The sequence below is a fragment of the Haliotis rufescens genome, unplaced genomic scaffold (genome assembly GCF_023055435.1).
Source record: "Haliotis rufescens isolate VD_foot unplaced genomic scaffold, xgHalRufe1.0.p SCAF_115, whole genome shotgun sequence".
NCBI classification, from domain to species: domain Eukaryota; kingdom Metazoa; phylum Mollusca; class Gastropoda; order Lepetellida; family Haliotidae; genus Haliotis; species Haliotis rufescens.
Window position 1 is genome coordinate 93,108 of NW_025963797.1, and position 121,896 is coordinate 215,003.

Genomic DNA, 121,896 nt, shown 5'->3' on the forward strand with positions numbered 1-121,896 from the left:
AGAGACACTGAAAATCAACTGGACATACATACAAGGACAGAGACACTGAAAATCAACTGGACATACATACAAGGACAGTGACACTGAAAATCAACTGGACATACATACAAGGACAGATACACTGAAAAGCAACTGGACAAACGTACAAGGACAGTGACACTGAAAATCAACTGGACATACATACAAGGACAGATACACTCGAAAATCAACTGGACATACATACAAGGACAGAGACACTGAAAATCAACTGGACAAACGTACAAGGACAGTGACACTGAAAATCAACTGGACATACATACAAGGAAAGAGACACTGAAAATCAACTGGACATACATACAAGGAGAGAGACACTGAAAATCACCTGGACATACATACAAGGACAGAGACACTGAAAATCAACTGGACATACATACAAGGACAGAGACACTGAAAATCAACTGGACATACATACAAGGACAGAGACACTTAAAATCAACTGGACATACATACAAGGACAGTGACACTGAAAATCAAATGGACTTACATACAAGGGCAGTGACACTGAAAATCAACTGGACAAACATACAAGGACAGAGACACTGAAAATCACCTGGATATACATACAAGGACAGTGACAATGAAATCAACTGGACATACATACAAGGACAGAGACACTGAAAATCAACTGGACATACATACAAGGACAGAGACACGGAACATCAACTGGACATACATACAAGGACAGTGACATTGAAAATCACCTTACCATACATACAAGGACAGTGACACTGAAAATCAACTGGACATACATACAAGGACAGTGACACTGAAAATCAACTGGATATACATACAAGGACAGAGACACTGAAAATCAACTGGACATACATACAAGGACAGAGACACTGAAAATCAACTGGACATACATACAAGGACAGAGACACTGAAAACCAACTGGACATACATACAAGGACAGTGACACTGAAAATCAACTGGACATACATACAAGGACAGAGACACTGAAAATCAACTGGACATACATACAAGGACAGTGACACTGAAAATCAACTGGACATACATACAAGGACAGTGACACTGAAAATCAAATGGACTTACATACAAGGGCAGTGACACTGAAAATCAACTGGACATACATACAAGGACAGAGACACTGAAAATCAACTGGACATACATACAAGGACAGTGACACTGAAAATCAACTGGACATACATACAAGGACAGAGACACTGAAAACCAACTGGACATACATACAAGGACAGTGACACTGAAAATCAACTGGACATACATACAAGGACAGAGACACTGAAAATCAACTGGACATACATACAAGGACAGTGACACTGAAAATGAACTGGACATACATACAAGGACAGTGACACTGAAAATCAAATGGACTTACATACAAGGGCAGTGACATTGAAAATCAACTGGACATACATACAAGGACAGTGACACTGACAATCAACTGGACATACATACAAGGACAGTGACACTGAAAATCAACTGGACAAACATACAAGGACAGTGACACTGAAAATCAACTGGACATACATACAAGGACAGAGACACTGAAAATCAACTGGACATACATACAAGGACAGAGACACTGAAAATCAACTGGACATACATACAAGGACAGAGACACTTAAAATCAACTGGACATACATACAAGGACAGAGACACTGAAAATCAACTGGACAAACGTACAAGGACAGTGACACTGAAAATCAACTGGACAAACGTACTGGGACAGATACACTCGAAAATCAACTGGACATACATACAAGGACAGTGACACTGAAAATCAAATGGACTTACATACAAGGGCAGTGACACTGAAAATCAACTGGACATACATACAAGGACAGTGACACTGAAAATCAACTGGACATACATACAAGGACAGTGACACTGAAAATCAACTGGACAAACATACAAGGACAGTGACACTGAAAATCAACTGGACATACATACAAGGACAGAGACACTGAAAATCAACTGGACATACATACAAGGACAGAGACACTGAAAATCAACTGGACATACATACAAGGACAGAGACACTTAAAATCAACTGGACATACATACAAGGACAGAGACACTGAAAATCAACTGGACAAACGTACAAGGACAGTGACACTGAAAATCAACTGGACAAACGTACAAGGACAGATACACTCGAAAATCAACTGGACATACATACAAGGACAGTGACACTGAAAATCAACTGGACATACATACAAGGACAGAGACACTGAAAATCAACTGGACATACATACAAGGACAGAGACACTGAAAATCAACTGGACATACATACAAGGACAGAGACACTTAAAATCAACTGGACATACATACAAGGACAGAGACACTGAAAATCAACTGGACAAACGTACAAGGACAGTGACACTGAAAATCAACTATACAAACGTACAAGGACAGATACACTCGAAAATCAACTCGACATACATAAAAGGACAGATACACTCGAAAATCAACTGGACAAACATACAAGGAGAGAGACACTGAAAATCAACTGGACAAACGTACAAGGACAGTGACACTGAAAATCAACTGGACATACATACAAGGACAGAGACACTGAAAATCAACTGGACATACATACAAGGACAGAGACACTGAAAATCACCTGGACATACATACAAGGACAGAGACACTGAAAATCAACTGGACATACATACAAGGACAGATACACTCGAAAATCAACTGGACATACATAAAAGGACAGAGACACTGAAAATCAACTGGACATACATACAAGGACAGTGACACTGAAAATCAACTGGACATACATACAAGGACAGAGACACTGAAAATCAACTGGACATACATACAAGGACAGAGACACTGAAAATCAACTGGACATACATACAAGGACAGTGACACTGAAAATCAAATGGACATACATACAAGGGCAGTGACACTGAAAATCAACTGGACATACATACAAGGACAGAGACACTGAAAATCACCTGGATATACATACAAGGACAGTGACACGGAACATCAACTGGACATACATACAAGGACAGTGACACTGAAAATCAACTGGACACACATACAAGGACAGTGACATTGAAAATCACATTACCATACATACAAGGACAGTGACACTGAATATCAACTGGACATACATACAAGGACAGTGACACTGAAAATCAACTGGACATACATACAAGGACAGAGACACTGAAAATCAACTGGACATACATACAAGGACAGAGACACTGAAAATCAACTGGACATACATACAAGGACAGAGACACTGAAAATCAACTGGACATACATACAAGGACAGAGACACTGAAAATCAACTGGACATACATACAAGGACAGATACACGGAACATCAAATGGACATACATACAAGGACAGTGACACTGAAAATCAACTGGACATACATACAAGGACAGAGACACTGAAAATCAACTGGACATACATACAAGGACAGTGACACTGAAAATCAACTGGACAAACATACAAGGACAGTGACACTGAACATCAACTGGACATACATACAAGGACAGAGACACTGAAAATCAACTGGACATACATACAAGGACAGAGACACTGAAAATCAACTGGACATACATACAAGGACAGTGACACTGAAAATCAACTGGACATACATACAAGGACAGATACACTGAAAATCAACTGGACAAACGTACAAGGACAGTGACACTGAAAATCAACTGGACATACATACAAGGACAGATACACTCGAAAATCAACTGGACATACATACAAGGACAGAGACACTGAAAATCAACTGGACAAACGTACAAGGACAGTGACACTGAAAATCAACTGGACAAACGTACAAGGACAGTGACACTGAAAATCAACTGGACATACGTACAAGGACAGTGACACTGAAAATCAACTGGACATACATACAAGGAAAGAGACACTGAAAATCAACTGGACATACATACAAGGACAGAGACACTGAAAATCACCTGGACATACATACAAGGACAGAGACACTGAAAATCACCTGGACATACATACAAGGACAGAGACACTGAAAATCACCTGGATATACATACAAGGACAGAGACACTGAAAATCAACTGGACATACATACAAGGACAGAGACACGGAACATCAACTGGACATACATACAAGGACAGTGACACTGAAAATCAACTGGACACACATACAAGGACAGTGACATTGAAAATCACCTTACCATACATACAAGGACAGTGACACTGAAAATCAACTGGACATACATACAAGGACAGTGACACTGAAAATCAACTGGACATACATACAAGGACAGATACACTGAAAATCAACTGGACATACATACAAGGACAGAGACACTGAAAATCAACTGGACATACATACAAGGACAGAGACACTGAAAATCAACTGGACATACATACAAGGACAGTGACACTGAAAATCAACTGGACATACATACAAGGACAGATACACGGAACATCAAATGGACATACATACAAGGGCAGTGACACTGAAAATCAACTGGACATACATACAAGGACAGAGACACTGAAAATCAACTGGACATACATACAAGGACAGTGACACTGAAAATCAACTGGACAAACATACAAGGACAGTGACACTGAACATCAACTGGACATACATACAAGGACAGAGACACTGAAAATCAACTGGACATACATACAAGGACAGAGACACTGAAAATCAACTGGACATACATACAAGGACAGAGACACTGAAAATCAACTGGACATACATACAAGGACAGTGACACTGAAAATCAACTGGACATACATACAAGGACAGATACACTGAAAAGCAACTGGACAAACGTACAAGGACAGTGACACTGAAAATCAACTGGACATACATACAAGGACAGATACACTCGAAAATCAACTGGACATACATACAAGGACAGAGACACTGAAAATCAACTGGACAAACGTACAAGGACAGTGACACTGAAAATCAACTGGACATACATACAAGGAAAGAGACACTGAAAATCAACTGGACATACATACAAGGAGAGAGACACTGAAAATCACCTGGACATACATACAAGGACAGAGACACTGAAAATCAACTGGACATACATACAAGGACAGATACACTCGAAAATCAACTGGACATACATACAAGGACAGAGACACTGAAAATCAACTGGACATACATACAAGGACAGTGACACTGAAAATCAACTGGACATACATACAAGGACAGAGACACTGAAAATCAACTGGACATACATACAAGGACAGTGACACTGAAAATCAACTGGACATACATACAAGGACAGTGACACTGAAAATCAAATGGACTTACATACAAGGGCAGTGACACTGAAAATCAACTGGACAAACATACAAGGACAGAGACACTGAAAATCACCTGGATATACATACAAGGACAGTGACAATGAAATCAACTGGACATACATACAAGGACAGAGACACTGAAAATCAACTGGACATACATACAAGGACAGAGACACGGAACATCAACTGGACATACATACAAGGACAGTGACATTGAAAATCACCTTACCATACATACAAGGACAGTGACACTGAAAATCAACTGGACATACATACAAGGACAGTGACACTGAAAATCAACTGGATATACATACAAGGACAGAGACACTGAAAATCAACTGGACATACATACAAGGACAGAGACACTGAAAATCAACTGGACATACATACAAGGACAGAGACACTGAAAACCAACTGGACATACATACAAGGACAGTGACACTGAAAATCAACTGGACATACATACAAGGACAGAGACACTGAAAATCAACTGGACATACATACAAGGACAGTGACACTGAAAATCAACTGGACATACATACAAGGACAGTGACACTGAAAATCAAATGGACTTACATACAAGTGCAGTGACACTGAAAATCAACTGGACATACATACAAGGACAGAGACAATGAAAATCACCTGGATATACATACAAGGACAGTGACAATGAAAATCAACTGGACATACATACAAGGACAGTGACACTGAAAATCAACTGGACATACATACAAGGACAGAGACACGGAATATCAACTGGACATACATACAAGGACAGTGACACTGAAAATCAACTGGACATACATACAAGGACAGTGACATTGAAAATCACCTTACCATACATACAAGGACAGTGACACTGAAAATCAACTGGACATACATACAAGGACAGTGACACTGAAAATCAACTGGACATACATACAAGGACAGAGACACTGAAAATCAACTGGACATACATACAAGGACAGAGACACTGAAAATCAACTGGACATACATACAAGGACAGATACACGGACCATCAAATGGACATACATACAAGGGCAGTGACACTGAAAATCAACTGGACATACATACAAGGACAGAGACACTGAAAATCAACTGGACATACATACAAGGCCAGTGACACTGAAAATCAACTGGACAAACATACAAGGACAGTGACACTGAACATCAACTGGACATACATACAAGGACAGAGACACTGAAAATCAACTGGACATACATACAAGGACAGAGACACTGAAAATCAACTGGACATACATACAAGGACAGAGACACTGAAAATCAACTGGACATACATACAAGGACAGTGACACTGAAAATCAACTGGACATACATACAAGGACAGATACACTGAAAATCAACTGGACAAACGTACAAGGACAGTGACACTGAAAATCAACTGGACATACATACAAGGAAAGAGACACTGAAAATCAACTGGACATACATACAAGGACAGTGACACTGAAAATCACCTGGACATACATACAAGGACAGAGAAACTGAAAATCAACTGGACATACATACAAGGACAGTGACACTCGAAAATCAACTGGACATACATACAAGGACAGAGACACTGAAAATCAACTGGACATACATACAAGGACAGTGACACTGAAAATCAACTGGACATACATACAAGGACAGAGACACTGAAAATCAACTGGACATACATACAAGGACAGTGACACTGAAAATCAACTGGACATACATACAAGGACAGTGACACTGAAAATCAAATGGACTTACATACAAGGACAGTGACACTGAAAATCAACTGGACATACATACAAGGACAGAGACACTGAAAATCACCTGGATATACATACAAGGACAGTGACAATGAAAATCAACTGGACATACATACAAGGACAGAGACACTGAAAATCAACTGGACATACATACAAGGACAGAGACACGAACATCAACTGGACATACATACAAGGACAGTGACATTGAAAATCACCTTACCATACATGCAAGGACAGTGACACTGAAAATCAACTGGACATACATACAAGGACAGTGACACTGAAAATCAACTGGATATACATACAAGGACAGAGACACTGAAAATCAACTGGACATACATACAAGGACAGAGACACTGAAAGTCAACTGGACATACATACAAGGACAGAGACACTGAAAATCAACTGGACATACATACAAGGACAGTGACACTGAAAATCAACTGGACATACATACAAGGACAGAGACACTGAAAATCAACTGGACATACATACAAGGACAGTGACACTGAAAATCAACTGGACATACATACAAGGACAGTGACACTGAAAATCAACTGGACAAACGTACAAGGACAGTGACACTGAAAATCAACTGGACATACATACAAGGACAGTGACACTGAAAATCAACTGGACACACATACAAGGACAGAGACACTGAAAATCAACTGGACATACATACAAGGACAGAGACACTGAATATCAACTGGACATACATACAAGGACAGAGACACTGAAAATCAACTGGACATACATACAAGGACAGTGACACTGAAAATCAACTGGACATACAAGGACAGTTAAACTGAAAAGCACCTGGACATACATACAAGGACAGTGACACTGAACAGCATCTGGACATACAAGGACAGTTACACTGAAAATCTCCTGGACATACGTACAAGGACAGTGACACTGAAAATCATCTGGACACCCATTCAAGGACATTGACACTGAAAGTCAACTGGACATACATACAAGGACAGAGACACTGAAAATCAACTGGACACCCATTCAAGGACAGTGACACTGAAAGTCAACTGGACACACATACAAGGACAGTGACACTGAAAATCATCTGGACACCCATTCTAGGACAGTGACACTGAAAATCAACTGGACACACATACAAGGACAGTGACACAGAAACTCACCTGGACATACATGCAAGGACAGTGACACTGAAAATCAACTTGACATCGCAATTAAACCCTGTATTGTGTTATAAGACTCACTTCCATTTAAATTGAAAATGACATTTTAAAGTACACAAAATCTGATAATGTATTTCTGTCATATTGGAAACTGGTTGAGGCCCCAGTGTTGCCTGGAAATATGCTGTTGTTCAGGAAGCAGTACGTCAGAGTGGGTAGACGATTCGGCAGCTTAAATAACTGTGTAAACAGTCGCCTAGTGCTATCACTTTTTATGTCATTTCTCGGAAACAGGTTGACATATCTAGAAGGATGTCGACCAGTCGACAGTTTCCAAATTCATCATTAAAAACATAACTAAACTGATAAACGTTGTCTTTGTTCATACTCATACTAAATTGAGATAGACTATTGATAACATTTTGTTCTGAAAAGAATTCTTACAACTTGTATTTCCGCCATCTAAAATGTGCAGAGAGGCCGTCCTATTGTTAACAGACATTTTGGAGAAATGCTAAGTTTAATACCATTGGCATTTTTCGCATCTCATTCACGCTCGCGTTAATTTCAAGATTTACAGTAAACAGATTATTCCCTGATTGACACATACTGTTTTCGCGACACGTACATGCAGTAGGCACGCCCACGTTGTATGCTCGGGATCGACAAGTGACACGGTTGTGTATCACAACTGAGAGATAATGTCTGCACATGCAGGAATAGCGGGGCAGTAATACAGGCTGGATGTGTCAGTAAAGATGGTGAGGCGGGACAAGATTATGTGAGTGAGTGAGTATGATATTCCAGCAACATCACGGCGGGGACACCAGAAATTGTCTTCACACACTGTACCCATGTCGGGAATCGAACCCGGGTCTTCGGCGTGACAAGCGAACGCTTTAACCACTAGGCTATCTGACAGCCCCCAATATTATGTGAGGTGGAGGTGAGGTGAAATGGTGGTTTGTGTTGCGTCCAGGCTTATTACATTTCAAAAGCGGAGTACATGTGTGTGTGTGCGTATGTGTGTTTGTGAGAGAGTAAGAGAGAGAGAGAGAGAGAGAGAACGAGAGACAGAGAGAGAGACTGAGAGAGACAGAGAGAGAGAGTGTGTGTGTGTGTGTGTGTGAGAGAGAGAGAGAGAGAGAGAGAGAGAGAGAGAGAGAGAGCGTGTGTGTTTGTCAGAATGTACAAGTGAGGCGTAGGGGAGGGAGGGAGAAGTAGTGATGGGACTGGCTTGATCAGGGAAGGGATAGAGGTAGAGTTGAATAGGCTCAGGGTAAAGTGGAAGTGGGACTTGTTCGATCAGGGTTTGGGTAGAGTTGAAGAGATTCCGGGTTGGTTTGCTCAAGGGAGGGATTGGGTAGTGCTGAATAGGTTTCGGGTAGAGCAGGGAGCAGGGCTTGTTTGTTCAGGGGAGGGATAGGGGTAGTGGTGAATACGTTCCAGGCAGAGCAGGGAGTGGGCAGGTTTGATCATGGGAGCAATGCTGGTAAACACGCGGGATGTATTAAATATATCGCTGCTGTTGTCCGAAAGGGAACAAGGCCGCCTCCAAGTGTTGGACATGTACTGTAGCCGAACAGATAATACCACCAACGAGCTTGTGTTATCAACTCATACATTTGCACTTGACTAAATGTAAAGCAGAAATTCTCTGCACGACGTGTTTACCGGCCTGCGTTGTGTGAGGCATGCTGTATCATATATAGTGGTCACGACACGCAATACAATCGCCCATGTCCCTCAAAATAGACCTCTCAGATGACTCCAAGCGTGTGTGAGCCGGGACTTGATCTGTCCTTATGACAACACATGGCCGTCACGTGATGTGAACTACCTAGCTTTCAGTCGACAGTCATTAACGCCTTATCAGACGGAAACTCATTCACGAGCGTGACTTGGCGGAGGCTATATATATATACGAATATGTATATAATTATATATATTCGCCTCAATCCCTCCAAATGTTGGGTGTGGTTGATTGTGGGAGGTATAGGTATGACTTTGAGAGGTGCGGGGTTGACTGTTAGAGTGTGAAAGGTGTGACGTTAAGAGCGGGATGCGTGAGGTAGACCAGGTGAAGTCATTGTAGATCAGAGAAAGGACAGGTAGAGCAGGTGAAGTCAGTGTAGAGCAGGTGAAGTCAGTGTAGAGCAGGTGAAGTCAGTGTAGAGCAGATGAAGACGAGGTAGAGGAGGTGAAGTCAGTATAGAGCAGGGGAAGACGTTGTAGAGCAGGTGGTGTCAGTGTAGAGCAGGTGAAGTCAGTGTAGAGCAGGTGAAGGTGAGGTAGACCAGGCGAAGTCAGTGTAGAGCAGGTGAAGTCAGTGTAGAGCAGGTGGAGTCAGTGTAGAGCAGGTGAAGGTGAGGTAGACCAGGCGAAGTCAGTGTAGAGCAGGTGGAGTCAGTGTAGAGCAGGTGAAGTCAGTGCAGAGCAGGTGAAGTCAGTGTAGAGCAGGTGGAGTCAGCGTAGAGCAGGTGAAGTCAGTGTAGAGCAGGTAAAGTCAGTGTAGAGCAGGCGAAGTCAGTGTAGAGCAGGTGAAGTCAGTGTAGAGCAGGCGAAGTCAGTGTAGAGCAGGTGAAGTCAGTGTAGAGCAGGTGAAGTCAGTGTAGAGCAGGTGAAGTCAGTGTACAGCAGGTGAAGTCAGTGTAGAGCAGGTGAAGTCAGTGTAGAGCAGGTGAAGTCAGTGTAGAGCAGGTGAAGTCAGTGTAGAGCAGGTGAAGTCAGTGTAGAGCTGGGGAAGACGTGGTAGAGCAGGTAAAGCCAGTGCAGAGCAGGTGAAGTCAGTGTAGAGCAGGTGGAGTCAGTGTAGAGCTGGGGAAGACGTGGTAGAGCAGGTAAAGACAGTGCAGAGCAGGTGAAGTCAGTGTAGAGCAGGTGGAGTCAGTGTAGAGCTGGGGAAGACGTGGTAGAGCAGGTAAAGACAGTGCAGAGCAGGTGAAGTCAGTGTAGAGCAGGTGAAGTCAGTGTAGAGCAGGTGGAGTCAGTGTAGAGCAGGTGAAGCCAGTGCAGAGCAGGTGAAGTCAGTGTAGAGCAGGTGAAGTCAGTGTAGAGCAGGTGAAGCCAGTGCAGAGCAGGTGAAGTCAGTGTAGAGCAGGTGGAGTCAGTGTAGAGCAGGTGGAGTCAGTGTAGAGCAGGTGAAGCCAGTGCAGAGCAGGTGAAGTCAGTGTAGAGCAGGTGGAGTCAGTGTAGAGCTGGGGAAGACGTGGTAGAGCAGGTAAAGACAGTGCAGAGCAGGTGAAGTCAGTGTAGAGCAGGTGGAGTCAGTGTAGAGCTGGGGAAGACGTGGTAGAGCAGGTAAAGACAGTGCAGAGCAGGTGAAGTCAGTGTAGAGCAGGTGAAGTCAGTGTAGAGCAGGTGGAGTCAGTGCAGAGCAGGTGGAGTCAGTGTAGAGCAGGTGAAGTCAGTGTAGAGCAGGTGAAGTCAGTGTAGAGCAGGTGGAGTCAGTGTAGAGCTGGGGAAGGGGAGGTAGAGGAGGTGGAGTCAGTGTAGAGCAGGGGAAGGGTAGGTAGAGCAGGTGAAGTCAGTGTAGAGCAGGTGGAGTCAGTGCAGAGCAGGTGGAGTCAGTGTAGAGCAGGTGAAGTCAGTGTAGAGCAGGTAAAGTCAGTGTAGAGCAGGCGAAGTCAGTGTAGAGCAGGTGAAGCCAGTGCAGAGCAGGTGAAGTCAGCGTAGAGAAGGTGGAGTCAGTGTACACCAGGCGAAGTCAATGTAGACCAGGCGAAGTCAGTGTAGAGCAGGTGAAGTCATTGTAGAGCAGTGGAAGACGTTGTAGAGCAGGCGAAGTCCGTGTAGAGCAGAGGAAGACGTTGTAGAGCAGGCGAAGTCCGTGTAGAGCAGTGGAAGACGCGGTAAAGGAGGGGGTGAGGTAGAGCAGTGGAATGTGAGGTAGAGCAGGTGAAGTCAGTATAGAGCAGGTGAAGGTGAGGTAGACCAGGCGAAGTCAGTGTAGAGCAGGCGAAGTCAGTGTAGAGCAGGTGAAGTCAGTGTAGAGCAGGTGAAGTCAGTGTAGAGCAGGTGAAGTCAGTGTAGAGCAGGGGAAGGGGAGGTAGACCAGGTGAAGTCAGTGTAGAGCAGGGGAAGGTGAGGTAGAGCAGTTAAAGTCAGTGTAGATTAGGGGAAGGTGAGGCAGACTAGGTGAAGTCAGTGTAGAGCAGGGGACGGTGAGGTAGACTAGGTGAAGTCAGTGGAGGGCAGGGGACGGTGAGGTAGACCAGGTGAAGTCAGTGTAGAGCAGGGGACGGTGAGGTAGAGCAGGTGTAGTATGTGTAGAGCAGTGGAAGACGTGGAAGAGTATGGGGGCGAGGTAGAGCAATGGAAGGTGAGGTCGACCAGGTGAAGGTTAGATAGAGCAAGTGAGGTAGACCAGGTGAAGTCAGTGTAGAGCAGGGGAAGACGTTGTAGAGCAGATGAAGTCAGTGTAGAGCAGGTGAAGTCAGTGTAGACCAGGTGAAGTCAGTGTAGAGCAGGCGAAGTCAGTGTAGAGCAGGTGAAGTCAGTGTAGAGCAGGGGAAGTCAGTGTAGAGCAGGGGAAGACGTTGTAGAGCAGGTGAAGTCAGTGTAGAACAGGTGAAGTCAGTGTAGAGCAGATGAAGTCCGTGTAGACCCGAGGAAGACGTTGTAGAGGAGGGGGGCGAGGTAGAGCAGGGGAATATGAGGTAGAGCAGGTGAAGTCAGTGTAGAGCAGGTGAAGGTGAGGTAGACCAGGCGAAGTCAGTGTAGATCAGGCGAAGTCAGTTTAGAGCAGGGGAAGGTGAGGTAGACCAGGTGAAGTCAGTGTAGAGCAGAGGAAGGTGAGGTAGAGCAGGTGAAGTTAGTGTAAATTAGGGGAAGGTGAGGTAGACCAGGTGAAGTCAGTGTAAATTAGGGGAAGGTGAGGTAGACCAGGTGAAGTCAGTGTAGAGCAGGGGACGGTGATGTAGACCAGGTGAAGTCAGTGTAGAGCAGGGGACGGTGAGGTAGAGCAGGTGTAGTATGTGTAGAGCAGGGGAAGACGTGATAGAGGAGGGGAAGGCGAGGTGGAGCAGGGGAAGGGCGTGTAGGGCAGGTGAAGATTGGGTAAGAGAAAGCGGGAGGTCTTTTTAGAGGAGGGGAAGGTGGGTAAGTATTGGAGACATTCTGTGTAGAGCAGGAGAAGGACTAACTGAGGCAGGAGGAACCTACGTCCTCCAGGAATAGCTTGCCAACATATGGTTTCTGATGCACACAATATGTACGTGTTAGGTTATGTCAAGGCAACCATGACTGGCACGTTGCCCTCCCTTATCGCATCGGATTACCCAGTCGCGGTCGTTGTGTCCTTGTTGTAGGGGCATATTGACACATTGATTTTAAATGGGTATGTATCACAACGATATATAATCCATGGTGTATATTTGTCAGCTACGGAAGCCATAAATACAGTTGACAACCGATGGTCGTAGAGCATATGTTATACCAAGTCAAGACAATTCATATATCCGTAAGAATTTGGAGTATGTTAGCTCACCTTAGCTGAAGAAACTGGGGCAAATATGAGACTTCTACAAACGGTTTGGACATCTTCCCGATTTTGAAAATTTGCATGAACGAACCTGGCAAAACTTTATTCCAAAAATCTCTAAAACTGGATAACAGTTTAAAAATAGGATTATTTGTTTAAGTTATACATATTCCATTCAGGCCAATGTTTTCTCTATTGAGTGCCGTTGTCTTTCGGTGTTTTTTCCTGTCCTCAGATTATAAAATATATTTTATGCATATGAATTATACATCATACGACTCAAAAGTGCGTGCAGGGTTACAACATTGATTGCCTCATTATAGCTTTCGACAAGTTTATGTGGAGGACATTTCTAAATCTGATGCCGCATCAGTGACAAAAATTATATCCGATGAATTCCCTATTTCGTATTGTTTGATATGTTCCCGAATTTTTATTAAGGGGAACATTTGACATGCCTGATTTGCCTAAAGTTGATCATGTCATCAACCACTGATTTACATTGAGTTAGTCATGCCATCAACCACTTTTTGAATCTCTTCTCTTAATTATGTTCATGTCAGTTCCTAAGGTATATTTTATTCTTTTGAAACTACAAAGTAAATTACGAACATGTGTCATACCAACTTTCCGGACATGTGTAAACTGCACTTGACCGTTTTGTCTCTTTGTATGCCTGTATAGAACCATTATTCATGTTTCGACTAAATTCCAACATTTGTTTTTTTCCTATTTACTGTCAAACACTTATTAAAACAAAAACAATTATGACTCTGATGCTTAGTTTACACTCTCACGTATATCATGTGAAGCACATTAAATCTTTTTTACACATTTTTTCATCAGGCCTTCTTTCAATGTTTGATTGTTTGTTTTTACTATTCCCCCACTCTATATTTTATTTCAGCTGTTTCTATATCCCTTAAAACAACTCTTGTCTCCCGATGGATACCACCTGTAAAAGGACAAAATTACACAGTGAGAAATTGTACCTGTGTATCCTTCTAGGTTATATCTCAAATCAAATAATACATATGTTACGCCATCGCATTGTACAAATACTGTTGTGTGGCGTCAGGAAACAGACAGACATTCCCTTTTTCTTGTTTGTGAATGGTGGGTGCCACCTGTTGGGCAACACACGCTTGCCCTTTCCGCGATTACCTGTTATCTTCACTGACTGCGTGATCGGGTGTTGACTTAGTTCATTCATGTCACCGAATCCCAATTGCGTAGATCGATGCTGATGGCGTCCATCACTGGAGTGTTTGGTCCATATTCGATTATTTACAACCACAGTCATATAGCGGGAATATAGCTGCGTAATCGGATTATCAGCATCGTTGTGGTGAGTTCAATCTGTTATTGGTGCACTTTATCAGACACACGTTATTTCATCATTTGTTCACTTTCCGAAACAGAGATTGGGACAAGTACGAATATTAACATCTTGGAACTGATGAAAAACTGCCGTGAAACGGTTAATCAAACAATATATTTTAATATTGTTTACGAATTCCGACAGTCACAGCAGGTCATATATATTAATTGTCTGTACTGCATTAATAATCCACCTCTAGTATGTATATGTGAACATTTCCTATTTAAAAATATCGACTTTATTATTTTAGCAGTATTTCTTCACAAGGATCAGATGCATTTTAAACTTGAACAGCATTAATTGTTTTCATGCTATTAACCACCGAGTTACTGGAGTAGAGTCGATCACTCACAGGCCGCTCTGACTCAACATTCACTTGTGATCTGCTGATTGACATTGATACCAGCTGAAAATATGTGTCTTTTGGGTTACATTTGGGTATAGTAAACCATGTTGATCACAAGTACACGGTCATAGTACACGAGCACAGCCAAAAGAAAGTGTGACTATGTCATGGCTGTTTGACTATGCTCTTCTCTGTTAGCATAATACTTATTCAGTGCACGTCGCTGCATGTGTAGATATTCGCGATTCGAATAACAGTCTCAAGCAAGTGATTTCAGGGATTTCAATAAAGGTCAGGCCACTCCTGAATGTGTTCAAGCTATCAATCACTGATTCATCTGGAGTTGTTCATTCGACTATCCGCGGGTTTGCATGAAGTTGGAAGCCAGCAGCCACAGATTGACCTGAACGTGCTTATACTATCAGCCACTGAAGTATGTGTTTGTGTTCATGCTATCAACCACTGAACAACCTGGATATGCTCATGTCATCAATCACGGACGTATGTGTTCATGCTATCAACCACTGAACTACCTGGACATGTGCATGTCATCAACCACGGACGTATGTGTTCATGCTATCAACCACTGAACAACCTGGACATGCTCATGTCATCACTCACGGACGTATGTGTTCATACTATCAGCCACTGAACAACCTGGACATGCTCATGTCATCAATCACGGACGTATGTGTTCATACTATCAACCACTTAACAACCTGGACATGCTCATGTCATCAATCACGGACATATGTGTTCATGCTATCAACCACTGAACAACCTGGATATGCTCATGTCATCAATCACGGACGTATGTGTTCATGCTATCAACCACTGAACAACCTGGACATGCTCATGTCATCAATCACGGACGTATGTGTTCATGCTATCAACCACTGAACAACCTGGATATGCTCATGTCATCAATCACGGACGTATGTGTTCAAGCTATCAACCACTGAACAACCTGGATATGCTCATGTCATCAATCACGGACGTATGTGTTCATGCTATCAACCACTTAACAACCTGGATATGCTCATGTCATCAATCACGGACGTATGTGTTCATGCTATCAACCACTGAACAACCTGGACATGCTCATGTCATCAATCACGGACGTATGTGTTCATGCTATCAACCACTGAACAACCTGGATATGCTCATGTCATCAATCACGGACGTATGTGTTCATGCTATCAACCACTGAACAACCTGGATATGCTCATGTCATCAATCACGGACGTATGTGTTCATGCTATCAACCACTGAACAACCTGGATATGCTCATGTCATCAATCACGGACGTATGTGTTCATGCTATCAACCACTGAACAACCTGGACATGCTCATGTCATCAACCACGGACGTATCTGAAGTTGCTCATGCAAACAAACACTGACGTATGTGATTGCGTTCATGCTATCAACAACTGATATACCAGGAGTAGAATCGAGTACTTACAGGCCGTCGTGAACCAACATTCACTTGTTATCTGGTGATCAAATTGCTAACAACTGACACGAAATGGTGTGTCCTATGGCTTACATTTGGAAACGTCACCATGAGAAGCCATGTTGATCACAAGTACTTGCATAGTACACGAACACAGTAGTATGAATGTTGTAATGTGTCACTGAGCCCTTCTCTTCGACTTCATGAATGTCCTGTCAGCACATGTTGGACGTCGCCCGTCTATGTTAGCACAATACATATTCAGTGCACGTTGGTGCAGATGTTCGCGATTCCAAAAACATTCTCACTCAATTTATCTCAAGGATATCAATCTGCAACTGGCGGAGAGTCATGTCACGTGATTGACTATATAGGATTAAATACACTTCAAGTTGACACCCAACACATATATAGCGTGTCTTTGGTATGGGTATAATGGCCCAGAGGGGTGGAAAGTAGTCAGCTATTGACGAATGAAAAAAGGCACAGCTTGGAGCAGTGATACAGATTATGTCGGACAGTAAACTATATTTTACCCTGACTGAAGCTAGCCCTATCCCCTAACCCAGAGTAGGCTACACCCGTGCTGTTTTCCCGGGAAATAAGACCGTCACTGGAAGCCTTGGCTGTCTGTATTGATACACTATGCAGGGGTGCATTTGACTGTTCTGTCACAATGTACCTGGATATGTGGGGAACGTCAGCAGTGTCGACTGAGCTGGGTAGGTAAGTGTTGTGTGTTGTGTGCGTGGCCGAGCTGGGGAGGCACGGGGACGTTGGAAGTCTGAGTTGGGTGGGAGAGTATTGGATAAGTGTGTGCGTGTGTGTGTGTGGTGGTGTTGGTGGAGAGATGCGGGGTTGTGTTTGTGATGCGGGTTTCTGAGGTCAGTAGCAGGGTTGACTGAGGAAATCATATCCACAATGATACTAGATAAAAAGACGAATCGACTCATGAACAATATTTTTTACTCACGATTTGTTCCAGGTTGTAACATATTTTTAAAGAACGAAGTCGCCACAAGTTATTAAAGCACTCCTGGGTTATCACTAAATTATAATAAACGATCTTACGTTGAAATGAATTAAAAGAAATATTCATATGTACAAACATATGTGTATAGAGTGCATATATATGCGTTTGAAATATATTTTAAACTGAACAGCAGAGCGAGGTTTCACATGTTACATTGAGAGGGAATACATATACAGGTAACATAGCTGGACCATGTCAGTTTATGGAAGAACACTTGTGAGAACACAGGGAGAGATCTAGCTGGTATTGCTGTATTTTCTGACTATGTACTGCCACTATCCTTCTCCGAGCACCTCAAAGTGTTGAGTTCAACAAACAGCTTATCAGTGTATCTGATGAATAGTTTCTGTTTTTGACACCATTGCAGGTGTGTTAACCCGTTCAATAGAATAAGTGGTGAATACATACAGGATTTTTCTCTTCCAAGCAGGCTTCATATGAACAAGTAGAGAACCCTTTAAGCCATGCTGAGGCCGAGCACAGTTCTGTATTTCAGTGAGTACATTCTTTCTGCACAAAATTATGCTTCAGTACGACACATTGACTACATGAGCAGCAACTTAATCACCCGGTTACCGCGCGTTTCGAACAGTAAGGTTCAAGAAACCACATGACCATTTATTAATGAGATCCATTTGAATTATCGCCTAACTATGACAAAACATTCAACAGTAAATAATATTACTGTATCAGCCTGTACTATATATAATGACATGGCAATAAATATGGTCGATATTCTGTTATTAAACATTTGCAGTAAATGTTCTACATTCAATAAAATGAAAACACATCCTTGTATTATTTGTCACAGTCATTTTAATATATGAAGCCACGTTTAAATTTATATCAACATGCACAATACATGTGCATACATGATTTGTTTAAAGGATGCAATAAGAAAATACATTAATCAAATGCACGAAGTGGTTATCTGAATGTGAGCAAACAGCTCTATGATTGTTTTACACATCAACTATTTACACAATGTTTGCACGTTTACACAGTATCACTACGTGACGTGCGTTTCTTTAATACAACTTCTGGGTTTCTTCCTTACTTTCATTCATCTTTATTTTGTCACATTTCAGCATTTCTGATTCATGCAGTCGCAGCATGCGAGTGGGGCAAACATGGGAAGAATTGTGACAAACGCTGCTCCAAAAACTGCCAGGTTAACCTACAGAGGAACCTCACACACTGTAACAAGGAGACAGGAGAGTGCTCCGATGGCTGCATCACTGGATGGTATGCTGCTCAATGTGACCAACTTTGCAGCAAGAACTGCCTGGACAACGTCTGCAATCACGTGAATGGACACTGCGCAAATGGATGCAGTGGAAACCAAAAAGGGGATTTCTGTGAGATCACTAAAGGTGTGGTATGCTAACCAGTTTCACATTGTTACTTCAAAAACATGGCTTCATCAGGTGTATCTGCGATTCTTAAATATTTTGTTTGATTGGCACCACATATAGGTTGGTTGATGGCACTATAGAAATCCTGATTTTAATGCAATGGTTCCTCAGTGCAAACAACTGCACAAATAATATATATATTCAATAGCACCCATCGTATTACAAATATGTTTTTGGTTTCATGTAGCCTCTAAAGTCTGAATTATGTATTATCTCATTTGTTCGTTTTTGTATAACGTCTCACTCAGCCATATAAGGTCTTATCGCACATTTGATCCCAAATGGATGTGGGGTATTTCTCAATGAGTACTCATTTCAGTACATCAATACGAAATCAGCTTGTATTATGCAAAAAACCAAGAGTGTAACGGTGGTATTGTTACCCATTTGTCAAATGCTAGTACATATCATCTACCTATTTAAACGAACAAATGCATCAATTAGTATTTTCATAATTATACAATAATATTACATCACAAAACTGGAATTGGAACATTGGAATTTAGGATTGAGAACATACTACAAGCAGCACCTTCATTTATCACAGAAACTATATTAATAAGATGACTCAATTGTACGGATGTACATCGGCAACGTTTATTTCGACAGACGTCAAGGTCAAAACAGATGAAACAACAGGACTGTCAACGGCACACGTCGCAGTGATCATCACAGTCCCCCTTGTGGCAATCAGTGTTATCATCGTCGTAACCGTCGTCATAAAACGTCAATACAACAGGTAAGTAAAACAGCAGTTCATATAATCTTTTTGAAAACGTGACTTGCATTTCTAAGATTCGTTCTGTGTACTCTTACACAAAGCCGACATGGTTTAAAAGAAGATGACTCTTTGATAGTACTAAAACTAGGGTGTAAATATACAAATGCAAGTTATGTTTTTGTTGCAGTGAAAATACGAGTCATGATGAAATGTTATTGTTACTGTCGAGAATGGTGACGGTGGGGTTCTAATGAACGTACTCAGTTCTACTACATTTAGCAAAACAGTTTATCATTTTGAATTATCACGCACTCGATGCCTCAAGTGAAAAAGTGAACAACGCCAATAATATAAGCAATATATTAAACACAGCTTAAATTCCCTTTATTTTTTTCAAGTGAACCAGTAGTAACAATTGTTCCTTAGTAAAGTGGACATTAATGGCATCTTGGCAGCGCTGTCTAATTGCTGTTTTTGTTTTTTTTTCCTAAAGAGCTGTTCCCATAATAGTTTTAACTTTACATCTCTTACAATAAACGTCTGAATAACATCAATGTCACATGATGGTAAACAATTCGAGTTTGTGGCAAGGTGGATGAGACAGTCGTGATTCCTTACAATAAACTTACTGTTTGTGACCTTTACATCAGTGGACGTATAGCGGCCTTGTTATCCACTTGATGTCCATGGTTGTGTCTATCAAATTACTCTCAGAACTAATGATAGGTTCTTATTAATTGCAGAAGAAAGTCAAACAGGAGGCCAACAGGTAATGTAGCAAACGACATTAGATAGTTAGATATCTTCACACATGGTAACTGCCACTGGGTAATTGACCCTGTGAAACACCCCCATTTTGATTCCCAACACCGCATCCCGCCATCTGGGAATCTGATCACAAAACCTTTCGCAAACACCAGGCATCATCACTATTTGAAATTGACTCAGAAATATAATAGAAGTTGTACTCGTACAATGGCCTGCTTTTAGTGTGCCTAATTTAGAAGGATAATAGGCTTATGGGTTGTTGTGTGTCCTTGGTTGATTTTGTTCACGATGGCAACAGTAGGCCTAAACTTACATCTAGCACGTGTCATTGTCACACAATGATGGATGGAAGCTGATTTAATGCAACACAACAATAATCATAGTTAGCAAGATGCATTTCTCCTTGAGTGGCTGATGTACAGAGTAGGGCCAGGTTGTCGGTTGATGTTTGTTGTATCTCTTTAGTCCTCATTGTAACCTACTACAGTGTAAAGTTCCGGGATATAATTGGTCCGAATGGTGATCAGCATACCGTCATTCCACATTCGCAGAGATCGATGCTCATGTTGTCAGTCACAGGATTGTCTGCTCCATCTCAATTATGTACATACCAGCATCATCTTGTCCCGGGGAAAACCCTCGTCATCAGAGTCAGTCACTTCTTGAACAAAAAAAATGACAAAGACCATCACACATAAATCATAAATATATGTCAAAATCAATATATTAACACTTTTACTGCTGTAAAGATCTGGGTTATAATTGGTCTTCAGCAACCCATGCTTGTCGTAACGGTGATCAGCATAGTTCCCCATTTGCGGTGATCGATGTTCATGTTGTCAGTCACTAGATTGTCTGTCCCAGTCTGAACTATGCACAGATCAACATCATTTAGCCCCGGGCAAAACCCTCGTCCTCAGGGTCAGTCTATTCTGGAAAAAAAATTGACAAAGAACATTACACAGAAAACAAAAGATATATGTCAGAATCAATACGAGTGTACATTAACACTTTTATTCATTCAAAAAGACTATAATCCTCGTTGACTTGAGCCTATTGATATATTTCAACGTTTCATTATTTGGACATTTCCTAATTTGACACATCAGTAACAAATATTCAAAGGCGATGCATCTCCCTACTTTGACTGTACCAGTCATTACGTGACTTCAACTCACCCAAAACAGTAGTCAGGCTTCTGTCAATACTTGAGTCTTCTTTGATAGGGATTTAGAAGAGAAGTACCATGTACCGATAATAATATATGGATAACTTCATTATTACAATTAAGAGCGACGTTACGGTACGGTCAAGCAAGTGATATACAACACAATACTTACTTACTTACTTACTTTGGAGATTTAACGTGCGCTTTCAGACTGATGCGTATTTCGCACACGGGCCCGGCCAGGCCATTTAATTTGTTTCCGAAAGGGGCGAAAGTGGTCTGTGCAAGCCAAGAAGGGGCCTTAGGGGTTGCTTATATAGAATTTGGGAATTTTGAGATTTGGAATATATGCCGATAGGGTTGGGGAGGAGAACTGAGGGAGCTGGGTATGGTGGATGTTTGTTTGTTTATGTGATTTTGATTTGGTAGGTTATTGTGTTTTTAGATGCGTTTTAATAGTTCCGTTTTGATTAAGAATGCGCTTAAGGCCTTGAAGTTTTCTAGTTTATTTTGTGGGTTCAGTATTGCTTCTAGAGTGAGAGCCTTGTTTAGATTGAGGGTGGTTTGTAATGCGGTCCGATGTGTTAGGTAAGTGTGTGCAGTGGATGAGTGCATGTTGTGTGGTTTCTAGTTGTTTGCAGTGTGGGCAGTTACCTGTAGTGTGTTTTTTATATTTTTTTTATGTGGTTATTTAGGTTGATGGGTTCTGTTTGGAGTTTAGTGATTACTCTGTCGATTTTTTTGGATGGATGGAGAATTGTTGGTTTGGTTAGTGGTTTGCTGAGCACCTTTTTTGATTTGGCTATTTGAGTTTAGATATAGGTTATGCCATTTTTGTGTGATTTTTTGCTTGTTTACACTTTTAATTTCTGATTTTGAGGTGGGTAAGGTTAAGCTTATTTCTGGGATTTTGAGGGATAGTTTAGCTGCTTTATCGGCGTTTTCATTACCGTATATTCCTACGTGGGCGGGTATCCACAAGAAGGTTATTTGTTTGCCTGCCTTAGTTAGGTCGTTGGAGCTTTTAAGTATTTGATTTATTAATTTAGGTCGGTTTTTGGTAGTTTTGTTTTGGAGGGCTTGCAGTCCACTTAGGGAGTCGGTAAGTATTAGGATTTTTTTTGTGGTTTTTGGATTCTTGATTATGGAGGGCTGAGGCCATGCCCATTAGTTCTGCCGTGAATATTGATTGGTTGTTTGGAAGTCGGATGGATTGTGTGGTTTTAGTTGGTTGTGTGGTATGGACTCCGAAACCTGTGTCTCCGTCCGTGTAAATGTGACACCAATTTGGCCAATTTTCGTGTATGTATGCTAGTGTGGTAGTTTTAGCTATGTTTAGGTCGGTTTGTTTATTTATTTGGCTAGCTAGTGTTGTGTATTTTGGGTATTTTAAGTTTAGGGGTGAAGATATTTGATTGTTTGCAGTTTTGTTTAAGATTTTTATTTGGTGTTCATTTAGGTAGTTTGTTATTCTATGGGATATTGGGGTAAGTAAGGGGTGTTTACGAGCTAGAGTTTGGTTTTTGGGGCTGATGTTTTGGTTTATTAAGTTTTGGATGAGAGGGTTTGATTGGGACGCGGCACAGAAATTTAAGCTTAGCTGTTCCCTGCATAGACTTAGTGGCATTTCTCCTGTTAAGGCCTGAAGTGAGGTGTAGGATGTGCCATGTTGGGTGCATGTAATTAGTTTGAGAGCCTGATATTGTATTGAGTCAAGTTTTTTTAGATAGAGAGTTGTTTAGGGTGTTGTATATGGCACAGCCGTAGTCTAGTTTTGATTTAATTAGTGATATGTAGAGAGAGAGGAAGGTATCTTTGGAGGCTCCCCAGTTAGAGCCAGTTAGGCATCTTAGGGTGTTTAGGTCTTTACTGCATTTAGTTGTTAGGTTTTGGATGTGAGCTTCCCAGGTGAGATGTTCATCGAAAATAAGTCCTAAGAATTTGGTTTGTTTTTGAAATTTGATTGTTTGATTGTTTAGCGGGAGGATTGGGGAGGCGGGTTTCATGTTTTTATGTTTGAATACTATTCCTGTTGTTTTTTTCTGAGTTAAGGGAGAAGCCACATTTGTCAGCCCATTGTTGTATTTTATGAAGAGATTTTTGGAGTAAATTTTGGACCATTTTCATGCTTTTAGTGCGGATCCAGAGGGCGCCATCATCCGCGAATTATGATGTGTTTACTTTAGGGGATAGGCCCTCGAATAGATCGTTTATCATTATATTGAAGAGGGTGGGGCTGAGGATACTGCCCTGTGGAGTGCCATTTTCTAGGGGACATTGGTCCGATAGAGTTTGGTCTATGCCCACGGTTATTTTTTACGATTGTTTAGGAAGTCCTTGATGTAGTTTATTATCTGACCTTTGAATCCTTTTTTTTAAAGTTTTTTTGTATTAGCCCATCGTGCCATACCATGTCGAAAGCTTTAGAGAAGTCTAAGAAGATGCCTGTGGTATATTGTTTATTTAGCTGTCCTGTCTTAATATCTTGTTCTAGTCGGGCGAGGTTATCTAGGGTTGAGCGGCCAGGAGTGAAACCGCTTTGATCTGGGTTTATGATGTTATCTTATCTATTTTTAGCCATTGATTCCATTACTTTACATAAGTTTGAAGTTAGGGATATAGGTCTATATGAGTTAGCTTACAACACAGCATGGTTGACAATTATATATACAGGTAGGAGGCAATGTTTATACAGAAAAGTAGATATGAGATGTAGTTATACTGGAGTGGAGAAGCCTGTTATGTACACACAAGGGTAGTAGCGACAATAACCGGTGAAGTCAGTGACATAAACAAAGAATGAAGCCAGTAATATTAACAACCGGACTATGACTGGTTGGGGTCTTTGATGAGTTGATGGTACGCCGGGGGAATGTAATGGCTTTGGTCACGGTTGATTGACGGTTGGAGTCTTTGAAGTTGGTGGTGAGGTCTTTGACTTTATCTTTGACTTAGACTCATCTTTGGAGACTGAGCTTTGATGTTCTTTAATTCGGGTTTTGAGGGGCCTAGATATTTTTCCTTATGTAAGCTTGTCCAAAATTGCACGGAATGTGGTACACTGCTCCTAATGTTCTAGCTTGTGGCTGGATGGTGGTTTCCCTGTGTTTTTTTATTGTGTTCTGAATGGTATGACTTTTCTTGAAAACTACATCAATTTTGGCCTGTTCCGTTAAGAGTCTCTGGATTTTGTGGCTAACTGTTCCAATGTAGAGGAGGCTGATCACAAAGGGTACAGACTGTTGACGGGGATATTTCTGATATCGCTTGTCGATGTTCTGTATCGTCTGTTGTACTAGTTCTCAGGGTAGAGGTTATACTGTGTAAATACTTGTTTGAGGTGGCTTAGTTCAGGGGTTAGATGCTGTTTCGTAGAACAGATGTTGTGAGCTCGTCTTGCTTGGGTTGAAATAATTCCTTTCTTGATTTGAGGTCGCTCTTTATTGTAAGAAAGAAGTTGTTCATCCATACATTCTTATCCTTACTAAATATGTGAGTCATAACAGTTGTAATAGTTGCATTAAGCATGGTTTCAACTATCATGAACACAGACTCGCAAAAAGAAAGGTCCTAACAATAATAGACTGTTTATTTTCAACAAGATCAGTAATGGTACTGTGGTGTCACTAGATTTTCTGGTTCATCGATCACTTGATTGTCTGGTTTGTTTGCAGGCTGATGTCGCATGACAGGGGTACTGCTATGTTGCGTCAGGAAATACATACTTACGTTTGTAATCCATGTATATGAATGGCGGGTTCTACCGGTAGGTCAGGATATGCTTACCCTTTCTTGCGAACATCTGGTGTCATCACTGATTTTCAGTGGCCCATTCACACAATTTCAACATCTATTTGCCCTTTACGCCAAATTGAATCTGTTTTGACAAAAAATCTAGGGGCGTTTTTCTCTTCCATTGTCAATTTATGTTATATTAATGAGCATAACCACTGACTCAGCATCATCTGGAAACCTTTTTTTCTAATTCCACTGAATCACAAAATAGGTTACGTTATATCTTCACATTATTTTTAGATTATTTTCATAATAATATTACCACATGTTATCTGATTTTCTTTGTTTCTTTTTTTTCCAGCTGTTACTGACCCTGAGAATCCTGAAGATGAGCCTTTACTGAGAGGTAGGTAACCATAACAACAGAGTGATGTTGTAACAATGACGTTGTGTGTATTCTCACATATTCCGAACATTGTGAAAGGAAAACTAACATCAATAGAATTGTACTTGTCTTTCACCTTGTAATGCCTAATGCCTTCAGTACTGCAGTTGTATTGAGAGTGAGTGGGTGAGTGAGGTTTTGTGCCGCTTTTAACAATATTCCAGCAATATCGGCGAGGGACACCAGAAATAGGCTTCACACATTGTATCCATGTCGGGAATCGAGCCCGGGTCTTCGGCGTGATGCGCGAACGCCTTAACCACCAGGCTACCCCACCGCCCCGCAGGTGTAGAGACGTAGATGATGATGACGGTATATGTGTCATAAGTAGTGTAGCGTACGGGCGCGTATTCACACTCAATTGTTAATGCAAAGTTCTAACATTTCATACTTTATATACTCTTTTGATAATACAGTGGGAGTTGAGATAAATATCTCCATCAACACTGAGTGAGGACTTGTATTGCGAGTAGTATGGACATTCATGAAGTGTTCAGGGATAGAGGCCAAATTTGGGAGAGACAGTCACGTACTCTTTGTGAAAAGTACTCAAAAACAATTCGATATCACCAACCTGTCTCTCGACCTATTTATTTGACACACCACGCTTAAACGCTCAGAAATAAAGTAAGCCTTTCATCACTGGTTATATGTCCAAGGTTTTGATTCAATCAATTGATTGATAATAATGCTTTGGTAGCCTGTTCTGCTAAACATAATTGTACATTTCGACCAAGACAGTTTGGGAGTGAAAAAAGTGCTAAGATAGGTACAGTTATTCACAGTTTTTATCTGTTCCCTTTTAAAATATAATTTATCATAATGTCTCAGTGGTCTGCCCTTCTTGTTTTAAGATCGATATTCATTCCTGTAGATTTAGATATACCGAACAACAAAAGTTCCTATGACATTGAATAAGATTTGATGCAAGGTTATGTTTTTTACCAAATCTGAAACAATTTCGGTTTGCAACAGATAAAATACTCCTGTAAGTGTTCTATTGGTTTAATTTGCCATACTGACTTCAGAAATTGTGTGATGTCAAAAAAGAAAAACACGAACATGCCAAGGTGTCAATTTACAAATCAATAGCGTGTGTGTCCACCTCTGGTTGCGATGTAAGCAACACATCTTCGCCTCATGGAACGGACCAGGCGTCGCACAATGTCCTGTGGGATATCTGTCCATATCTGCTGGAACTCGTTTCGAAGTTCCTGGAGTGTCTGTGGAACACGTGGTTTACGTCAAAGGCGCCTATCCATCTCATCCCACATGCGCTCGATTGGTGAGAGATCAGGGGAGCGAGCTGGCGAGGGGATGACATTCACGTTGTTTTGTTGAAGATAATTCTGAACAAGCCGAACAATATAAGGCTGGGCGTTGTCATGTTGAATGGTAATGCCTGGGCAATGACGACGCAAAAACGGTAGATCAATAGGGCCGCTGATCTCGTCGCTGTAGCGCTGTCCATTGCGATTTCCCTATACCACTAGTCCTCTGTCCTGCTGTTATCCTACCTCATACCATAACGCTGCCGCCCCCGAACCGATCTTCTTCGTCAATGATTGACGTAACGTTCACCTCGAATCTGTCCATCGCTGTGGCTGAGGTGAAAACGAGACTCGTCAGTGCATAGAACTTGTCCCCAATGCATGGCCGTCGAGCGTAGACGCACCAGTGTCTGCACCACTGTAGGCGTGCTTGACTGTAGTTTCCTGTGAAAATGGGACGTCCGGCGGGACGTCTGGCGACAATCCCTGCACATCTGAGGCGACGACGTACAGTTTGTGAATATATTCGTCGAAGGCCAGGGATGCTTCTTGCAGTCACTGTTGCTGGCTGGAATCGATTTCATATGTGTCTTGTCTATTATTGGTTATGCGTGGCCTGCCACTCCGAGGATGGTCTCTGACTGCATTCGTATGTTGCCAACGTTGCCATAAACACTAAATGGTGTTTCTGTGGACGTTAAATTGTCCTGCAACATCACGTTGACTCGATCCTGCTTTAAGCATATCAATGGCTCGCAGACGCTCATTTTCGGACAGGCTTGGCCTTTCGTAATGTTGAATAATTGTGTAATTTTGTTGTTTTTCTGAGTGGTTGTTGTCAGCTCGATGCTAAGCGATGCATATGGAACCCTGTTAATGCACATGTTTTTCTACCCATTCTTGCGTATGAAATGCATGGGGCTTGCATAGAAGTCAACTTTTGCATGGAATGCATTCTTTTCTGTAGCAGTTGCATTTGTGTGACTAGATTCCATACAGGTACTACATTATTGAAAACCAAACTTTATTTGTTTGAAATATACACTAAATATTGGTGTCACAGGAACTTTTGTTGTTGAGTATATGTTCGTAGTTTTAAATAGAATGATGATATTATCTGAACCATTAAACGAGTAATAATTTTCAAAATGAACTGCATACATCTATGTTAGATACAGGCACATTGCTTACCGTCATACGGTTTTATTGAATTGAGATGCATGTATCCAACACAGAGGTCATTGTACCAAAAATTGCTCACGATTGCCTTGTTAAGGAAGCAATGAGAAGGTCTTGTTAAGGAAGCAGTGAGAAGGCCTTGTTAAGGAAGCAATGAGAAGGTCTTTAAAGGAAGCAGTGAGAAGGTCTTGTTAAGGAAGCAGTGAGAAGGTCTTGTAAAGGAAGCAGTGAAAAGGCCTTGTTAAGGAAGCAATGAGAAGGTATTTAATGGAAGCACTGTAAAGGCCTTGTTAAGGAAGCAGTGAAAAGGTCTTGTTAAGGAAGCAGTGAGAAGGTATTGTTAAGGAAGCAGTAAGAAGGTCTTGTTAAGGAAGCAGTGAGAAGGTCGTGTTAAGGAAGCAGTGAGAAGGTCTTGTTAAAAAAGCAGTAAGAAGGTATTGTTAAAGAAGCAGTAAGGTCTTGTTAAGGAAGCAGTAAGAAGGTCCTGTTAAGGAAGCAATAAGACGGTCTTGTTAAGGAAGCAGTAAGAAGGTCTTGCTAAGGAAGTAGTGACAAGGTCTAATTAAGCAAGAAGTAAGAAGGTCTTGTTAAGGAAGCAGTAAGAAGGTATTGTTAAGGAAGTAGTGAGAAGGTCATGTTAAGGAAGCAGTGAAAAAGGTCTTGTTAAGGAAGCAGTAAGAAGGTCTTGTTAAGAAAGCAGTCAGACGGTCTTGTTAAGGAAGCAGTAAGAAGGTCTTGTTTAGGAAGCACTAAGAAGGTCTTGTTAAGGAAGCAGTGAGAATGTTTTGTTAAGGAAGCAGTAAAAAAGGTCTTGTTAAGGAAACAGTAAGGTCTTGTTAAGGAAGCAGTAATAAGGTCTGGTTAAGGAAGCAGTGATAAGGTATTGTTAAGAAAACAGTAAGAAGGTATTGTTCAAGAAGCAGTAAGGTCTTGTTAAGGAAGCAGTAAGAAGGTCTTGTTACGGAAGTATTGAGAAGGTCATGTTAAAGAAGCAGTAAGAAGGTATTGTTAAGGAAGCAGTAAAAATGTCTTGTTAAGGAAGCAGTAAGAAGGTCTTGTTAAGAAAGCAGTAAGACGGTCTTGTTAAGGAAGCAGTAAGACGGTCTTGTTAAGGAAGCAGTAAGACGGTCTTGTTAAGGAAGTAGTGAGAAGGTCATGTTAAGGAAGCAGTAAAAATGTCTTGTTAAGGAAGCAGTAAGAAGGTCTTGTTAAGAAAGCAGTAAGACGGTCTTGTTAAGGAAGCAGTAAGACGGTCTTGTTAAGGAAGTAGTGAGAAGGTCATGTTAAGGAAGCAGTAAAAATGTCTTGTTAAGGAAGCAGTAAGAAGGTCTTGTTAAGAAAGCAGTAAGACGGTCTTGTTCAGGAAGCAGTAAGAAGGTATGGTTAAGGAAGCAGTAAGAAGGTATTATTAAGGAAGCAGTGAGAAGGTCATGATAAGGAAGCAGTGAGAAGGTCTTGTTAAGGAAGCAGTATGAAGGCCTTGCTAAGGAAGCAGTGAGAAGGTCTTGTTGAGGGAGCAGTGAGAAGGTATTGTTAAAGAAGCAGTAAGGTCTTGTTAAGGAAGCAGTAATAAGGTCTGGTTGAGGAAGCAGTGAGAAGGTCTTGTTAAGGGAGCAGTGCGAAGGTCTGGTTAAGGAATCAGTGATAATGTCTTGTTAAAGAAGCAGTGAGAAGGTTTTGTTAAGGAACTAGTGAGAAGGTCTTGCTAAGGAAGCAGTAAGTAGGTCTTGTTAAGGTAGTAGTGAGAAGGTCATGTTAAGGAAGCAGTAAAAAGGTCTTGTTAAGGAAGCATTAAGAAGGTCTTGTAAAAGCAGGAAGACGGTCTTGTTAAGGAAGCAGTAAGAAGGTATTGTTAAATAAGCAGAAAGAAGGTCTTGTTAAGGCAGTAGTGAGAAGGTCATGTTAAGGAAGCAGGAAGACGGTCTTGTTAAGGAAGCAGTAAGAAGGTCTTGTAAAAGCAGGAAGACGGTCTTGTTAAGGAAGCAGTAAGAATGTATTGTTAAGGAAGCAGTAAGAAGGTATTATTAAGGAAGCAGTGAGAAAGTCCTTAATGGAAGCACTGTAAAGGTCTTGTTAAGGAAGCAGTGAGATGGTCGTGATAAGGAAGCAGTGAGGTCTTCTTAAGGAAGCAGTGAGAAGGTCTTGTTAAGGAAGTAGTGAGAAGGTCATGTTAAGGATGTAGTGAGAAGGTCATGTTAAGGAAGCAGTAAAAAGGTCTTGTTAAGGAAGCAGTAAGAAGGTCTTGATAAGGAAGCAATGAGAAGGTCTTGTTAAGGAAGCAGTGATAAGGTCCTGTTAAGGCAGCAGCGAGAAGCTGTGCCTTAGGAAGCAGTGAGGTCTGGTTAAGGAAGCAGTGAGAAGGTCTGGTTAAGGAAGCAGTGAGGTCTTGTTAATGAAGGAGTGAGAAGGTCGTGTTAAGAAAGCTCTAAGAAGGTTTTGTTAAGGAAGCAGTCAGAGGGTCTTGTTAAGGAAGCAGTGAGAAGGTATAATTAAGGAAGCAGTATGAAGGCCTTGCTAAGGAAGCAGTGAGAAGGTCTTGTTGAGGGAGCAGTGAGAAGGTCTTGTTAAGCAAGCAGTGAGAAGGTATTGTTAAAGAAGCAGTAAGGTCTTGTTAAGGAACTAGTGAGAAGGTCTTGCTAAGGAAGCAGTAAGAAGGTCTGGTTAAGGAAGCAGTGAGAAGGTCATGTTAAGGAAGCAGTAAAAAGGTCTTGTTAAGGAAGCATTAAGAAGGTCTTGTAAAAGCAGGAAGACGGTCTTGTTAAGGAAGCAGTAAGAAGGTATTGTTAAATAAGCAGAAAGAAGGTCTTGTTAAGGCAGTAGTGAGAAGGTCATGTTAAGGAAGCAGGAAGACGGTCTTGTTAAGGAAGCAGTAAGAAGGTCTTGTAAAAGCAGGAAGACGGTCTTGTTAAGGAAGCAGTAAGAATGTATTGTTAAGGAAGCAGTAAGAAGGTATTATTAAGGAAGCAGTGAGAAAGTCTTTAATGGAAGCACTGTAAAGGTCTTGTTAAGGAACCAGTGAGAAGGTCGTGATAAGGAAGCAGTGAGGTCTTCTTAAGGAAGCAGTGAGAAGGTCTTGTTAAGAAAGTAGTGAGAAGGTCATGTTAAGGATGTAGTGAGAAGGTCATGTTAAGGAAGCAGTAAAAAGGTCTTGTTAAGGAAGCAGTAAGAAGGTCTTGTTAAGGAAGCAATGAGAAGGTCTTGTTAAGGAAACAGTGATAAGGTCCTGTTAAGTCAGCAGCGAGAAGCTGTGCCTTAGGAAGCAGTGAGGTCTGGTTAAGGAAGCAGTGAGAAGGTCTGGTTAAGGAAGCAGTGAGGTCTTGTTAATGAAGGAGTGAGAAGGTCGTGTTAAGAAAGCTCTAAGAAGGTTTTGTTAAGGAAGCAGTCAGAGGGTCTTGTTAAGGAAGCAGTGAGAAGGTATAATTAAGGAAGCAGTATGAAGGCCTTGCTAAGGAAGCAGTGAGAAGGTCTTGTTGAGGGAGCAGTGAGAAGGTCTTGTTAAGCAAGCAGTGAGAAGGTATTGTTAAAGAAGCAGTAAGGTCTTGTTAAGGAACTAGTGAGAAGGTCTTGCTAAGGAAGCAGTAAGAAGGTCTTGTTAAGGAAGTAGTGAGAAGGTCATGATAAGGAAGAAGTAAGAAGGTTTTGTTAAGGAATCAGTAAGACAGTCTTGTTAAGGAAGCAGTAAGAAGATCTTGTTAAAGAAGCAGTAACAATGTCTTGTGAAGGAAGCAGTAAGAAGGTCTTGTTAAGGAAGCAGTGAGAAGGGCTTGTTAAGGAAGCAATGAGAAGGTCTTTAAAGGAAGGAGTGAAAAGGTCTTGTAAAAGCAGGAAGACGGTCTTGTTAAGGAAGCAGTAAGAAGGTATTGTTAAGGAAGCAGTAAGAAGGTATTATTAAGGAAGGAGTGAGATGTTCTTTAAAGGAAGCACTGTAAAGGTCTTGTTAAGGAAGCAGTAAGAAGGTCTTCTTAAGGAAGCAGTGAGGTATTTTTAAGGAAGCAGTGAGAAGGTCTTGTTAATGAAGGAATAAGAAGGCATTGTTAAGGAAGCAGTGGATGATCTTGTTGAGGGAGCAGTGCAAAGGTCTGGCTAAGGAAGCAGTGATAATGTCTTTTTAAGGAAGCAGTGAGAAGGTCTTTAATGGAAGCACTGTAAAGGTCTTGTTAAGGAAGCAGTGAGAAGGTCTTGTTAAGGAAGCAGTGAGAAGGTCATGTTAAGGAAGCAGTAAAAAGGTCTTGTTAAGGAAGCAGTAAGAAGGTCTTGTTAAGGAAGCAGTAAGAAGGTATTGTTAAGGAAGCATTAAGAAGGTATAATTAAGGAAGCAGTGAGAAGGTCTTTAATGGAAGCACTGTAAAGGTCTTGTTAAGGAAGCAGTGAGATGGTCGTGATAAGGAAGCAGTGAGGTCTTGTTAAGGAAGCAGTGAGAAGGTCTTGTTAAGGAAGTAGTGAGAAGGTCTTGTTAAGGAAGCAGTGAGAAGGTCTTGTTAAGGAAACAGTGAGAAGGCCTTGTTAAGGAAGCAATGAGAAGGTCTTGTTAAGGAAGCAGTGAGAATGTCTTGTTAAGGAAGTATTGAAAAGGCCTTGTTAAGGAAGCAGTGAGAAGGTCTTTAATGGAAGCACTGTAAAGGTCTTAAGGAAGCAGTGAGATGGTCGTGATAAGGAAGCAGTGAAGTCTTGTTAAGGAAGCAGTGAGAAGGCCTTGTTAAGGAAGTAGTGAGAAGGTCATGTTAAGGAAGTAGAGAGAAGTTTATGTTAAGGAAGCAGTAAAAAGGTCTTGTTAAGGAAGCAGTAAGAAGGTCTTGTTAAGGAAACAATGAGAAGGTCTTGTTAAGGAAGCAGTGATAAGGTCCTTTTAAGGCAGCAGCGAGAAGCTCTGCCTTAGGAAGCAGTGAGATCTGGTTAAGGAAGCAGTGAGAATCTCTGGTTAAGGAAGCAGTGAGGTCTGGTTAAGGAAGCAGTGAGAATCTCTGGTTAAGGAAGCAGTGAGGTCTTGTTAATGAAGGAGTGAGAAGGTCGTGTAAAGAAAGTTGTAAGAAGGTCATGTTAAGGATGTAGTGAGAAGGTCATGTTAAGGAAGCAGTAAAAAGGTCTTGTTAAGGAAGCAGTAAGAAGGTCTTGTTAAGGAAGCAATGAGAAGGTCTTGTTAAGGAAGCAGTGATAAGGTCCTGTTAAGGCAGCAGCGAGAAGCTGTGCCTTAGGAAGCAGTGAGGTCTGGTTAAGGAAGCAGTGAGAAGGTCTGGTTAAGGAAGCAGTGAGGTCTTGTTAATGAAGGAGTGAGAAGGTCGTGTTAAGAAAGCTCTAAGAAGGTTTTGTTAAGGAAGCAGTCAGAGGGTCTTGTTAAGGAAGCAGTGAGAAGGTATAATTAAGGAAGCAGTATGAAGGCCTTGCTAAGGAAGCAGTGAGAAGGTCTTGTTGAGGGAGCAGTGAGAAGGTCTTGTTAAGCAAGCAGTGAGAAGGTATTGTTAAAGAAGCAGTAAGGTCTTGTTAAGGAACTAGTGAGAAGGTCTTGCTAAGGAAGCAGTAAGAAGGTCTTGTTAAGGAAGTAGTGAGAAGGTCATGATAAGGAAGAAGTAAGAAGGTTTTGTTAAGGAATCAGTAAGACAGTCTTGTTAAGGAAGCAGTAAGAAGATCTTGTTAAAGAAGCAGTAACAATGTCTTGTGAAGGAAGCAGTAAGAAGGTCTTGTTAAGGAAGCAGTGAGAAGGGCTTGTTAAGGAAGCAATGAGAAGGTCTTTAAAGGAAGGAGTGAAAAGGTCTTGTAAAAGCAGGAAGACGGTCTTGTTAAGGAAGCAGTAAGAAGGTATTGTTAAGGAAGCAGTAAGAAGGTATTATTAAGGAAGGAGTGAGATGTTCTTTAAAGGAAGCACTGTAAAGGTCTTGTTAAGGAAGCAGTAAGAAGGTCTTCTTAAGGAAGCAGTGAGGTATTTTTAAGGAAGCAGTGAGAAGGTCTTGTTAATGAAGCAATAAGAAGGCATTGTTGAGGAAGCAGTGGATGATCTTGTTGAGGGAGCAGTGCAAAGGTCTGGCTAAGGAAGCAGTGATAATGTCTTTTTAAGGAAGCAGTGAGAAGGTCTTTAATGGAAGCACTGTAAAGGTCTTGTTAAGGAAGCAGTGAGAAGGTCTTGTTAAGGAAGCAGTGAGAAGGTGTTGTTAAGGAAGTAGTGAGAAGGTCATGTTCAGGAAGCAGTAAAAAGGTCTTGTTAAGGAAGCAGTAAGAACGTCTTGTAAAAGCAGGAAGAGGGTATTGTTAAGGAAGCAGTGAGAAGGCCTTCTTAAGGAGGTAATGAGAAGGTCTTTAAAGGAAGCAGTGAAAAGGTCTTGTAAATGCAGGAAGACGGTCTTGTTAAGGAAGCAGTAAAAAGGTATTGTTAAGGAAGCAGTAATAAGGTATTATTAAGGAAGCAGTGAGATGGTCTTTAAAGGAAGCACTGTAAAGGTCTTGTTAAGGAAACAGTAAGAAGGTCTTCTTAAGGAAGCAGTGAGGTATTGTTAAGGAAGCAGTGAGAAGGTATAATTAAGGAAGCAGTGAGAAGGTCTTTAATGGAAGCACTGTAAAGGTCTTGTTAAGGAAGCAGTGAGATGGTCGTGATAAGGAAGCAGTGAGGTCTTGTTAAGGAAGCAGTGAGAAGGTCTTGTTAAGGAAGTAGTGAGAAGGTCTTGTTAAGGAAGCAGTGAGAAGGTCTTGTTAAGGAAGCAGTGAGAAGGCCTTGTTCAGGAAGCAGTGAAAAGGCCTTGTTAAGGAAGCAATGAGAAGGTCTTGTTAAGGAAACAGTGAGAAGGCCTTGTTAAGGAAGCAATGAGAAGGTCTTGTTAAGGAAGCAGTGAGAATGTCTTGTTAAGGAAGTATTGAAAAGGCCTTGTTAAGGAAGCAGTGAGAAGGTCTTTAATGGAAGCACTGTAAAGGTCTTGTTAAGGAAGCAGTGAGATGGTCGTGATAAGGAAGCAGTGAAGTCTTGTTAAGGAAGCAGTGAGAAGGTCTTGTTAAGGAAGTAGTGAGAAGGTCATGTTAAGGAAGTAGAGAGAAGTTTATGTTAAGGAAGCAGTAAAAAGGTCTTGTTAAGGAAGCAGTAAGTAGGTCTTGTTAAGGAAACAATGAGAAGGTCTTGTTAAGGAAGCAGTGATAAGGTCCTTTTAAGGCAGCAGCGAGAAGCTCTGCCTTAGGAAGCAGTGAGATCTGGTTAAGGAAGCAGTGAGAATCTCTGGTTAAGGAAGCAGTGAGGTCTGGTTAAGGAAGCAGTGAGAATCTCTGGTTAAGGAAGCAGTGAGGTCTTGTTAATGAAGGTGTGAGAAGGTCGTGTAAAGAAAGTTGTAAGAAGGTCATGTTAAGGATGTAGTGAGAAGGTCATGTTAAGGAAGCAGTAAAAAGGTCTTGTTAAGGAAGCAGTAAGAAGGTCTTGTTAAGGAAGCAATGAGAAGGTCTTGTTAAGGAAGCAGTGATAAGGTCCTGTTAAGGCAGCAGCGAGAAGCTGTGCCTTAGGAAGCAGTGAGGTCTGGTTAAGGAAGCAGTGAGAAGGTCTGGTTAAGGAAGCAGTGAGGTCTTGTTAATGAAGGAGTGAGAAGGTCGTGTTAAGAAAGCTCTAAGAAGGTTTTGTTAAGGAAGCAGTCAGAGGGTCTTGTTAAGGAAGCAGTGAGAAGGTATAATTAAGGAAGCAGTATGAAGGCCTTGCTAAGGAAGCAGTGAGAAGGTCTTGTTGAGGGAGCAGTGAGAAGGTCTTGTTAAGCAAGCAGTGAGAAGGTATTGTTAAAGAAGCAGTAAGGTCTTGTTAAGGAACTAGTGAGAAGGTCTTGCTAAGGAAGCAGTAAGAAGGTCTTGTTAAGGAAGTAGTGAGAAGGTCATGATAAGGAAGAAGTAAGAAGGTTTTGTTAAGGAATCAGTAAGACAGTCTTGTTAAGGAAGCAGTAAGAAGATCTTGTTAAAGAAGCAGTAACAATGTCTTGTGAAGGAAGCAGTAAGAAGGTCTTGTTAAGGAAGCAGTGAGAAGGGCTTGTTAAGGAAGCAATGAGAAGGTCTTTAAAGGAAGGAGTGAAAAGGTCTTGTAAAAGCAGGAAGACGGTCTTGTTAAGGAAGCAGTAAGAAGGTATTGTTAAGGAAGCAGTAAGAAGGTATTATTAAGGAAGGAGTGAGATGTTCTTTAAAGGAAGCACTGTAAAGGTCTTGTTAAGGAAGCAGTAAGAAGGTCTTCTTAAGGAAGCAGTGAGGTATTTTTAAGGAAGCAGTGAGAAGGTCTTGTTAATGAAGCAATAAGAAGGCATTGTTGAGGAAGCAGTGGATGATCTTGTTGAGGGAGCAGTGCAAAGGTCTGGCTAAGGAAGCAGTGATAATGTCTTTTTAAGGAAGCAGTGAGAAGGTCTTTAATGGAAGCACTGTAAAGGTCGTGTTAAGGAAGCAGTGAGAAGGTCTTGTTAAGGAAGCAGTGAGAAGGTGTTGTTAAGGAAGTAGTGAGAAGGTCATGTTCAGGAAGCAGTAAAAAGGTCTTGTTAAGGAAGCAGTAAGAACGTCTTGTAAAAGCAGGAAGAGGGTATTGTTAAGGAAGCAGTGAGAAGGCCTTCTTAAGGAGGTAATGAGAAGGTCTTTAAAGGAAGCAGTGAAAAGGTCTTGTAAATGCAGGAAGACGGTCTTGTTAAGGAAGCAGTAAAAAGGTATTGTTAAGGAAGCAGTAATAAGGTATTATTAAGGAAGCAGTGAGATGGTCTTTAAAGGAAGCACTGTAAAGGTCTTGTTAAGGAAACAGTAAGAAGGTCTTCTTAAGGAAGCAGTGAGGTATTGTTAAGGAAGCAGTGAGAAGGTGTTATTAAGGAAGCAGTGAGAAGGTCTTGTTTAGGAAGCAGTAAGAATGTGTTGTTAAGGAAGCAGTGAGAAGATCTTGTTGAGGGAGCAGTGCGAAGGTCTGGCTAAGGAAGCAGTGATAATGTCTTGTTAAGGAAGCAGTGAGAAGGTCTTGTTAAGGAAACAGTGAGAAGGTCTTGTTAAGGAAGCAGTCAGAAGGTCTGGTTAAGGAAGCAGTGAGAAGGTCTTGTTAAGGAAGTAGTGAGAAGGTCATGATAAGGAAGAAGTAAGAAGGTTTTGTTAAGGAATCAGTAAGACAGTCTTGTTAAGGAAGCAGTAAGAAGATCTTGTTAAAGAAACAGTAACAATGCCTTCTTAAGGAAGCAGTAAGAAGGTCTTGTTAAGGAAGCAGTGAGAAGGCCTTGTTAAGGAAGCAATGAGAAGGTCTTTAAAGGAAGGAGTGAAAAGGTCTTGTAAAAGCAGGAAGAAGGTCTTGTTAAGGAAGCAGTAAGAAGGTATTGTTAAGGAAGCAGTAAGAAGGTATTATTAAGGAAGGAGTGAGATGTTCTTTAAAGGAAGCACTGTAAAGGTCTTGTTAAGGAAGCAGTGAAAAGGCCTTGTTAAGGAAGCAGTGAAAAGGTGTTGTTAAGGAAGCAGTCAGAGGGTCTTGTTAAGGAAGCAGTGAGAAGGTATAATTAAGGAAGCAATATGAAGGCCTTGCTAAGGAAGCAGTGAGAAGGTCTTGTTGAGGGAGCAGTGAGAAGGTCTTGTTAAGGAACTAGTGAGAAGGTCTTGCTAAGGAAGCAGTAAGAAGGTCTTGTTAAGGAAGTAGTGAGAAGGTCATGTTAAGGAAGCAGTAAAAAGGTCTTGTTAAGGAAGCATTAAGAAGGTCTTGTAAAAGCAGGAAGACGGTTTTGTTAAGGAAGCAGTAAGAAGGTATTGTTAAGGAAGCAGTAAAAAGGTCTTGTTAAGGAAGCAGTAATAAGGTCTTGTTAAGGAAGTAGTGAGAAGGTCATGTTAAGGAAGCAGTAAAAAGGTCTTGTTAAGGAAGCAGTAAGAAGGTCTTGTAAAAGCAGGCAGACGGTCTTGTTAAGGAAGCAGTAAGAAGGTATTGTTAAGGAAGCATTAAGAAGGTATAATTAAGGAAGCAGTGAGAAGGTCTTTAATGGAAGCACTGTAAAGGTCTTGTTAAGGAAGCAGTGAGATGGTCGTGATAAGGAAGCAGTGAGGTCTTGTTAAGGAAGCAGTGAGAAGGTCTTGTTAAGGAAGTAGTGAGAAGGTCTTGTTAAGGAAGCAGTGAGAAGGTCTTGTTAAGGAAGCAGTGAGAAGGCCTTGTTCAGGAAGCAGTGAAAAGGCCTTGTTAAGGAAGCAATGAGAAGGTCTTGTTAAGGAAACAGTGAGAAGGCCTTGTTAAGGAAGCAATGAGAAGGTCTTGTTAAGGAAGCAGTGAGAATGTCTTGTTAAGGAAGTATTGAAAAGGCCTTGTTAAGGAAGCAGTGAGAAGGTCTTTAATGGAAGCACTGTAAAGGTCTTGTTAAGGAAGCAGTGAGATGGTCGTGATAAGGAAGCAGTGAAGTCTTGTTAAGGAAGCAGTGAGAAGGTCTTGTTAAGGAAGTAGTGAGAAGGTCATGTTAAGGAAGTAGAGAGAAGTTTATGTTAAGGAAGCAGTAAAAAGGTCTTGTTAAGGAAGCAGTAAGAAGGTCTTGTTAAGGAAACAATGAGAAGGTCTTGTTAAGGAAGCAGTGATAAGGTCCTTTTAAGGCAGCAGCGAGAAGCTCTGCCTTAGGAAGCAGTGAGATCTGGTTAAGGAAGCAGTGAGAATCTCTGGTTAAGGAAGCAGTGAGGTCTGGTTAAGGAAGCAGTGAGAAGGTGTTGTTAAGGAAGTAGTGAGAAGGTCATGTTCAGGAAGCAGTAAAAAGGTCTTGTTAAGGAAGTAGTAAGAAGGTCTTGTAAAAGCAGGAAGACGGTCTTGTTAAGGAAGCAGTAAGAAGGTATTGTTAAGGAAGCAGTAAGAAGGTATTATTAAGGAAGCACTGAGAAAGTCTTTAATGGAAGCACTGTAAAGGTCTTGTTAAGGAAGCAGTGAGATGGTCGTGATAAGGAAGCAGTGAGGTCTTGTTAAGGAAGCAGTGAGAAGGTCTTGTTAAGGAAGTAGTGAGAAGGTCATGGTAAGGAAGTAGTGAGAAGGTCATGTTAAGGAAGCAGTAAAAAGGTATTATTAAGGAAGCAGTGAGAAAGTCTTTAATGGAAGCACTGTAAAGGTCTTGTTAAGGAAGCAGTGAGATGGTCGTGATAAGGAAGCAGTGAGGTCTTGTTAAGGAAGCAGTGAGAAGGTCTTGTTAATGAAGCAATAAGAAGGCATTGTTAAGGAAGCAGTGGATGATCTTGTTAAGGGAGCAGTGCGAAGGTCTGGCTAAGGAAGCAGTGATAATGTCTTGTTAAGGAAGCAGTGAAAAGGTCTTTAATGGAAGCACTGTAAAGGTCTTCTTAAGGAAGCAGTGAGAAGGTCTTGTTAAGGAAGTAATGAGAAGGTCTTTAAAGGAAGCAGTGAAAAGGTCTTGTAAATGCAGGAAGACGGTCTTGTTAAGGAAGCAGTAAAAAGGTATTGTTAAGGAAGTAGTGAGAAGGTCATGATAAGGAAGCAGGAAGAGGGTATTGTTAAGGAAGCAGTAAGAAGGTCTTCTTAAGGAAGCAGTGAGAAGGTATAATTAGGGAAGCAGTATGAAGGCCTTGGTAAGGAAGCAGTGAGAAGGTCTTGTTTAGGGAGCAGTGAGAAGGTCTTGTTAAGGAAGCAGTGAGAAGGTATTGTTAAGGAAGCAGTGAGAAGGCCTTGTTAAGGAAGAAGTAAGAAGGTCTTGTTAAGGAAGCAATGAGAAGGTCTTGTTAAGGAAGCAGTGAGAAGGCCTTGTTAAGGAAGCAATGAGAAGGTCTTGTTAAGGAAGCATTGAGAAGGCCTTGTTCAGGAAGCAATGAGAAGGTCTTGTTAAGGAAGCATTGAGAAGGTCTTGTTAAGGAAGCAGTTAGAAGGTCTTGTTAAGGAAGCAGTCAGAAGGTCTGGTTAAGGAAGCAGTGAGAAGGTCTTGTTAAGGAAGTAGTGAGAAGGTCATGATAAGGAAGAATTAAGAAGGTTTTGTGAAAGAATCAGTAAGACAGTCTTGTTAAGGAAGCAGTAAGAAGATCTTGTTAAAGAAGCAGTAACAATGTCTTGTTAAGGAAGCAGTAAGAAGGTCTTGTTAAGGAAGCAGTGAGAAGGCCTTGTTAAGGAAGCAATGAGAAGGTCTTTAAAGGAAGGAGTGAAAAGGTCTTGTAAAAGCAGGAAGACGGTCTTGTTAAGGAAGCAGTAAGAAGGTATTGTTAAGGAAGCAGTAAGAAGGTATTATTAAGGAAGGAGTGAGATGTTCTTTAAAGGAAGCACTGTAAAGGTTTTGTTAAGGAAGCAGTAAGAAGGTCTTCTTATGGAAGCAGTGAGGTATTGTTAAGGAAGCAGTGAGAAGGTCTTGTTAATGAAGCAATAAGAAGGCATTGTTAAGGAAGCAGTGGATGATCTTGTTGAGGGAGCAGTGCGAAGGTCTGGCTAAGGAAGCAGTGATAATGTCTTGTTAAGGAAGCAGTGAGAAGGTCTTTAATGGAAGCACTGTAAAGGTCTTCTTAAGGAAGCAGTGAGAAGGTCTTGTTAAGGAAGCAGTGAGAAGGTGTTGTTAAGGAAGTAGTGAGAAGGTCATGTTCAGGAAGCAGTAAAAAGGTCTTGTTAAGGAAGTAGTAAGAAGGTCTTGTAAAAGCAGGAAGACGGTCTTGTTAAGGAAGCAGTAAGAAGGTATTGTTAAGGAAGCAGTCAGAAGGTATTATTAAGGAAGCACTGAGAAAGTCTTTAATGGAAGCACTGTAAAGGTCTTGTTAAGGAAGCAGTGAGATGGTCGTGATAAGGAAGCAGTGAGGTCTTGTTAAGGAAGCAGTGAGAAGGTCTTGTTAAGGAAGTAGTGAGAAGGTCATGGTAAGGAAGTAGTGAGAAGGTCATGTTAAGGAAGGAGTAAAAAGGTATTATTAAGGAAGCAGTGAGAAAGTCTTTAATGGAAGCACTGTAAAGGTCTTGTTAAGGAAGCAGTGAGATGGTTGTGATAAGGAAGCAGTGAGGTCTTGTTAAGGAAGCAGTGAGAAGGTCTTGTTAAGGAAGTAGTGAGAAGGTCATGTTAAGGAAGCAGTAAAAAGGTCTTGTTAAGGAAGCAGTAAGAAGGTCTTGTTAAGGAAGCAAAGAGAAGGTCTTGTTACAGGAGCAGTGAAAAGGTCTTCTTAAGGCAGCAGCGAGAAGGTCTGCCTTAGGAAGCAGTGAGGTCTGGTTAAGGAAGCAGTGAGAAGGTCTGGTTAAGGAAGCAGTGAGGTCTTGTTAAAGAAGGAGTGAGAAGGTCGTGTTAAGAAAGCTGTAAGAAGGTTTTGTTCAGGAAGCAGTAAGAAGGTTTTGTTAAGGAATCAGTAAGACAGTGTTGTTAAGGAAGCAGTAAGAATGTATTGTTAAGGAAGCAGTAAAAAGGTCTTGTTAAGGAAGCATTAAGAAGGTCTTGTAAAAGCAGGAAGACGGTCTTGTTAAGGAAGCAGTAAGAAGGTATTGTTAAGGAAGCAGTAAGAAGGTCTTGTTAAGGAAGTAGTGAGAAGGTCATGTTAAGGAAGCAGTAAAAAGGTCTTGTTAGGGGGGCAGTAATAAGGTCTTGTAAAAGCAGGAAGACGGTCTTGTTAAGGAAGCAGTAAGAAGGTATTGTTAAGGAAGCAGTGAGAAGGTATTGTTAAGGAAGTAGTGAGAAGGTCATGTTAAGGAAGTAGTGAGAAGGTCATGTTAAGGAAGCAGTAAAAAGGTCTTGTTAAGGAAGCAGTAAGAAGGTCTTGTTAAGGAAGCAATGAGAAGGTCTTGTTAAAGGAGCAGTGATAAGGTCCTGTTAAGGCAGCAGCGAGAAGCTCTGCCTTAGGAAGCAGTGATGTCTGGTTAAGGAAGCAGTGAGAAGGTCTGGTTAAGGAAGCAGTGAGGTCTTGTTAATGAAGGAGTGAGAAGGTCGTGTTAAGAAAGCTGTAAGAAGGTTTTGTTCAGGAAGCAGTAAGACAGTGTTGTTAAGGAAGCAGTAAGAATGTATTGTTAAGGAAGCAGTAAGAAGGTCTTGTTAAGGAAGCAGTCAGAGGGTCTTGTTAATGAAGCAGTAATAAGGTCTTGTTAAGGAAGCATTGAGAAGGTCTTGTTAAGGAAGCAGTAAGAAGGTATTGTTAAAGAAGGAGTAAGAAGGTTTTGTTAAGGAAGCAGTAAGAAGGTCTTGTTAAGGAAGCAGTGAGAATGTTTTGTTAAGGAATCAGTAAAAAAGGTCTTGTGATGGAAGCAGTAAGGTCTCGTTAAGGAAGCAGTAATAAGGTCTGGTTAAGGAAGCAGTGAGAAGGTCTTGTTAAGGAAGCAGTGAGGTCTTGTTAAAGAAGGAGTGAGAAGGTCGTGTTAAGAAAGCTGTAAGAAGGTTTTGTTCAGGAAGCAGTAAGAAGGTTTTGTTAAGGAATCAGTAAGACAGTGTTGTTAAGGAAGCAGTAAGAATGTATTGTTAAGGAAGCAGTAAAAAGGTCTTGTTAAGGAAGCATTAAGAAGGTCTTGTAAAAGCAGGAAGACGGTCTTGTTAAGGAAGCAGTAAGAAGGTATTGTTAAGGAAGCAGTAAGAAGGTCTTGTTAAGGAAGTAGTGAGAAGGTCATGTTAAGGAAGCAGTAAAAAGGTCTTGTTAGGGGGGCAGTAATAAGGTCTTGTAAAAGCAGGAAGACGGTCTTGTTAAGGAAGCAGTAAGAAGGTATTGTTAAGGAAGCAGTGAGAAGGTATTGTTAAGGAAGTAGTGAGAAGGTCATGTTAAGGAAGTAGTGAGAAGGTCATGTTAAGGAAGCAGTAAAAAGGTCTTGTTAAGGAAGCAGTAAGAAGGTCTTGTTAAGGAAGCAATGAGAAGGTCTTGTTAAAGGAGCAGTGATAAGGTCCTGTTAAGGCAGCAGCGAGAAGCTCTGCCTTAGGAAGCAGTGATGTCTGGTTAAGGAAGCAGTGAGAAGGTCTGGTTAAGGAAGCAGTGAGGTCTTGTTAATGAAGGAGTGAGAAGGTCGTGTTAAGAAAGCTGTAAGAAGGTTTTGTTCAGGAAGCAGTAAGACAGTGTTGTTAAGGAAGCAGTAAGAATGTATTGTTAAGGAAGCAGTAAGAAGGTCTTGTTAAGGAAGCAGTCAGAGGGTCTTGTTAATGAAGCAGTAAGAAGGTCTTGTTAAGGAAGCAGTCAGAGGGTCTTGTTAAGGAAGCAGTAATAAGGTCTTGTTAAGGAAGCATTGAGAAGGTCTTGTTAAGGAAGCAGTAAGAAGGTATTGTTAAAGAAGGAGTAAGAAGGTTTTGTTAAGGAAGCAGTAAGAAGGTCTTGTTAAGGAAGCAGTGAGAATGTTTTGTTAAGGAATCAGTAAAAAAGGTCTTGTGATGGAAGCAGTAAGGTCTCGTTAAGGAAGCAGTAATAAGGTCTGGTTAAGGAAGCAGTGAGAAGGTCTTGTTAAGAAAGCTGTAAGAAGGTATTGTTAAAGAAGCAGAAAGGTCTTGTTAAGGAAGCAGTAAAAAAAGGTCTTGTTAAGGAAGCAGTGAGGTCTTCTTAAGGAAGCAGTAATAAGGTATTGTTAAGGAAGAAGTGAGAAGGTCTTGTTTAGGAAGCAGTGAAAAGGCCTTGTTAAGGAAACATTGAGAAGGCCTTGGTAAAGAAGCAATGACAATGTCTTTAATGGAAGCACTGTAAAGGTCTTGTTAAGGAAGCAGTGAGAAGGTCTTCTTAAGGAAGCAGTAGGAAGGTCTTATTAAGGAATCAGTGAGAAGGTCTTGTTAAGGAAGCAGTGAGATGGTCGTGTTAAGGAAGCAGTGAGAAGGTATTGTTAAGGAAACAGTAAGAAGGTCTTGTTAAGGAAGCAGTAAGATGGTCTTCTTAAGGAAGCAGTAAGAAGGTTTTGTGAAGGAAGCAGTAAGAAGGTATTGTAAAAGCAGGAAGACGGTATTGTTAAGGAAGCAGTAAGAAGGTATTATTAAGGAAGCAGTGAGGTCTTTTTAAGAAAGCAGTAAGAAGGTATTGTTAAGGAAGCAGTTAGAAGGTTTTGTTAAGAAAGCAGTAAGAAGGTCTTGTTAAGGAAGCAGTGAGAAGGTATTGTTAAGGAAGCAGTAATAAGGTCTTGTGAAGAAAGCAGTAAGAAAGTCTTGTCAAGGAAGCAGTAAGAAGGTCTTGTTAAGGAAGCAATGAGAAGGTATTGTTAAGGAAGCAGTAAGAAGGTCTTGTTAAGAAAGCAGTAAGAAGGTCTTGTTAAGGAAGCAGTGAGAAGGTATTGTTAAGGAAGCAGTAATGAGGTCTTGTTAAGGAAGCAGTGAGAAGGTATTGTTAAGGAAGCAGTAAGAAGGTCTTGTTAAGGAAGCAGTAAGAAGGCATATGACAAAGTCATACTGCATTGGGTGTGCTCTTTAAAAACGGAGTGGTGATAACTTCGTCATTACGTCCGCTACAGCCTTATGATTTTCCGTTTAGAATTCGGGTGGCTTGAAACAGGGGTGTACCCATTGTACCCATGTGGGGAATCGAACCCAGGTCGGCATATTTGGTAGAGTGGAAACAATGTATCATGAGTAATGTTTCTCTTGGGGAAGTTGTGGGCATTTGATGAGGGTCTCAATGGTGACATCGGTTTGAATAAGTTTGATTTAAAATTAATTCTGTGTGTGTGTATGTGTGTGCGTGCGTGCGTGCGTGCGTGCGTGCGAGCGTGCGTGCGTGTGTGTGTGTGTGTGTGTGCGTGCGTGCGTGCGTGCGTGCGTGCGTGCGTGTGTTGCCACATTGATATACGAGGCTGAGCAGTCGGCCTAAGTATGGAGCGTATGCGTCATTTTTGTCATGTTACGTTTTATACCCCTTGAATGTAAAGGTTTTAGCATATATTTGACAAGAATAATATTTTTATTTACACAAACAATGTCGATACATTCAATCGTTTCAGGATCTAATGTACCTTTCACCAGCATCGATCCAATAATGGATGAATATCCAGGAGTCATGGAGAGAGGTAGGTTTAATTTACACTTAAAATGTTCAGCTAAATTATGTAAAAAATGACCATGCAAGCGGACTTTATTCTGTTGTACGCCATATACTACCTATCCATGGTTGTTCGTATTAACGACTATTACAAAACATTGGTCTCCAGATGACTGTAGCTGTTATGATTAACCGATTTATTTGAAATATATTTGAACGTGAAGGCGAAATCACTACAAACACATAGACATGCAACTATTACAATGCTTCTCCACAGAATGCACTTAAGGCCATCGCAAGAATGACAGGTAGATATCATAGAACACAAACTAATAGTGACGATACCAGGTGTTTCATATGCAACGGGGTGTCAAGTGTTCACCTAATAAAAATACACAGGAACACAGATAAGAAATTGCATCAGACATGGTCATCACTGATTTGGGAATGTTCCTTATGAGTAGACCTTAATTAATTGTTTTGGAAGCGTTGCTGAGCAGGTAACCCTGATCAATCAACTTTTATTTAGGACTTGTATGAAGGATTGGCTATTTGACTATATGTAAACAATATCATATAATCCTACTACCCAAACTACAATTTAACTACTTGACCACATTTCCGTGTGTTGAATTTGCCGATCCGAGCAGAAATTCGTACTCTTATGTATAAAGACAGATCAGCAAGGAGGGGATGCCTACAAACATTTGTTATGCTTATAGGAAGTCCAGCAATTCACACATCTTTTTAAAATTTTAAGATGGAATTCGTTGCTCTTTTTGACAAATTGTCCTGAAAAAGTAACAGAAGTGATAAATCTTAATGCCTCATTGATCATTAAATTAGGTGTGTCGTGTTTGTTGTGAACGATATTGATGTACAAAATTAAGTAATCAAAGCGACCACTTTGAATATTTTGTGTTGTTGATTGTTTAAATCGACATTATATTGACTCACCTTGTCTTACTTTCTGATTACATTTAGGACCATGGTTAATCTCTTGGAAAAGCATTTGGTTGTATTGTTGCTAGATCCAGCATAATGTATATCTGTAGACAGTACACGAAAGAAATGGACATGTGTTCAGGTTTTACATTCAAGCACTGTTGCAGCACTGATGCGTTGTTTTGGCCGAGTTCTTCCTGTTTACTTACTGGACTTACATATGAACATTATTTGACGTGTCGCAAACGATACATGTAATAGAAATGCTATTGGAGTCCTTGTCATTAGGGAAAACTGCATTACAATCATTTTGGGCAGACATGACTGTGAGGACAGCTGGCTGCTGCAGACTGGGTTATTAATTATTGTCTGAGAATGTTAAGATACCAACTTCCTTTTATCTAAATTGCACATCTAGAATCATATAGATGATGTAGTGGTGTATGCACCTGGTTTGTCTAAACAGTTCAAAGTAATATAAAGATCTGTACTCTTCAGTTCATACCGTGGGTTCAGACCCATCCATACACAATCATTGCAAACGACACAGTAGGTTTGAATTATCTTAACCACACAGAGTATATTCCTGTTCCTGCTTTGTGCCGTACCCTTACATTGCAGCGTTGAACTCTTTAATGCATGACACGGTACAGCAACATAGGATTATAAGCAGATTGTTTGGAATTCCTCTTACCAATCTGTAACAACCCAAGGCCCACATGGTTATAACTGAAAGGTCTCATTCAATCAGGACATGTTACAGGCTATGGCTAAACTGGTTTTCGTAATTATATTTACCGAACTGCAAAGAAACGTGGCTTCATAAAAATAATCATGAACATTTCCCATTAAAATATCAATGCATTTTATTGGTATATCGTTTTTTGACGTTAGTTTGTGTCCATATAACACAAACATGGATATAATGCGGCTCAAAATCGCAGCTCAACAAACGAACGTGTTACAAATCCCTAAACGGCACCCCAGTAGATGGCTCCAACATTGATACTCATATCCATTCATACTAGCGCTATGCCATGACTTACAAAGTATAAAAGAAACGAGGTTTTATGACGAAGGCATGCTGGCAGGGCTTTACGAATGGTTGCCAGTGCCGTTAGTGTCCTCGTGACCCCCATGTACTGATTACACTCACAAGGCCAGGTCACCAACAACATGCCGTCGCAAAGCATGGACCTATTGTCGCTCTTATATAGGTACATTCAGCCTTTTAGCATTTGTCAAAACAAAGACGAATAACTAGTATTTCATAATAAATTCATAGATTGCTACAAATATAATTACCAATCAACATGCAGTACCACCACTACATTGTTTTCACAAAACTCTTTTCATCACTGAGGACTAAACAAAATAGAATCTGGACGGATGTATAGCCGACTTAACACAGATGCTCCTCTTGCAAGATTTGTTCTGTAATCATGAAATACTCTACGTAAGCAAGCTAAGTGGTTGGTCTTGGAATGCAATATAGTGAATATAATGATATATACAACCCATTAAACGGTTAATCTCTGGCTTTGCTTCAGGTGATAGTCAGTCACATACTAAGGCTCTGTATATTTAACTGGCACAATTCTAGTTTATTAAGGATGCAACATAAACACGTCTCTTAAGGCAACACAGTTGAGGGGTAACGTTTCTCTGCTTTTAAGAAACATTGTTCTTTATCATTGTATGTACTCATTGTTGTAGTCACTAACATATATATCTATTGTTGTGTATGATATACAAACATGAATACTGAACCAAACTGAATTTAGAACACTAGTTGATAAGGTGTTCAAATGAATGTTTGGTGAGGGCTGATTATAGTGACTGATGGCTGTTTTAGCCTCATACCAATGTTCCTTCAAGGGAATACACTGCGTTGCTCTGTTAAATAATATGTGTCGTTGCTGCGTACGGATATATAAGATTACTTTGTCCACGTGTTCTGTTTACTATTTTATTCTATATTGTCTTAAAGGTATGCTGGAGGGGGAGATCCAAAAGACAGAAGCGTTGTTTGAAGAGACTGCTGTCTACCAAACAGTGAGGACACATTTAGAGAACGCTAGACACGTGACAATAACTGGTGCGTCAGGGGATGGAAAAACGTCAATAGCGCTGATGTTGGGGTCAGAATACAAGAAGAAAGGGCATGAACTATATTTTGTAAAGAACGTTTCAGAATTTAAATTGAGTTGTGTAAGGCAAGACAAAGATCAATGTTTCATATTTGATGACATATTTGGAACAGTTGGAATGTCAACAGATTCACCTCACCTCAGACAGATTTTAAATAATCTCAACTCTTACCTCGAGCGCATGGAATCTAATGTTTCTGAAACATTACAAACAAATCCAAATTATAGACATCGGTCAGATAATCCAAACAAAATTGTGGGAAACATTGTTATTATATTCACCACAAAGCTGTACAATCTTGAGCATGGGAAATTACACTTGGGAGAACATGATTATATGTTTTTCAAAGGAGATTCAGTCATTGACCTTACACAGACTGACTGTTGCTACACAAGGGACGAAAAGAAAAAGATGTTTCTAAAACATAAACACTATAACAATAACAGAACTAATTTTGATTTAGACACAATTTGTGACATTAAAGATCAACTGTTTGGCTTCCCGCTCACATGCAAACTGTTCTTCAGTTTTCCCCAATCACATGATCAATATGAAGATTTTTTTAAGACGCCTTTACCCTATCTCAGGAGAGAACTGAAATCTTTGCTCAAAGATAACAATAACAGGTCAGCTGCTCTGATCCTGATGATGCTTTGTGAAGGTAGCCTGAACCTGTGTGAGTTGCAGATGAAATCAAACAATCAAGTTCTGGAGAATCATCTTTCCACAGTTTCAAGTGTTGTACATGGTTTTAACCGGCTAGAAATTGCCACTTGTGTGAAATATTTATCGGGTACATATTTTACCAGAGGAGACATTACCAGTTTTTCACACCCATCCATCTATGATGCCTGTGCCTTTGTCTATTGCAAACGCAATTGTGCTCTTGTATTGCAGCACTGCAGCATACAATTCCTATATGAACGTGTTCAGGCCCAAACAGTACCTGCATGCGAGACTGATGAGGATAGGCATGTCATCTATGTATCAGATGCCTACAATGACATCATTGCTTCAAGACTGGCTGGGGCTGTGAGGGAGGGGAACTACCGGATGTCTATCATGCATCCTATTTTGGAAAGACATGATATAGTGGATAAGATCCTTGCTGAACTCAAACCCACCCGGACTGATACATCAGTGACAGATGAACATGGTAACAACATATTCTATTATGCCTGCTACTCAGGAAATGTGTACCTTGTATGTAAACTTATTCCTTTTTGTGACATCAACAGTAAAGGAAACGGTGGTTTGACGCCAACAATGATAGCTGTGATGCGAGGGCTGGAGGATGTGTTTCACATTCTTATGTCAAAGGGAGCTGACATCACACTGACCAATAAAGACAATAACAACTGTCTTCACCTAGCATGTCAGGGAGGAAAACAGCCGTTAGTAGAATATCTACTGCCAAAGACTGACATAAACATACGAGGAAATATGGGACGGACACCACTAATGAATGTCGCTTGGAGTGGAAAGAAAGATGTGTTTGACTTTCTTGTGTCAAAGGGAGCTGACATCACACTGACTGATGACGAAAATAACACCATTCTTCATCTGGCATGCGAAGGTGGAAATAGGCCATTAGTAGAATATCTACTGCCAAAGACTGACATAAACATAAGAGGAAGTATGGGATGGACACCAGTAATGTATGCAGCTTCGAGAGGAAAGAAAGATGTGTTTGACTTTCTTGTGTCAAAGGGAGCTGACATCACACTGACTGAAGACAACAATGACAACATTCTTCATCTGGCATGTCGTGGAGGAAATAAGCCGTTAGTAGAATATCTACTGGCAAAGACTGACATAAACATAAAGGGGAATATGGGATTGACACCACTAATGCATGCAGCTTCGAGAGGAAAGAAAGAAGTGTTTGACTTTCTTGTGTCAAAGGGAGCTGACATCACACTGACTGATAACAACAATAACAACAATATTCATCTGGCATGTTTGGGAGGAAATAAACCGTTAGTAGAATATCTACTGCCAAAGACTGACATAAACATAAGAGGAAGTATGGGATGGACACCAGTAATGTATGCAGCTGCGAGAGGAAAGAAAGATGTGTTTGACTTTCTTGTGTCACAGGGAGCTGACATCACACTGACTGATGACAACAATGACAACATTCTTCATCTTGCATGTTTTGTAGGAAATAAACCGTTAGTAGAATATCTACTGAGAAAGACTGACATAAACATAAGAGGAGAAATGGGATGGACACCAGTAATGAAAGCAGCTTGGAGTGGAAATAAAGATGTGTTTGACTTTCTTGTGTCACAGGGAGCTGACATCACACTGACTGATGACAACAATAACAACATTCTTCATATGGTATGCGAAGGTGGAAATAAACCGTTAGTAGAATATCTACTGCCAAAGATTGACATAAACATAAGAGGAAATAAGGGATGGACACCACTAATGAATGCAGCTTTGAGTGGAAAGAAAGAAATCTTTGACTTTCTTGTGTCAAAGGGAGCTGACATCACACTGACTGGTGACGACAATCACAACATTCTTCATCTGGCATGTTGGGGAGGAAATAAGCCCGTAGTAGAATATCTACTGCCAAAGACTGACATAAACATAAGGGGAGAAATGGGATGGACACCAGTAATGACAGCAGCTTTGAGAGGAAAGAAAGATGTGTTTGACTTTCTTGTGTCACAGGGAGCTGACATCACACTGACTGATGACAACAATAACAACATTCTTCATATGGCATGCGAAGGTGGAAATAAGCCGTTAGTAGAATATCTACTGCCAAAGACTGACATAAACATAAGAGGAAATAAGGGATGGACACCACTAATGAATGCAGCTTTGAGTGGAAAGAAAGAAATCTTTGACTTTCTTGTGTCAAAGGGAGCTGACATCACACTGACTGGTGACGACAATCACAACATTCTTCAACTTGCATGTCGTGGAGGAAATAAGCCGTTGATAGAATATCTACTGCAAAACACTGACATAAACATAAGGGGAGAAATGGGATGGACACCAGTAATGACAGCAGCTTTAAGAGGAAAGAAAGATGTGTTTGACTTTCTTGTGTCACAGGGAGCTGACATCACACTGACTGATGACAACAATAACAACATTCTTCATATGGCATGCGAAGGTGGAAATAAGCCGTTAGTAGAATATCTACTGCCAAAGACTGACATAAACATAAGAGGAAATAAGGGATGGACACCACTAATGAATGCAGCTTTGAGAGGAAAGAAAGAAATCTTTGACTTTCTTGTGTCAAAGGGAGCTGACATCACACTGACTGGTGACGACAATTACAACATTCTTCATCTGGCATGTCGTGGAGGAAATAAGCCGTTGGTAGAATATCTACTGCCAAAGACTGACATAAACATAAGAGGAGAAATGGGATGGACACCAGTAATGAATGCAGTTTTGATTGGAAAGAAAGAAGTGTTTGACTTTCTTGTGTCACAGGGAGCTGACATCACACTGACTGATGACAACAATAACAACATTCTTCATCTGGCATGCGAAGTTGGAAATAAGCCGTTAGTAGAATATCTACTGCCAATGACTGACATAAACATAAGAGGAGAAATGGGATGGACACCAGTAATGACTGCTGCTTTGATTGGAAAGAAAGAAGTGTTTGACTTTCTTGTGTCAGAGGGAGCTGACATCACACTCACTGATGACAACAATAACAACATTCTTCATATGGCATGCGAAGGTGGAAATAAGTCCTTAGTAGAATATCTACTGCCTATGTTTGACGTCAACTGTCTCGGGAAGAGAAGGTGGACACCAATAATGAAAGGAGCTTACAGTGGGAAAAAGGATACATTTGAACTGCTTCTCTGCAAGGGAGCTAACCCATCACTCACTGGTGATGACAATGATACTTTACTCCATGCAGCCAGTGAAGGTGGAAACATTGACATTGTTAGACATGTTATCGGCGACTTTGACATCAACACACGAGGTTGGAATGGTCACACGCCACTGATGCTAGCTGTGTGTGGAGGTCACACTGATGTAGTTGACTTCCTGGTGGACCATGGTGCTGACGTCAACATGGTGGACAATGGTCGAGATAGTCTCCTCCATTTGGCTTGTGAGGCAGGAAACTTGAAGATGGTGAAGCATGTCATGCCATATTCTGATATTAACCTGAGAGATAACTTTGGTTGGACACCGTTGGCAATGGCAGCTATGGAGGGAAACTATGCTGTTTTTAAATATCTTAAAGGCCTAGGAGCAGATCTGACACTGGCAGACAGCGCAGGAGATGATGTGTATACTCTGGCCCTCCAGGGAGGATGCAGGGGAATCATCAAGGCATTAGGACAAGAGGAACATTCGGGCAAGAGCATCACACCATGGAATCAACTGATGAAGTCACTTGTGAAATCACAAATGTTGTACTTAGAGACATATTCTCAACAAAGTCCTGAACTTGTTCAGACAGACCGATTTGGGGACAGTTTATTACATCTGGCCTGTCGAGGAGGCAACAGACAGTGTGTGGAGTATCTGCTCCCATCCTATGACATCAATGTCCGAGGTCGGTATAACTGGACACCGGTGATGATGGCAGCTGTGTGTGGACACCAGGATGTCTTCCAGCTCCTGGTGTCTCACAAGGCAGATCTGTCTCTGGTCTCAAACACAGGAGAGGGTAGATTTATATGTTATGAACGTTGTCCTGAGTGAATCAACAGTTTCACTGAGTTGTTTTTACCCTCAACAGTCATTCATAGACAATACCTAGCTGTATGTAAGAGTTCACCTACATGTATGTGTACTAACGGGGAAAAGTAACCGTGCTTCGTATAAAGTGGTGTAGATGCTATGCTTTTGAAAATAACAGCACACTATTAAGTCATCCGTATGATCAATGTTTTATCACGACAAATTCATAGACAAAATCCATACCTCGTAAAACGAGACAGAGCGACACGCCCTTAACAGGATCCAGACAGAGCGACACGCCCTTAACAGGATCCACATAAATATAATTTGCGTTCACTTTTTCTACATATATATTAGAGACAGTATCAGATTTGTTATGTCTCGAGTGAATCACTGAGTTATTTTTACCCTTAACAGTCATTCATGGACAATACCTAGCTGTAAGTAAGAGTTGTCACCTACATGTATGTGTACTAACGGGGAAAAGTAGCTGTGCTTCATATAAAGTGGTGTAGATGCTATGCTATTGAAAATAACAGCACACTATTAAGTCATCCGCCTGATCAATGTTTTATCATGACAAATTCATTGACAAAACCAATACCTGGTAACACGAGACAGAGCGACACGCCCTCAACAGAATCCACATAAATATAATTTGCGTTGATGCAGAGGAGGCAGCGGCGGCGCGTTAAAGACACCCGATGATTTAAAACAACCTGGGGAATGCTATCCTAAATGTCAACCAAAGATTGGCCCAACTAAGCTGGGCCCAATGTTGCAGAGGTCTGCAGAAACAGGCGGCCATGACATTGTCAATAGTATACCGTCTCCAAACGAATGGTACAATACGTGCAATATCTGGACCGGCACTATACTCCTGCAACGTGGCGTTACGTCCCTGTATTTGCACAAAGGGTAGAGCATAATGATGTCGTTCCGGTAGCGTACGCCGTTCCAATTGCCAGTAACACAGATGAGTTGCGTCCTCCCATGAGTTGTGGTGCGTCGACATCCCATTAAACTTGCACACCTAAACTAACGATATTGAGCAATGCAAGCGTCGCTGACACGTTCATCTGGACGCATGTAGACCCGTGTACGACCATTACAGAAACCTAGACTCACTTGTGAACAGTATATTCTCCTCACGGAAGTTCGGAAGCAACATTGGGCGCATCGCTGGGACGTCAGGAGCGGATGTTGTGCTCCCTCAACCGGTTGGGAATGGTTTGAGCTGTTAATCTGGCAGTTTGGTATCTATTACGTGGATGCACCAACCGAATACGGCTGCCTTGCTGACGTAAGGTCACGCGTGAACGACCTTCATTTACGGATAATAGCATTGTGTGCTGTTCACATTTGAAAACAGCAATAGTGAAGCCCATTTCTGATGTCCCCCGCCGTGATATTGCTTGTATATTGCTGTAAGTGGCGTAAAACCATACTCACTCACTCACTCAAAAACAAAAACACTAACTTGTGTATCAGTCCTCGGCCCAACAAACACGAACTCATTCAAAGTGTGTGCACGTGTAAACTGTGCATTATTTAATTTCAGAATAAATATATATTTATTTAACTTTATGTGAAGCACAGTCACTTCTTTTCCGTTGGTATATTTGTTTGGCCATAATAATTGCTTTGTTTACTTTGTCGCATATAGTTCAATACAATATCAACATAAAGTAGCTGCAATGGAATTGTATTCCTAAATGAATAACAAGTTCTGCTGTGTACATAACTGTTTGAGACAGTTAATAACATGGAAGGTCGTCCTACATTTAGTCGCCAAGACAAAAGACAAGTGATGCATTGCAGAAACAAGTGTCTCATGCTGTCGTCGGGTAAAAAGAATACAACGCATGTGCTAGTAAAATTACAGGCCAAACACTGAACACTGAATACCATCGTAGATTCTAACAAGGACTACTCTTGTAAAAATCGGATGCTTAATGCTTCTGGATGAACTAGTTGTGTTATTGTCATACCCTCTATATTTTGGAAGTAGTAGTAGAATTGAATTACGCTAGTGCCAGTGGATTGTACATATTGTACATAGTTTGAACACTTTCAAGTTGTCTGTGTTTGTGTCCGAGGTCGGTGTGACAGGACACCGGTGATGATGGCGGCTGTGTGTGGCCATGATGATGTCTTCCAGCTATGTGTGGAGTATCTGCTCCCATCTTTTGACATCATCGTCCGAGGTCGGTGTGACTGGACACCGGTGATGCTGGCGGCTGTGTGTGGCCATGATGATGTCTTCCAGCTGTGTGTGGAGTATCTGCTCCCATCCTTTGACATCAACGTCCGAGGTCGGTGTGACTGGACACCGGTGATGATGGCGGCTGTGTGTGGCCATGCTGATATCTTCCAGCTACTGGCGTCTCACAAGGAAGATCCGTCTCTAGTCCAACACAGGAGAATATTTCCTACTGGGGCTGTAGTGACGATATTGTCAAATACAAAGGCGATTAAGCATAGCGTGCGAAGATGTTTTGATAGTGTTGATTAAATATCTGAACAAGAACCTTATTTTCAAAAATCATTTGTTTTATATTAGGATGCAAAACAATATGGATTGTGCACGGCTTCCTATGTGAGAAGCATTACATATGTATAATATATTTAAAACAAAACATGGGAAGATAATTCCCGTGTGACTTGTGAGTGAGTGAGTGAGTTTGGTTTTACGCCGCTTTTAGCAATATTCCAGCAATATCACGGCGGGCCCAGAAATGGGCTTCACACATTGTACCCATGTCGGGATTCGAACCCGGGTTTTCGGCGTGACGAGCGAACGATTTAACCACTAGGCTACCCGACCGCCCCGTGTGACTTGTGACTGGACACCAGCGATGAATGCAGCAGCGATAAGGCTGTTTTTTTATAAAATGTGTACTTATGTAAAAACTATAGATTTTGACAAATTATGTCTATAACCTTTATGTATTGCCGGAAAAAAAAGTTCAACGTTGTCTAATTGGGTGTATATACTATGACGCTTAATATGAATTATAATGACACATATAAGCATTACACGTGACACTTGTATAACGGAAGCAGCTGTATTGCATTGACACATAATATAACAAAAGCATTACACGTGGCACCTGTATAACAGAAGCAGCTGTATCACAAAGTGTGAAATACAGCTTCCGTGGAAGAACCCATGTTCAAGGTACCAGGGCCACCACCAGACAGTTTACTCATTCTTGATGGTGAATACCCAGCATTATGTACACCCACGAAACAAACAGTCGTACCTGATACATTATAGGGCCTTCCTAACATGATTTATACTATACTTTATATTTACTTTACATGATTTTGTCATTTGCTGTATACACAATGTTACTGAATTGTTACCACTGGTCAATTGTATTTATCCTTTCACTATATGTTCTACCAATACTTTCATAAACACAGCACATGATACTTGTAATGGGATACTTGCAATGTAAATCATCTTTATTTGGCGTCTGTATGACATGGAGTTAATTGCCCAGCACGCCACACAACCATATGATGTATACCAGAAGCAAGTGTATCAGATTATATTATTCTGAAAAAAAGCTTCTGCGCTAGAATCAAATAGTAATACCAAGCCGTGTATAGAAACGCACTGTGCCTAACATAATGTGTAATCGTGTATTGACTATGTACATAAGATTTGAATTGTATATCAAAATGTGTCTCCTGGAGGTTAGATTGCCTAACATGGTAACTGACCCTGTTTCTGTGCATAACAAGGACGGATTTCTTGCGATTTATTGACAGTTTAAGAATTGTAGGTTGTATTACGTTCTATTTTATTTATATTTTGCTTTATCATCACTTTCCCTCCTTGGTGGTGGTGCTCGTATTTAAAACTGAATGAAGATTCAAAATATTTGCTACTTTCCACATTTAGATTTGGTCATAGACAAATAACTACTCAACCTCGTCCCATTTGTTCATTGTTTTAAGTTTGTGGGACGCATCACAAGAAGTTGTATTACTTATTAACTCCAATGTCATTATCAAAATCAACAAATAAATATAGTAGAAAGCTACTTTGCTCCATATATAAGCATTCAAAATCGAGCAAGGAGCCGGATGTTACAAACACATTATCTGTACCATATTGTGTTACGGTATTCTAGGTATTTGTAAGTAAATCATGTTCTTCTCTAAGGATGTTTTTATTTCATGTGAATTTGCCACATACTGTATATATTGTAATGTTATTGAACTGCTACCAGATGCTATCTGAAAATTGTATTCATTATTTCATTATATCTTTTATTGTATTGCGACCCCAAACACTCTTAATGATATGGTTAATTGAATGATAAGCTATGCTGTGTAAATAACCTAATGTGGTTCCTTTTTTTGACAAATTTGATGTATCCAAGAAACAAATATATCAAAGCACTTTCCTCTGTATATATTCTGTCCTTGAATCCAGTATTCATACTGTTACTGATTTTCACAGAAAACTCATCACGGGTCTTTTATCGGATCTAGTTTGTTGTTGTGAAAAGCATGTTTTAATGTCATAGTTCTACAGCTTTCAAGACTTCCTATCATGTGCATTTTATATCCCTGTTCGGAAAATGTGGAATACGTTATCTCATTTAAACTGTGAACTGTTTTTGTTTGTTGTATTGTTGGTGTAACTTGTGTTTAAAACAGAATGGAGAATCAACATGTTTACTGATTTTTCAATTTAGATTTGATGATGAAACATAGCTACTCAACCTCGTCCCTTTTGTATGTGACATATGACAAGAAATGTTATTAACTGAACCAGAACATGCAACTAGTCTTAAACCCGTTCTTCCCGATAAACAACAATAGTAATAAGTACAGCGTCCTTATTTTATTTTATGTGATTTTGCCACATACTGTATATACTGCAATGTCATTTAACTATCACCAGATGTTATTTGGAAATTGTGTTAACTATTTCATAATACTTTCTTCTATCTCTTCCCACAACATACTAAATTATACTTGTTATTGTATAGTAACCTTTTCGGAGTAAATAACCTTTATTTAGTTCCTTTGTGATACATGATGTTTTACAATTAATTGTCAATCATTCTACCAACTTGATGTATCCCAAATAAATGCCTTATGTTTCTAGTTTTGTCAGCACCCACTTGATGTATCCCAGATCAATGCCTTATGTTTCTAGGATTGTCAGCACCCACTTGATGTATCCCAGATAAATGCTTTATGTTTCTAGGTTTGTCAGCATCGACTTGATATATCCCAGATAAATACCTTATGTTTCTAGGTTTGTCAGCACCGTACACGTGCCCGTGGGTTTCACGTATAAGACCTGCACTACTTCGGGCTTTCCTCCCACATTAAGCTGACACGCCGTGATATAACGGGAATATTGTTAAACGTGGCGTTAAGCACAACTCACTCACTAACTCTACCTAATTTATACTATAGTGTATACTTACTTTGTCATATGCTGTATATTGAGCAATGCTTTTAATTGTTACCACTGTACATTTGTATTTACCCTTTCACTGTGTGTTCTACCCATGCTTACCAACTAATGACACTTTTAATTGAATAGTTAGCTGTGCAGTGTAAACTACTTTTATTGGATGACTTTGAGACATGAGTATAAAATCTTTCTATTTCTAACATCATGTATAATCGTGTATTCATTCTGAACCTTAGATTTGATTTCTTTATAGTTTGAATGAGTTTTTCCAGAAAATAAATGTTATAACAAGTCTTTTGATGTGAATTGCGTGTTTGAATTTCTAAGGCCTACTGTTTTTAAGACTCACAAGCATATATCTTTAGTTCCCTGTTCAAAATGTGTTGGATACTGTCATTTGAAAATATGAAACAGTTTGTATTTGTATTTAAGATGTAGCCTTAGGTAACAGAACCAACGCTAAACACTTTACTATATGTCATATATTTCACAGTAGATGGTGTTTGATACGAAGGGATTTGTAAAGTCCATATTACATTTTAGCTTTGTCATATGTTGTATGTTATGGAATCATTACAATATGCCTTTTTTTATGTCTTAGTTACAACAGTTTGTGTATGCTTTACAATCAGCAATAAATAATTGAACACTTGAATACATTTCCTCTTGCGTTTCATGTCATCATAGTTCAATCGTCACTCGGGGCGGTTGGGTAGCCGAGTGTTTAAAGCGTTTGCTCGTCACGCCGAAGACACGGGTTCGATTCTCGACATGGGTACAATGTGTGAAGACCATTTCAGGCCTCACACGCCGTGATATTGCTGGAATATTGTTAAAAGCGGCGTAAAACCAAACTCACTCACTCACTCGTCACGCAAGGTTTGAGTTCGAATCCATCAGGACACTGCTACCTCATTCACTTGAATTCGTTTATTCCCGGTCAAGATCACAGAGGTGTTACATGACCAGAGTCGCATTGCTCTTTGAACAAGTTTGATCTTCTTGTTAAATGTATCACATACTTAAGAGAATACCGTTTTGCTCCTTGTAAATCGTTCATATCAAAAGTAGCATAATACGTTTAGTGAGATGATGTGAAAATGGGTTTAACAGCGCGTCCACGATTTTTGCATTTATATAGCGACGTGCATGGAAGTTCGTGAGTGGCTGCGTACTAGTCCGGACTGTTGCCGATTTATAGTGCTAGCCCACTGAGATACCATGCCGCAGTTTAACATTAATACCCCACTCAGACACAGTATACTGACTAGTCCTTGCTTTAGCCCCTTAATGCCGAGCGCCAGAGATGGTAACAACAAGTATCATCTTTCTACGTCTTTTGGTATGACGCGGCCGAAAACCACGAGCACGAAGGGATTTGTAAAGTCCATATTTCAATTTAGTTTTGCCATATGCTGTATGTTATGGAATCGTTACAATATGCCAGAGCAAGGACCAGAATGTTATTATCTTTTTTTATGTCTTGGTGACAACAGTTTGTGTATACTTTACAACTAGCAATAAATAATTGGAAACTTGAATACATTTCCTCTTGCGTTTCATGCCATTATAGTTTGATCTACGTGTATGCAATTCACTCGTCACTTGGGTAGCCTAGTGCTTAAAGCGTTTGCATGTCACACCGAAGACACGGGCTCGATTCCCGACATGGGTACAGTGTGTGAAGCCCATTTCTGGTGTCCCGTGATATTGCTGGTATATTGCTAAAAGTGGCGTAAAATCAAACTCACTCACTCACTCGTCAAGCAAGGTTTCAGTGTGAACTGCATGTCTGGTTTCTCTCATCAGGACACTGCTTCCTCATTCACTTGAATTCGTTTATTCCCAGTCAAGATCAGAGAGGTGTCAGATGACCAGAGTCGCATTACCCTTTGAACAATTTTGATCTTCTTGTTAAACGTATTCGCATACTTAAGAGAATACCGTATTGTTCCTTGTAATTCGTATATTTTAAAAATAACGTATTACGTTTAGTTCCCTGGTTAAGCAAAAGGTAAGTAATTTGTTTTAATGTCATGTTTGACCATCTCTGCATTATGATATATCCATGGCGCACACGGCAACAATATTTAGAAACATTATGGACATTATTGTTTCATTTTTGCTAAGAACTTTTTCTGTAGTATATAAAATATCTAAATAGCAATGCTCATGGCTATTGTTACCAGTGGCTGTCTCTGTATCTGTCTGTATGTCTGTCTCTGTGTGTGTATGTCTGTCTGTCTCTGTCTGTCTCTCTCTCTCTCTCTCTTTAGTGATTTAGTGTGAGTAGCATGAAACCTGGGATGACCCTGTGTATCTAACATATCCTGGCCATGCGATCTGATGTTTGAACGTGTTTCTACCTGTGGACCTAGTCCAATGACCTGTGTTGACCTGATCCCTCATACAGCAGGACCAGGGTTCGACGTTGGTATCGCCCGTGCGTGCTTACTGTACATGTTTCTCCCACAACGGGAGTTCGTCCTCTGCCTCCTCGAGTCAATTGCTCTCCAAGACATCACTTAATGTAAAGGCAGGTTGACAAAAATATGTGTTACAGACGGTTGGCGAAAACGTTGGGTGAATGAATTATAATAAGGGATAATTAGTGGAAGCTCATAGCACTACACTATTATTACCCTGGTCAATAGTTCAGTGAGAATTCGATTTTCATTGTCAGCTCCCTGGGGAGTATACAACCCAAGCTGCCTGTGAAGCGCTAGAAGGTGAACAACCACATTACCGTCTCATCTTACCGGGTACCCACTCACTTGATAGACATGCGTGATTGTTTGCTAAACACGGCTAGGATATCAGTGGGGAGTGAGGAGAATGATAGAGAAAGGATTCTACAAAGAGGGATAATTAACTCAATGAGCAAGCTCTTTCAAACCAGCATAACTGTCTGAGGAAGGCACTGAAGCGTCATACAATCATTTACAGTGACGTGTTGAAAGCCATTAAACAGTATGGAAATGGTAGACAAGCTGCATGTAATAGACGGGTGTGTGTCCCTGCTGCACATTTATTCATACCGCCAGCTGTAATCTTCAGCCCACCTCCGTGGTGTAGTGGTCGAGCGTATAGTCAGAGGCTGCAATGTCGTTGGTTTTATAGTTATGTTTTGGAATTTAAGTGTGCATGGTTCCGGTGATTGTTTTCCGTATTGTAACGTATATGACAATATTTGTAAAGTTTTGGTCACATGAGTACAATGTATGGATCAAAAGGTGCGTGGTACGAATTTCAAAGTCACTCAAACATTATACGCAACAGACGAATAGTACAGCAATATAAATGGGGTAAATAGTCATGTGGAAACATCACATATTCAACAGCACAGTCGGTTTTGAGGAGACAGCAATACGTCTTTCGCTGCAGGGTGTAATAGATCCTATGTGAACACAACTCAATGGAATTCAACAAATCCTACTTTCCTAGGTAAAATGGTAGATGTGATTTCATCTATATCGTCACTGTCATCATACAGCCATGCACAGTCAACCTTAAGGACAGCATTGACTAGTGGGTCGTGGTGGAACTATATCCCGGTGAGCTCATGAACGTGAATTTCCACTGGGAATTTATGTTTGTATTAACTTATACTTTTAAGGTTCGTCTGGTGAACAAATTGCAATTGATCACGTCAATATGATTATGAGATGGAGGTCTGGTCGACCTAAAATACAGGCATGTGTTTTATGTTTCCTCATTTGACCGACACTAAAATTTAAATAGACTATGTCGTCTTACAGGGAGCAGGACATGGACTCCAGGAGATATCACAGACAAACACGCCATCCATACACTGAGACGTGGTGTACAATACACCATGAAACAGAGTAGCATATTGCCTTCTGAAGATATCACACAGAAACATGCCATCCATACACCGAGACGTAGTGTACCATACACCATGATACAGAGAGTAGGACATCCAGGAGATATCACAGACAAACACGCCATCCATACCCCGAGACGTAGTGTACAATATATCATGATACAGAGTAGGATACCGGCTTCTGTAGATATCACACACAAACACAGCATCCATACCCCGAGTAGAAGGTAACAATAAATGTATGAGTTGTACACAAGCCAGGGTCCCAGTCACAGATCATGTCATGACTCAGCTCACGGCTGACATCAAGGACATGGTAATCACCGTGTTCAGTCACCTCCATGCATCTTTTCTCTTCTTCATTATGTGTCGACACTGGTCAACTCCAAAACAACGGTTATCAAATAAACTGTAAAAATAGAAATTAGAAGTGGAAACACAATTGTTATTAGCAATGTAATGTTTTTGTTAAACAATGTTGCAACTCTATTACTCTGTTTTGACAATTGTTAGTTGTCAGGAATGTATTACGGTATAATGTAAGGAGTGGTGTGGAAGGTACTACTACACAAACGGAACATACACAACCTGTTCAGCATCACTGAATGGTGGAACCGACGATGAGGGATGAGGACACTCCTGTCTCCAACGTGTGGAGTTGTTTACACCACAAGGATATCTTATTCATTTTTCACATTCTTCTTGATGGGTAACTTCTGTGTGACCTTGACACAATCAAACCGAGCTGCGCGATAAACAGCAAAGCTGGTGAAATTCAATAAACAGAAATATGTTAATTGACCTGTTTAAGGTGGCTTTACTCAGCGGGACAATCTATCCCGGAAGTATTTGTATTCAGATGAGATTGGTGCTCTTGTCACATGACTAAAATGGTGAGAGGTAACTGATAACCGAATGCATCAACAGAATACGCTGGCAAACGCAATGATTTAAATACCGCGTATAAAAAAATTATTCCGTCGGATCATGTTTGATCCCATCTGTCAAAGACTTGATAACGCTATATATTTAATCCGACCACTACTCTGAATGCATTAATTATACATAGTGTTGTATTAAAGGCTACGAGCGGACGGGGCACCTGTCTCGTTGGGTTGTGCATGTTTATTTCTACTGGAAACTTATAACGATGTTCCATTAAACAGATTAATCAGCAGGAAGTCGGATCTGTAGTTTCACATTTATCGAGGGAACTGTGCAGGTGTGTTAGTTGGGTAGGTTGAACTGAAACCAAGGCAGGTGCTGTCTGATCCTTTCTTGCTCGACACTGGCATGTCGATAGTCGCATAACTACACGATGACAGAGTAGCACATGGGCTTCTGTAGGTATCACAGATATGAAGACATCCATACCCCGATAAATGTATCAGATCAAAGGACATTTATGAAACATGCTAAAACCATACAGTTTCGACACTGGCGTATCTGAATTCGACCGAAGCACGGGAAACGTATGAATGAATTAGGAAAGTTGTCCCTCAGGTCATCACCATCGAGTAGCAAATAAAGGCTTTGGAATTCTATATTACACATATGTTTGATACCACTTATCTGCAACGGGTTTTATCCAACTGGTGTGTAACAAAGACACACGCAAACATAAGTGATCACTGACGTCGCTATATAAGTGCAATATTCACGAATACGACGTTCGACGCCACCTCGACTCACCTCACCTCACCTCACCTCACCTCACCTCACCTCACCTCACCTCACCTCACCTCACCTCACCTCACCTCACCTCACCTCACCTCACCTCACCTCACCTCACCTGCATAAGCATAGTATGCATTAGCGTAGTTAAGTTGATAAATCGTTTGGGATGATTGGGTAGCCTAGTGGCTAAAGCGTTCGCGCGTCACGCCGAAGACCCGGGTTAGATTCTCAATATGGGTACAATTCCTGAATTATTGTTAAAAGCAATTCACGAGGCAAGAGAGTTAACTGGCTTTAAAAGTCCAGTTTCCACCCTTGCCGAACTAGGCTGGAATTAACGGGCTCTATCGTAGCGCCACCAGTGGCTATTACGAATTATGTCCCTTCTGAGCCTCTCCTTTAGACCAATCAGATTCCACCTCTCGTATCACATGCATTTGCTTGAAACAAAACAGTGGCGCCCAGTCAAGACGATCTGATCGATAATTAAAGTCTTTGTTGTGATAAAAAGGCTCTTACATCGCGCAATGCGTGAACACCTTGATTAAAAACATGAAATGATATGGAAAGTATCTGTTGACAACTAGTTGGCGGTGCACATGCTTTGCAAATCCTGCCATCGACCGAAATCTGCAGAACAGTTTACGAACCGGATTTCGATTTCGATGCACGATTTTGATTGGACTATGCATAGACTCGTTAGTCCAGCCAAAATGTAACTCCATTATACGAGCCTAGTTCGGCAAGGGTGAAAACTGGACTTTTTTAGTCAGTTAACTCCCTTGCCTTGGGGAGATGCGTAAAAAACAAATCACTCATTCACCATATGTCGTAGACATTGAGGAAAATAAAAACATAACAAGGCATTCCACACAAACCACCTTTGGCACATGGGCAAAGAGTATGGATCAAAAGGTGCCTGGTACGAGTTAATGAGCTACCCATCATTATGTACATCTTGCAATAAATAACTGAATAAATAATCTGTTTAAAGGATCTATCTAACTACCATTGTTGAAGCACACCTTGAAGAGCAGTAACAGTTACCGACCAAAATGATCTATCTAACTATCCATGTTGAACTACACCTTGTAGAACAGTAACTGTTACCGTCCATAAGGATATATCTAACTATCCATGTTGAAGCATACCTTGTAGAACTGTAACTGTTACCGACCATAAGGATCTATCTAACTATCCATGTTGAAGCACACCTTGTTGAACAGTAACTGTTACCGTCCATAAGGATATATCTAACTATCTATGTTGCAGCACACCTTGTAGAACATTAACTGTTACCGTCCATAAGGATCTATCTAACTATCCATGGTCAAGCACACCTTGTAGAACAGTAACTGTTACCGTCCATAAGGATCTATCTAACTATCCATGGTCAAGCACACCTTGTAGAACAGTAACTGTTACCGTCCATAAGGATCTATCTAACTATCCATGGTCAAGCACACCTTGTAGAACTGTAACTGTTACCGTCCATAAGGATCTATCTAACTATCCATGGTCAAGCACACCTTGTAGAACTGTAACTGTTACCGTCCATAAGGATCTATCTTACTATCCATGTTGAAGCACACCTTGTAGAACAGTAACTGTTACCGACCAAAAGCATCTATCTAACTATCCATGGTCAAGCACACCTTGTAGAACAGTAACTGTTACCGTCCATAAGGATCTATCTAACTTTCCATGGTCAAGCACACCTTGTAGAACTGTAACTGTTACCGTCCATAAGGATCTATCTAACTATCCATGTTGAAGCACACCTTGTAGAACAGTAACTGTTACCGTCCGTAACATGTATTTCACTGGTTGAGGTCAGACAACAACGTTAATATCACTGCATTCTGGTCATGTGACATGTGATGGTAGTTCTCGTATGATGTGATAGTGCCCAGCAGAGTGGACATAAATCAGGGGAATCCAGTTAATCCTGCCTTCGTTTGTAAAATGTCAAATGTGATTTCTTTTATATCGCCATTGTAATCCTAAACACATGACAAACCGTTGTAGTGTGTCAAGTGTGTTAACATAATTCAAGCAACACCAACCTCAGGAACAAGGAGAGATGTGACGTCATCAGAGTGACGTGTGATGTGGAACTAAACATTAATTTAATGTAGCGACGGTCCACTTCACATCGTCGCACATACTTGGATTGAAGGCAGTAAATATTACAATTTAAAGCGAAACGTTTTCAGATGAACCAGCAGCACATTTTGTTTAATGGCTTGTAGTGGTGTTTCCCTTGTTCGGAAAGACATCCCACTGCAAACATTGAATATAAAGCTCAAAATATTAGCTAACAATAACGAATTCGCGATTCATTTTTTCATGGTGGTTGCGCACTTGGTTTCATATTCAAAGTATTGCGACGAAATCTACAGGAAAACATCCTCTGTATAGGACACGCTTTACGGTTATCTCCTAAATAGGACAAATAATTAACATAAATTTGCCCTAGCTGACGTAATTTTGGTTAGCGGTAATTATGTTTTATTTAATTTTAGTCCTTAAATTATTATAAAGTTGTTACTTTCTAGTTTTATTCATTTGTTATCAAATTTCAGACGAACGGGTTATTCTAGGAAGTAATTGAATAGAAACAAAGAAGTATTTGCTTGTCAGGCATGATGTATGTATTTAACAAAAGGCATACACACTATGTACATGGCCTTAAATGGGATCTGGTACAACTTATTGTCTGTGGCGACCGAATTGTCCAACATTTTCCAGATTTTATCCTTTATATATGTTGCACACAAAGTCAGTGATCGAACCCACTCTGCCCCCGAGGCTTCCACAAAAAAGTAAGTTCGACAACTGGTAGTGCAGGTCACGTACTTTGTGTCCCACACTGACGAGCGTAAATGTCACGACTCCCATGACCAGTGGCTGAGAGAGTTAGGTGCTAACTTTGTGTGCTGGCGATTAGGCGCCTCACTCCCAAATGGGGCTTTACCCAGAAAAATACTAGAATCCCAAACATAACATTTGTTACAAATTGAATTTTCCAGACTTTGATATACCATTGAGGCAAACTTATACTAAGCATGTTTATCAAACAAGGTATTTCTTCTGGAACTTGTTGGAGGTCAAATAAACAGATTGACTTGACTATACAGTCAATGTCAATTATGAGGCAATGCACATATTGACTACAATTATCAGTTAAAATGCATATTGCCTGACAATTGACATTGACTGTAACATATATACGCTATACTCGCTATCAGTTGCAATCCAATGTGTGCTAGGTGCGTTTTCATTGTAGTTTAGATTATGAATTTAGCATATAACACACATTCTATATGTGCTGCCTGTATGACTACATCGCATTTGTATGAATGTACATCATAACTCAGCCATTTCGCCCTGTATCCACCCTCTATATTGTGTTTTCTACAATAACACAACTATGTTTAATCACTGACACAGTTGTACTTTGGAGCAGAATACTTCCTCTACAGTTGTCGTGTGAACTTTAAGTGTATCAACGTCCGCACAGTATTTCCCGATGTAAAAGCCACAGTAAATAACGTCCTATATACAACATTCAAGGCCCCAGTGAAGCTTTTAAACAATTGCATGGTAGACACGTGCAGGACTTTCCAAATTTGACAAGAATGATGTCGGATGCAATTGGGCCATATCCCATACTGTTACTTGGATCTCATGTTGAAAGTAATCCATATTGAAATATATAACTGATCTGAGTGAGTGAGTGAGTATGGTTTTACGCCGCTTTTAGCAATATTCTAGCAATATCACGGCGGGGGACACCATAAATGGGCTTCACACATTGTACCCATGTCGGGATTCGAACCCGGGTCTTTGGCGTGACGAGGGAACGCTTTAAGCACTAGGCTACCCGACCGCCCCCTTACTGATCTGAATGGATAAACTAAATATTTCACTGATTACCAGCTGTTTCCTTTCAATTAAGATCAAAGGGAGTAAAATGTAAGCAGACTAAAGACATTCTCCCAACAGTACCGAGGTGTACAGGACGACTTGTCTCATGGAACATGCGTGACTTCCGTGGAATCCCAGGGAAATGATGAAGCAGGTTTTCCGAACCTGAATCTAAATGCACACATAGAAATGGCAGATATATTGGAAGTTACAATCCTTTGACACGGCAGCTGAAACGTTGTTAGCAAAGTGACACACTTATCAGCGGAACAGAGAGAGAGGGAAATGAGTTTGTATGTCAAAAGTCGGCTGACAGCGACCAGTCATCTGAATTCAGTTGGAAAAGGTTGTACAGGGGAAGTACAGGAGATTCGTATAAGGTCATCAAGCGGTTTACGACATCAAAGTGACGATATGTGGTAAGTTCTGTTAATGCAGATGGCGGACAAAAACGTCATTAGTCACCCAGTAGAAACATTAACATAAACATTTTCAGTTTTATAACAAGTGAAAACGCTCTAACAGGACACATTTCAAGTGAATAACTTTGTTGGTTGATTTGTATTTGTAATGTGGTAATGACCTGATGTATTACCATATGACTATATTACTATATATGTCAACTGAATTCAACTCGAAAACACTTTTGAGATTTTGAGAAAGTCGTTGAGATTCTCATATGACGTCATCAAGCAGTTGACAACATCAGGATGACGATGTGTGGTCAGTTGCGTTTATTATAGAAAACGGTATTAGTCACCCAGTAGAAACATTAACAGGAACAATTTCAGCATTATAACAAGCGTCTATGAAAACGCTCTATCTATTGCCATGTTGATTTGCGCTTTTTATGTGATGATGACCTAATTACTCATTCATGTAACTAAGGATATTTTGTTTTTATTTCCTTTTACTGACATTCAAACACAGCGTGTATGTGATTTTGTTTGCCCTTCATTTTTTTTAAATTTTATTTTTTCCGTGTAATGTGGAAATACAACATTTTATAAGTTAGATCATCACAAAGAAACTTCGTTAGATTCATGCAGCCGGCTGATGAACTCATCGCTCACTTTGGCTGCGTTGATCGAACAAGTGAGTTGAAAATTACGTAGGTGAACTACTTCTTTAACTAGCATCGTAACATTAATGTGTGTAACAGGTGTCTCTTCTTATATTTCATGATATCTTCTTTATTACAGGTAAAAAATGTCTTTGCTGGTGATAGTGCACATCGCTTACCTGATCATACCTACAGGTAAACATTCTGATATAAGTTTAATGTTTCAAATCTTAACCTTCTAAGACTTGTTCAAGCCATGTTATTAATGTGTTATAATCATTTTCCAAAACAATGAACAAATCCAGGTCAGCTCTATATGTGTTGACCTTCTAGGGTTGACTTGGTAGAGATTCAGATCCTTGATACCTGTCTTAATTAACTGATGTATTCTTTGTATGATTTCCAGCTGCCATTTGCAGTGAAGACCAACACTGCCGAGACTGTGACAGCGACACTGGCAGTTGTCGGACCGAGTGTGACAGTGGTTATTTCGACCTGAAATGTAAGACTCCTTGTAGCAGCAACTGTAGAAATAGGAAATGTAAATCCTTGAGCGGTGGCACAGAAGTATGCACAGACGGTTGTGTCCCAGGTTATCAGGGCGAGAGGTGCAACATACCATGTGACAGTCCAGGAGGTAACTGTACAGCTTGTGTTGGCGGTTGTGATGGAACATTTTGCGAGGTGAGTTCAACCTGTGTGTCAGGATGCAGTGGTTCCTACTATGGCTCTGACTGTAAGCATTGTTCAAGTAGATGTAAGACGTGCAATGGCTATACAGGGATGTGTGAGGAGTGTTTTCCACAATATTTTGGGACGAACTGCGAGTATTTATGTGAACACTGTAGGGACACGTGTCAATTCGGATGTCTGCGTGGCTGTATACCTGGGTTTTATGGTGCTGCCTGTGAGAAGGAATGCAGTACAAACTGTGGATATAGTCCAGTGATGCTGGACAATATCACTGCAGATACACGACCTGTACTTAATGACACAGTGGAATGCAATCAGTACAGTGGTGATTGTCTTCATGGATGTGTAGATGGCTGGCTTGGGTCACAGTGCTCCTCACGGTGTAATATTAACTGTAGGAATGGGAGATGCAAAGATACAGGCGACTGTGTAGATGGGTGTGTGGATGGCTGGTTTGGTCCACACTGCTCCTCACAGTGTAACGGTAACTGTAGGAATGGGAGATGCAAAGATACAGGCGACTGTGTAGATGGGTGTGCATCTCATCATTTTGGAAGAAACTGTATACCATGCCCTGACAACTGTATCAACCACACATGTCATACAAGCTATGGAACTTGTGTTCATGGATGTACTACTGGATTCTATGGACAATCGTGTAATAACACGTGTGATTTCTGTCTTGGTGGAGAGTGTGACCAGATGACAGGAATGTGTTTCAAAGGCTGCAACACAACCGGACACAAATGCACACCTATCTGCAGGAACAACTGCACTGTGGACGATTGCCGGTCATGTCAGGGTGAGTTAATATCAAGGGAAAGCACATCGATGTGCATCATAATTGAAATATAAATGATGAATCATGAAGTATGTAGGCCAATGGCACTGCATCATGTTATGCCACTCAGACCAAGGTCGTTTATATTTCCATTTGTAAATGAACTGCCTCCATGGTCTAGTGGTAGAGTGTCCGCCCAGAGAGTGGTAGGTCCGGACTTCCATTCCTGGCCGCGTCGTACCAAGAGGCGTTAAAAAAGATGGAACCTCTTTAACATTAAGGGGGGCTACCTACTTCCATGAAACTGCCATTTGCTGCCTATACATTTAAAACAAAATATATTTGTGTATCTGTCATAGTCTCGATACTTACAATTGTAATACTATATTATGAAACACATTGCACAGACAAGATTTAAAACCATCATTGTCAAATATTGGCTTTCCAGATGAGAATGGGATGAACACGGCATTCGGACTGTGGACGGGGCTTACAGCTGTAGTCATTGTGATTGTGATGCTAGCATGCCTGTGTTCCATCAAACGTTGGAGAACTAAAAGGTACCTACATCACAAGTAGATAGTTCCATATCTCTTGCAATAGCTGGCTAATGATTCGCAATTATCTTTACAGTAATTCAGACACAACCTGACAATTATTGAAATGTACTCTTCACACTTGAATCAATATGCCAGTTCACTCAATTTTGTGAAGGCACTTCGCAGCTTCTGTTGCCATCTAATATTCCTCTTTATTATTCAGAGCTCAACAATCGGCAACTGTTCAACCCAACGACGAAGGCGTTCAGGGTGATATATATTCTGTAGAATACCAGGCCATCAACAGATATTGGCAGATCAGAGATGAAGATATAGGCACATCCTGTGTGCCACCAGCTATGAAGCAAGAGGAATGTGGGCAAAGACTCTCCATGCCAGTGTTGGCAGAATGTTTTTCTACAACAGGTGGTGGAACATACAGTGATGCTTCCGAGAGTTCTGCTGGAGACACACAGTCCTACACTCATATATCACAGGATGTTGCAGGCAGTGGTGCAACCCAGAGTTCTGCAGGTGACACACAGTCCTACACTCATATATCACAGGATGTTGCAGGCAGTGGTGTAATCCAGCGTTCTGCCGGAGATAACCAGCCCTCCACTCATATATCACAGGATGTTGCAGACAGTGGTGCAACCCAGCGTTCTGCCGGAGATAACCAGCCCTCCACTCATATATCACAGGATGTTGCAGACAGTGGTGCAACCCAGAGTTCTGCTGGAGACACACAGTCCTACACTTATATGTCACAGGATGTTGCAGACAGTGGTGCAACCCAGCGTTCTGCCGGAGATAACCAGCCCTCCACTCATATATCACAGGATGTTGCAGGCAGTGGTGCAACCCAGCGTTCTGCCGGAGATAACCAGCCCTCCACTCATATATCACAGGATGTTGCAGGCAGTGGTGCAACCCAGCGTTCTGCCGGAGATAACCAGTCCTCCACTCATATGCCACAGAATGTTTCAGACGGCGAATCATCCCAGAGTTCTGCCGGAGATGCCCGTTCCTACACGCATATGTCACGGGCCATGGCAGATTCTGATTCGTCCCACAGTTCTGCAAGTGATGCTCAGTCCTACACCCGACTCTTGCGTGATGTTTTTGTTGATGATCCCAAGACAGTTGTGAGCTATATATCACCCGTTCATAAATAAATACATATGTATTTTGTAACTTTAAGTCTGTTATGTACTTTGTCTGTAATTCAAATCTGATATTCAGCTCACCTCACCTCAAACATGATGTGCAATGCAATTCCCTATTTTGATCATACACCTCGTAACATCACTATTGTGATATAGTGATTCATAAACACTTGCTCATGACGAAGTCGTTTGATATCATCAACTGGATTTTCGGCAGATATTTATCAGGGCGATTGAAAGGGTTTATTCGTTTTTATTAAACTGTTTGGAGAGTCAAAAGTTTTTTTCCCGGAAGTGTACAATCTGATAACCACCCTTAAAGCTACAAAGTGACGTTTACTGGTGTATGTGCAACAAAGCAAGTGCATTTGGGCGTTTAGGTTTCAGCAAAAAGAAGTCTTGCATATGCTTTTCGATTTCTCGACTTTCTACATAGTACACAAAGTATCTCCCTATAATATGACTTCACCATTGCCTGGTTTAATATTATGGCCAATTACACCTTATACATAATCTAACCTTCACTGTATATGCTATGCTGTGTATTATGCTATGCTTTAAAACTGTATACAATTATCTATTTTGATGTATTACTACATGCGTTCTCCCATGTTTGCCCCAAATATGACTCTATATAATGCCTTATAAATTCCTTTATATATTACTCTGTGAATTACCCAACAAATGTACCGTATTTTAACACTCACCTTGTATATTTTGATATCAACTCACTCTACATTTTGTGTTATACATTACTCAGATATGTACTAACTAATTAATGTGTGTCTCGATTCCTTTTGGAGTTATGTCTTCTTGTAAATAAAATGTACATATGTGAAATTGTAATGGCTGATTCAAGATTGCTCGATTACCCGGTCAAGACTCCATTGTTCACATGTCGTACGGTAGGGGTACTGCTGTGCACCTTCAAGCAACAAACAGGGTCTTCAGTTTTATGCAAAGTTTTACCTTATGTTACAAATGGTACAACGCTATGTACTAACCCTATGCATTATTCTAACGACACTTACTCAGATAATGAAAACACTTGTGATACATGATCCGGAGCAGTCAACTACTGTGCCAATACGATTGGTCTGAACTCGCAACGGGAGACGTCTTAAAAATTAACAGTGATCTAAGCCTACCAAATAATACTTTTTTAACCTGCAGAAATTGGCGTGTCTGAAGTTGCTCATGCTAACAACCACTGAAGTATGTGTTCATGATATCAACCACTTATATACCAGGAGCAGAATCGAGTAATTACAGGCGTTGGAAGTCTGAGGTGGGTGGGAGAGTATGAGATTAGTGTGTGTGGGGGTGGGGTGGGGTGGGGTGGGGTGGGGTTGGGGGTAGGGGAGGTATTGAGTGTACAGGTAGGTGGACAGATGCGGGGTTGTATTTGGGAGCTGCGGATTTCTGCGGTGAGTAGCGGGGTTGACTGAGGAAAACGTATCCGTTTTTGAGCACGAAGGTGTTGAAATACTTGATATAAAGACGAATCGACTCTAAAATATTGTTTACTCACGATTTGTTCCAGGTTGTAACATATTTTCAAAAGTACGAAATCGCCACAAGTTATTAAAGCACTCCTTGACTATCAGATAAATTATAATAAACGATCTTAAGTTGAAATGAATAAAAATAAATCTTCATATGTACAAACATATGTACATAGAGTGCATATATATGCATTTGAAATATATTTTGAACTGAACAGCAGAGCGAGGTTTCAAATGTTACCTTTAGAGTGGATACATCTACAGATAACATTGCTTGACCGTGTCAGTTTATGGAAGAACACTTGTGAGAACACAGGGAGAGATCTAGACGAGCACCTCAAATTATTGTGTTCAACGAACAGCTTATCAGTGTATCTGATGAAAAGTGAATACGTGGTGAATACATACAGGATTTTTCTCTTCCAAGCAGGCTTCATATGAACAAGTAGACAACTCTTCAAGCCATGCTGAGGCGAAGCAGAGTTCTCTATTTCAGTGAGTACATCCTTTCAGCACAAAGGTATGCTTCGGTATGATGCATTGACTACATGAGCAGCAAATAAATGACTCGGTTACCGCGAAATTCGTACAGTAACGTGAAAGAGAAGGTGTAATTCAAGAAAACCAAATGACCAATTATGAATATGGTCCATAGAACCATCACCTAACTATGACAAAACATTCAACAGTAAATATTATAACTGTATCACCCTGTACTATAAATACTGACATGGCAATAAATATGGTCGATATTCTGTTATTTAAGATTTGCAGTAAATATTTTACATTCAATAAAATGAAAACACAACCTTGTGTTATTTATCACAGTCGTTTTAATATATGAAGCCACGTTTAATTTTTTAGCAACATACACAATACATGTGCATAAATGATTTGTTTTAAGGATGCGATAAGAAAATGCATTAATGAATTGCACTGTCAGTGATAGATAGTTAATGCATGAAGTGGTTATCTGAATGTAAGCAAACAGCTCTATGATTGTTTTACGCATCAAATATTTACACAACGTTTGCACGTTTACACAGTGTCACTACTTGATGTGCGTTTCTTCTGGGTTTCTTCCTTTCTTTCATTCATCTTTATTTTGTCACATTTTCAGCATTTCTCATTCATGCAGTCGCAGCATGCGAGTGGGGCAAATATGGGGATAATTGTGACAAACGCTGCTCCAAAAACTGCCAAGTTAACCTACAGAGGAACCTCACACACTGTAACAAGGAAACTGGAGAGTGCTCCGATGGCTGCATCACTGGGTGATATGCTGCTCAATGTGACCAACACTGCGGCAAGAACTGTCTGGACAACGTCTGCAATCATGGGAATGGACACTGCACAAGGGGATGCATTGGAAACCAAATAGGGGATTTCTGTGAGATCACTGAAAGTGTGGGATGCTACCCGATTTCACATTGTTACTTCAGTTTAGGGATGGCACAATAGAAATCCTGATTGTCATGCAATGATTCCTCAGTGCAAACAGTTGTTGGGCATTGCATTTTGCAAAAATAAGATATAAATTCAAAAACACCCGTCGTATTAGAAATATGTTTTTGGTTTAATTTTCTCTCTAAAGTCACAATTATTTATTATCTCATTTGTTTGTTTTTGTATAACGCCTCACTCAGCAATACTCCTACCGTATTAGGTCTTATCACACATTTGATCCCAAATGGATGTGGTATATTCCTGAATGAGTACTCATTTCAATGCATCAATACACAATCAGTTTGTATTATGTAACAAAAACAAAAGTTTAACAGTGGTTTTAATGTTACATATTTGTTAACCACTAGTACATATCATCTACCTATTTAAACGAACACATACATTAAGTAACATATTCATAATTTTTCATATATTTTTACCTCACAAAACTTTGTAACAACACTGGAATTTGGCATTAAGAACATACTACAAGTAACACCTCCACTTATCACAGAAACGATATTAATAAGATGACCCAATTGAACGGTTGTCCATAGGCAACGTTTATTTCGACAGACATCAAGGTCAAAACAGATGAAACAACAGGACAGTCAACGGCACACGTCGCAGTGATCATCACTATCTCCCTTGTGGCAATTAGAGTTATCATCGCCGTAACTGTCGTCATAACACGTCGACGCCAGGGAGACAACAGGTAAGTGAAACAACATTTCATATAATCTTCTTGAAAGCGTAACTTCCATTTCTAAGATTATTTCTGTGTACTCTTACACAAAGCCTACATGGTTTAAAAGAAGATGACTCTTTGATAGAACTGGGACAAGGGTGTAAAATACAAATGCAAGTTATGTTTTTGTTGCAGTGAAAATACTAGTCATGATGAAATTTTATTGTTACTGTCGAGAATGGTGACGGTGGGTTTTAATACATGTACTCAGCTCTAATACATTTTGCAAAACAGGTTATCATTTAGAATTACCCCGTACTCGATGCCAGAAGTGAAAATCTGAACAACGCCATACGTATGACAACAATTGTTCCTTAGTAAAGTGGACATGAATGACATCTTGCCAGCGATGTCTAATTGCTGTTCATGTTTTTTTTTCCTAAAGAGCTGTTCCCATAATAGGTTTAACTTTACATCTCTTACAATAAACGTCTGAATAACCTCAATGTCTCGAGATGGTAAAACAATTCGAGTTTGTGGAAAGGTGGATGGGACAGTCGTGATTCCTTACAATAAACTTACTGCTTGTGACCTTTACATCAGTGGACGTATAGTGTACTTGTTACCCACTTGGTGACCATGATTGTGTCTATCAAATTACTCTCAGAACTAATGATAGGTTCTTATTAATTGCAGAAGAAAGTCAACCCGGAGGCCAAAAGGTATTGTAGCAAATTACATTAGAGGGTTAGATATGTTCACACATTGTAACTGCCACTGGGTAATTGACCCTGGGAAACACCACCATGTTGATTCCAAGCTCCGCATCCCGCCCTTTGGGAAACTGATCCCAAAACCTTTCGCGAATACAAGGCATCAGCACTATTTGAAATTGACTCAGAAATATATTGGAAGTTGGACTCGTACAGTGGCCTGCTTTTAGTGAGCCTGTTTTAGTAGGATATTATGCTTGTGGGTTGTTGTGTGTCTTTGGTCGATTTTGTTCACGATGGCAACGGTAGGCCTAAACTTAAATCTATCACATACATGTATATTTACAACTCTATAACTGTACTCAGTATGTCATTGTCCCACAATGGTGGATGGAGGTTGATTGTATGCAACACAACAACAACCATAGTTAGCAAGATGCATTTCTGTTATCTCCTTGAGTGGCTGATGTACAGAGTAGGGTCGGGTTGGCGGTTGATGATAGTTGTATCTCTTCGGTCCTCGTTGTAACCTACTACTGTAAGGGTTCTGGTAAAATAAGTCCTCAGCAACACATGTTTGTCATAACGGTGATCAGCATCGCTGAATGAGAAGGTGCATACCGTCGTACCTCATTTGCAGAGATATATGCTCATGTTGTCAGTCACTAGATTGTCTGTTTCAGTCTCAATTATGTACATACCAACATCATATAGCCCCGTGGAAAACCATCGTCCTTAGAGTCAGTCACTTCTTAAAAAAAAACACTGACAAAGACCATCACACATAAATCATAAATATATGTCCGAATCAATATATTAACACGTTTACTTAATGCAAAAACACTATGATCCAGTTGAATTGAGCCTATTGACATATCTCTATGTTTCATAATTTGGACATCACCAAATTGACCTTTAGGTAAAAAATACCATAATGGTACTCTGTGTCACTGTTTACAGGCTGACGTCGAATGGCAGGGGTATTGCTATGTTGCGTCAGGAAATACAAACTTCGTTTGTTATGCAATTTATATGAATGATGGGTTCTACCGGTAAAGCAGGGCATCCACACCCTTTTCGCGAACATCTGGTGTCATCACTGATTTTCAGTGGTCCATTCACCCAATTTCATCTGTTATTTGCCCTTTACACCAAATTGAATCTGTTTTGGCAGAAAATCTAGGCGGATTATTCTCTACCATTGTCAATTTATGTTATATTGATAAGCTTACCCACTGAATCAGCACCATCTGGAAACCTTTTTTAAGTCCACTGAATCACAAAAAAAAGTTAAGTTAAATCTAAACAAATATTTTAAAATAACTTCCTAATAATATGGTCGCACGTTATGCCCTTATGTGATTTTTCTTTTTTTCTTTTTTTTTCCAGCTGGTACTGACCCTGAAAATGCTGAAGGCGTGCCTTTACTGCCAAGTAGGTAACCATAACAATGTAGTGATGTTGTAACAGTGACGTTGTATGTATTCTTACATATTCCGTAACATTGTGAAAAGAAAACTAACATCAATAGAATTTGACTTGACTTTCACCTTGTCAATGCCTAATGCCTTAAGCACTGCAGTTGTATTGAGAGTGAGTGAGTGAGTGAGTGTGGTTTTATGCCGTTTTAGCAATATTCAAGGAATATCACGGAGAGGGACACCAGAAATAGGCTTCACACATTGTATCGATGTCGGGAATCGAGCCCAGGTCTTCGGCGTGACGAACGAACGCCTTTACCACGAGGCTACCCCACCGCCTGCAGGTGTAGAGACGTAGATGATGATGACGGTATATGTGTCATACGTTCTGTAGCAGCAGCTAGGGTTACACAAAACATGTTACTTGTGAACTCGTGTGTACACTTATGACTTGGTGGTTGCTTATTCTCGCCTACATTCAAGGACACTTTAAGAATGGGCAGGATGATGCCAGTGTGTTAACTTATTAGTTTGGCTGGCATCAATCAGAAGTAAATGTGTATTGTTTTGAGGGATAAACTTGATCAATGTTGCTTGAGGTGGATACATCTGAGTATGTGAGACTGAAGGAGAATACTAACTGTTAAAGTTATTTGTGGTTTATCTGAATCTTTATTCAATGGTCATGCCTTTTTTCCAAAGAGAAGGCATAATGATAAACCAGGAGTGCTAATACCTCTGTTCTTGAGGTTGATATAGGAATTGAACTTTCGTAAATTACATTACATTGGGCAAACACTTTCAAAGCTTAATGGGATGTCATTAAGTCGTGAATGCTGAGAAATTTGGCATCGTGTTTGCGGCATGCACATATTTTCCTTTTTATAAAATGTACTGCAATGGACATGTACATATTCAAAGCAAAATAGTGTTACAAAACCTGGAATGTTTATACCTTGTGTTTAGGATGGCTTAGGGCATTTCATAACATTATGATATTGGTGAAGTCATCTTCCTCCGCACTTGGTAAAGTGAAACGGTTCATAAAACATGGTTCTGTTGGGAATGTTTTCGCAATTGAGGACAGTTCGATGGCAAAATGTGCTTGAATAAATCTGATCTTAAATTACACAAACAGACAGAGCACAATCAGTATCCAAGGCATCCGGCCAATAACGCAAAAGTATACACAATACAATTCATGCTTTCCTAGCCTCATTTTTATCTAAATCGTTTGAACATTAAATGATTTTCTAGCCACAGGTTTTGGGGAACTTTTGATGAAAACGGAGCGTTCATCAAACGTAAAAAAACATGCAAAAGCAAAAGCTTAGCATGGTCCTCACAGGGGTGGGGGATCGTGGGTCCAGTGTCAATTGTTGATGTAAAGTTGTAACATTTCATACTTTAAATACGTATTAGATAATACAGCGGGAGTTCAATTAAATATCTCCCTTTACACTTAGTGAGGACTTGTATTGCGAGTAGTATTGACATTTATGAAGTGTTCAGGGATAGGTGCCAAATTTGGGCGAGACAGTCATGAACTCTTTGTTCGAAATACTCAAAAACAATTTGATATCACCAATCTCTTGACCTATTTATGCAACACAGCATGTTTAAATGCCCACAAATAAAGTAAACCTTTCATCATTGGTTATATGTCCAAGGTTTTGATTCAATCAATTGATTCATAATAATGCTTTGGTAGCCTGTACTGCTAAACATAATTGAATATTTTGACCGTGAGAGTTTGGGAGTGAAACAAAGTGCTAAGATATGTCTAGTTATTCACAGTTTCTATCTGTTCCCCTTTAAAATATAATTTTTCATAATGTCTTAGTAGTCTGCCCCTTCTTGTTTGAAGATCGATATTCATTCCTGTAGCATAACATAATTCTTCAACACAAGTTATTTCTTTCTTAAGTTTTTGTTTAATAAAATGTTATATATACATGTATATAATTCGCTAAATTTCGAATAATTATATTACCATGTTGATATACTTATGTTGTGCAGTAGTGTGGTGTGGTGTGGCGTATACTGTATGTGTTGTTTTACGCTAATTCTTGTAGCCATTGAAATGTGAATTCCAACGGTACTATATAAAACATTGAAGCAAAAATGTGATAAAGCCAATGTACCGTTTGAGATGAGATTTGACATGAATCATGTTCTAATTTGTTTTCTTCAGGATATAATGTGCTTTCCCACATCAATAATCAAAGGAAAGATGCGTATGCAGGTGTCATGGAGAGAGGTAGGTTTCACACACACACACACACACACACACACACACACACACACACACACACACACACACACACACACACACACACACACACACACACACACACACACACACATATATATGTTTATATATATATATAAATATATATATATATATATATATATATATATATGTCATGGATAGAGGTAGGCTTCATATTTGACGGACGTTCAATACGTTTTGCAACTACAATATGAGACAAAGTCGCAGAATATCTGTTGCACTTTTATTGTTCAGTATTATCTCCATTCACCTCAATATAGTTATTCCATTTGTCCTTCAAGCTTTTAATACCACTTACCTCGCCTCTGTGGCAGCCTTTATGCCCTCGTCATCCACGTACGGCAGATTTCATTTGACGTAACAGGAAATAGTCACTGGGGGCTGAATCTGGGCTGTAGGGTTGGTGATGTAACTGTTCGAATCCACATTCACATATGGCGGCCTGTGTAATTCTCGACTTGTGAACCGGAGCATGTAGGGAACTTTATTACAGCGGATTGTTCTGGTTTGAGGGAATCCATGATTGTGACCATCCTTAGGGGAATGAAGCCATCACATCTAACTTGTTGTGTCCGGAACTTGTTATGACACGTGTCAACCTGCTGTTATGACCAGTGTCACACCTGCCACAAGTTGACATTGTTTGCGTAAACACAAATGGCCAAGTTGCAAAACTTATTGACCTTATTGAACGCCCCTCGTGGAAATCAGTGACAACACAAGGTGTTCGGGAGAAGGTGAGCACGTCCTGCCCTACCGGTAGTACCCTCGTATTCACACAATTTACGTAAAAATGTTGGTATTTATTGCGTGACGCCGCACAGCATTACTCCTGTCTTGGACGGACAAAAAGGACCCCAAAACAAGGCGCGTCTCCCTTAGCGCTCACATCGACAGATACTCAGAAAGATTGGGAATTCGATATCTTAAATAGTCAGTTTTTGTTCTTTAAAATGAATGCAGCTGACGCTATGTAGAGTAAATCGTAAAGCTAATGACGAAAATAATTAGTGCAACCTTGTGTCTACCTTTAAGGAGGTAAAGCAATATGTATGATTAATATTGGTATGTATTGTGTTATTGTAAATGTTACCAGTGTCATTGCAACGCGCTAACGTGGCGCAATGACAGTGTTGTGCATATGACATATATGTGTTGTAATATAAACGGTATCTAACGGGTACGAATGTAGTAATTTATTTGTAACTCATTTAAACTTTACATATTCTCTAAGTTGTTAAAAAGTGGCGTATGATTACAACATGATTCGAGCATAGAATATTCTTTCAAAGTGCCCCCTGGAAATTAAGGGCGCATCTTCCTCCAATATTGATTAGAAGAAATATTCGATGCCGATTCTAAAATCGTGTCGAAATAGCATTTAAATACACAGACATCACCGAGATACAGTTGTATGAAACGGAAATTCAGCTTCACACTCTGTTCAGCGAAGGTGAGCCGTGAAGGAAACCCGCGAGACGATTTACGTTGACTGTGTGATTTCATAGGAACCAGCATATTGTTTATCTGTTATACAATTGGTGGTAATTACTGTCTTCTATGCTTCTATGCCTCTCTGTTGTTGTGTGAAAAACAGTAGTGTCGATCGGGAGTAGATTATTCACCTATGGGTTGAGTGGACCTTGCAGATTATGATTACTTTGTCTATCTGTTTTGTTTTCTGAATGTCTCCATGCTGTCTTCCAGGTATGCTGGAGTGGGAGATTCAGAAGACAGAAGAATTATTTGAAGAGACTGCTATCTACCATAAAGTCAAGGGACGTTTAGAGAACTTTAGACATGTGACAATATCTGGTGCTTCAGGGGACGGAAAGACGTCAATGGCGCTGATTTTGGGGTCAGAATACCAGAAGAAAGGGTATGAACTATATGAACTATATTTTGTCAACAACATTTCAGAATTCGAATTATGTAGTGAAAGACAAGGTAAATTTCTGTGTTTCATATTTGATGACATATTTGGAACAGTAGGAATATCAACCGATTCACCTCACCTCCAGACGGATTTTAGATATTCTCAACTCTTACCTTGAGCAGGTGGCATCTAACTTTTCTAAATCGTTCCAATCTAATGGACAACTTGACTCTCATTCAAATCACAGAGAAAAAGACATGGGAAACGTTCGTGTCATATTTACCACAAAATCGTACAATCTTGACCTGGGAAAAATACACTTGGGAGAAAATGAGTGTGGGTTTTTCAAAGGAGATTCAGTCATTGACCTTACACGGTCTGAGTGTCGCTGCACAGTCAAAGACAAGAAACAGATGTTTATAAAACATAAAACTTATAATAGTAACAGTAGTTATTTTGATTTAGACAAAATATGTGGCATTAAGGACCAACTGTTTGGCTTCCCGCTCACATGCAAACTGTTCTTCAGTTTTCCAAAATCACATGATCAATATGAAGATTTTTTTTAAGACGCCTTAACCTATCTCAGGGCAGAACTGGAATCTCTGCTAAAAAAGGGGAATAACAAGTCAGCAGCACTGATCCTGATGTTGCTTTGTGAAGGTAACCTGAACCTTTGCCATTTGGAATCAGGCAGTCAAACACTTGAGAAACATCTCTCCACAGTTTCAAGTGTAGTTGGTGGTGTTGACCGTGCAGAGATTATCAGTTGCGTGAAGGGATTTTTCGGTACATTTTTTACCAAAGCAGACATCACCAGTTTTTCACACCCATCAACCTATGATGCCTGTGCCTTTGTCTATTGCAAAATCAATCGTGCTTTTGTATTACAACACTGCAGTATAAGATTCCTGTATGAACGTGTTCAGGCCCAAACAGTACCTGCATGCGAGACTGATGAGGATAGGCATTTCATCTATGTATCGGATGCCTACAATGACATCATTGCTTCAAGACTGGCAGGGGCTGTGAGGGAGGGGGACTATCGGATGTCCATCATGCACCCTATATTGGAAAGACATGATATAGTGGATAAGGTCCTTGCTGAACTCAAACCCTTCCTGACTGATACATCAGTGACAGATGAACATGGTAACAACGTATTTCATTATGCCTGCTACTCAGGAAATGTGTACATTGTACGTAAACTCCTTCTTTTTTGTGACATCAACAGTGAAGGAGCAGCTGGTTGGACGGCAGTAATGATAGCTGTGATGCTGGGGCTGGAGGGTTCTCACATTCTTGTGTCAGAGGGAGCTGACATCACACTGGCCGATAAAGACAACAATAGCTGTCTTCACCTGGCATGCACACGTACACATAGGTCCTTAGTAGAATACCTACTGCAAAATAATGACAGAAACATTAGAGGAAAAATGGGATGGACACCACTGATGACTTCAGCTTTGATTGGAAGGAAAGATGTGTTTGACTTCCTTGTGTCAAAGTGAGCTGACATCACACTGACTGATGACGACAATAACAACATTCTTCATCAGGCATGTTGGAGAGGAAATAAGCCCTTAGTAGAATATCTACTGAAAAACACTGACATAAACATAAGAGGAAGTATGGGACGGACCCCACTAATGAATGCAGCTTGGAGAGGACAGAAAAATGTATTTGACTTCCTTGTGTCAAAGAGAGCTGACATCACACTGACTGATGACGACAATAACAACATTCTTCATCAGGCATGTTGGGGAGGAAATAAGCCCTTAGTAGAATATCTACTGAAAAACACTGACATAAACATAAGAGGAAGTATGGGACGGACACCACTAATGAATACAGCTTGGAGAGGACAGAAAAATGTATTTGACTTCCTTATGTCAAAGAGAGCTGACATCACACTGACTGATGACAACAATAACAACATTCTTCATCTGGCATGTTGGGGAGGAAATAAGCCGTTAGTAGAATATCTACTGACAAAGAATGACATAAACATAAGAGGAAAATGGGACAGACACCACTAATGAATGCAGCTTGGAGTGGAAAATGTTTAATGAGTAGGGAATTGCAAAGACCAGTCTTTATTAATGTCATGTGATTTTGTCATATGCTGTATATATACTGCAATGTTATTGGACTGTCACCAGGTGTTATTTGGAAATTGTGTTTACTATTCTATAATACGTTCTTCTAATGCCTCCCACAACAAACAAAATAATACCTTTAATGGGATAATTAGCCATGCGTAGTAAATAACCTGTATTTATTTCCTTTGTGACAGAGATTATGTTTGTTTTATAATTAATTGTCCATCATTCTACCAACTTGATGTATCCCAGATGTATGCCTTATGTTTCCAGGTTTGTCAGCACCGTACACGTGCTCTTTGGTTTCTCGTCTAAGACGTGCATTACTTCGGGCTTTCCTCCCACATTAAGCTGACACGCCGTGGGATAACTGCAATATTGTTAAAAGCAGCGTTAAACCCAACCTACTCACTTAATATGCTGCCGTCATATAGCTGGAATATTGCTGATTGTGGCGTTAAACGACAAAAAAACATACAAACGATGACTCTGCTGTCTCTGCTGCAATGTTTTTGAATTGGTACCACTGTACAACTGTATTTATCCTTTCACTGTATGTTCTACTCATGCTAACAAACATACAACTAATGGCACTTTCAACTGGATAGTTAGATATGCGGTGTAAACCACCTTTATTGGATGACTTTGTGACATGAAGGAATGTCTTACAATTAGTTACCCAGGACTATACACACCCACGATACACAGCCAGCTGTCTCCACGGCGTTCTTCTGAACCAAATAGCTTCTGTGCTGGAATGAAATATTTATATCAAGCCTTGTATAGACTCGTTCTATTTCTAACATCATGCATAATCGTGCACTCAATCTGTATCTAAGATCTTATTTGTTTACTTGTTCGGGCAATGGCAGCATCAGGACACTGTTGTCATGAATCACAATGCTTTGCACGGTAACTGACCTGCATGACATCGACGGTTTTCTTGTGATTAATGTTTACGTTTTAAGATTTGAAGGGTTTATTGTTTTAAATGTTATTTGTATTTTGTTTTATCATTAGTTTGTACTTTGGGACGTATCACAATAATACGTTATTGTGCTTATTAATTTCAATAACGTTAACAAACTCAACACATGCAAATAATGCTAATCATTACTATATATAAACATTCACCACCGAGCAAGGACTCGGATGTAAACCAAATTTTTTTACCAAATTTTTTTACGCTATGCATATTTTGTAAATAATGTATGTGCTTCTCCGAGGGTTTTAGATTTCTGTGCAGGGTAATCTACCCTGAATGTGTGCATACCAATGTAACAGGACGATTACTAAACACTTGACTATATGTTTTTGATTTGTACAGTATATGGTGTTTAATAAGTAGGGACTTGTAAGGATAAAACATTATTTGTTTCATGTGATTTTGCCACATGCTGTATATACTGCAATGTAATTGAACCGTCACCAGATGCTATCTGAAGATTGTATGTCTTATTGCCTTATATGTTCAACTAATACTTACCAAAACACACCAGATGATACGTTTAATTGGAGAACTAGTTGCACAGCGTAAATAACCAATATTGGTGACTCAGAAATATGTTGTTAAAAGTAATTGCCCATGATTCTACACAGATACATTTGATGTGAATTGCGTGGTTTAATGTCTTAGACCTACTGTTTTGAAGACTCACTAGCATACATATTTATTTATCTCTTCAAAATATGTTGGATACTGTCATTTGAAACTGTAAAACTGTTTTTGTTTGTTGTATTGATGGTGTAGCCGGTGTTTAAATGAGTGTCAACAAATTTCCCGACTTTCCCTGTTTATAGTTGACCATGGAACATAAACACTCAACCTCGTCCCATTTGTTCACCAAAGGTTTATGTGACATATCACATGGAATTGTATTAGTGATTAACTTCAATAACATTATCTGAGCCAGCACATACAAATATCCTCTAATCCATTCATCTAGATCTATGAGGAGTCAGCATCGAGCAAGGACACGGTTGTTTCAAACATTAACTTTACCATACCATGTAACAATATTGCAGTTATATTTGTAATATATTCAATGCTTCCTTTAGGGTGTTAGATAACTGTTTAGGGGGTCTAACCCTGATTGTGTGCATAACAAGGTAACAGAACCAACGTTAAACAATTTACTATAAGTCATATACCTTCAGAGTAGATGGTGTTTGATATGAAGGGATTTGTAAAGTCAATATTTCATTTTAGTTTTGCCATATGCTGTATGTTATGGAATCGTTACAATATGGCTGAGCAAGGACCAAAATGTTATCAATTTTTTTATGTCTTGGTCACAACAGTTTGTGTATACTTTACAATCAGCAATAAATAATTGGAAACTTAAATACATTTCCTCTTGCGCTTCATGTCATCATAGTTGGATCTACATCTATGCCGTTCACTCGTCACGCGGGGCGGTCGGGTAGCCTAGTGCTTAAAGCGTTTGCTCGTCACGCCGAAGACACGGGTTCGATTCCCGACATGGGTACAATGTGTGGAGCCCATTGCTGGTGTCCCAGGCCGTGATATTGCTTGTATATTGCTAAAAGCGGCGTAAAACCAAAGTCACTCACTCACTCGTCACGCAAGGTTTCAGTTTGAATCCTGACATGTGTAAAGTTAATATCTGGTTTCTGCCATCGGGACACTGCTACCTCATTCACTTGAATTCGTTTATTCCCAGTCAAGATCAGAGAGGCGTTAGATGACCAGAGTCGCATTGCCCTTTGAACAAGTTTGATCTTTTTGTTAAATGTATCCATATCATATTAAAAATAGCGTATTACATTTAGTTCCCTGGTTAGTTCCTCTTTCTCTATTGATTTAGTGTGAGTAGCATGACACCTGGGTGATATCCTGGATATGCCATATGGTGTTTGATCGTCTTTCTACATCACGAGATGGTAAGGCAGGATGATAAACATATGTGTCAAAGACTCTTCGCGAAAACGTGGGGTGAATGAGTTATAATAAGGGGGTAATTAATTCATACTAAAGGAGGACACTGAAGCGTCAGTCCTTAGCATGGTGTCTCAATGGTCTGGCACGATAGTCAGGACTAATACAAGCAGCTACACACAGGTGCATGCATGTCAATGTATAAGTGAAACAAATGTTGAAAGCGTTCATTAGACACTATGTGTCATGGCACTCCTGTAACTAATGGGTACAGGTGGACTGTTTATAGTCATTTGCCTCATCCAACTAAGTGAATCCCTCTATAGAACATGGTGCGTGTACACATGGCTTTAACGTTAACATTTTAACTCATCTTTTCTATTTTGTTACCTAAAAATGTGGTATAAATTACTGAGGATCATGTGTGTTTGATGCCATCTACGGTCATACTAACCTCTCACACTGGACATTCGCTGCCGTCCTGGTTTATGCGCCACTTAAAAGATTACAATCTAAAATCAGAGACAACAGTAGAACACGGTTTAGTAGGTGAAGAAGGAATATATGTGTTCCGGTTTCAGCACATCATTACAGACAGTTTTAGATGCATCTATAGTGAAAGGTCATAGTCAGTGACAGGTATCACATAATCACAGTCATGTTCCTATTTGAATATATGCATAGAAATTCAAAATGATGGCAAGCCCTGTTACCAAACGGCATAAAATTAGGGAAGATTTCGAATCATGAATGTCCCTTCATGCTGAGCAATGTACACATTATTCAACTTTTGTGGAAAGGCACATTTTACACTTTTAATCAAGATTTCGACGTCTAAGGCGTGGCCATTACATTCTAGAAATTGTATTTTGTACATACCCCGAGATGTAGTGTACAATACACCATCAACAGAGTAGAGAAAGGGTTCTAAAAAGAGTGGTCATTAACTCAATGGGCAAGCTTTTTCAAACAAGCATAACAGTCTGAGGAAGGCACCGAAGCGTCATATAATCGTTAAGAGTGACTTGTGAAGGCCCTTAACTAATATGGAAATAGTAGATATGCTGAATCACATGGACGGGTGTGTGCCCGTGCTGATCATTTTGATTTATACCGTTAGATGTAATCTTCAACAACCATAGATCCTATGTGAACACAACTGCGGGGAATTCAACAAATCCTACTTTCTTCGGTAAAACGGTAGATGTGATTTCATCTATATCGTCACTGTTATCATACAGCCATGCACAGTCAACCTGAAGGACAGTCATTGAATAGTGGGTCGTGGTGGAACTATATCCCGGTGAGCTCATGGAAGTGTATTTCAACTGGGAATTTCCGTTTGTATTAACATATACATTTAAGGTTAGCCTGGTGAAAGAATTGTAGTTGATCACTTAACTATGATTATGACCTGGAGGTCTGAACGAATGCAAGTGTTTTGCATTTCCTCATTCGGCCGACACTGAAATGTCGACAGACTATGTCGTCTTACAGAGAGCAGGACATTGACTCCTGAAATTAACACGGACAAACACGCCATCTATACCCTGAGACGTAGTGTACAATACACCATCACACAGAGAGTAGAACACCGACTTCTGTAGATATCACAGACAACACACCATCCATAACCCGTGACTCGTGTACAATACACCATGAAACAGAGAGCAGGACATAGCCTCCTAAATATACCACTGACAAACACACCATCCATACACCGAGACGTAGTGTACAACACACCATGAAACAGAATAGTATATTGCCTTCTGAAGATGTCGCACACAAACACGTCATCCATACCCTGAGTCGAAGGTAACAATAAATGTATGGCTTGTAAACAAGCCAGTGTCCCCGTCAGTGGGATGTTTGCGGTTTCAGAAGGAAATATTTCCTCTTAGTCAGTCGTTATACAAAGTATATGTTCAGTTTAACGAGCTGAAAATAATATGTTTCGCTTTCGAAATGAGGCATTATATGTTTATCACATCTTTTGGTAATATGAAATAGCAAATCATGTTGTGGATAACTGCCATTTTTAGCTTCATAAAATAGATATGTGTTCTATTAGTTTAATTCATGAGTGTGTCTGTGTGCACGCGCGCGCGCGTGTGTGTACGTGTGTGCGTGTATGTGTGTGTGTGTGTGTGCGTGCGTGCGTGCGTGCGTGCGTGCGTGTGTGTGTGTGTGTGTGTGGCTGCTTGTACTAGTCCAGCCTAGTGCTGGTTTGAAAGAGCTTGTCCATTGAAGCACCACGGCGCAGTTCAACATGAATACCCTACCTGGACACAGTGTACTAACTCTGAGGTGACTAGACTTTGTTTTATCACCTTAATGACCAGCGCCAGGTAGTATATGTGCTGATATGTGTGTATGTTGGCATCAGTTGTAAGTTAAAACCTATACCACGTGGGATTATATGTTTACTTTAATTATTGCATGTCCCATAAAGCCCACGTTGTATGTGTGTCTACAGTCAAATGATACTACATTATGACACATCCATTTTAATTTCCGTGTTTTCTGCGTGTAATAATTCGTATTCATTATGACACATTCATTTTAATTTCCGTGTTTTCTGTGTGAAATTATTCGTATTTATTATAGGTCTATACGCATACATTGGGATTCCGTTGAATTTAATTTCGAAACTAATGTCATTGCTTGTCAACGGGTCCAAATGCGGTTGTATATCAAGGGTAATTTTTGCCTGACGAGTACAGTACACTGTCAATCAGTCAAGCAGGGCTGTGCTTCTAAAACACTGTTACCTGGAGAGAAACTGTGCTATGTCATATACTGACACTGAACTATAAGTGCACAGTAACCTCACCAAAATGCTTGACTATACACGAATTCATTTTTTGCAAGAGCGAACATTTACAAAATAAAACTGTTGAACATTATGTTACATTACAAAAACAATGTTACATGCGAGTTATGTCCCTAAACATATTTTTAATAACCAACGATTGACTTTGAATCTACGTTTAAAACCTATGGCCCATAAAAGGTAATTTCCTCTTATTGACCAAGCAAGTTGTTTGAAACTCCATGTCGCCTGTTAAGAAGAAATAATTTCCTCCACACACCCATATAGCTAGTGTGTTTCAATGAAGGAAGTTATAACTTCCTCACTTCCAAGCTTCACGGTCACAAGACACATTCAGACGTTGTACACTGAGATCCTGGGGAGGTGGAGCTCGGCCACTAACAGCAAGTATACTGCTATACTCATTGTACAAACGTGTGTTTCTAACCAAGTGAGCATTTCGTGTTGTTTTGTTATAAATAGTTAGGATAATGGAACATGCTTAGATGTGTATCAACATTATGTGACGTATATCAACATTCTGTGATGTATATCAACATTATGTGATGTATATCAACACTATGTGATGTATATCAACACTATGTGATGTATATCAACATTATGTGATGTATATCAACACTATGTGATGTATATCATCATTCTGTGATGTGTATCAACATTCTGTGATGTATATCAACATTCTGTGATGTATATCAACACTATGTGATGTATATCAACATTGTGTGAAGTATATCAACATTCTGTGATGTATATCAACACTATGTGATGTATATCATCATTTTGTGATGTATATCAACATCCTGTGATGTATATCAACATTCTGTCATGTATATCAACATTCTGTCATGTATATCAACACGATTGATGTATATCAACATTCTGTGATGTATATCAACATTCTGTGATGTATATCAACATCCTGTGAATTATGGCAGAACTATTACACGCACGTCTCACCGAACATCTATATGTATCTTATATTTATTTATGCGTTTTGTTTCAGGTGATATGGCACCGATGGCAGTTCTGTGCGTAGCGTGCATGATGGTGTACACTCGTGGTAAAGACAAGAATATTTCCTTTATGATAGATTTCATTATTTCAGCTTTTTAGATTTCTGACATGTTATGCATTTACATCTGCAACATGCGCTGTTCTATAGATAGCATCACTCCTCCTTGTATCATGATCAGCTGTAGTTATGAAACTGAGGATGTCATATCGTCAATCACAAGGGCCAGTTTTAATTATTTAACAGAACAAATCCGCACATTGTATACTTATATTTTTGGCTTTTAACGCTTTTTTGCGGAAACGTGCTTCAGTAATATACATTTTTGCCATCATTTTCAGCTGCCAAATGCAAAGGACACCAACACTGTTCAGACTGTGGCAGCACTACAGGACATTGCATCTCTGAGTGTGAACCTGGGTATTTTGATCAGAAGTGTAGTTCTATTTGCAACGAAAATTGTCGAAACAAGAAATGTAAACTGTCAATTAATGGCAATGCTAATTGCACTGAAGGTTGTGTCCTGGGATACCAAGGCCCGGGGTGTAGCAGGCCATGTTACAACCCAGGAGGTGTTTGTACAGAATGTCCAGGTGGTTGTGATAGAGGATATTGTCAGCTGGGCTCCTGTGTGTTTGGATGTGTAGACTCTTACTTTGGGTCTGGCTGCAAGACATGTCACAGAGGATGTAAGACATGCAACAGCATAACAGGAACATGCACGGAGTGTCATCCTTCATTTCCCGGTCCAAACTGTGAACAGGAGACGAACACTACCAGAGGTTGTGAAGGTGGTTGTGTACCTGGACATATAGACAGAGACTGCAAACATTGTTCTGACAAATGTCTCAATAAGACCTGTCCCCCTAAGAACGAACCCTTTGATAAACGATGTAATCCAGGATTCTATTGTGAACACTGCAACAAGACGTGTGGTGTGTGTATTGATGGAGACTGTGATCAGATGTCAGGGATGTGCTTCAGAGGGTGTAACAGGACCAAACTTGGATGTGAACCTTCCTGTAGAGCCAACTGTACTTTAGCTGAATGTGACATTGACACATGTCCACAAGGTGAATATATTCTCTTTATATTAATTAAAATAGAGGGGAGATCCCGCATAACCAATGGATTAATCCACATGCCAAACTTAGTTGTAGGCGCAAGGCTTCTGCTGTCCATTCCCTGTTCTGTGTTGATTCATGCACGGACTGGAATCACCCATCTATGTTGTACTTGAACAGGTTAGACTTGAGCGTGTGAACCACTGATAACGTCTCTCCCCTAATTTAACACTTTCAGCAGCTGTAGTTGATGTCAACACAAAGTTAACACAGGACATATTCAAAATGAGCATTTATTGGTTCTTGTTTTGTGTGTATATGTTGAGGAAGTAACTGAGTTAAGCAGTTTTACAAGTGTGACATTAGAAACTGAGGATTTAGCGATTTGAACAAATTAATTTATACATTCATCTATTCGCAAGATGTCTGTAAAAGGGGAGGTACACCTATGCAGTGTCCTGGTACACGTTCCTGTCATCTGATGAGAAACAACATTCAGACGGACTACACAAGTATGGTTGTAGTTTGCTGTAACATCCAGGTATACAACCATGCATACAATCCCGGGTAGCCACGTGCCTTACATGTTTAGAGATACATAAGGAGGAACATCCAGGTATACAACCATGCATACAATCCCGGGTAGCCATGTGTCTTACATGTTTAGAGATATATAAGGAGGAACATCCAGGTATACAACCATGCATACAATCCCGGGTAGCCATGTGTCTTACATGTTTAGAGATACATAAGGAGGAACATCGCGGTATACAACCATGCATACAATCCCGGGTAGCCATGTGTCTTACATGTTTAGAGATACATAAGGAGGAACATCCAGGTATACGACCATGCATACAATCCCGGGTAGCCACGTGTCTTACATGTGTAGAGATACATAAGGAGGAACATCCAGGTATACAACCATGCATACAATCCCGGGTAGCCACGTGTCTTACATGTTTAGATATACATAAGGAGGAACATCCAGGTGTACGACCATGCATACAATCCCGGGTAGCCATGTGTCTTACATGTTTAGAGATACATAAGGAGGGGTATATTGGATAAAATGAATACTTTTCATGGATCCTTCATAATGTGAGGGGTTGTTAGGGACAGGTTGGTCGGAAGTGTGAATGTCCACCCTGCAACTTATGAAGATTGCGAAATGGGCGGCTGTAAACAAGCACCGCGTGAGTATGTCCGTGATCAACACTGTAAGCTTAGCCTTGATATAAATGTAGGTAAACGTCCCTAACAACCCCTCACCTATGAAGGATCCTTGAAAAAAATATTCATTTCATCCAAGATGTTCCTCCTTATGTAGCTTTAAACATGTAAGATGTGAGGTGAGGTGAAATGGGGTTTAACGTCACGTCCAAGATTATTGCACTTATAAAGCGGCGTGTATGCACGTGTGTGTCTGTGTGTGTGTGTGTCTGTGTGTGTGTCTGTGTGTGTGTGTGTCTGTGTGTGTGTCTGTGTGTGTGTGTGTGTGTGTGTGTGTGTGTGTGTGTGTGTGTGTGTGTGTGTGTGTGTGTGTGTGTGTGTGTGTGTGTGTGTGTGTCAGGCTGCTTGTACTAGACCGGATTGGTGCCAGTTTATAGTGCTAGCACACTGAGATACCATGCCGCAGTTTAACATGAATACCCCATGGCCACTCAGACACAGTATACTGACTCCGAGCCGACCAGTCCTTGTGTTAGCCCCTTAATGCCGAGCGCCAGACAGGGTAACAGCAAGTACCATCTTTTAACGTCTTTTGGTATGACGTGGCTGGGGATCGAACTCCGGACCTTCCACTCCCCGGGCGGACGCTCTACCACTAGACCACGGAGGCGGTAAACATGTAAGACACGTGGCTACCTGGGATTGTATGCATGGTTGTATACCTGGATGTTACGGTAAAACTACTACCATACTCGTGTAGTCTATCGAATGTTGTTTCTCATCAGATGACAGGAACGTGTACAAGGACATTACGTAGGCGTACATGCTCTTTATCAAGGTGAACCTGATATATTCGCTATGTATTTGCTCAAGGACATGGAACAAGAGCTGATCTAGTGTGCATTACACATGTTTTAATATTTAGTCGCTTGTCTTTTTGCCAGATGGGAATGACGATCAGAAGACAGGCAGTGTGCTGACTTGGTTGTTGGCATCACTGCTTCTCCTTGTATCAGGCATCTTGCTGACACTCTGTCTCTGTTACTGCAAGCGTTTCCCCAAACAAAGGTGGGTGTGTTGCCATCACTTCTACTCCCTGTGTCGGGCATCTTGCTGACACTCTGCCTCTGTTACTGCAAGCGTTTCCCCAAACAAAGGTGGGTGTGTTGCCATCACTGCTTCTCCTTGTGTCGGGCATCTTGCTGACACTCTGTCTCTGTTACTGCAAGCGTTTCCCCAAACAAAGGTGGGTGTGTTGCCATCACTTCTACTCCCTGTGTCGGGCATCTTGCTGACACTCTGCCTCTGTTACTGCAAGCGTTTCCCCAAACAAAGGTGGGTGTGTTGCCATCACTGCTACTCCCTGTGTCGGGCATCTTGCTGACACTCTGTCTCTGTTACTGCAAGCGTTTCCCAAAACAAAGGTGAGTTTGTCGCAGTGTTATGGTAACAGTCACTACACGACCCCTGTAGTTTGTAGTATGTTTATTGTACCTGGGGCTAAACAATTGACCCATACTTCAAACCATACTTACTATTCACACCACTATGACTTATTTTGGAGTTTTGTCATGATATGCTAGTAATTCATACACGTCAAAACTTCATTTTTCCACTTATCAAATCAACATAATTTAGTTAAAATGTTCAATGGAGGAAATTGTTATCACACCTAAGAGAAGACAGTTAACTCCCCGACGGGGTTATTATTGCGCAATATTCACTTTTGGTTAATGTTTGTTTGTTTGTTGTTTAATGCCGACGTCAGAAGTATTCCAGCTATATGACGGCGGTCTGTAAATAACCGAGTCTGGACCAGAAAATCCGGTGATTGACATCATGAGCATCGATCAATGCAATTGGGATACGATGACATGCATCAACCAAGTCAGCGAGACTGACCACCTCATCCCGTTAGTCGCCTCTTACGACAAGCATAGTCAAGCATGGGTAGCTGGAAGATCTTTTGAATTGATAATGACTATGTACATTTAAATAAGCATCATGTACGTTAGTATCAGTAGTTGCTGATATGATTACGATAAGAGCTTTGGAACCATTATGCATCATAGTATACCACAAGGTGGGGGATCACAAGGTGGGGGAAAGGTCGATCCTTTTCTGAGAGAAGCAGGATCGGTTGGTAGCTTCGATGATTCCCAAAACTTTAATCACTGATGTTCTTGAATGTGTAAAGCAACACTGGAATATCTGTCTGACGTATATGATTGTAGGTTTAGAGTACCTTTCGACGCTTTTTAACAGATCAGAAATGTAAGATCATGCTTCTGGTGAGGATTGGTTGGTTGGTTGGTTTGTTGTTTAATATTCCAGCTATAAAACGGCGGCCTGTAAAACATCTAGTCTGGAGCAGACAATCCAGTGATTAATATCATGAGCATCGATCCATGCAATTTGGATCAGTGGCATGCATCAACCAAGTCAGCGAGCCTGGCCACCCGATCCCGTTAGTCGCCTCTTATGACAAGCATAGTCGCCTTTTATGGCAAAATGGGTTGTTGAAGACCTATTCTACCCCGAATCTTTGCGGGTCTCTGGTGACGAAACGATAATAGGTAATGTACGCATGAGAAAATGTAGTATATGCACAAAGATCCTAAATATATACATATCTCTGTGTTGCAGGGAACCGGAGGAGCACCAGGATCAGATGCAGCAAGATGAGGTTGAGTATCTGCAGTATTTACCTACAGTACAGGGAGATGCACTTAATACTAACCGTCATTCGAATCATGCCTATTATGACGTTATCGATGGCGAGAAGGGTCCCGCCATTGTGTTCCTGTGACCGCTGATTATATGTAACCTCTTTTATGTTGTATGACTTATCTAAACACAACTGTTCACTGTCTATTGAGCTATCAATTCTACTTTTTTCAAGCGCCAGGTCGCGCTAGTTGTTGATGGCGTTGCTTTGTCGGTTTTATCAGTGGTGATCTTCTGTTTGTTATTACGCCTTCATTTAGATGACTCTGTCCCCAAAGTATACGGCACTCTACTACAACAGCAACGTTAAAAACACGTGAAGTATATATGGTGAGCTTCACATCAATCAGGATGCCATGAACGTTGATGCCACTACCCTATACAGTATACGTCTTTACTACCATCTGATAATACGTGTGTCTATCAGCAATGTTTATATGAAACCAAAGTCGTTGTTATCATTAAACGTGTATAGAATGCTATTTGTATTGTGTTAACAATTGTCACAGTCACGAAAGACGAGCAGCATCATGGCTGCAGCACCTTGCTGAAAGTAAACTTGTGTCGGTTCGGGTCAATGATGTGTCTGTTTATACTAATATGCCTTAAATTTGCAAATAGTGCACACTAAGTTTTACTTTTCTGAAAAGGTTGAACAAAATCAGGTGTGATATATTTGTACATTATAGTATTAAACATTCTACACTGTACACATGCTGCTGTTTGTTATTATTTCTCTATAAACTTTGATGGAAAACATGTGTGTATCCATTAAACCAACACAACTTATGTAATTGCTGTGTGGTACGTCTATTTACTTGCTTTGAAGGGTGATGTGACCAACAAAGTAACTTAAGAATAGAATACACTCCAATGTATTCTAGCCCTATACGGGTAGGAAGTTCATTCTGGAAACAAAAGTGAGAACTATTTGGCACAGTCTTCAACGATGTTCCTGATAGTGTCATACATTGCACATGGTGTACAGACATTGACACAACTGTGTCTGGATGCCGGTCTGCTCTCGTATGTGTTCATGTATAATGTGACAATGAAGGTTGATGCGAGTCTGCAACAGAATATCCAGTGGTTGACATCATGAACATCGGTCCAAGCTATTTGTAACAATGACACGCTTCTACCAAATCACCAAACATGATAATTAGATCCCGTTAGTCGCCTCCTCCGAAAAGCATGGGTTCCTTAGACCCATTCGAACACTTATGTTCACGATTGGCTTTAACAATGAGCAATTAGATTGTCTTTATTTCTTTTCTTGTTGATTAACCCAGCACTTAGCAATATACCTGTTATATGTCGATGGTCTGGAAACAATCGGGTCTGGACCAGACAATCCAGTGATTGACAACATGAACATCGATCTACGCAATTGGAACACAATGACATGCATCAACAAGTCAGCGCAACTGACCACCCGATCCCGTTTCGCCTTTTTACGGCAAGCATGTGTTGCTGAAGATCTATTCTAACCCGAATCTTCACGGGTGCAATTAAAATTGCCTCACTTGTCTTTTATTATAGAAATGTATATCCAATATTTCCATCGTCCATCAAGGCAAAAAACTCAACAATATCAAATGCGTTAACGTGCACAAGGGAGGCTCAACGAACATATTTGTAGATTTGAAACCATAACACAATAGGTTGTATTTCCTGGTGGAACAATGCCTGTTTCGTTCTACTGCGAGTTTGATTTAATCATTTGTTGAAGCAACACAACACACAGTTCATCCGGTACAGTTGCACAATAGTGTCATTAATCATCAACTCAACAACACCATACGTTTAAATGGCCTGGGTTAGAATGTATCGGACCCAAGCGTCTAGTTTCCATAACCCCTTAATATTTCACCTGGTAAAACAGTGGACACGAAAATCCTAACCCGCTCTGTCAGAAACATATATATTTAGTCACAAGAATGCTCCTCTTAATAACGAGTGATGTCACTAGAACTATTACTGCCAGAGTTGCATTGTTACTGAAGGTTGGCGTCACCGGGCACGGCGAGTGGAAAACAATAGGACAATGGAAACCCCGTATCTCAACGTGGCGAGACTTAACAGATAAACTCCGCTTGACCTTCTGCCTTGTGTACAATAGATACAGGCAGTGAAACAGCAGGTCACCTGGAGCTGTCCTGACAAGTGGAATGTTGACAACGTGTGTACAATAGATACAGGCAGTGAAACAGCAGGTCGCCTTGAGCTTCCCCGAAAGGGGGAATGTTGACAACGTGTGTACAATAGATACAGGCAGTGAAACAGCAGGTCGCCTTGAGCTGTCCCGACAAGCGGAATGTTGACAACGTGTGTACAATAGATACATGCAGTGAAACAGCAGGTCACCTGGAGCTGTCCTGACAAGTGGAATGTTGACAACGTGTGTACAATAGATACATGCAGTGACACAGCAGGTCACCTGGAGCTGTCCCGACAAGTGGAATGTTGACAACACGTGTACAATAGATACAGGCAGTGAAACAGCAGGTCACCTTGAGCTGTCCTGACAAGCGGAATGTTGACAACGTGTGTACAATAGATACAGGCAGTGAAACAGCAGGTCACCTGGAGCTGTCCTGACAAGTGGAATGTTGACAACGTGTGTACAATAGATACATGCAGTGACACAGAGGTCACCTTGAGCTGTCCTGACAAGTGGAATGTTGACAACGAAGCTGCATACGGAGATCGCCTGCAACACGTGGTACTTGCGTTATTGTCGTTGTGGTAAACGCATACAACAGCTGCAGTTTCAGACATACCCAGATAACACACGCGCATACTATACCCGGCCCCACAGAGTGAGTGAGTGAGAATGGATTTACGCCGCTTTTAGCAATATTCCAGCAATATCACGTCGGAGAACACAAGAAATAGGCTTCACACATTGTACCCATGTTGGGAATCGAACCCGGGTCTTCGGCGTGACGAGCGAATGCTTTAACCACTAGGCTTCTCCACCGCACCCCCGGCTCCATAGTAACGGTGATAAGATAAAATAGATGCCCAGTTTCTTGTCACGCCTCGAGTACATAAGAACACCTTTAAATATCCACTGACATGTTTGAAAACGTTACTGGTTGTTTTGAGTGTTGTATATTGTAAGTTGCGTGTTTGGCACACTCATTGTTGCTGAGGCAGAGGTCGATTGAATAAAAGCAGTACGGAAATAATTGCAAAACCGGTGGTAAATAACGCCCATTGTACGTACTGTAGGATATCCTTGTGATACACATAATGTTTGCGTGCTGGTTTGTATCAAGGTCGACATGAATATGACATTGTCCTTCCCTATCAGAGCGGAAAACCGAGCCACCCTGTACTTGTATGGGCACACTGACATGGTGACTTGAATCATTCATGTAACTTTGCACCACACAATATTACATGATTACATATTACGACTGAGGAATCTGTAGCTACAGCAGTCAACAGTTTCTGCTCAGGTACAGCTAGTTGCGGCGACTTATGTAAGGTCATTATTTGTTAACAATCACAATGCGACCTATGTAACATGTTTTTGTATGATGCGTTATTTGTTAATTGACACCTAAAGAAGCATTAACATTCTTAAATATACCATTCAAAACTTGTCCTTGTATCAGAACCGAGGAATCTAAACTTCATTGTGTATCTGTCATGTATTGAATATCTTAGATCACATCTATCGATTATCATGTGTTGCATCAAAGTAGAGGAAGGGATATTGCCGACATCCCTGGATAGGTTGCCACCCCAGTGTACGTCCGAAGCTAGCAAACACCTGCGTTTGCACAAATTAAACTTTGATTGGTATAATCACAGTATTGATTGTTTGGTTGGTTGTTTAACCCCGCACTCAGCATTATTCCAGCTATACAACGGCGGTCAGGTCTTGACCAGACAATCCAGTGATTGATATCATGAGCATCGATCCGCGCAATTGAGATGGCTGCCATGCATCAACCAAGTCGGCGAGCCTGACCACCCGATCCCGTTAGTCGCCCATTACAACAAGCATAATCGCCGTTTACGGCAAGCAGGGCTTGCTGAAGACCTATTCTACCATGGATCTTCACGGGTCACGAATGGTATGTGCACTTTAATTGTATAGTCTCGGACAACGAGTTTCTATCGCACGATAAGGCTGTATGGAAGCCTCTCTGTACACGATCTACAATATACGCCCACCGTACACGTCCAGGAAAATCCAAGGTGCGATCGCAAACTCTTCACAATTTTGATTCATGAAACATCATAACCTATTCACTGAACTACAGTCACAGCATCCCTGGTGATTCCGGGTAGGAATATAGCAACCTTTTTTGCAAAAGGCGATTAATGGAATCGGATAGTTAGGTTCGCTGACTTTGTTGATCTTAATATTCCGTAGATGATCATGATTTCAGTCTCTGAGATGTCTGGTCCAGAGTCGATTATTTACAGGCCGCCGTCATACACCTGGACAATTGTTTAGTGTGGCGGTAAATAACACACAAAGAGAACTGTCACAGCCGACCTTTCACATCTCGACATTCGCTCTCAGCTATCAACGAACAGCTAAATGCACTTGTTATGTGGGGCATGTGAAGTGACATTAACGCAACTCTGGTGCAGGGAAATGTGACATGACTCTGTATATCTGTCAGGCTCGAATTACTGTGTGAAAGGTCGCTCGCTGACATGTTACTATGTGATCAAGCCGGGCGTGTCATGTCATTTCTCGGAAATATGTACAATGCCTGAAAGCGGCGCAAGGTAGTTGACATTTTCCCCTAATAAAAGAAAACAGCAAAACACAAACAAATCATTCATGTTTATATAGTCATGTTTATATATATTAACTTTTTCACGCTATTAGTTCTGATAAATAGACACATTATTCCATGATTGACACATACTGCTTCCCCTACACATAGTACGAGCGTAGACTCACTCCCGAGGAGTGAGGCTTGACAAGCCTTACTGACCTGGTTGGGATTGATTGATTGATCTTTAAAACTGTTATACAGACATGGCTGTGTGTTTTGTGGATATGTTAGAAGTTTGAAACGTGGTGGGTCAGGAGATGACAAGAGTGGGGTACCGGCGGGGACGACGGATTGAGCTAGTGTTTGGCGGGTACAACGTGTGGAGGTTAATACAGTTTGTGGGTGGCTGTTTCGTGTTTGAAGGAAGAGGGTAGGGAAAAGAGGGTTAGTGGGTAGTGGCTTAATCAGGGTAGGTTATGCTGAAACAGGAGAGGACGTCCGCAATTAATAGAGATGCGTCAAATGCATTTAGACACAGTTGAAAGTGTTCTACCTGAATGACCACGATGTCTTTCTTGACAGTTGATATGATGGAGTGTGTTTCATGCACCAGTTCATTATGGTCCAAATATCTGTGATAACCACACTGTATGATATGTTCAACTTCCAAAGTGACTCACAACCCATGTACAATCTCTCCTCTTCCCTTTTAACTTACAACATGTTTTGTACTCTCCTATGGAGGAATAAAAGCATATGGAGTAAATTACAGTTATAACGAACTCAAAGGGACCACTAATTTTAATTTGTTATAACCGTAGTTCGTTATAAGCAAATGTACGGAATAGTTACAGCAAATAGACAGGACCAAAAATAGTTCGTTATATCCATCAGTTCGTTATAACCGTAGTCGTTATAACCGTAGTTTACTGTATATGTCACCTGAAGGAATAGTGAGTGAGTGAGTTTAACGCCGCTTTTAACAATGTTCCAGTTATATCACGGCGTGTCAGCTTAATGTAGGAGGAAAGCCCGGTGAAACACACGAGCACGGGTATGGTGCTGACAAACCTAGAAACATCATCAGGATTCGAACCCACAATCATAGGTTTCTGGCGTGCCCAAGGGACGCAACTCTGCACAGCGAATCTCGGGGCCTTAGACGCCTGGGCCACCCTAGGCCCCCTATGGAGGAATAATAGCATATACATGTCACCTGAAGGACAACGACTTAAAGTGAACAGCACGGCTTAATCGTGTGGGCTGCATGAAATAGATATCTCCTCAAAAACGCACTACAGTTGACAAGTAGTCACGTCTCAATGTTGTTCATCTTAATAAATAAAAAAATCGAAGCTTGAGCATGATTGTGTAACGAAATCATTACATATTTTCTGTTCCACGTGATCTGGTTAAGAGCCGAACTAGAGCATGCTGGGACATATCTCGCAACACCAGGCTACAGAACTATGGAGGAAGCCCTGGGACATCACAGTGAAAGCTTAAAGGCATCACAGTGGTAAGTACAATCTGCATTTAGTATAATGTACCACACAAGCGATATTTCATCTCAATTCACCTTCTGAAACAGAGATGGGAAGTACAAACACCAGAATACACTAATTAATATTTACTTTCCGAGACTGAAGAATGCCGTGGAAAGGATAAATATGGCCTCATACGTTATGTTATTTATTGACAATAATGTTATGTTATTCACAGGCACCCGACACTCAACGTAATATCCATATTTCACATGTGGTTCTTGGGTATCAGTATTATCGATCGTCATGTCAAACACAAGACATGTTTGTGTACTGCATTTCACTTCCGTCTTAAAGGTGTGTTGTACATTCGGTTTGGTGCACATCAGCCTTTGACTTGTATCTTGGTTTTATTTGTCTTTGACTCCGTGGTATAAAACCAATGACATAAACCACAGACATAAACCGACACCCAACCTTACTATAAATAATTCACATAAGGAATTTATACCTGTCACAGATCGAAGTTCAGGTCACGCTGCCCTTGGTCGTCGCTGTAGTTGTGTACTGTGTTCCACGTCCACGTTCAGTGTGTATTGCTCATTCAGGTGGCGCAGTTCAGTCTCGAAAGTGCATTTGGACCTGGAAATTATATTTCGACATATATTAAATGACATTATGTGATCACTAGGAACAGATGTTGTTGTCTTACAGACAAACATATGTCCTCTAGACAAAAATAAATACACAACTCCCATGCCGGACTTCTTACTACTACTTAGTTGATGCTTGAGTACATGAGCGAGTGAGTGAGTGAGTGAGTGAGTTTGTTTTTAACGCCACTTTTAGCAATTTTCAAGCAATATCACGGGGGAGGACACCAGAAATGGGCTTCACACATTGTACCCATTACGGGAATTGAACCTAGGTCTTCGGCATGACGAGCGAACACTTTAACCACTAGGCTACCCGACCTCCCATTGAGTACATTAATTAAGAACGAGTTTATAAAAAGGTCTTAAAGCAACTTTGTTTTATTGTTTCGCAGGGATAAATTAAAGTTGATAAGCAATAATATTTTTGTCTGGATTCCTATCATGAAATTAATGTCACGTGACAGTTAAAACAATACAAATATTATGAAGTTATCACATTTAAATCGGAAAAATACATCATTTCATACGAATGCTTGAAAAGAACGCACGCTTGTCTAAAAGCCGAATAAAATGTGGTACATTTACAATAAATCACCATACCTGTAGCACGGGTGGCTCTGTCATCAAAGGCGCCACAATTCGCTGTGTGTAGTTGCCTCCCTTGGGAACACCAGGAACCTATGATTGTGGATGTGCAACGATGATGTTTCTAGGTTTCCCAGTACCAAACGTGTGCTCGTTGGATGTATCGCAATGGAACTGGAATGCCCTTCAAAGCTGCGTTAAACCCACCAACCTTATTCATCACAACGCATATGCGCAGAGTCATTGATGACCGTTTTTCTTCCTTCATATTTCCCACGCATCAGTTCGGTTTTGTTATACAGTAAGCGACGTGCACCGAATCCAACTACTAGCATTAGCTGGTGTCCATGACACATTTCTAAAACCAGACAAGCGGGATATGTATGCTTCAGCATATAGCAAAAACAACAACCAGAACTCAACAAAAGCACACATCGGGGATATTGGTCCTTACAATACATTTCCCAGCAATATATTATCAACACTGACTGACTGAAGATGGTTTTACGCCGCTTTTAGCAATATTCCAGCAATATCACAGCGGGGAACACCAGACATGGGCTTCACACATTGTACCCATGTCGGGAAATCGAACCCGGGTCTTCGGCGTGACAAGCAAACGCTTTAACCACAAGGCTACCCGAGCGCCCCTATAGTATCAACAAATACACATATATACATATGTACATATATAATTAATAAAGTGATCGGGTGGTCGCATCTGTTCCTAGTACTCCCCCTGTTCCCCGAAACATATATATAGAAAACTACGGTTATAACGAACACGCTTATAACGAACTGACGGATATAACGAACTTACTTTTTGGTCCCGACTATTTGCTGTAGATATGTTGTATATATGCTTATAACGAACTACGGTTATAACGAACTAAAGTTTGAAGTTCCTCTGAGTTTGTTATAACCGTAGTTAGTTTGATGTATATATTTTCTCATGCGTACATGACCTATTATCGTTTCGTCACCAGAGACCTGTGAAGATCCGGGGTAGAATAGGTCTTCAGCAACCCATGCTTGCCGTAAAATGTGACTATGCTTTTCGTAAGAGGCGAATAACAGGATCGGCTGGTCAGGCTCGTTGACTAGGTTGATACATGTCATCGATCCCAATTGCGTTGATCGATGATCACTGTCTGGTCTGGACTCGATTACCCACGGACCGCCGTCATATGGCTGGAATACTGCTGAGTGTGGACGACAAAGTAGACACAATACATGGATAACAACTTCTTTCTTTACTTTAAGGCGATATGGTTAACATTATAAAACAACTTTCTTCCCTCGCGTTTATAAATAATAAAGTGGTTACTAAGCGTGATAATATATGGACCCGGCATGCTACGTTCTCGTCTTTTCAGTTGTGTTGCTCAGGCCTTTAACCCTTTAGACATCTACCCGATGTGAAACTCCCGATGTAAACAAGCCGGCTGTACTAAACAATTACTAACTAAACAAAACAACACTGTTAAGAGAACGCCTCCGTAGTTTAGTGGTAGAGCGGCCGCCCAGAGAGCGGAAGGTCCGGGGTACGATCCCCGGCCGCGTCATACCAAAAGACGTTAAAAGATGGTACTTGTAGTTACCCTGTCTGGCGCTCGGCATAAAGGGGCTAAAAAAGGACTGTTTGGCTCGGAGTCAGTATACTGTGTCTGAGTGGGATATTTATGTTAAACTGCGGCATGGTATCTCAGTGAGCTAGCACTATAAATTGGCATCAGTCCGGACTAGTACAAACCGCCACACAAACACACACACGTACATGCACGTCGCTATATAAGTGCAATAATCTTAGACGCGACGTTAAACCCCATTTCACCTCACCTCACCTCACTGTTAAGAAGAAAGGGAAATCACCGTCCCAATAAGTCTGAATATATTCAGACTTAAAGTACATCTGAACGGATAATGCGAACAACGGGCATATGCTGCCAACAAGTTTTCAACGAAACCTAAAGCTAAGGCAGTTATTCTTGGACCGACAGTGAGGCGACTGTGACGTGCATTGCCAGAGTTTACATAATGTGGGGCACACTGCAACATGCCCCACGGCCCCATTGCACAGAGCTGAGAGGTGAATGAATGGCCGTGACACCACTGCACAGAGCAGAGATGTGAATGAATGGGCGGGACACCATGGCGGCAGCGTTGGCGATGGTATCAACATCGTTGAGGTACGTAAATCTCTAAGCGATTTAAGTTGCCGGCCATTTCGACATAAATCAGCTGATGTTACACTTACTGACACATTCATATAGACCGAGCCGTGTATATTATTGTATTTTGTCGGTGCATGGTAAAGGTGAAATGCAGACAGAAACCCGACACTCAACTGGACTGTTATCGGTAAGGTCGGCCTTCATGTCACGTGACCTCCGACATCGGTACACCAAGCAAGTAAATAAGCACACTATGGTTTTGCGAGCATATCTGTCCAGCAACAAGGTGTCATTCGCGTCAAGCCTGTGCTGTGGTAGATAATTAAATGTATTGTGTAAGATGAAACTATTGACTAATGAAAACACAGAGAATGATACATTTTTTTAAAATTTTGATTTATTAACAGTTAGTGAGGGGAATCAACTCGCTTAATAGAGGTTCCACTGTACACGACAACCCACACAACAACACAAAATCTGAGTGTATCGACAGTCAGTTTATTAGATAGCCACGTAGCTTTGATAAGGGCGGATGATAAACAGCTTTAGACACAGATAAATATATCAACGTCTTACATTTGTTTCCTTAACTGTTTAGTTACATAGTTGAGATAGTACTGCAAGAGAGCAAAAAAAATAACCACGAAAAATATGGACCTGCGAAGTTCCATGATCAGGAATGAACGACCATTACTATCCAAAATCTTACAAAACCTCATTATCTTACAATGATAATCACAATCCTGAACACCAGTAGTGAGTGTGAGTATTCCAGTTATATCTCGGGGTGTCAGCTTAATGTGGGAGGAAAGCCCCAAGTGATGCAGGTCTCAGACTTCGATTAAACCCACGAGCACGGGTATGGTTTTGACAAACCTAGAAACATAATTCGGGCGAACCGGGATTCGAGCCCACAATCAAAGGTTTCTTGCATGCACAAGGGACGCAACTCTGCACAGGGAATCGCGGCGCCTTAGACGACTGGGCCACCCGAACCCCCACAAACCACAGATGTATACATGTACCGACTATGCTATATTGCTATCTGGGGCAAGTGGTTTCACAGAACACACTCAGTCATGTCACCTGACGTGACATTATAAGTAGACTGTCGTACACGGTTGTATCGCTGGCCAGACCAAGTCGTTCCTCAGGAAGGAGTAGAATCGCCCAGAGGGGAGAAAGGTAGTCAGACATTGACGATTGTGTTAAAGAAGAGCGACGATTGTGAATCCTACATATGTGTTTATCAATATCCATTATATCTATCATTAGCGTGGAAGATCCATACTGATATGTGTGACAGTAACTGATATTGTTCCCTGATTGAAGCTAGCCGGGTCCCCTACATACAGTAGGTTACGCTCACGCTGGATTCTCGGGAAAAGCGCCTGACCTGGAAAGACTGAGATGTATGTGTTGATATTCGGTAACTCAAAACATGAATGTGTGGGGAATCCCCTTGAGAAGGCTGCAGTTAAATAGGAGTGGGACAAACACACGACAGCGTGGACAGGATCTGGGTGCTGAGGTGCACTGTGCGGCGTGTGGGTTGCGGGGTTGAGTTAGGTGAATGTCGTGTGAGGAAGTATGGAAAGGTGGAAGTGCAGGGTGAGACAGGCAGGTGCGGGGTTGGAAGGCGCCGTTTGAGTAGGTATGCAAATGTGGAAGTTCAAGGTTAAGGGAGGTGGTGCGGGGTTGAGGCAGGGGGAAAGGGTTTGAGGTAGGGGGTGCGGAGTGGAGGTTGGGGGTGCGGGGTAGGGGTGGGGAGGTGCGGGGTTGAGGTGGGGAGGTGCAGGGTTGAGGCAGGGGGTGGGGGTTGAGGTAGGGGGCGGGGGTTGAGGTAGGGGTGCGGGGTTGAGGTAGGGAGGTGCGGGGTTGGGGTAGGGAGGTGCGGGGTTGAGGCAGGGGTGGGGGTTGAGGCAGGGGGTGGGGGTTGGGGTAGGGGGTGCGGGGTTGAGGCAGGGGGTGGGGGTTGAGGTAGGGGGTGCGGGGTTGAGGTAGGGAGGTGTGGTGTGGGGGGTGCGGGGTTGAGGTAGGAGATGCAGGATTGAGGTAGGGGGGTGCGGGGTTGAGGTAGGGGGTGCGGGGTTGGGTTAGGGGGTGCGGGGTTGAGGTGGGGAGGTGCGGGGTTGAGGTAGGGGTTTGGCAAGTGTGGAGTAGGGAGAAAGCAGGGTGAAACGGGGTAGGGTAGAGAAGAGAAGTTTGGGATTGAAGCGTTTATCGCAAAGGCCTTTCTTCTTTTTCCGGGGGTGGGGGTTGAGGTAGGGGGTGGGGGTTGAGGTAGGGGTGCGGGGTTGAGGAAGGGAGGTGCGGGGTTGGGGTAGGGAGGTGCGGGGTTGAGGCAGGGGGTGGGGGTTGAGGCAGGGGGTGGGGGTTGGGGTAGGGGGTGCGGGGTTGAGGCAGGGGGTGGGGGTTGAGGTAGGGGTGCGGGGTTGAGGTAGGGAGGTGCGGGGTTGGGGTAGGTGGTGCGGGGTTGAGGTAGGGGTGCGGGGTTGAGGTAGGGAGATGCGGGGTTGAGGTAGGTGGTGCAGGGTTGAGGTAGGGAGGTGCGGGGTTGGGGTAGGTGGTGCGGGGTTGAGGTAGGGAGGTGTGGTGTGGGGGGTGCGGGGTTGAGGTAGGAGGTGCAGGATTGAGGTAGGGGGATGCGGGGTTGAGGTAGGGGTGCGGGGTTGGGTTAGGGGGTGCGGGGTTGAGGTAGGGAGGTGCGGGGTTGAGGTAGGGGTTTGGCAAGTGTGGAGTAGGGAGAAAGCAGGGTGAAACGGGGTAGGGTAGAGAAGAGAAGTTTGGGATTGAAGCGTTTATCGCAAAGGCCTTTCTTCTTTTTCCGACATATGTGAAGCCCATTTCTTCACTTCCGTGGTATGATTATACTGGAAGTGTGATAAAAGCAGCATCAAGCTTAATACTCACTCATTTTACAACCAAGCCAAAGGAGCCAATGTGTTCACGGGTATAATGCTTTATTTTGCTGTTTGAGCAGCATACTTATCTGTGACGTTATCCTATAGTTTGAACGCGGCATGATACTTTTACAAATAAAATAAATGTTTGTTATCAATAATTCACGATCATGAACGAATATTTAGTATACTTTACGCCTCGAAAAGACGGACGTATTTTTTTTTATTTGACACTCAAGTTAATGTTTTAAGTTTTGTGGGAAAACACATGATTTGCTACAACGACACACTATAGTACGGTGCGATATACCGTACATATATATATATATATATATATATATATATATATATATATATATATATATATTGTTATATATTGTTGTATTTTGTGGATTAACAATGTTTGTAACGTTGTAACATTTTTACAATATAAATTCGGTAGATGCTCATTGCATTGTTTATAAGCAGTGAGTAGTGGTCCGTAATGTAGTACTATTTACTCTAAGCAGTCATCATGAAGTTACTACATTTAGATAGTGCGTTGTGTAAACTTCCGGTTTTCCGTGGACTGGTGTTAGAAGGGGAACAATATAGACAGACAGACAGACAGACAGACAGACAGATGGATAGATAGATATAGCCTAGGTCAGGGCTCTACACTACAGGTACTTTCCATCAACATGTTTTGAAACATGCAAGCAAATATCAAAGCAAATTCGTAGATCGATGCTCATGATGTCACTGAATTGTCTGGTCCAGACTCGACTCTTTACAGATTGCCGCATGTTGCTGGAATATAGCCGAGTGTGTGTTAACAACAAACCCACAAACAAACAAATTTGCTTGAGCGTTCAGGTATTCACATACACACATCTGAGGTGAAGCAATGCAACTGGGTTGTACAAAGAAACCTATAGATCATTGAATACAAGCTGGCATTACTTAATGCATTGAGCACCGACAGGCTAGTCTTGTCACACATACGGGTTACACTGACGCGATGGGCAAGTTAAAATAGGTTGTACTTAAAATAGCAGAGTGTCTGACTGGATCCGGCATGTAGCCGTGTAAGAAGCACTACATTCGTTGTTGTATCGGTAAGTAAACTACACATCGTATCATACATGGCACGAACATTGACAGTTGACTGCTTGAACATATAGATGCAGTGTCAATGTGAGAGCATTCGACTTGATAATCCCAGCGAGAGTGGAGGCTTTGTATAGAACGGCAACTCGTTGTTGATGTGTTGTGGATTACAGCGTTGTTATACCTGCAGGGGAACGATATCAAGGTCGACATGCCCTGTGCCTAACTGTGTGTTATTGTCCCTATTGCTCACAGTCATACTTGCACAGTGCGAGACACCTCACTCGTCTGAAGATTCACCACAACGCTGTGCAGAGTTGCGTCCCTTCGGCACGCCAGAAACCTATGATCGAGGGTTCGAATAACCTTTCTAGTTTTGTGAGCACCATACCCGTGCGCGTAGGTTTCGCCGAGGTGAACCTTGAGAGACACCTTCACTTCTGTAGCCTGAACTATGTACATGTCATGTATATACTATTACGTTTTGATTCGGGGGCACGGGTGGCCCAGTCGTCTAAGGCGCCGCGATTCGCTGTGCAGAGTTGCGTCCCTTGGGCACGTCAGAAACCTATTCGCCCCAATTATGTTTCTAGGTTTGTCAGCACCATACCCATGCTCGTGGGTTTCACCGAAGTGGTAAACGTCTTAGACCTGCATCACTTCGGGCTTTTCTCCTACATTAATCTGACACGGCGCGTTATAACAGGAATACTGTTAAGAGGGGCGTTAAACCAAACTCACACACACACTCCCACATTAAGCTGACACGCCGTGCTATAACTGGAATACTGTTAAAAGCGGCGTTAAACCAAACTCACACACACACGTTATGATTCGATGCGTGAGTTCCGGGATAAAATAAATGTTCAGCAGCTCAAGTGATCTAGTGATCGTATTATTGTTCGGAAGATGTTTCAACAGGCTGGGGAGGGACGACTTATCAACGCTCAACCAAGAGAGGAAAGGCCGTGTGGACATGGATGAACCATGCGTTATCGATGGCTAGGCAATTCAAGGTTCACGTAATGGCTTGTGATAAGGGAATACGGCTGTGTTTGACTGGTGTTGTGATAAATGAGCTATAATTTGCCCAGCGACTTGGAAATGTAAGGATGTCATTTGTTCAGGATAATTTCTGAAAATTAATAAAAGTATCAAGAAGTACATGGGCTGTAATAATAATAAGGCTACTAAAAGTTGGACTGACACAGCGTTAGTATATCTAAACAGTCGCATCTACACATGCTAGCAGCACTGATACTAACTAGTCAGTGATAGTATACAACTGACCTGATTGAAATACACAGAGGTTATCAAACTTAGACACTGTCAGGTATAAGTACCACGACACCAGTCTACAAAGATTAACAGACAGCTTTTGCATGCCCAGCTGGACGCACTCGTATGCACTGAAGTTAGAGATTTCTCCCAGAGTTATCTTGTGTTAAGATTGATTATAGGTGAGGCATCACAGCGCGGACGTCGGAGTAGACACAATCCTCGTGGGTTGTCTTTCACCTAAAGCAGCTCACCAAATGTGTGTTTGTGTGTGTGTGTGTGTGTGTGTGTGTGTGTGTGTGTGTGTGTGTGTGTGTGACGTAATAAGCGCCCCGCTCTAATAAGCGTCCACGGCGATATTTTCTAATATATTGGCTAGCGAACAATCAATTAGCACCCCTTCCGATTGATCAATGTGCACAGGACTTATTTATTCGTGTATAATACGTATTTTATATGCATTCATTATGATGGGAAATTAAATTCTGGAAAAAATATTTCTGTCATATGTAAACATTTCAGGCTGTCAGCATAAGCCACGAAATTTACGATCTTTTAACTCTGTTGTTTTTCACCAAAATAATATTCTAATAAGAGCCCCCTATTTCTAACTCTGAGAGCGCCCGGGGCGCTTATTGTCCCGAATACGGTATACAATTGAAATTCAGAGTTTTATATCGCAAATGTTATTTTCACTGATCCATGCACATGGCAAGGGGCTGTGGAAAAAACCAAACAAAACAACATGTATTCTCTGTGAGAGTAGTATTCCAATGATATTGCCGAAGAAGTGAGATGCATGACCTTTAACACATTAATACATGCATCTATTTTTCATAATTTCTTCATTGACTTGATGACCACCCGGTAAATACATTTCTGTCATTCGTGTCAAATGACATGGAGCAAACATTTGGTAAACGTAAAGCACAAGATGTGTTTCAAACAAAAACGTATGAAACAGCATAAATGCTCACACTAAAAGCAGTTTGATGTATGATGGTGTTTGTATCACAAAACCATATATTTCCTTTGCAGAGGCTCCAACTCCTGGTCCAGCAGAGCCATGCAGCTACTCTACCCCATTCTGATGACAGTCAGTGAGTATTGAGAACACAGTCAGTGAGTATTGAGAACACAGTCAGTGAGTATTGAGAACACAGTCAGTGAGTATTGAGAACACAGTCAGTGAGTATTGAGAACACAGTCAGTGAGTATTGAGAACACAGTCAGTGAGTATTGAGAACACAGGGGGTGGTTCGGCTGTCACAACTTTGAAGATATCTCCCAACTCAAAACATTATTTTCACATGGTAGAGTACATTACTTGAAATTCTGGGCGGTCGGGTGGCCTAGTGAGTGTTGAGAACACAGGCTTTTTCGGCTGTCACATCTTCGAACATATCTCCCAACTGAAAACATTCTTTTCACACGGTTGAAATTCTGGGCGGTCGGGTAGACTACTGGTTAAAGCGTTCGCTCGTCACGCCGAAAAACCGGGTTTGATTACTGACACGGTCACAATGTTCGAAGCCCATTTTTGGTGTCCCCCGCCGTGATATTGCTGGAATATTGCTAAAAGCATCGTAAAACCATACTCACTCACTCACTCACTCACTTGAAATTCTACTGTTCTGTGTCATTATCCTGTACCAAAACATTGATCACTATCAGAAATAATAGATAAAATACAATGTCTTCACACTGTCCGTTTCCTTCCTTTCGTTATCCTCATTCTTAATGCTTACGTTTTTATCAACGTTTCAGTCTTGGGAACACATGGCCAGAATAACTGTGAATGGGGGAAGTATGGCAAAAACTGCAGCAAAGATTGCCCTACGACTTGTATCCCTGACCCGAAAAGAAACCTCACACACTGCCACAAGGAGACAGGGAAGTGCTCGGAGGGGTGTGTGCCGGGGTGGTTTGAGGATCTCTGTGACCACCCTTGTACCAAGAACTGCTTGAGAAACACCTGTAATCGGCAAAATGGCATCTGCACGTTTGGTTGTGATGGAGACTACACAGGAGACTTTTGCAACAGTATTAGAGGTTTGAAAACAAGTTGATTCAAATGTGTGATAGTTGTTGCTCATCTGCAGTAACAACAGCCTGCTGTGGGATATAGTTCTCACATATAAAACGGTTTCATGATATTGTCTTGCTACCTAATCAGGCAATTTTATACCCAGCAAAAACTGTTAAGGACCACTAATATTTTCTGTCACAAAAAACAGGGTTAGTTATGTAATGATAGCCCAAACTGATATACATAGTTTGATAGTTTGGCCCTTCAAAAAGCTTATGAAACGTCACCTGATGCACGTGCATTATGTGAGAGGGCATGCCCAGCAAGAGATTCATGGTGTACTTTTGTGTGGCCTTTTCTGCCTTCAATGGGTGTGGTGTAAAAACGGTATAAGAGTGAGTGAGAATGGTTTTACACCGCTTTTAGCAATATCCCAGCAATATCACGGTGGGGGACCCCATAAATGGGCTTCACACATTGTACCCATGTCGGGAAGCGAACCCGGGTCTTCGGCGTAACTAGCGGACGCTTTAACCACTAGGCGACCCGACCGTAGTATACGCAACTGATAGAAGCAAAATGCCAGGTCGGCACATCTCTCTATTACAGAAGCAGGTAGAGCAAGTTAATTCAAATTAGTGATAGTTGATGCTGATCTGCTGTGGGATATATATATATAACGGTTTTATAATGTTTTGCTACCAAATCAGGCAATTAATGCTCAACAAAATCAGTTAGGGACCACTAATTTTTTCTGATACAAAAAACAGTGTTAGTTAAATGGCGATATCCACACTTTGGGCCCTTCAGAATCCCTCAAGCTGCTTTCAGGAACCTCTTTCAAATCTTCACTTGGCGGTGTCAGGCCGTGATTAGAGCTTGTGGAGGCAACATTCGATACTGACATTGCTGTGAACATTCATGACATCGGAATCGAGGTTTTACATTGATAGTCTGTTTATGATGTGATTCTGACTGACTGTGGGTGTTTCACCAAATGGAGACTGACTTATGTTTTATGCTGCCAAGGGTGATAACTCAGCGTGATTCAACTTGTTCTGAATCAATAAAACACTTTGTTATTCATTGTTTGGTCTTTCTGAATGTATAGTAGTTATATTTCGGTTTTAAGGATGTTTCTTAATTTTTTTAGTTGAGTATATATGCAAACTTACTGATTGGTTAGCTGTTAAACCCATGAGGATTTGGAAAAAAATTGATCTTAAGCAACTTGTGTTTTTCAAGGAAACAAACCACTTGAAACACAGGCGTGTCTGGTCCAGACTCGATTATTTACAGAACACCGTCATGTACCTGGAATATTGCTGACTGTGACTTAAGTTTGGATTTTATCTCAAGAATAAGCAACTTATAAACGAATGGAGCTATGGTTTTAGCCTCACCCGTGTAAGGGTTTTAGCCTTGCTCGTGTAAGGCTATTCGTGTCAGTATTTTCTATTACATTTGCCACTGGTGGGGCAGGATGCGATCACCTTTTTGCGTCCACCTGGCGTCATCACTATTTAATGCTCAATTATCCATGCTTCATAAACACATGCTCCTGATATAGTCGGAATAGTACAACTGACTGATTATGGAAAGGGTCTTCTCGTTTCCATTTCAATCTATCAAATATAACATGACGGTACACTTATACACAGTTATGCAATGTTTTATTTTATTTGATCTGTGTCTGTAGTTGGATATAAATATGATGCGATATAAGATACAATTATATTCATGTATTGATTTTCTAAAACAATCAAACTCGAACATGAATGTATCAAGCTGGACTAGTCACCTTTACAGTAGTAGTGTTTGGAATATCTCTGTACATGACTACATTGTCTGTATTTATGTCTGTACAGGGACGACGGCGACACCTCCCGGGGAATCCAGCACATGTAAGTACAAATACAACCTAAGACTCATATGTGTTCAAATAATATTGCGAATCATAATTGCTTGATATTACGTGACGGTATTTTGTCACAGACACATCGCCGACAACACCGAGTGAATCCAACACAGAGACAACACCGGACCTGGCTGCGATACTTGTCCCTGTGTTCCTCGTCCTGGTCGTTGTCATCGCTGTGGTGGTGATCATACTGTAAGTGTGTACCTAACCCTCGCTGTGGCGGTGATCATACTGTAAGTGTGTACGTGACCCTCGCTGTGGCGGTGATCATACTGTAAGTGTGTACCTAACCCTCGCTGTGGCGGTGATCATACTGTAAGTGTGTACGTAACCCTCGCTGTCATGGTGATCATACTGTAAGTGTGTACCTAACCCAAGGAGATGGAATCCAGATTATTGCTGTATGTATGCATTAAAAAATAAAACATTATTGTGAACTTATTGGTGAAGTCTGAATCTATACAACATGAGCTGGTGGCGGAGCATCCTTCCAGACAGCAGAAGGAACGGGCTTTGATCCCCGGTCGCGTCATACCAAAATATGTTGAGGTTCTTGTTATACCCTGCCAGGCGCTTGACATGACGGGGCTGAACAAGGACTTGTTGGCTCGGAGTGTGTCTGGGCTGGGTATTCATGTTAAACTGTGGCATGTTGTCTTCGTGGTCTAGCACTATAAAATCGGCATACACACGTGCATGCACGTCGCTATATAAGTGCAATAATCTTAAATGTGATTTTAAACTCCATTAAAGCTCACCTCAACTAACTCAGTACCATTTTGTTTGCAATGTGAGTTGTAAAGTGTTAGGTTAGTTTTAAGGAGGTTAGGAGGACTAATATATTGGGCTGCAACATGACAGCGTTTACATATTACAGTTCATATATTTCTCAATAACCGACCATATTTTCAGATTTCTTTACAAACGAAAACGGAAAAGGGGAGAAACCATATGGATTATCGATGCAGTGACAGGGATACTTTCATGCTGGAGAACAACTGGTACAGATGGTACAACTGCCAGGTAATACAGAATTATAACCTGAGACAGGACGTCCTCTTAATCACCATCACTTACGTCTATGTACAGTAAATTATATATCAAAATACAACGAAGTACACATATGAAATGGCAATCCCCTGATTTCTAAAACAATCAATTCGGACATGCTGATTCATACATTTGTCATAATCCGGATTTTGTTTATTTCAGGTACAGAGCTGGTGAAGATGGTGAGTATACATCTCGTAACTCATTAATTCTACTTAAGGTGACACTGAATTATCATTGGGTTTGTATAAACGAGATATTTTTTTACAAACATTAAAAATAGAAGAAACTAAATCGTAATTATGTTTGTTGGGCTGATTTATCTTCATCTCAGACAGGGAATATACATATTCAGCATTTCCAGATAAATTGTCTGCTACCACAAGCATTGTTTGAAAGAAACAGAAGATTGTAAATCCTGAGAAACAGAAACTGTTTCCTAGTTATGGGCTTACGACCCTATAGACTTGGAAAGAGACATTGTCGTGTGTCTTATGTATGTATTGGTATGTGATCTACGCAGCTAAGTTACATCAATAACATTAGCAATACAAGCTCGGTATATATTCCCCTTGAACATTTAGCGTGTTTGTATTGGTTCCATTACTTGTTGTGCCTTAGATATCGATATGGAGATTACACAACCAAGAGGGGGTTAAACATGCTTCATCTAACCATCACATCTGATATGTTTCAGAACCTTTCATGGCAGAGGAAGGTGAAGCCAGTAAGTATGGGATACATACAACATAGAAACTATGTATCTATGAGTGAATGTTGTCACGTGAGCTAATACGAAGTTAATATCAATTGTTTAATTTGTCCGTTTTCCGTGTAAGCTTTACATTATCTCATGGTAAATATAATGTTGGTTAAAGGTCTAGTGTATTAATAATTAATATGTTCACTGGTGATGCAATTACCCTTACCTTTTGAGTGGAATATTTGCAGAACACATGTTTTATAATATATGACTGTAAGCCGAATACCCTTAACAACAATAACAACGATATGTTAACAAATTAATATTATATTCGAATATAAGTCTTTGCAACATATGCATTTCAGTTGTGGAAGCATATTCATATACTTTTATTTTCTGACCAGTTTTGGGGAGAGGTGCTGATTCACCCTGCAGTTTTGTGCTCTTGACGTCTGGTAAGAACTGAATACCTTTATCAACATTAGTAATGAGAAGTATTGGTCTGGTATGTCATTCATGCATGAATACATGCACGCGTACGTTCCACAAGGGTAACCTGAGGTCTTCTGTTTAGATAAAAATGAAATTACTAGTTGATGCAGAGATGACAATATTATACTTTAACTAAACAATTTATCCTTATCAAACTCAGAAATTAGAGTCAAACGAGTTGAACTGGTGAGGCTGAATTTCACACTTCGTTTTCATTTGTTTACAACTATTAATGAACGTTTACAGGTTCACTAGAACAGAAGATAAAGGATGTCCAAGGGGTGTTTGTTGAAACTGAGAGCTTAAAGGAGGCGAGAGTAAAGTTGGAGACCTTTGGCCATGTGACATTAAGCGGTGTTCCAGGAGAAGGTAAAACATCCATGGCCCTGATGCTGGGAGCTGAATACAGGAAGCAGGGGTATGAGCTGGTACTGGTTGAAGATGCTTATAAAGTACAGCTGTCTGATTATCTGGAAAAAGGCAAAGACGTGTGTGTCATATTTGATGACATATTTAGGACAGTCAGTTCATATATGGATCTGTCCAGACTTAAGCACTTTTTGTACGACCTCCACGTGCACCTGGAACAGTGTGAGTCCAGATCAGAAAGAAGATACCAGCGTCTGCAGCAAGAAACAAGAGAGGAACAGAGAAAGCTGAATCAACCAAACATCTATGTTATATTCACTGCAGAAACAAACACTCTTGAGCGTGCAATGTCAAATCTAGGAGGTCAACGTATTTTCAAAAGTTCATCAGATGTCAAACTAACTTGTACACAGGGGGAGAAGAAAGCATTGTGGCAAAAGTATAAACATCACTATGGGTGTAAAGTGGATGTAAAGAATGTTTTTGCTCATACGAAAACGAATGTTGGTTTTCCTCTAGAATGCAAACTTTTCTCCAGTTGCTGTGTCTTTCAAATGCACCATGAGAGTTTTTTCGAGAAACCTATGTTTTATATCACAAATCAACTTCGAAAGATTATTAGCTCATTGGATGACAAGTCAGCTGCGCTCATCCTGATCTTACTGTGTGAAGGTCAGATAAACATCAGTCAACTGGAGACTGAGGATACCCGCCCAGGGAATCAACTGGATACGGAATGTGCCCGCCCAATCAGTCAACTGAAGACAAAAGGTGTCAGTCCAGACAGTCAACTTGAATCTGAAGGTGCCAGCCCAGACAGTCAACTTCAATCTAAAGGTGCCAGCCCAGACAGTCAACTTGAATCTGAAGGTGCCAGCCAAGACCTAGAGGCTCACCTCAAGGGAGTTGCAACTCTTGTGAAGACATCAACCAGACAGGGTGTAGCTAAGGCTCTCCAGTGTTTCTGTCGAACATTTTTGACAGAAGCAAACATAACAGCATTTTCCCATTCAATCATGTATGATGTCTGTGCTTTGGTCTTATTCAATTTTGAACCAGAGTTTATTCTTAAACATTGCAGTATAAAGTTCCTCCTTGAGCACGTACAGGATCAGCAGGTCGACGGTATTTCTGTCAATGAACACCAGCTCGTGATTCCTTTCTCAGAGGCCTACAGAGGAATAATTGCTGACAGAATGGCAGATGCTATTGCCAGTGGTGCTTTCAGTATGTACATCTGGCATCCCACATGGAAACGAAGAGAAATATCTGACAAATTAAATCATATGTTCACAGATCCAACTTCCTTGTCTGATGATATCAAGCAGAACATTCTCGAGTATGCCTGTTTCACTGGGAACAAGAATATCCTAAAGAGACTTCTTCCTCACTGTGAAATCAATAGGCCTGGGTTGAATGGCTGGACACCGGTGATGTATGCAGTTGTCGCTGGACAGATAGAATGTTTTGACATCCTTGTGGAAAGCAAATCTGACATCACTTTATGTGACAGGAACAACTATAATTTAGTGCATTTGGCCTGTCAACATGGGCATAAGTCCACTGTAAAACATGTAAAAAAAGCGCTCAAGAAACATCTTTCTCCTGATTTGTATCTCAATCAGTATATTAATGGACGAGGAGTAAATGACTGGACACCAGTTATGTGTGCAGTGGCGTTTGGGAAGGAGGATATCTTAGATTATCTTACCAAAAAAGGGAAAACATTTGAAAGGAAAAAGCAAAACAAAGTTGATTTCAAATTATCAGATATCCACAAAAACACTGTGCTTCATCTTGCATGTTGGTATGGAAACAAGTCCATTGTAGAGAGTCTGCTCCCCCACACAGATATCAATGCACGTGACAACAATGGACAGACACCGGTTATGTGTGCGCTATTGTCTGGGAGGAAGGACATTTTCGACCTTCTCGTTTCAAAAAAGGCTGACCTCACATTGACCGATGATGACAACTGCAATCTTCTTCATGTGGCTTCTCGCGTTGATGATCTATCTCTGTTACCATCAATAGTGCCAAAGTTTGACATCAATAGTCGGGGAAAACACGGATGGACACCACTGATGAGGGCAGCCGTAGATGGAAATGTGGACGTATTTCAGCTTTTCCTTCACACAGTGGACCTAGAGCTGGATACACCGAAGGCTGACCTGAGGCTGAAAGATGATAACAGCAACAATCTCCTCCATCTTGCATGTCATGGAGGAAATGTCTCCATTGTGAAACTATTACTGCCAAAGTTTGATATCAACGGTCGGGGAAACAACAGTTGGACGTCGGTGATGTTTGCAGCTGACAAAGGAGGAGAACATGTCGTCAAGTTGCTTGTGTCACAGGGGGCTGATATAAGATTGAGGGATGAACAAAATAATTCTGTATTACATTTAGCATGTTTTGGTGGAAATATTTCCATTGTGAAATATCTATTGGCATGCAAGTGCACTGATATCAACTGTCTGGGAAGCCAAGGGAGAACAGCAATAATGATCACAGCCTTGGATGCAAAACCCGCCCTGTTCGAACTACTTTTGTCAAAGAAGGCCGATATCACACTGACTGATGATGATAATAATACTGTATTACATCATGCCTGTCAGGGTGGGAACTATTCCATTGTGAACATTCTGATATCAAAGATTAACATCAATACTTCTGGAAAACACGGCTGGACACCAGTCATGTTTGCAGCATGGGCAGGAAGGAAGGATATGTTCGAGTTGCTTGTGAAGCAGAATGCTGACCTCACTTTGACTGATGACTACAATGACAATGTTCTACATTTAGCATGTCAGGGTGGGAGCACAGCTATTGTCAAATGTCTTGTGAAACTCGGTGACGTTAATCGTCGGGGAAAGAACAACTCGCCAGAATCAATACATGCAGCGATATCAGTGTTCAGTGGAAATAAAGATCCTCGAGAGGGTAATGCACCGAAGGAAGATATACAATCATCGACTTCCCCGGAGAATGATAATGCTATCTGTGTAGTCGGTCAAAGTGGAAAGGAAGCCACCGTGAAACAAGAGAGTGGCTACTTTGACATCAACGTTAAAGGGAGGGATGATCAGACTCCACTTATGAGGGCAGTGTGTGGAGGCGATATGGACGTGTATATTTTCTTGTTGTCCTGTGGAGCTGACCAAACTCTGGTGGACAAGGATGGACACACTCTTCTACATCTTGCTGCTCAGCATGGTCAGCTTCATATGGTGAAGTACATCATAGACTCTTTTGACATCAACACAAAAGACAAGGCTGGCTTGACACCTGTCATGACGTCAGTAGCATCTGGCAATGTTGCTGTGTTCGAATATCTTAGGAGAAGAGGCGCTGACTTGTCTTTAGTTAACAATGCAGGGAATGATGTGTTGAAGCTCGCTCGTGAAGTAGGATGCAGACAAATCCTGGAACAACTAGAACCAGCAAAGAAGGCCAAACGATTCTCTAGACTGAAGGATACGAAGGTTGTCAAACTGTTCATTCAAGCTAAGAAGAACATGCATTTACATTCAGAAATAAGCTCAGAAGTCACTGGTGAGAGTTCAAGTTCACCCAATGAAAACAGCAATGATCTTGATTTGAAACAAACAGACTAATCTGCAGAAACATTGCTACATCTGGCTTTTCGTATAGGCAACATGTGAATCGCCCATCCATCCGGTGATGATAGCAGCTGTTTGTGGACGTGATGATGTCTTCCGACTTCTGGTGTCTCACAAGGCACATCTCGCTCTGGTTTCAGACATAGGGGCATAATTGATCTCTCTGACGCGGTCAGGCAACAATAAAGAACTTGTCAAACACTTTGAGAAATAACATGAGAGAAAAAAGGACGTTCTATCAAATGAAAATCATATATTGACATTCAATCTGCTTTGAGTATACATTCATGGTGAACTCAGATGTTCACATATCGACAGACATTCTAGTAATGTTTCCAGTGTGTATGCAACATGATTTGTGTTGTTAATGGTGTTAGAAAATATGGAAATTAAACCGTAGTACTGTGCATAACCTGTCTGATTTCTATGTTTTCAGATACAAGTCAGTGTTACATAAATACAGAAAAGGTAACTGTGCTTCATATATAGTTCAGCAAGAATATATTTGTTCGGGAATTGAATAATGGATCTTTCAAAACATTTTTTTAAGACACACTCATTACTGTCACAGGTCACAAAGACAGCCATATTTCATTGTAGTATCTACGTAATCGATAATAAACTGCAACATTAACTTACAATACCAGGGTTGAGACCAATTAGTGACAAAATATTACGTCAACGGTAGAGTG

At 40.9% G+C, this 121,896-nt stretch overlaps 5 protein-coding genes and 1 long non-coding RNA gene across 12 annotated transcripts; all 6 read left to right on the forward strand.

Moving 5' to 3' along the window:
• Positions 1 to 18,352: 18,352 nt before the first annotated feature.
• LOC125378180 (protein draper-like) lies at positions 18,353 to 26,290 on the forward strand. Its single transcript, XM_048393148.1, has 6 exons — positions 18,353 to 18,417; positions 19,011 to 19,295; positions 19,947 to 20,076; positions 20,802 to 20,827; positions 26,091 to 26,135; positions 26,274 to 26,290. The coding sequence occupies exons 1-6, from the start codon at positions 18,387 to 18,389 to the stop codon at positions 26,288 to 26,290; spliced, it is 534 nt and encodes a 177-aa protein (XP_048249105.1). The 5' UTR covers positions 18,353 to 18,386.
• A 19,104-nt stretch (positions 26,291 to 45,394) lies between these two features.
• On the forward strand, positions 45,395 to 53,221 carry LOC125378181 (serine/threonine-protein phosphatase 6 regulatory ankyrin repeat subunit C-like). Its single transcript, XM_048393149.1, has 2 exons — positions 45,395 to 45,449; positions 48,357 to 53,221. Exons 1-2 carry the CDS (start codon positions 45,419 to 45,421, stop codon positions 53,219 to 53,221), a joined length of 4,896 nt encoding a protein of 1,631 aa, XP_048249106.1. The 5' UTR covers positions 45,395 to 45,418.
• A 15,962-nt stretch (positions 53,222 to 69,183) lies between these two features.
• On the forward strand, positions 69,184 to 72,373 carry LOC125378168 (multiple epidermal growth factor-like domains protein 10). Its single transcript, XM_048393112.1, has 4 exons — positions 69,184 to 69,358; positions 69,570 to 70,658; positions 71,086 to 71,197; positions 71,400 to 72,373. The coding sequence occupies exons 1-4, from the start codon at positions 69,310 to 69,312 to the stop codon at positions 72,352 to 72,354; spliced, it is 2,205 nt and encodes a 734-aa protein (XP_048249069.1). The 5' UTR covers positions 69,184 to 69,309; the 3' UTR covers positions 72,355 to 72,373.
• Positions 72,374 to 74,201: 1,828 nt separating this feature from the next.
• Positions 74,202 to 82,294, forward strand: LOC125378169. 2 transcript variants are annotated; one of them, XR_007220044.1, is made up of 7 exons: positions 74,261 to 74,345; positions 74,971 to 75,240; positions 75,873 to 76,011; positions 76,681 to 76,706; positions 78,087 to 78,131; positions 80,313 to 80,378; positions 82,119 to 82,294. It is a non-coding gene; the product is annotated as an uncharacterized LOC125378169 (long non-coding RNA). The 2 variants fall into 2 exon arrangements; XR_007220043.1 differs by having other exon boundaries at positions 74,202 to 75,240.
• Positions 82,295 to 89,482: 7,188 nt separating this feature from the next.
• Positions 89,483 to 96,807, forward strand: LOC125371708 (multiple epidermal growth factor-like domains protein 11). Of its 3 annotated transcripts, none has more exons than XR_007220045.1 (5): positions 89,483 to 90,504; positions 91,125 to 91,181; positions 91,475 to 92,206; positions 94,315 to 94,705; positions 96,017 to 96,807. XR_007220045.1 is itself a non-coding variant. In XM_048393129.1 (4 exons), the coding sequence occupies exons 1-4, from the start codon at positions 90,402 to 90,404 to the stop codon at positions 94,485 to 94,487; spliced, it is 1,065 nt and encodes a 354-aa protein (XP_048249086.1). In that variant the 5' UTR covers positions 89,483 to 90,401; the 3' UTR covers positions 94,488 to 95,766. The 3 variants fall into 3 exon arrangements, 1 of the variants encoding a protein (XP_048249086.1); XR_007220046.1 differs by having other exon boundaries at positions 94,315 to 94,616; XM_048393129.1 differs by lacking the exon at positions 96,017 to 96,807 and having other exon boundaries at positions 94,315 to 95,766.
• A 5,486-nt stretch (positions 96,808 to 102,293) lies between these two features.
• On the forward strand, positions 102,294 to 121,611 carry LOC124117618. Of its 4 annotated transcripts, none has more exons than XM_048393123.1 (10): positions 102,294 to 102,367; positions 112,056 to 112,117; positions 112,785 to 113,069; positions 114,915 to 114,950; positions 115,042 to 115,159; positions 115,880 to 115,990; positions 116,180 to 116,199; positions 116,715 to 116,744; positions 117,125 to 117,175; positions 117,459 to 121,611. In XM_048393123.1, exons 2-10 carry the CDS (start codon positions 112,084 to 112,086, stop codon positions 121,196 to 121,198), a joined length of 4,425 nt encoding a protein of 1,474 aa, XP_048249080.1. In that variant the 5' UTR covers positions 102,294 to 102,367; positions 112,056 to 112,083; the 3' UTR covers positions 121,199 to 121,611. The 4 variants fall into 4 exon arrangements, with proteins under 4 accessions (XP_048249080.1, XP_048249078.1, XP_048249081.1 ...); XM_048393121.1 differs by lacking the exon at positions 102,294 to 102,367 and adding an exon at positions 105,480 to 105,762; XM_048393124.1 differs by lacking the exon at positions 102,294 to 102,367 and adding an exon at positions 106,982 to 107,316.
• The last annotated feature ends 285 nt before the right edge of the window (positions 121,612 to 121,896 follow it).

Excerpts from the sequence above, each read along its gene's own strand:
- LOC125378180 (XM_048393148.1), top strand. The coding sequence starts at position 18,387 with ATGCTGAGGCCGAGCACAGTTCTGTATTTCA. Across the intron at positions 18,418-19,010 it reads GAGCACAGTTCTGTATTTCA|CATTTCTGATTCATGCAGTC; the intron begins GTGAGTACATTC and ends GTCACATTTCAG. Across the intron at positions 20,828-26,090 it reads GTCAAACAGGAGGCCAACAG|CTGTTACTGACCCTGAGAAT; the intron begins GTAATGTAGCAA and ends TTTTTTTTCCAG.
- LOC125378181 (XM_048393149.1), top strand. The coding sequence starts at position 45,419 with ATGGATGAATATCCAGGAGTCATGGAGAGAG. Across the intron at positions 45,450-48,356 it reads TCCAGGAGTCATGGAGAGAG|GTATGCTGGAGGGGGAGATC; the intron begins GTAGGTTTAATT and ends ATTGTCTTAAAG.
- LOC125378168 (XM_048393112.1), top strand. The coding sequence starts at position 69,310 with ATGTCTTTGCTGGTGATAGTGCACATCGCTTACCTGATCATACCTACA. Across the intron at positions 69,359-69,569 it reads TTACCTGATCATACCTACAG|CTGCCATTTGCAGTGAAGAC; the intron begins GTAAACATTCTG and ends TATGATTTCCAG. Across the intron at positions 71,198-71,399 it reads AAACGTTGGAGAACTAAAAG|AGCTCAACAATCGGCAACTG; the intron begins GTACCTACATCA and ends TTTATTATTCAG.
- LOC125371708 (XM_048393129.1), top strand. The coding sequence starts at position 90,402 with ATGAAGGAAGTTATAACTTCCTCACTTCCAAGCTTCACGGTCACAAGA. Across the intron at positions 90,505-91,124 it reads GTGGAGCTCGGCCACTAACA|GTGATATGGCACCGATGGCA; the intron begins GCAAGTATACTG and ends GTTTTGTTTCAG. Across the intron at positions 92,207-94,314 it reads CATTGACACATGTCCACAAG|ATGGGAATGACGATCAGAAG; the intron begins GTGAATATATTC and ends TCTTTTTGCCAG.
- LOC124117618 (XM_048393121.1), top strand. The coding sequence starts at position 105,707 with ATGAATGGGCGGGACACCATGGCGGCAGCGTTGGCGATGGTATCAACA. Across the intron at positions 115,160-115,879 it reads GCTGTGGTGGTGATCATACT|ATTTCTTTACAAACGAAAAC; the intron begins GTAAGTGTGTAC and ends CCATATTTTCAG. Across the intron at positions 116,745-117,124 it reads GGCAGAGGAAGGTGAAGCCA|TTTTGGGGAGAGGTGCTGAT; the intron begins GTAAGTATGGGA and ends TTTTCTGACCAG.